Source organism: Capra hircus, chromosome 4, assembly GCF_001704415.2.
Source record: "Capra hircus breed San Clemente chromosome 4, ASM170441v1, whole genome shotgun sequence".
Classification (NCBI taxonomy): Eukaryota; Metazoa; Chordata; class Mammalia; order Artiodactyla; family Bovidae; genus Capra; species Capra hircus.
In genome coordinates this window covers 17438343-17551711 of record NC_030811.1, presented here as the reverse complement: position 1 = coordinate 17551711, position 113369 = coordinate 17438343, and the positions used below count along the sequence as shown (strand labels likewise).

The following is a 113369-nucleotide window of genomic DNA, read 5'->3' as shown; positions in this document are numbered from 1 at the left end:
CTTTTTTTCATCTTTTTACATAAATGGATTTTCAATGAACGTGGATACCATGAATAAGTTTTTTGGTTTGGGAGTTTTGTAAAGAAACAAAGAGGTAGGCTTAGTTGGAGAAAAGGGGGAAAAAATGGGAAGGAGCCTCTTGCTATCTAATCACTGGGAGAAGGGAAATAAATAATTTATTTCTTCCACTCAGACCGCAAAATTGGATCTGGTTTAGAGGGAAGACACAACTGAACTGCTTGATAAAAAGATTTTAGGGGGAAAGATTATTCTTGCACTTGGATAGAAGAAATACCAAATACGTGATCGACAGTGAATGCAAAGCATCTTTGCTACCCATTGTCCCCCTTTTTCTTCCCCAGACCAACCACTGCTACCAAGTTCTCCAGTTAAAAGTATAAATATGTATCCAACTTTTTAACATTATCTTGGAGGTTGTTCCATGTGAGTACATAGAGATCTGTCTTTACTTGTTGACAGTTCATATAGTATTCCATAGTTGCAGTACCACAATTATTGATGAGCGGTTAGATAACTATTACAGGTCAAATTGTGCTATCCTTTAGGTATTTGGTATCTGTATGCATAACCAAACCAGCAGTCACAGGTTTGTTTTGTAATGGATAATAAGGACTGACATTCCAGATTTGAAACTCAGTGTCTGGAATCTGTAACATTGCTTCATATCCATGTAAAGCTTTGAGGAATACTTGAGAAAATAAATATTTTTTTAAGAGTTTTGAAAATTGGAAGTAAAAGCAGAAGAGCTGACTCTGGATGCTCGAAGGATTGCATTACATTGCAGGTGAGATCACGAGCTTTTCAAAGGGCAGTGACAGGTGTCGGCTCGTATGATGGTTCTTCCTCATCGGCATGTGCCCTGATGTGGCTTGTTTTCTTTCTGTCTCTGTGTGTATTTACCTCGTCTGTGTCCCTGTGTCTGTCCCTTCGCTATTTTCCCACTATCGTTTCTGTACCAGGGTGGCACAGCGTGCAGAACAGGGTGACATTAGACTTGGGCTCTGAGGTCCCCTTCATGAAGGTGGCACCTCAGACAACATGTGGCTTTCCGTTCAGCCTCCTCATTTCTGCAGGGATAATTCCCAGTGGTGGGTTTTGCTGTTGAATTAAGAGACAAGGTAAGGAAAGCACCTAGCATAGTGCCTAGCACATGAGAACTAATACAGGGTGGCTGCTATTATTCTGTCTCTTCTGCCTCTTTTTTTCCCCCGCATAAATTCATGCTTCCTCTTGCTCTAATTTTCCCGAATATATAAGTGAAACCAGTACTTTTTAAAATCTTAAAATAATATATATTTAAAAGTATAGGGGTGGATAAATACCAGTTAAAACTCCTCCATCACAAGTGTCAGTCCCTTGGCATATAAAGTGAAGGGAGACTGCGCTAAACGTCTGTTAAGCAAAACAATTAAGGGAATCTTTTGGTTCATGTAATGAGCAGTCTAGAGGTAAACCTAGCTTTGTTGCTGTTCAGTTGCTAAGTCGTGTCACACTCTTTGCAACCCCATGGACTGCAGCATGCCAGGCTCCTCTATCCTTCGCTGTCTCCCAGATTTTGTTCAAATTCACGTCTATTGAGTCAGTGATGTTATCTTTCTCATCCTCTGCCACCCCCTTCTCCTTTTGCCTTCAATCTTTCCCAGGATCAGGGTCTTTTCCAATGAGTTGCCTCTTCCCATCAGGTGGCCAAAGTATTGGAGCTTCAGCATCAGTTCTTCCAGTGAAAATTCAGGGTTGATTTCCTTTAGGATTGACTAGTTTGATCTTGCTATCCAAGGGACTCTCAAGAGTCTTCTCCAGCATCACAATTCAAAAGCATCAATTCTTTGGCCCTCAGCTTTCGTTATTGTCCAACTCTCACGTCCATACATGACTACTGGAAAAACTAGATTTGACTATACAGACCTTTGTCAGCAAAGTAGTGTCTCTGCTTTTTAATATGCTGTCTAGTTTTGTCATAGCTTCTCACCGTCCACACTGATTGGAGTCCAAATCACTACTTCCACTTTCTCCGCTTGTATTGAAGTAAAGCTTGAAGTAAAGCCATGAAGAGAAATAAAGCTGTATCCAGTGCTTCAGTTTCACCTGTCTCTGCCCTTGCACTCAAAGTATCAGGTTTCACACGTAACCCTCTGTCAACTACTGCCTCTCCCATCATAGTTTGCTGCTGCATTTTCAAACTGTGTGTCAGTGTGTGTTGTATATAGTTCATTTCTGCTTTCCGTACCGCAAATGCAAAGCAGTGCATTAACTGTGTACCTTAATCCATAGCACATGGTTTTCATCTCTTAATAGAAGCTCTCGTGTCCTCCTTTTATGATAAATTAGGTTTCTCCTTCCTTTCTTATCCCCCACTCCCTCTATCCCAAAAGTACCCACCCTTAGTTTTGCTTCTTGTTCTGCTTCTTGTTCTTCATTCTTAAAAATCCTCTTTCATGTCTTCTAGTAAAGCTTTTAAATTTTCTCTGTAAAGGTATTGTTCATGTATTGATTTCTAGGTACTTTAGATTTGTTATTTTCACAAATGGTTATGTTAATATATTTTCTAGTGGTTTTCTTGGGATCAATGCTTTTGATTTCACAAGTTGAGTTAGTATCCAGCAGCTTTATTATCTTCTAGTTACTTGTCTGATTATTAATTTTTTAACTGAGTTGATCATATAATTACAAATAATGGCAGGTTAATTTCCTCTTCCAATTTTTTCACTTTTTTTTTGGTCATGCCATGTGGCTCGTAGGATCTTTGTTCCCTCATCAGATATTGAACCTGGGCCCACGTGGTGAAAGTGCCAAGTCTTAGCCACTTGGCAGCCAGGGTTCCCATCTTTGTTTCTTATTTTAATGGGAAAATTTTCTAAGTATAGCATTTGTTCTATATTTTTGGTATATAGTTTTTATGAAGTTAAAATTCTATTCCTAGTTTTCTGTAAATCTTATTAAGTATGAGTTGAATTATGTCAGTTGCTTGTCCTGTAGCACCTATATATGATCAATCCACTTGTAGACAGTTTCTTAGAAGTGTATTAAAAATATTTTTATTAAATAATATTTTTAATATATAATCTCTGTTGCATTTGCATTTGTTTTCCTGCTCTCATTCTCTGTTTTTGTTCATGTGCATCTTCTTCCTTTTCCTTTGGTCTTGGCATATATTGAGTGCATATATGTTCATTATGGTTATATCTATTTTTTCTTCTTTTTTCAATTGAAGTATAGTTGATTTACAGTGTTGTATTTGTTTTGGTTATATCTTTTTGATATATTTTTCTTTTCAACAATATATAATGTCGCTTATCTTTCTTTATATTTGTGCCCTAATATTAAATTTAATATCTAAGCTATCTATATCCTGAATAGTATCTTGTTGTATTAATATATTATACTTTTATATATATCCATTTATTAGTATAGATACTTGGGCTATTTCCACTTTTTTAATATTATGAATAATACTGCTATGAACATTTGTGTACAAGCTTTTGTGGAATATATGTCTTCAGTTCTTTTGTATATATACCAAGGAATGGTATTCCTGGGTCATATGATAACTTTATGTGTAATTTTTTTGAGGAAACATCAAACTGTTTCCCACAGTAGCTGGACCATTTTACATTCCCAGCTGATGTAAAATATTGTATATTATAGTATACAATATAGTGATTCATAATTTTTAAAGGTTATATTCCACTTATTATTATAAAATATTGACTTTCTTCCCCATGTTGTATAGTATATCCTTGTAGCTTATTTTATACCTAAGTTTGTACTCTACCCACTTCCCTCTCCCCACTTGTAACCACTAGTTTGTTCTCTGTATCTGTTGAGTCTGCTTTCTTATTATATTCACAAGTTTGCTGTATATTTTAAATTCCATATGTAAGTGATATTATACAGTTTTTGTCTTTCTCTGACTCATTTCACTTAAGCAGGAGGGCTTTCAAAGAGACTTTTTGTGCTATAAATTTTCCAAGGCCTTGTATGTCTGAATATATCATCTTTCTGTCCTTACATTTAAGTCATAGTTTAGCTGGATAAAATACTCTTAGGTTATTTTCCTTAGGAAAATATATTCTGTATTCACTTAGAATATATAACTTCACTGGTTTTCTTGTCTCCATTGTATTTTTTAGGAAGACTAATATAAATCTAATTCTTATGCTTTTGTGAGCTTTCTGCTTCTCTCCAGAAGCTTCTAGCATTTTGTCTTTTTAAAAACTTTTATTTTTCACTGGAGAATAATTTCTTTACGATGTTGTGTTGGTTTCTGCTGTCCAACAATGGGAACCAGCCATAAGTATACACATATCCCCTCCCTCTTGTGTTCTTAAATATGATATAATGTGTCAAAATTTTGATTTTTCCTTAATTTTTCTATTTGGTGCTCCATGAGAACTTTGGAATCCTTTTTATCTTTAATTTTTGAAAGTTCTTACTTATGATTTAAGTATCTCTTCCCTAAATCCATTTTCTCTCTTTCTGGGTGGGATTCATATTGTTCAGATATTGACTTACTATTATTTCTTAAATGTTCTTTCATATTTTTCATCTCTTTCCAATACCTTCTAAGAAAATTGCTTGAGCTGATATAGATTATTATTCATTTTTCAGCTAGGTAGCCATTGTTTTTATCCACTGTATTGGGGTTCTTCAGCTATTACATATTTCATATATATTTCCATTTAGTTCTACATAATTGCTTGTTTCTTACTATTATCCTGTTTGTGAGGACTTTTATTATGCTTAAGTTTTTGATCAGTGTTGTTCCATTCTGGTTTGTCTAGCATGGTATGTTGCATTTATTGCCTCTCTGTTGTGATTATATTCCTCAAATATCTCATTTTCATGTGTGAGCTGATTTTTTCCTTGGTTTAGCAGCATTCTTAGCTGGTGAAGTGTGCTAAAGAGTGAGGCCAATGTCAGGGCCCTAGCATGTGCTTAGTGGGTTGGGAACATCAGACCCACAAAGTTCTAGACACCAGAGTCAGATCTTGAACCAACTGTAGGTCCAATCCTACAGTTTTTCTACTAACTTGCTTATACTGGCTTATTTCTGCATGTGTTTGGTGATTTCTTCTTCTTCTTTTTTAATATACCCCTGCACTTTGACTTTGGGCATTCTTTGAGGCCTGGATTTAAAGTGTGTTCCTCTAAAGAGTATTTGAGTTTGCTTCTTCCAGGTTTCTAGGGACATTACCAATCCAAGACCACTTCAAACTAAATGTTCAGCTTAAGGATTTCAAGCCCACAGAGATAGGATGGCTTTCCAGCCACAGATGTATATGAGTAGTTACTGCTGGTGGTTAAGAATTCTTGTATAGAAGCTTTTCCTCACATGCCACCCAGCCCTGAGCTGAGACAGAAAAGTCTCCTCTCAGTGAGGTCAGGGATATTGTTTTCATTCCCAGCAATAAGGTTAATTGTTGGGGGTGCCATCATTTTGTAAGAGTTTATGATCTGACCCGGGCTTCCCTGATGGCTCTGTGGTAAAGGATTGCCTGCCAATGCAGGAGATATAGGTTCAGTCCCTGGGACGGGAAGATACCCTGGAGGAAGGAAATGGTAACCCACTCCAGCATTCTAGCTTGGAGAATCCCATGGACAGAGGAGCATGGCAGGCTACAGTCTGTGAGATCCCAAGAATTGGACACGACTGAGGAGCATAGCAACGTGATCTGACCTACCACCAAGGTGATATGAGGCTTTCTCTTTTTTTTGGACTGCCTAAGGCAAATTAGAGCTTCCCTTGTGGCTCAGCAATACAAGAGACCCCAGTTCAATTCCTGGGTTGGGAAGATCCCTTGGAAAAGGGAAAGGCTACCCACTCCAGTATTCTGGCCTGGAGAATTCCATGGACTCTATATAGTCCATGGCGTCCCAAAGAGTCAGACACGACTAAGTGACTTCACTAAGGCAAACTAAAATCCACACTCTAGGCCACCAGGGATAGCAGGCCACCAGGATTATCCCTCAGGGTAAATGCTACTTTTATTGTTACCTTTCTTCCTTTCTGATTTCTGGTTATTCTGGCTTCTTTTACTCATTCACACTTTGAAAAAATATTTCTATGTGTATGGAGATTTCACCCAGCACTTTAAGGTGTCTTATATTGAGATTTCTCTGTACATCTAATCTTCCGCAATGTGAAAAACAACTTCTAGGAAATATTTCAGAATGTCAGCTAATACCTTTGCATAAAGATTTTCACACCAGCACAGTGTTTAATCAAGAAAGAGTTCATAAATATCCAACAATAAAGGAAGTGTTACTAAAATTCCTTCTAAATTATATTTATGGGGAATTTTTATAAGGATATTTTTATGATGTTTTCATGATAAGAGATTAAAGGTATGATTTCATATCGCAAAAAAAGTCTTATACATAGTTTTCATAAAAATAGCTATCTCTCTATATAAATGTATGTTAAGGTCAAGGTCACTGTCCTCAGTCGTGTCTGACTCTTTGTGACCCCATGGACTGTAGCCCGCCAGGTTCCTCTGTCCATGGGAGTCTCCAGGCAGGAATACTGGAGTGGGTTGCCATTTCCTTCTTCAGGGCATCTTCCTGATGCAGGGATTTAACCCACACCTTTTGCGTCTCCTGCATTGGCAGGTGGATTCTTTACCACTGCGCCACCTGGGAAGCCCCATAAACATATGTAATATTGAAATTTAACAAATCAATAAGATTATATTTAATAATTAATATGTAAGGGCAAAGAAACTGCCTGCAATGCAGGAGACATGGGTCCAATTTCTCGGTCAGGAGGATCCCCTGGAGAAGGGAATGGCAATCCCCACTCCAGTATTCTTGCTGGGAAACCCCATGGATAGAGAAGCCTGGTGGGCAACAGTCCATGGGGTCACAAAAGAGTCAGACATGACTTAGTCACTAAAACTAAAAAGCAAATATTAATACTTCTGTATTAACCGTACATTCAAGCAGTCCAGTTCACTAGCCATGTTGCCTGCAGTGCCTCAGGCATCCTGATAAAAGAACGGGGGTTCCATAAGGAAAGTCTGAAAATGGTACCTTCATTTACTAAAGTGAGACTCTCTGTGTCAGTTTCACCAGAAACCCCAAAGGCCAAGAACAAAACAGTAGGTGCCAAGTCCATCCACGTTCTAAAAGGAAAGGGAACTAGATTACCTGTGTGCCACGTGAAGACTGTGAAGAGGATCCTGGGAAGCACTACCTCAGTGCTGGGACAGATGAGCTGGCTTGGCACCTGCCTCCAGGCTCCTTGAGAGAATGTGAGAAGATTCCTCTGGAAGCAGTTGTCAATATGCTGGACATTTCCTTTCTGCTGCCCAAGCAGGAGAGGATTGGGGTGCTTTCTCTTCAACTCGTGCCAAATGAGGGAGGCCCTCCACAGGACTGTTTGGAGGGCTTGACCCATCTCCGGTGGAATCTGAGGGACATAGGAGCCTGACTCACTCCTTAAAGTCTAAAGACAAGTGAGTAGGTGACGAGCTCCTGGAGAAGACAGAAGAGGAGAGAAGGCTGCATGGGGAGTGTGGCATGACTGCATGCCCAAGTTCTCGAGTACCTGTGAGTCTGATGTGGTTCTCAAGAAAGGGAATCAGATTTGCCCATTTTATGAAGGAACCCAGCCAAAGGGAACACTTGGATGTATGAAATGACTTCAGTGGAGGGGCGGATCCTGTAAACTAAGCGGCTGGTGCAGGCATCCTGAGTAACTAGAGGACACGGCCCACAAAGGACGGCAGCTGAGAGATCCCCAGAGAAAGAGAAACTATTGCGCTATAAAAGAAGAAGCAACGCTGGAATCTGCTGCTCCTAGAGGTCACGGACACCAGCTTATCTCTCTACCAACGAAAAAAACCTCATCTCTTCTCTCCCTTGCTGCAACTGCTGCTGGAACAGCAGCCAGCAAGGAGGCAAGAGGGAGTGAGAATCAGAAATGACACTGACCCTGATAGCCCTTCTCTTCACATTTCCAGGCTGGAGGAGGAGAGAAATGTTAAATCAGAACTGGCATTTGCAGTTTTGATCTGATACTGGATGAGACTGGTTCATACCTAAAAAAAAAGACTTCTTAAAATGATAACTCTTTAACCTGTTTGTCACCTAAAAGAAAAAAAGCCGTGAATTTCATCCAAGCATAACAAATCATTACAGCAAGTGTGTAGGGGCACTCCTGGTGTAGGGGCACTCCTGAGAAAACAACGTTGCTTTCTGTTTATACAAATCCAGCTTGTTCCAGGAAGAGGTTACATTTGAAGAGCGGGAGAGAGAAGTAGGCTGCATCCTGCAGTCCTGACTGCTCGTCTCAGCCTGTGGCAGCCTCAGCTGACGACGGGGAGAAGTTTTATGGAAACAAGTTTGGAGTTTTAATGTTAAACAGGTTGAACTTTTTAAAAAACCAAAGCGGGGTCTGGGGTTGGGGGAAGGAAAAAAAAAAGCCAATTGCCTGTTATTCCCTGCAAAAGCTATGTGAACCACCCAGGATTTCATGCCAGAGAGGAAGAAGTCCATGAGCAGCAGTGGTGGGAGGGATAAATTGCATTCTGCTTACATCCAGCAAGTCTGGCTTGCTGGTTAATAGTCACCTTTGCTTCTGAGTGTTATACTGCAGTCTATATGCTACAGGATGTTATTGGTAAGGTTAATATTTAAAAGTAAGACCTTTAAAAAGCAGAAACTACTATGAAATGGGAAGTAGACTACATAAAAATACATAAGCTACACTGATGCAGTGATTAGCTTGCTGGAAAAGATTTACAAGAGCTGTCTAACTTAAAATTTACCTATTTTTCTTTTATGAAAGGGGCAAGTGTTTCTCACTTGCTGTCCCTTTCTGTGATGACAAGAGGCTCACGAGTATGCTGCTGTGTGGGCTACAGTCTGGTTTTTTGGCAGCCAGCATTCATTCCTACATCCTTTTATGTATCACAGGGATTAGAATTATAGAAACATTTCCCAAACTCCTTGCCTTTGAGGTTCTGGATGTGATTTCTTTCTGCCAGATGTATTCATAGGGTATTTTGTAGATGGGAGGGAAAAGCGGCAGCACCTAGCAAAATGGGCTGTCTGTGGGAGACTTAAAAGTTCTCTGCAGCTCACAGGTAATCTCCTGTCAGCTCCTATATGAGTACTTGGGGTCAGGGGGAGCAGCTCTGATCAGCACTGGGGCGGGGGCGGGGAGTGTCCCTGTATTTTCCAACTTCTGTAAGAGCAGCAACCTCCCAATACTCTGAACTGCTGAATGTAAGTGGCGACTTCCCCTGACTCCTGCAGGTCCTCTAATAGCGCCATCAGGCATCTCAATGCCCTGCACTCGACTGCTTTCTGCTTGAAAAGCCTGCAGTGGTTTCTCTTTTTCTGATTCATCCCTGATGGATACAACTGCCTAGCTGATCTTCTGAAAGAAATGAACATATTTAAAGGTTCCCTTTAAGTTAAAAGTAATTTTTTAAAACTGTAAGTGACTGCCTTTTTAAAAGAAACTCATGCAATGAAGAGAGAAATTTGAAAATGGATGTTTAGAAATGTTTATCACTGTGTGGTCTTGTTGCCCCAAATGTGTTAGACCAAGATTTTCAAAATAATAAAACATATTGTATTACACTGCATTTTCAATAAAGTATGTTCATCTTTCTTTACTGAGAGAAATTAGGACTTTGTTTTTTACTGTTAATAAATACAATAAAAATGTTTTCAAAATACTGTTTTTCATTTTTAAAACATTTCTTTGTGCACGTTTTAAATATATATACTAATCAATAGTGCATGTATGTAATTTTAAAATAAATACAAAAACTTATGGGGGAGGCACAAGATTTTTACCACTGTGGATACACAAAGATGTTTAGAAATCATTGCCTTGTGACATATGTCTCTAGAATCATGACTTATGGAAGCAAGTGCCTATGTATGTCTCATCTCAGAATCACCCTCTTTCATTAGTCTTATCTCTTTCCCACTAAAACTTCCCCCAGATTCCCACGTGCACAGCCAGGTAGCCAGTCATTGCTGTAGTTGCAGAGTTAAGACTAGACTTCCAAGGGTCTGTTCTACCATTTCTCTGGGCATAGAAAACTGGTCCCAGAACTTCTGTACCTCACAGAGCTTGAAGGACAGAATAACGGTGGCCTCACAATGGGTGGGAAATGGAGGCAGGGTCTTACTTAAAATGTGGGTACACACACACACACAAGCTGAAGATGCAGTTTCTGCACATCATTTGGGTCTCTGCTCAAATGCCCTTACCTTATCTGGAAGGACCGCCCAGAACCCGAAACAGGTCTTAATCCCCGGCCCCTGGCTTTATTTAGTTATTTCTCATATCACTCCTCACCATTGGACAGATTTTATGTTCTGCTTGTTTATTTGCTTATTGTCTGTCTGCCCCTTTCTAGAATGGAAACTTTCATGAGTAGAGGAAAGTTTGACCTAAACTACTTGTGCTTTTGTTTCCCTAGCATCTAGAAGTGCCTGCCTCATAGTAGAAGCTTAATAAAAATTCATTGAATGACAAAGTATTTGCTCTCCCAGCCGCCTCTGACCAGCATGGGAACATGACCCAGGCCATGTTTATTAGAAGTACTCAGCCCAGAGCTCTGATTCTTAGGTAGTGACTTTCTCCATTCTGGCTCACGTTGGAGCAGAGGAGCCAGCTGCTGACAACGTCCTGGAGCCACAGGTTTGGTGCCAGCGTCCAGACCCTGTGCAGCGTCCCTGTGTCAGCACTGCAAGCTGCACTGCCTGCCTGCTGCTGTTTTCACTGGACCACATCTGGAGCAGGCTTTTAGGTGAGGTTCTTGGCTGTGTAGCTTCCAAACCTGGTCTCTAACCTTACCCAGTTCTGATTATGACACCCCACCTCTTTTTCATAAAAATCCCTTTTCTGCTATAAAACTTTTTTTAAGTTTAAAAAATAGGCTTTGGAGTTAAGACTGCCTGAGAGCATTGCTGGCTTTATCACTGAGCAGTCAGTAAAGCTGACTAAACCATGGAACTGCCTTGAGCTTGTTCCCACATTTCAAAGTAGGTAAAATCAAGAGTACTACCTCATAGGGTCCCATGAGACATTGCCTGTGAAATGCCCTGGGACACAGTGTGTACCCTTGCAACCTTAGATTATATAAGGTCAGGTCAACAGAAGTTTTTTATTCAACAAACAGTATTGGTTTTAACTGATTGCTAACACTTTTAATTAAAGAAGCATTGCATTGACTGATTTGATTTTCTTTTGACATACAGTTGTTCTAAAATTTAGTGGAATTTATTCCCAAACAACAGTCATGTTATTTTAACGTTTCTTTAGGTTGACTAGATTCATCTGGGCAAGTCTCTGCTACATGTGACACCAATTAAGACTACTGTAGTTTGTGGGTGCTACTGGATTGGAACATTCAAGATGGCCCACTTCCCTGGTTGGTAATTAGTGCTGTCAGTTGAGAGCTCAGCTGGGCCTGTCTCAGGATTCTTCTATGAGCCCTGTGGTTTTCATAGCATGGTAGCTAGATAAGAAGCACACTGTGAAAAGTAACGGTTTTAAAGCCTGGGGTACCATAGAAGTTCCAGAACATTCTACGTATTAGTTAAAGCTAGTCACAAAGGCTGCTCAGATTTAAGAGCAGGAATGGTGGAAAGGATGGGTCAAACGCTTCACCTCTTGTAAGAAACAACGTATGTATGAAAGGGGAAGCTTGTTAGGAGGCCGTCTTTGGTGACGAGTGGCTACACAGAACTAACTTTTCATGATTATCTATTTACTCTGCTTTAGTATAAAAATGGAAGAGAAGAGTCCCTTAGCAGTTCAGTAAAAAGGAACTCAGAATTATGTCTTATTGCCCCTTACCATAACATATTAACAGTTACTGAAAACCTACTTCCAATTATTCTCCTTCTTTCTCAGAGCTGGCTTAAATTTGCAACATCTTTGAAAGCTGGATAAACAAATTTCAATTAAGGGGAGAATATCTGAAAGAGACCAGACTACCTGACCTGCTCTTGAGAAATCTGTATGCAAGTCAGGAAGCAACAGTTAGAACTGGACACAGAACAGACTGGTTCCAAATAGGAAAAGGAGTACATCAAGGCTGTATATTGTCACTCTGCTTATTTAACTTATATGCAGAATACATCATGAGAAACGCTGGGCTAGATGAAGCACAAGCTGGAATAAAGATAGCTGGGAGAAGTATCAGTAACCTCAGATATGCAGATGACACCACCCTTATGGCAGAAAGTGAAGAACTAAAGAGCCTCTTGATGAAAATGAAAGAAGGGAGTGAAAAAGTTGGCTTAAAGCTCAACATTCAGAAAACTAAGATCATGGCATCTGGTCCCATCACTTCATGGGAAATAGATGGGGAAACTGGCTGATTTTATTTTTTTTTGGTGGGGGGAGGGCCTCCAAAATCACTGCAGATGGTGACTGTAGCCATGAAATTAAAAGACGCTTACTCCTTGGAAGAAAAGTTATGACCAACCTAGACAGCATATTCAAAAGCAGAGACATTACTTTGCCAACAAAGGTCCGTGGAGTCAAGGCTATGGTTTTTCCAGTAGTCATGTATGGATGTGAGAGTTGGACTATAAAGAAAGCTGAGCGCCAAAGAATTGATGCTTTTGAACTGTGGTGTTGGAGAAGACTCTTGAGAGTCCCTTGGACTGCAAAGAGATCCAACCAGTCCATCGTAAAGGAGATCAGTCCTGGGTGTTCACTGAAAGGACTGCTGTTGAAGCTGAAACTCTGAATACTTTGGCCACCTGATGCGAAGAGCTGACTCATTTGAAAAGACCCTGATGCTGGGAAAGATTGAGGGCAGGAGAAGGGGACGACAGAGGATGAGACGGTTGGATGGCGTCACCGACTCAATGGACATGAGTTTGGGTAAACTCCCGGAGTTGGTGATGGACAGGAAGGCGTGGCGTGCTGCAGTCCATGGGGTTGCAAAGACGGGACACAACTAAGCGACTGAAATGAACTGAAGATACAGGCGACGGTCAATTTAGGTAGGGCCCAGCGGTCTTTCTTACTGGCAACGGGGAGCCACTGCGAGATTTTAAGCAAGGGGTAATGTCGCTGAAACTCAGAAATGAATTGTCCGATTTATGCAACTAAAGAACCAAAATAAACTCCTAGTTGTTTCCAATTAACTAATTCTTAATTAACTCGGGGAAGGCAGTGGCACCCCACTCCAGTACTCTTGCCTGGAAAACCCCATGGACGGAGGAGCCTGGTAGGCTGCAGTCCATGGGGTCGCTAGGAGTCGGACACTACTGAACGACTTCACTTTCATGCATTGAAGGAAATGGCAACCGACTCCAGCGTTCTTGCCTGGAGAATCCCAGGCACGGGGGAGCCTGGTGGGAGGCCGTCTATGGGGTCGCACAGAGTCGGACACGACTGAAGCGACTTAGCAGCAGTAATTAATTAACTCCAATTCCCTGCTGGCCCATGTTTCCCACTGAACAGCCAACTCAGAACGCAAGATAAACGTTTCTAACTGGCCCCTTACTCTGCGGAAATGGCCTCAAAGTTTCAACCGGAAACAGAAAATGACCGCCACAAACGCCACCTAATGGCAGGATGGAGGGCAATCTAAGTCCGGAAAGCCGCAACACCGGAAGGGGCCGGCTGTTTCCGGAGAAAACCCAACGCAACAGAAACTCTAGAGGCGAATCTAGAAGAGTCAGCCAGCGTCCCAAGAGGGTTCGGCTCCGCGACGTCGCATGTGCGCTTCAGCGCAGGCGCGGGGGGACCGCGTAGGAAATGTATACACAAAACCGTGCGCGCGCCCGTTCTCCGTCCGGCGCATCGGGGCTGTTTTCGAGGGTAAACCTTTTGGAGCTGTAACGCGGAATTTTGTTTCTTGAACTACAACTCCCAGCATGCCTCGCCCCCATTATTGGTACTAAGTGTGGTTTCCTAGGATAGGTTAAAAGGAAACCCTGACGTGACGTACCAAGAAGGAAAAAAAATTGAAAACGTTGTTTGAGCACGTTATTCACAGAAGCCCCAGTGGCCTAATGGATAAGGCATTGGCCTCCTAAGCCAGGGATTGTGGGTTCGAGTCCCATCTGGGGTGGTAAGGTTTTTTTTGCCTTTAAAATGAACTTTTCAGTAACTTTTGCCTTTTCCCCTTCTTAAACAATTATAGAGAAATATGCTAACTTGATTTTACTTTTTAACGATGGGAAGTGTATGCGTGGTTTTTCTAGGTTTGGGGCTACAGTTTGCGAAAATCAATAGACTTCCATTTCCTTCTGAGCCGTAATCTCGTTAAGATTTTGGGAAAGCCGATAGGTTCAATTTTTATATCCCCTTTAGAAATAAAATCTCAAAGTTTTCTATTTTTAAATTGACACCCACTTGCGATATGCCCTCATTTTCTCCAGGTTCAGCGGTGGTCCGTCAGCGAATGGCGTCTGACATGACGCAGTAAGGAAACGAACCAGGACCTTCTTTCTCTCCGCCAGGCTTTTTCCAGGCCATTCAGTTACACTCGGCTTTCGTTTGCTTTTCTCTTAACACCTTAGGAAGCCGCTCGGCGTTCGATTAATGCTGCTCGGCAGAGAAGGGAAGTGAGACATCCCACTATCCTGCAATCGATAGGGGGAGCCTGCAGTCTGGTCTCAACCCTACCATTGAGCGGCTGGGCCGGAGGGTGAGGGAGCAGGGGGGTCGTAGTGCGCCGTCCCGCACCTGACTCCGACGACGGGAAAATGGCGGCCTTAGGGTCACCGCTGCGCACTTGGCGAGGCCTTCTACGGGAGTTGCGCTACTTGAACGCGGCCACAGGCCGACCCTATCGCGACACCGCGGCCTATCGGTACCTCGTCAAAGCTTTCCGTGCACATCGGGTACGGAAGCCTGTGTCCGGGTGCTCCAGCGTCCCCTTTCCGGGGAGGGAGGGAGTCGCGTCTGGGCGGGATGGAGCCTGCCTGGCCTTAACATTAATTCTGAGGCCCAGGCTTCCTCCAGACAGACCCAGGCCCTAGGCCCTGGTCTAAGATCTAAGCCCAGGGACTAAGCAAGGACCGGGGGGAGAGCAAAGTCGTCCTGGGGTAGAGCCGTCCCTGGAGATTCCACTGGCCGTCTTTGGCCTGTGTGGATGGGAAAGTTAGAGGAAAGTGAAATGGAAGAAACAGAGGGACAAGCAGAAAGATGAGTGTAGGGTTGCTAGTCACAGCATCTATCCAACACGCGCCTTCACTAGGAGAGCTATTCTGAGAAGCAGTTCTAGATGGGGCGAGGGATATTGGGAGTTACTTGAAGAGCATGACTACACCGCCACTTGGAGCTGGCTCAGTGGTAAAGTATCCGCCTGCTAATTGAAGAGACGCGGGTTCAACTCCTGGGTGGGGAAGAGCCCCTGGAGGAGGAAATGGGAGCTCATTCTTACCGGCTCCCAAAAAGTGGGACAGGACTGAGCACACACGTTGTAGAGCTGAACTAGACACCTCTAATGAGGTAGTACTGTTGAGTTACAACGTTAGTGTGATGTATGACCAAGTAACAATTTTTCCATCTGTAGCAGATAAGTATGAACATCCATCAGTTCAGTTCGGTTCAGTCGCTTAGTCGTGTCCGACTCTATGCATCATCCTTGGACAAGTCCTTTATGAATTCTGCACTCCAGCACTCCATTTACCCCGGATAGGCAGGATGGAATGAAAGATAGTATCTTTTTTCAAATGGGGCAGCTGAGACTCAGGGACTATACAAGCCCAACTAGATTTAGAGTACTGATCTGGGTTGGAAAGAATTTGCAATCTATCTCAAAAGTAAGTTGACTAATTAGCTTGGGCTTTAGTGAAGGAAACCTGGTGTCCTCTGAGCAGATGTGGAAAGGGGAGAACCATTATCTTAAACTCGATTTTCTGAGCCATGGAAGTTAGAATGCAAAATGTTAGAACTAAAGTTCAACTAAGTTTTGAAAGGTCACAATATTAGGTACTAATAGGAACTCGACTAAAAATGATGAGTAAGATCCACATGGGTCTTGTCTTTTAAGAAGCTTGCATTCCACCTGAGGAGCCATTTGACCAAGGACTTAGAATAAACAAATGCTAAAGGAGTAGAGACCCTGGAGTCCTGGTATATAGAAAAGGTAGGCTTTACAGGATGGAATTTATTAAATTTATTACCCAGGAACTTGAAGAATATTAGAGTTAGCAAGTAAATGAGGGTTAGTAAAAGTCCAAGAAGCTGCACAACTGAAAGCCAAGAGGGTAGAGGAACTGACAGTTGAGAGCAGCTAAGGCTTAGGGTGTGGTGGATGAAGTGGAGGAAGATGAGGTAGGCAGGAATTTAAACTTTCTTGTAAATGCAACAGGAAGTCACTCTAAGATTCTTAATGTGACAAGATTATAGTTTATGCCTTACGGAGGCAACATTATTTGCCCTTGAGAGAGGCTTGGAAATGGCTGTGAAATCCCTTGGGAATAAATGAGAAAATTCATGCTAAATATTCCGGAAACAACTCTTTGGAATACATGAGAGGAATTGGGAATGGTTTCTATTTCCTGCTGGCTCAGAGCTAACTCTGGAGAAGGACATGGCAACCCACTCCAGTGTTCTTGCCTGGAGAATCCCAGGGACGGGGGTGCCTGGTGGGCTGCCGTCTGTGGGGTTGCACAGACTCAGACACGACTGAAGCGACTTAGCAGCAGCAGCAGAGCTAACTCAGTAATCATTTTTGCCTATTGTCTCCTTTCTCTAGGCTGAAGGGATTCAATTAGGGAGAGGTCTCCCCTTTCGCCATAGGGGAAATACAGCTTTCTGTTTCATTAGATCTCTTGATCTCTGGTGGTTCATTTACCAAGTTATATTACTGACACTTCTCTCCTCATAATTCAGGCTTAGCTTAATCAAGATTGGTTATGTGCTGTCTTATACTAATGTAGAATTCCTGTTTCAAATTCTATCAAACTAGACTTAAGAGATGAATATTACTCTTTGTTGATGCTTAACGTTAGTGTTGATCTCATAAATTTTTAATTATAAAAGTTAAATTGATTAAAACGGATGAATTCTGTTTTTGAGCAGCTTATATTTTCATATGTATGATCTGCAGATCTTAAATCAGACATACTAGTTTTCAGATTCCAAACCTAGATATTCCAGTAAAGAAAGGTCAAAGAAAAGCGTATGTAGGCAGTGGTGCCTAGAGCTTAATCCACACTTGGGCAGGGCTCCTTGAGTCATTTGAGGCTATGCATACACCTCCCTCTCACTTTTCCTGCCCCTTTATCACAGCCTCAGAACATAAAACTAGTCAAGTAAAGTCTGTTCTAATGTACTTAATATTAAAGTTAATTATCACTAGCTTCAGATGACCTTAGGTCATCAGAATATAGATTTTTTAGATGAAAACGTAAATTGTGAGAGGGAGTATATGTAATTATGTAATATGAACATATGATTCTCATATATATAAAACCTTCATTTTGTTACTGGTGAAGACAAAACTATTTTTCAGATAAAATAAGTTTTTAGTTTTCATTGAAAGGCATGTGCCATGTTAACCAAAGTCCACAGTCACATAAAATAAAGTAGTCCTTCATTTTTTGAAGGGTAGAAAGTTCTGTATTTTATTCTTTAGGTGACATTAATGATTAGTGACCTGACTATAGTTCCCCATCTCTGCATTAACCAACCATGAAACCTCTCTGGGCTTTAGATCCCTTATTCGTTAAATGAGGATGTTGAAATGAGGTAACTTTTTTTTCCCAGTATTGAAATTTGAGGACACTCAATGAAATGCTTCAGTGAAACTTGTAAAATTCTTCAGCTAACAGGTGGAAATTACAGATGTACTAAGTATACACAAACATATGTTTGTATTTCCTATGTGCAGTTTACTTTTATTCTAGAGAATGCTTGTTTAATGACGCTGTCTCAATACAGTGTTCCTGTATCTGCAGATGGGCTGTTAATAGACTATCTGACCTTGCTACTTCTCCAGGTCACCAGTGAGAAACTGTGCAGAGCCCAGCATGAGCTTCATTTCCAAGCTGCCACCTATCTCTGCCTGCTACGCAGCATTCGAGAACACGTGGCCCTTCATCAGGAATTTCATGGCAAGGGTGAGCGCTCAGTGGAGGAGTCTGCTGGCTTAGTGGGTCTCAAGTTGCCCCAGCAGCCTGGAGGGAAGGGCTGGGAGCCATGAAGGAGAAATTCCTTGGATGCTGTCTTCATGCAAGAGTTTACTAATTTCTGTCAATATGTATTTATCATTAAATTTTTTAAAAAAAGTTTAGGGGTTTTCTCTGAAATTTTGTTGACTGAGTGTTTCTCAGGGAGGTTTCATCTTTACTCTCAGTGAATTTACTGAAGTTCTTACACTAGGCTGATTGATGTCCTTGATTTACTTTGAAAACTCTTAGTTATTTTTCAATTTAAAAAGTAATACAGCCTATTATTAAGAAATTCAAATAGTATAGATATATAAAATAAAGCCCTCTCATCTTTTCCCTTATATCTCCTTCCCCTCTTCCAAACCCATTACCAATCCTACAATTGCTGACAGTTGGTGTGCATCTTTCTAGATGTTTCCTATGCATAAACAAACAATTATACAGATGTACCTTTTATTTAAAAGTACACAAATACGATGTTAAGATTCTGGCAGGAAACAGATGGTACATTCAAACAGGGTTATTGAGGAGAGTTAACGATGGGATATATATGGAAATGGCAACCCACTCCAGTGTTCCTGCCTGGAGAATCCCAGGGACGGGGGAGCCTGGTGGGCTGCCCTCTATGGGGTTGCACAGAGTCGGACGTGACTGAAGTGATTTAGCAGCAGCATGTATATATATAAAGATATGGTTTGAATTAAGGTGAACGAGATGGGCTACAACAGTGGAGAGCTAGTGCCTCCCTAGGCCTGACCCTTAGGTAATGAGAACACGGCCACCACTCAAGTACAGGCTGCAGAAAGACCAGAGAGGGTGATGGAATGAGAACACTGACTTATCTCCCCTTCTGCCTTCTACCCTCCATGTCAAATTGCTCTTCCTCTTGAATTCTTTATCAAGGTGAGGGACTCTACCATGCACTTGGCTGAAAAAGTCAAGAACTTGGGCTTCATTCTGTATTTTTCTTCTCACTCTCCACATCCAGTCAATAAGTTTGGAGTGAAAACAGTTCTGCAAGAACTGTTAGCATCACTATCTCTGTCCTGGTTCAAGCACTGGAAATCACTGGCCTGAACTATTAAACTAGACTCCTAAATGTTTCCTTTGCCTCTAACATCCTGAATTCCTTAAATAAAAATTCTCTGAACTACCAATCATTCTTTACCTGTGCCCCCTTTGTGGTATATTGCAGTTTCTTCTGGAATAATTGTAGACATATAACCTCTTTTTCCCTGAATGTCAGCTCCTTTACAGTAAGGAAGACACCTCATTCATTTTTGTATTCTGTAAAGCGTCTTCCACAGTGACTTACATAGACAGTTATTCAGTGTTTTGAATGCATGACTCAGTCCTACTCACTAGGAGTACAACCTAAACAAACACTCATAAAGTACTTCAAAACATCATCTTTTTCTTCTAAGAGATTAACATTAAAATAACAGTATTAAGAGTCAAACCAAGCATCTATTCAATTGAACAGATCAAAAAAGTAAAAATGTTTAATATCCTATCTCCCCTGCTTTATTTCATATGTGCATGTGTGCTCTGTTGCTTCAGTCGTGTCTGACTCTGTGTGACCCCATGGACTGTAGCCCGCCAGGCTCCTCTGTTCATGGGATTCTCCAGGCAAGAATACTGGAGTGGATTGCCATTTCCTCCTCCAGGAGATCTTCCCTACCTAGGGATTGAAGCTGCGTCTCTTCCATCTCCTTGCCCTGGTAGGTGGGTTCTTTACCACTAGTGCCACCTGGGTATATTATTATCTTAAGATGTTTTACTTTACTAAGATGAAGAAAGTGAAAGGATTAAGATAGACTGATCTTTTTATTGCTTTTGTTAAAATACATACCCAGGCGGCTGTATATAATAATTTTTTTTTTTTTTTTTTGGCTACGCGGCTTGTGGGAATCTTAGTTCCCCGACCAGGGATTGAATCCAACACACAGCAGTGAAAATGCCAAGTCTTAATCACTGAACTGCCAGGGAATTCCCATAGCATTTTTAAAGAATGAGAGCTGAGGCAGAACTGTATAACAGGGTTGTTTAGTCAGTAAGTCCTGTCCGACTCTTTTTCAACCCCATGGACTGTAACTTAGCAGGCTTCTCTCCATGGGGTTTCCCAGGCAAGAATACTGAAGTGGGTAGCCATTTCCTTTTCCAGGGGATCTTCCCAAGCCAGGAATCAAACTTGTATCTCTTGCTTGGCAGGCGGATTCTTTACCACTCAGCCCCAAGCCCTGAATAGCAGGGTAAGAAATACTTACTATGGGTTTGAAATCATATAGTGTGCATGCTCAGTTGCTTCAGTTGTGTCCTGCTCCTTGCGACCCCATAGACTAGCCTGCCAGGCTTCTCTGTCCATGAGATTCTCCAGGCAAGAATACTGGAGTGGATTGCCATGCCCTTCTCCAGGGGATCTTTCTGACCCAGGGGTTGAACGCACATCTTCAGCTCCTGCACTGCAAGCAGATTCTTTACTGCTGAGCCACCGAGGAAGCCTGAAATACAGACGTAGGCTTTAATCCCACCTTTATAATGTGTGTGATCTTGGCTAGGTTAATTGACCTGGGCTTGCTCCCTCTTCTGTAGAATGAGAATGCCAACAAGGTGGTTGTAACAAATGAGAATAATGCTGACATAAAACATTTGCACAGTACCGAAGTGCTTGACAAAGAAAATCTTGTTTTCATCTTCAACCACTGCACCCTTATTCTTTTATCACGAACCCTTCTCTACACCCTGGAGAAGGAACTGGCAACCTGTTCCACTATTCTTACCTGGGAAATCCCATGGACAGAGGAGCCTGGCGAGCTACAGTCCATGGGGTCAAAAGTCAGACAGGACTTAGCAACTAAACAACAATTTCTCTAAGCCCTATTGCCACCAGTCTTCTGAAATAAATTATTTCCCATGGTTTAAATGATTTGATTAGGCCGTTTCTGTCCATATATAACCAACCTGTACCTCTTATCAGTGGTCTTACTAACCAGAATTAACTGAACTCAACATGAAAAATGGAAGGAACTGATTGTGGAATATGAATTGTATTGGCAATAAACTCTCTATACTTGGATGTCCTAAAACTAGGGACTCCTGAGGTTTGGGCACTTGTTAGCTCACTATTCTAATTTTTGATGTGGTTCATCCTTTATCATATTCCTTCACTTTATCATATTCCTTCTCTTACCTGCTATGCTTTAACTGCTTCCTCTCACTGAATTTTATTAGTATTTAGATATGTTCAAGGCTGTTCCATCTAAAAGCAACTATAATTGACCCTTGAACAATTTGGAGGATTAGGGGCACTGACCCTCCACACAGAACTCTGAGTATAACTACAGCTGGCCCTCCATGGTTCTGCATCTGTGGATTCAGCCAACTACAGATCCGGTCGTACTTTAGTATTTCCTATTGAAAAAAGTCCAGGTATAAGTGGGTCAGCACAGTTCAAACACCTGTCATTCAAGGCTCAATTGTAGTCAGCTTTATCTCAAATATTTTTTCAGCTGCTATCTTCTAACTTGTTCCTCTTTGCAAACAAATTGAATGTATTCAATGAATTGAATGTATTCAGTGAATTGAATGAATTTTCATTTTCTACATTAAAATTTTTTTATTTATTTTTGGCTGTGCTGGGTCTTTGTTGCTGCATGTGGGCTTTCTCTAGCTGTGGCGAGTGGGAGCCACTCTTTAGTTGTCGGCATGCTTCTCACTCCAGTGGCTTCTCTTGGTGCAGAGCACAGGTTCTAGGGTGCATGGGCTTTAGTAGTTGTGGGCTTCTTAGTTGTCTCACAGTATGTGGAATCTTCCTGGGCCAGGGATCAAACCTGTGTCCCCTGTCAGCAGGCAGATTCTCAACCACTGGACCACCAGGGAAGTCCTCACTTTCTATATTTTTTAAACTTGTAAAATAAGTTGTATTGAGGTATAATTTACATATAATAAATATGCAGGTCAACAAATAATGACAAATGAATGCACCTGTGTAATAACCACCCCAGTAAAGCCATATATTTTCACCTCCCTTCAAAGTTCCCCTATGCCCCCCTTTGCAGACATCTCCCCTTCCCTACACCTGGTCCCATGCAACCACTGACCTGCTTGTTGTCACAGTAGATTAATTTGGCCTGTTCAAGTATTTAATACAAATGTAGTCATAATATGTATGTACTGTTTTAAGTTGGCTTCTTTGGCTCAGCATACAGATTTTGAAGTTAATAATCTATGTTGTCTCATGACATTTTCTACATTTTTCATGGCCATTCATCCTTAATCCACTGCAGTCTGGTTTCTCCCCTACTAGAACTGCCTTGCAAGTTTACAAATGGCCTTCATCCACTAAACCCAATGGATCATTCCTTATCTTGCTGAGCAAATTTGGAAAACTCAGCAGTGGCCACAGGACTGGAAAAGGTCAGTTTTCATTCCAATTCCAAAGAAAGTCAATGCCAAAGAATGCTCTAACTACCGCACAATTGCACTCATCTCACATGCTAGTAAAGTAATGCTCAAAATTCTCCAAGCCAGGCTTCAGCAATACGTGAACTGAGAACTTCCAGATGTTCAAGCTGGTTTTAGAAAAGGCAGAGGAACCAGAGGTCAAATTGCCAACATCCGCTAGATTATCGAAAAAGCAGAGTTCCAGAAAAACATCTATTTCTGCTTTATTGACTATGCCAAAGCCTTTGACTGTGTGGATCACAATAAACTGTGGAAAATTCTGAAAGAGATGGGAATACCAGACCACCTAACCTGCCTCTTCAGAAATCTGTATGCAGGTCAGGAAGCAACAGTTAGAACTGAACATGGAACAACAGACTGGTTCCAAATAGGAAAAGGAGTATGTCAAGGATGTATATTGTCACCCTGCTTATTTAACTTATATGCAGAGTACATCATGAGAAACGCTGGATTGAAAGAAACACAAGCTGGAATCAAGATTGCCGGGAGAAATATCAATAACATCAGATATGCAGATGACACCACCCTTATGGCAGAAAGTGAAGAGGAGCTAAAAAGCCTCTTGATGAAAGTGAAAGAGGAGAGTGAAAAAGTTGGCTTAAAGCTCAACATTCAGAAAACAAAGATCATGGCATCCGGTCCCATCACTTCATGGGAAATAGATGGGGAAACAGTGGAAACAGTGTCAAACTTTATTTTTGGGGGCTCCAAAATCACTGCAGATGGTGATTGCAGCCATGAAATTAAAAGACGTTTACTCCTTGGAAGGAAAGTTATGACCAACCTAGATAGCATATTCAAAAGCAGAGACATTACTTTGCCAACAAAGGTCCGTCTAGTCAAGGCTATGGTTTTTCCTGTGGTCATGTATGGTTGTGAGAGTTGGACTGTGAAGAGAGCTGAGCGCTGAAGAATTGATGCTTTTGAACTGTGGTGTTGGAGAAGACTCTTGAGAGTCCCTTGGACTGCAAGGAGATCCAACCAGTCCATTCTGAAGGAGATCAGCCCTGGGATTTCTTTGGAAGGAATGATGCTAAAGCTGAAGCTCCAGTACTTTGGCCACCTCATGCGAAGAGTTGACTCATTGGAAAAGACCCTGATGCTGGGAGGGATTGGGGGCAGGAGGAGAAGGGGACGACCCAGGATGAGATGGCTGGATGGCATCACAGACTCGATGGACGTGAGTCTGAGTGAACTCCGGGAGATGGTGGTGGACAGGGAGGCCTGGCGTGCTGTGATTCATGGGGTCGCAGAGTCGGACACGACTGAGCGACTGAACTGAACTGAAGGAGCATTTGCCACTATTAACCACTCCTTCCTTTTTTCTCTTTGCTTTCATGATACATATTGTTTTCTTCTCACTCCAGCCATTTGTCTTCGGTGTCCTCTTCTGTATATCCCTTATATGTTGGTGTTTCTTGGGTGCAGACCTAGGTCTTTAACCTCATACTCTATGTGCTTTCCCTGGTTGATCACCTCCATTCCAATGCTTTAATTATCAACAGGCTAACTCCAGTCCATGACCCCCACCCCAGTCAAGTTATAAAAACCTGTCTGTCCAGTGGCCAGAAACCACCACTTAGATGACTGAAAGGCATCTCAAATTCAGTGCATCTATAATGGAACCTCCTCATTCCCCCATAAATCTCTCTGGCATTCCCTAACATTTTTACTCAATCACTCAAGTCATAAATCTGAGTTATTCTAGACTGCTTCCTTACCTTCACATCCTCAGTTAAATAATCACTAAATTAGATAATACTCTCCTAAGAATCTTGAACCTCTATTGCTACTACCCTATTGGAGACCTTATGTCTTGCATCTTTTCTCTGAACCTTTGCCCTTCCTAATTGGTCTCACTAAATCCAAATTATGCTCTTCAATCAATTAATATTCCATAATGTACAGATCTGATCTTGTCTCTCCAACTTATAACCCTTCAAGCTAAACTTAACAAAGTCCTCTAGGATCTGGCCCTTGCTAAATCTCTTTAGCTTCATTTCTCCTCTCTTTACATCTGACGGTCTAGCCATACAGAAATTCACTCAGTTCTACAAGCCATGGCTCTCTTTCAACATTCTGTTGTTCCATATGCATGGAAAGCTCTTTCTCCCAACTATCCCCCACTTCTCAGGCTAATTCTGATTCACTCTTTAGCTCTCAGGTTAAATTTTTCTTTCTCTCTTTTTTTCCTTCTTCCTTCAACAAGGTTTTTGGTTTTTTTTGCACGTGCTGTGTGCCAACCAGGGATTGAGCCCTGGGCAACAGCATTGAAAGCGCCGAGTACTAACCACTGGACCGCTAAGGAATTCCCTCAATAAGCATTTTAAAATGCCTATTATGGGGCTGACTGTGGCTTTGATATCTACTTTTCACTCTTTAAAACCTCTATCTTTAATAGAGCAGTCAAGTAGCTCACTCAGTTTAGGCTTGGTTCTTGCTATTTCAGTCAGTTCACTTGCTTAGTAGTGTCCGACTCATGGGACCCCATGGACTGTAGCACACCAGGCCTCCCTGTCCATCACCAATTCCCAGAATTTACTCAGACTCATATTCAATGAGTCGGTGATGCCATCCAACCATCTCATCCTCTCTCATCCCCTTCTCCTCCTGCCCTCAATCTTTCCCAGCATCAGGGTATTTTCAAATGAGTCAGCTCTACGCATCAGGTGGCCAAAGTACTGGATTTTCAGCTTTAGCATTAGTCCTTCCAGTGAACACCCAGGACTGATCTCCTTTAGAATGGACTGGTTGGATCTCCTTGCAGTCCAAGGGACTCTCAAGCGTCTTCTCCAACACTACAGTTCAAAAGCATCAATTCTTCGGCACTCAGCTTTCTTTATAGTCCAACTCTCACATCCATACATGACTATTGGAAAAACCATAGCTTTGACTAGACAGACCTTTGTTGGTAATGTCTCACTATTTCTCCTCTCCATAAACTTCAAATGTTTATGAATTTTGACTAGACTGTTTCTGTCTGGTTTTGAGTCATTAGTACTTAGCTTGTCCTTTGTATGGATAAATGTTCAAGACATAAATACAAACATAATGATAACAAAATGTTCACATACTAGGATTATGTGGGGTGGAAAAAAAGCAGTGTAGTTTTGAACTAAAGGCAAGCTAATCCAAGGCACTTTATGTTTGTAAGGTAAATTTTTAATCACTCAACTAAAAAGATATAATTTACATTGATTTCTTTTTTGGGGGGGCAGGGGTCATGCTGCATGCAGGATCTTAGCCCAACCAGCAGTCTAACCAGTGCTTCCCTGCGGTGGAAGTACAGACTCTTAACCACTGGATCACAAGGGAATTACCCCAGAATTTGAAGTTTTTAAGCTGTATTTAAATTAATAGGAACAATGTTTATAAAATTTGTTATTAGGTAGGTACTCATGATGAAAGAATCACTGCAATATTAAATTTTACTATATAGCCTTTATTTACTAGATTAATTTATAAATTACAATAAAATGAAGAGTTGTCCACTCTGGATGGCTAGCAAAATGTATGCTATTTAGGTTGGTGCAAAAGTAACTGTGGTTTTGGACCATGAATTTTAAATCATTATAACTAGACTCAAACACATCTTTATTAACCAAAACAGGAAACATTACAATCAACATATTTTTGCCAACAAGAAATGTTTATTCCTGTGGCATAAAAATCCATGCTTCAGGATCCCATGAACTCCTGGAAAGCATTTTCTGCCTCCTGCTCGTTGTGGAAGCATTTTCCCTGCAAAAATTTGTTGAGATGCTTGAAGAAGTGGAGTTGGTTGGCAAGAGGTCAGGTGAATATGACGGATGAGGTGAAACTTCATAGCCCAATTCATTCTACTTTTGAAGCACTAGTGGTTTGATGTGCAGTTGGGCATTCTTGTGGAGAACTGGGCCCTTTTTGTTGACCAATGCCAGCTGCAGGCATTGCAGTGTCCGGTGCATCTCATCAATTTCCTGAGCATACTTCTCAGGTGTAATGGTTTCCCAGAGATTCAAATAGCTGTAGTGGATCAGACTGGCAGTAGACCACCAAACAGTGACCATGACCTTTTTTTGGTGCAAGCTTGGCTTTGGGAAATGCTTTGGAGCTTCTTCTCAGTCCAACCACTGAGCTGGTTGTCATATAAAATCCACTTTTTGTCGCATGTCACAATCTGATCAAGAAATGGTTTGTTGCTTTGCACAGTTTTATAAAGAGATGACACTTCAAAACGACGTTTTTTTTTTTTTTTCGATCAGTTCATGAGGCACCCACTTATCTTTTTCACCTTTCTAATTTGCTTCAAATGCCAAATGACCATAGAATGGTTGACGCTGAGTTCTTTCAGCAACTTCTTGTGTAGTTGTAAGAGGATCAGCTTTGATGATTGCTCTCAGTTGATCGTTATCAACTTCTGATGGCCAACTACTGCACTTCTCATCTTCAAGGCTCTCATCTCCTTTGCAAAACTTCTTAAACCACCACTGCCACTGTATGTTCGCTAGCAGTTCCTGGGCCAAATGCGTTGTTGATATTTCGAGTTGTCACTGCTGCTTTACGATCCATTTTGAACTCGAATTAAGAAAATTGCTTGAATTTACTTTTGGTCTAACATCATTTCCTAGTCTAAAATAAATATAAAATAAACAGCAAGTAATAAGTCATTAGCAAAACATCAAAGCAAGAAATGTGCATTAAAATGATGTATAATATAACCACATTTAAGAATGTATTCCAATTTTAACAATGCAAAAACTACAATTACTTTTGCACCAACCTTGTACCTACTCTAATTTTTAATTACCTAGTTGATGGCATGTATAGATTAAGAGTATATACTACTCTTGTAAGTTCCTGTTTCCTTATGACAACTTATTCCTAAGGAATGGATATCATTGCTAGAATGTACACAAAGACATATTCACAGGTTTTGTTTTGTTTTTGGATAAGAGTAACATAGTCCATTCTAAAGGAGATCAGCCCTGGGTGTTCTTTGGAAGGAATGATGCTAAAGTTGAAACTCCAGTACTTTTGGCCACCTCATGCGAAGAGTTGACTCATTGGAAAAGACTCTGATGCTGGGAGGCAGGAGGAGAAGGGGACAACAGAGGATGAGATGGCTGGGTGGCATCACGACTCAATGGATGTGAGTTTGAGTGAACTCCGGGAGATGGTGATGGACAGGGAGGCCTGGTGCGCTGCGATTCATGGGGTCGCAAAGAGTCGGACACGACTGAGTGACTGAACTGAACTGACTGAATACACAGTTACTAAATTTTAAAAATTAGAAAAAGATTAAAAAGAGAACAAACTTCTGTTAATGACAGTCTAGGTAATTTAGATTAACACTTCAGTTGAACACAGCTAAAAACCATGGATGAAATATTTTAATTCTTAAAATCATTAAAGAGCTGTTAAGATAAGTAGGAAATAGTAGGCCAAATCTTAGAAGACAAGAACCAAGAAAAGTGCAGCACACAAAGGCACATTTTTGGCCTCAGGACATTTGCCAATTTAGTAGCAATAGCTTCAGTTTTGGAGAAGGCAATGGCACCCCACTCCAGTACTCTTGCCTGGAAAATCTCATGGGCAGAGGAACCTGCTAGGCTGCAGTCCATGGGGTTGTGAAGAGTCGGACACGACTGAGTGACTTCACTTTCACTTTTCACTTTTCACTTTCATGCATTGGAGAAGGAAATGGCAACCCACTCCAGTGTTCTTGCCTGGAGAATCCCAGGGACAGGGGAGCCTGGTGGGAGGCCGTCTTTGGGGTTGCACAGAGTTGGACATGACTGAAGCGACTTTGCAGCAGCAGCAGCTTCAGTTTTGAAATTAACCTGCACTTTTGGTAGGATCATAGAGGTTAGGGAGGCAAAAAGCAAAGTCTCAGGCCCACCAAGGTGAGCACTCTAAGAAACCCACACTCACTTTAAACTAGGACTCTGGAGTTCACTCTCAAGGGTGAAATGGAAATAAAAAAGTCCTTGTCAGCCTTTCAGACCAGATTTTTGCCATTTTGGTGTCAAGAGAAATTAAAGCATTGAATTTGTATTATGATCCTCTTTGGAGAAAGACAGCATTATATCCTACACATATTTTTTCAAGTACATTTTCAGCAGACAAAGATAATCAGATAGATAAGAAAACAAGACCCCAAAAGTGAAATCCAGGAGAACCAACAGACACAGAACCATAGAAAACTTCAGATATTATAATTAGCAAACTCAGATTACAAGACAATTATGATCACTGGGTCAAATAATAGCCAACCTTGGGAATTTCATCAAGGAACCAGAAACCATAAAAAATTACTTAGAGTTGAAAAACAACCAAATAAAAATTCTGTAACTGAAAAAATTAAGAATTCATCACATAGGTTTAACAACAGACTAGATACAGCTGAAGGGAGGTTAGTGAACAATAAAATTCATCAGAAAAAAAAGCATCAAGAAGGGAGCTTGGCACAACAAGGTGGAAAATGCAAAGAGAATAAAGAGATATAGAGGAAACACTGAAAACTTGATTTAGAGGTCCAGAAGTTGATGAATGACAGTATTCATGAATAGCTAAAAAATTTTCCTTAAATTGATTAAAAAAAAGATGTCAGTCCACTGTTTCTAAAAGCTCAATGAATCACAAGCAGAATAAAAATAAATCCATACCCAGATAGAGTAAGCTGCAGAAAAATACAGGCAAAAAGAACACAATTTGAAAGTAGACAGCCCAGCTTTCTTCAAAGGAATGAGACTGAGAACTGACCTCCCAGGAGCAAGGAAGGCAGCAGAATGACAGAATTTATGTGCCAAAAGGAAATAACTTTCAACCTAGAATATCCACCTAGAATTGAGAAAGGCAAGCTAAAGGTCTTTTCAGATCAACAAAAATGGCAGAGTTCTCTACTAGCAAGCCAACAGGAAAGCAAACCCGGAGGCAGGGCAGGCAAGTGTCCGGAAAGAGCTAGACAGTAAATATTTCAGTCTTCCAGGTCATAGGGTATGGTATCTGCCAACCACTTAACTCTGCTGTTGTAGTCTAAAGAAACTGTAGACAGTAACAAATGAACAAGCCTGGCAGTATTTCAATGAAACTAGTCACAAAAATTGGCAATGGCCTGGATTTGATGAGTGAATTGTATATTGCTGACTCCTGTCCTAAAGTTTAAACATAAGACAAAAGGGAAATGATCCCAGATGGAAAGGCAGATTCCACAAAGAAAGAAAAAGTGGTAAATAAACAAACATTGATATGAAATTTGGTTTTAAAAAGCCATAACAAACTGGGAAATCCCAGGTGGCCCAGTGGTTAAGACTCCACGCTTTCACTGCTGCAGGCCCAGGTTCAATCCCTAATGGGGAGCTAAGATCTTGCAAGCTCTGGGGTGCAGCCAAAAAAAGAAAAGAAAAAAACAAACCAAAATTCTAAACCATATGATTAACACGTGCATTTATCTTGGGAAGAGGTTTAAATGTAGTTAGTTTTCTTGGTTCTCTGTATTAGCTGAGTGAAGTGTAAAGGCATTGATTAGACTTTGATACATTAAAAATGGCCCTTATAACTTCTAGCTGCTGCTGCTGCTGCTGCTATCGCTTCAGTCGTGTCCGACTCTGTGCGACCCTATGGACTTCTAGAGTAACTGCTAAAAGAAAAGACTAAAATTTCCAAACTACCAGAAGTGGAAAAAATGAAATGATTAAAAGGCAGACAAGAAAGGAGAGAAAATTAAACCCAAAATAGGTGAGATATATAGACAAGAGCTTTAAAATCAAGCACGTATGTAATTATATGAATATAAATGAGTAAATTCAATTAAAAGGCAGTGAATATCAGATTATTAAAAAAGACAAAAACTATGTTTTCTGAAAACAAAGAGATTTATCTAAAAAGTGAGCAATCAGAAAGGTAGAAAGTAAGCGAGAGATAAGAACTAAACTGTCTTCACTAACACAAACCATTTCAGTATTTTAGTATATTTTCCTCTTAAGGATGGCGTGCTGCAGTCCTCGGGGTCGTAAAGAGTCGGACACGACTGACCGACTGAAGGATACTGCACATGTAATAGTGTTAGTTGTTCAGTCGTGTCCTACTTTGCGACCTCATGCGCCACCGGGGACGGCCATATATAGTAGTGCATTTCTCTCACACGTATTAATTTGTAAATTTTTCTTTTACTGCAAATAGTTTCCAAAGGATGACACTCCACGTATTTGGAGTTGTTTGAATTTTCAACTCTCTGAATAACTGGTAGGAATCTATCTTTTCAGTTACTAAACACTGCGATTATTCGAAGATAGACCCAATATGCTTTTAAAGGGATCTCGGGGGATAGTCCCTGGCGGTGGGGCCAGTGGTTAGTTCTCAGAGGCTTCCCTCCCAAGCTGCACCGTAGGGCCGAATAAAAAGGGTGTGGTGGGGGGGCACCTTGAGACTACAATAGCTATTTCACGTACATTTTTTATTGATCTTGCTAATAAAGTTCACAGGCGATGTATATAACATTTTAATGAAACAAAAATTTTCACCATTATTTCCTTTCAAAGTACCTGTGTCTCCTCTTAAGGAACTATTATTTTACAATAAAAGTTAAAACATCAGGACAAGGCTCTGGGATAAGCATTTTCTGTGAGCTCATTTAGTCCTCACATACCTATAGCTTCATCGGAGATTGAGATTTAAGGGAAAAAAAAAAATCACGGAAGGTCCCAGTTAGGAATCCGTCCACCTATGTCTGGAACGCAGGGTGATGGCTAAGCTAACCCAACCCACAGGCTTTCTTTTCCATTGTCAAAGCTGCTGATATACCAAAAAAGCCTCATCCTTCAAATTTAGCTGTCAAGCAAGGGAGAAAATTCTCTACAAAATGACCTCCTTTCTTTAGAATACTGCTTAATTTTTATAGTTTATAATTTAGACTAACAGCCTCCTGCTATATAAGTAACGATGATAAATCCGAATGGGTTGGATGACCTGCTCCTAGTGTATTAATTTCAGACATTATTTCCTGAACCTAACTTATTCCAGTTGGGCGGCTTAAAGCCTCTCTGCATAGATTAAGGAAAATGACCCAGCTGTCAGATCTCCAGGGCTTCTTTCGTAGGCGGTCGGGTCATAATGAGAAAAGGGTTGAGTCTACATGATCACAGGCCCTTGGGCCTGTGAAAACGAGTTAATTGGTCAGGTCAATGAGTATGTCAGGAATACGCCCATAATAGCTACTAACGCTGCTAACCTCCGTCGAAATGCCAGATATGGTTTCTACTTACTTTCGACTCTGGCTAACCCTCTAGCCCACTGGCTAACTTGGGTCTGGCTCGCCAGCACGCCGCCCGGCGAAGCCCTAGCGGACCCTCAAGCCTGAGAGCGAGGTTTCGCGCCCGGGGCGTATCCGGCTTGAGGCACCCGAGTCTCGCGATATCTGGAGGCAGGGGCGGGAGAGGCCGGCGTGCACGCGCCCGAGAGACGTTAGGGTGGAACCCCTCCTGTGCGGGGCGGGCGGAGCGAATACAGTTAGACGCCAGTTGGTGGAGCCCCCGCGGGAAACGACTAAGCGCGAGGAGCGTGCGCGCTCACGTCCCGGCGACGGTGGCGGCGAGCAGCGTCAGAACTTGGAGGGGGGGCTGACGTCTTCTGGCGGGTGGCGGTGTTGGAGACGAGAGCTTGGTTAGCCGGTATTGCTTCCGTCCCAGGAACCGACGGAGAGAGAGGGAACGAGGGTCGCTTTCGGGGGCTGCTGACTTCCACGTACGCGTCGTCGTGAGGAGCCGCAGCCCGGACTCTCCTGCAACCCCTCCGGCTTCCTTTCCGCACGCCTCGAGGCAGCGGCGGCAGAGACAGGCGTCTCAGCTTCCCCCACCCCTTCCCCTTGTCCCCCCCGCCCTAAAGGGCCCTTTCTGCGCCCCACCCCCGCCCGCCCGCTACGCCGCCGCCATGTCGGCGCAAGCCCAGATGCGCGCGATGCTGGACCAGTTGATGGGCACCTCCCGGGACGGTAAGTCTCTGCCAGTGCCCTGGGGGTGGGGGAAGGGATGGGGAAGGCGAGGGGAAGGGGCTCCGCGGGCGCACCTGGGCTTGTGTGTGTGGCTGAGTAAGGGGCTCCCAGATTGGTAACACGAGGTCCCGGCTCCCGTCCCATCCAATGAGGGCTGGGCAGGCGGGCCCGGGGGGCGGCGACCGAGCGGATTGGCGGGAACTGCTGCCAATGGGGTCAGGCGGGGCCTGGAGCCTGAAGGGAGAGTTTGAGCCCCGAGTGTTGACTTGGCTGGGACGGGAGAGCCCACGTCTCTCTTGCGTAGTTTGGTGGCCTGTGTTGTCGCTGGTTAGGTACCTGCGGACCGCTAAGGCCTCCGCCCCCTGAACTAATTCCTTAACCCAGAGCTGTGGGATCAGCCCTCGCCGCCGCCCTGCGGAGTATCCAGAGAGAACTGGTCCCCACCCTCCACTCCTTTACCTGGGTCCGGAGAAAACCTTTCCTAGAATCCAGTTCCAGAGATGAAACCACCATTCTTATGGGAAAATCTGACCCAAACCATGGTTTCCTGAAGCGGGTGTGTTTGGCCCATTTTGTGAAGAGAATGTTACGGCCTGTTTTTTCCGAGAGACCTCCATTTTGTTAGACAATTTAATAGAAGCTTTGTTCAGTAAATATTGACGAACTTTGCATGTGCCCCGAATAGAACCATTTTGAAAATGTGGTGCCCAGTGACGTAGAATTGAGGGAAACAACGATGCTTTTAGGCACTTAGGTTAGTGTTTGTACAAAGAAGCACTAAAGGCTGGATATCTTTTTGTCATAGAGAATTTCTAGGTAAGATGAAATGCTGTTGCTTTTTTGGTGATGGTAATTAGTAATATACTCTTTGAAATTCGAGTGAAGCCCATGCTAATATGGAGGAAGGGTGTAGTCCACTACTTTCTTAGAAACAAAGCCAATACTTGCTCATTTTTGTATGTTGTTTGTTCAGGCAAATAGTTTCATAGCCATTAAACCAATGCTTTTTTCTCGAGTTACTTAAGTTGTTTGATGTAAGAGAAAAGGCACACTCTTAACTTTTGAGCAGTCGCTGTTAAAATTTCCTTGAGTGCTTTGCAGCAAAATGTGAGTAGATTTAAAACATTTTTATTGAATTCAGATGTTTTTAGCAGCGCATAATTTGCATGGTTTATCAGTGTTCATAATTCAGTTTTAATAAAAACCCACATTTGGAACTTTTCTTCTTAGAACGTATAGAAAAACAGGTGTAGATCGCAAACCTACTTGTGGTTGTGTATAGAGGAGGGGAAGATTGGGAAGGAAATGAGTTTTATTTATGTAGTAAACCCTTGAAAGTTAGCATTGATTAAAAATTCCACTGGAGAAATTTCTATCAGTTAACGTTTTTCACTTTTAGTTTAGAGTGGTTTTTATAACTGTAGGGTGTTTTAACATTGCTCCTTTTCCATTGTGAAGATGGTGTTGAGAAGGGGCTTAATTCAGGATTTTAACTAACAGAATAACTAATCTTTGTAGTGAAATTATAGAAATCATTTTATTTAAGACATACTTTACACGATCCTGTTAATCCTAGTTGGGTGCCATTTTTGGTACCTTCTTCATGGATTTAGTTTCCTAATTTTACTGGGTGGGTAGTTGAATCAAAGCAACTATTGTCACCTGATAAATTCCAACTAGACTGCAATCTACTGTTGCAAAACTGAATTAAAATATGTGTGTACTCACACACATATATACATACATACCTATTTTTCCTATGTGCGTAATCTGCAGAAACTTGCATTTCTTGAAATCCACTCTGCTTTATATACAGATAAATTTATATTTTTATGTGTCTGTTACTGGATTTTTTTTGCCTTCAGACTAAGGATTTACCAGTGAACTCATGTTTACAAGTCCACGATATTATTTTAGCTGAAATGACTGGATTTTCACTGCTGTGTTGGGCTAGAAGTAAGAAACATACTACTTTCAAGGAGAAGAATGTTTTTTTAGATACCCAGATTAGTTATTTTATGTATATAGGAATCAGAGCATTGTTTTCTTTCTTACCACATTGTTAATGAGTTTATATACTCACCTTATTCAGGACCTTCAAATAGGATTTTTTTTTAAGTGTTCAGTCAACTTCAAGTTATCCAGGGATAGGGGATATGGACGCCTTCCTGAATAACACCATGTAATTTGAAATTATATAATGGGAAGCTTTGTATGGGACACAGGAACAGCTTAAGGGAATGGTTACTAAGAAGTGGAAATGGGGTCCAAGGGGTGGGAGAGAGATGGAAAAGGTAGGTAGAGTATTTAAAGCAGCTGTGTCCAATTTTTTTTTTTTTTTTTTAATCCCAGAGACTGACTATAAAGCAACCACTGTCTTTTTGTCAGGGTGGCAGTAACCACCCCCTCTACTCTTAGAGTGCTGTCTGTGAGGGAATCTGAAGTGGCACAGGAAGCCTAGGGCACTTTCTCTTTCACCTCCTTTGCCCCTCTAATGAAAAATTTATTTCCTCTTTCCCACCCCAAATCAGAATTTCTAATTAGTTCCTTTTTAAACTCCTTGGAGATTTGTGTGTTAAGTGTAACTTGGCATTACTCAAATCAGTTAATTCATGTAGATGACCTAAACTTTACTGAAATTCTCAGAAGAGGGACTTTTAGTAGGGAAAAGGAGAGGTAATTTTGGATCACTGGGCACTTCCAGAAAGGACAGTCCTGGGTGGGTGGTGGAAGTGGGAGGCTTTGGACAACCAGAGGGCAGCATGATCGCGCTGGGAGGCTGGGCAGGGGGATGACCAGGAGGTGGGAGAGGAATGCATAAGGGAAGTGGGAGGGCCAAAGACAAACTTTGCCTTCTTTGCAATTTTGCCTAGGGCCCTGGTGGTGGCAACCGCCTGTGTGCCACTGAAAATCGTGCCGATGCCTGGCATACTGCATAAATGGAAGCAGGGTACCGCGTGAGTTGAAACATTGGTCACACTATATAAAGTTTGTATATGTGAATCAGTGTAACTCATACACATGTAACTGGGGGTCTGACTGTATTTGGATTTTTCTGATAAGGCATCATGGGCTAAGGAAAAGAGCATTGGGCTGAGACTCAGGAGACCTGGTTTCTAGCCCCAGCTGTACCTCTAATTGTAACCTTGGGTAAGTCACTTAACCTTTTTTGCCTCAAGTTAAATCTATACTTTGTTAAATGAGAAGTCAAGTAATTTCTTATGTTATTCTCAGAAATGTTGACAAATATATTTTAAATTTTTTAAAGGAAGAAACCATAGGTAGATATTAGCATCTTATTTAAGATACATTAAATTTTATACTTTGTTTTAGTTAGCAGTAACAGAAAAGAGAGGGATAGTTTGTTTTCCTCAAAATATTCCATTTGAAAAGAAGGAGCAACACAGGAAAAGTCAAACAGCGGTTCAGTTGAATTGTCTGTGATGGTTGGAGGAGCCTAGTGTCCCCACACAGACTAGTCATTTTTGTTGTGTTGGTTTAATTGAAAGGGTGTCCCTTAGCTAAAGCCCTTTTGCCGGCAAGTACGGTTTAGTTATGAGAGGTCTCTTGTCCTGACCCCAGAAAGGTCTTGCAAGATTTGAGGGATAGGAGTTAAACAAAATTGAGGCTGTATATTTAGATTGCTTTCTAAGTTTAGCAACTAGGGAAGTTACAGAAGGTAGTTTTAAGGATTCCATACTTCTTGAATTGATTATAACTCTTAAATGGGAATACAGTCCATCTCTGAAAGGTTATATCAGGCCAGAAATGGCAATCTGCCCTCAAAAACAACCAGTAGACTATAGGATTCAGAATATAGATAAGAATTTTACAGCATCATTTGTTGTCCATTATGGTTAGGGAATGTTTGGGGCAGGTTAAAGTTTTCGGGTAATTTTAGCTGTTTTGGATGATAATCTTACTGAACCTATGATGTACTTTCTCAGTTAACAGCACATTAACCATAATTAAATATTTTTGCTGATCATTTATATTGCACGGTGGTTGTATCTTATGGGATATAAAGTTAAAGGGACATGAATCCCAGGAGATAATCAGGAAGATACAGTTCAGAAAATCAGTTACTTGTTCCTGGTACTAGTGACGCATAACTGTTGAACCTATAGGACAGTATGACCATGCTGCTTTTCTTCAAAATAAATAGTGAATCAAAGATTGTAGTGTTCTTTTCAGTGGCTTTTCTTCATAAAATCACCTTGACTGTAATCTGTGTTCCCTTAGTTGTCATCAGCATCGAGAGCATTTTCTCCTCATTTTCTCTCATTAACATAATGGATCATTTATTTCTTGGTCAGTTGTAAATCATTCTTGTATTTCACTTGGATTGTTCATTTTAAGTGAAGGAGGCGTAGCCTTTAGTGTGTAAGCACACATTTTTTGAAATAATAATGGGATATATCTAGTTCTAGAGCTTGTGAATTCTGTTGACATTTTAAGAAATTTTAACAAACATTAAATAGTTAAACATAAAGTTAAAACAGTTTTAGTAAATATAGGATTTTATCAGAGGTCCAGGCATATCAAAACATTGAAAACTGTTAATACCCACATAGTGAATTCATTAAAAAAAAAACTAGTTTTGAACTCTGACTGATATTTCTGACTACAGTACAGCTTGGAAAACAATAATAGTATCACCTCCTACAACTCTGCATCATTCTTGGATTTTCTACATTTTAGCTCTCCTGAAGGAAGCCTGTGCTTCTGAGACATTCTTTGCTTCGGGTAAAAAAAATAGTAATAAAACCAAAGAAATCATTTCGTCTATCAGTGCATAAGTTTTATAAGCAGCAAGTAAATACTTTTATTTGGTTTGGTTAAGATGTCATATAGGGATAAATGTGAGTGAGCCACATCTTTTAAGATGGGTAGTAGGAAGTTAAGGGCAAGTAAGGTGTCATGGATGTGGGTGAGGGTTAGTGAGTCAGTGTTCAGTACCAGGTGGTTCATATAAACATTAAACCTCGGAGTTGCTGGGGTTCAGGCAAATTCGGGATTGCAAGGATAGGCAGAGGGCTTAAAACTGTGGGCAAGACTAGGTAAATGAGACAGGTACTCCTCAAGAATGGAATTCCAGAAAGGTGCTTGAAATGGACTGAATCCTAAAAGCTCAGGGCTATTAGTATATTCATTGAGGACACATAGATGACTGTACTACCCAGCTTAATAATTGGTGTATGGAAAAATTGTAGGTAAGAAGATGAAGAAAGTTGGAACATTTTGCTGGAGAAAGAGTGAGGGAGTGGGCGGAAGGGTAAGTTTATGACAGAAATCTTACGGATTCAGCACCTGCAAAAGTGATTCTATTCCTTTCCAGTTTAAGTTCTCATAGGATAGAAATTAGAAGGCAAGGCCTTTTGATCATTTAATCAGTTATGTAAGATTATTGAGGATGTAGAGAGAAGTACTTTGTAAAAACTCTGAATTTAGCTACAGTTTTGTGTTTTAACTAAGTAGCTTAAGACTTGAAAAATCAAAGCCATGAGAAAATAACATGTAACTCAGTCAGCTGAATAACTGTTATATTTTGCTATTTAACATGGGCTAGAGAAAGGAGTCTTTAAAACTTTTTTCTTAAAAAAGCACTCACTAGATACTGATCCTTATGTTCTGATTTAGTTGTGAACCATGTGCAATGATGTTTGACCTCTGTGATTCTACATGAAAAGAATTTAACCAGCTGCCCTTGCTGAATCTTTTGTCATGTCTCCTGAATGCATGGTAAATTGTTTTGTTTTTATTTTCTTGAGACCTCAGTTTTCTGCAGACAGTTTTCTCTTTCAGAGTTAAACTTTACAAAGCTTTTCCTTTCAATATAATTGGTTAGATATTTATGGATAGTATCTATAGTGTACGAACCTTGCTGTTTGGTGGCTTCTGTATTCTGTCCTACTGCTGTGTTATACATTATACTCTTCTCTGTCTCTTGAGGGTGTGTTTTAGGTCAGGGTTGGCGCTATAGCCCACTCGCTTTTTGTAAATAAAGTTTTGTTGGAACACAGTTGTACATAGACATATGGTCTATGTCTCCTTTGCTTTGCAGCAGAGATATATAGCTGGTAAGTTTAAAGTATTTGCCATCTGGCCCTTTAAGAAAAAGCGTGCTGACCATTGTTCTGGATCAGTGTTTCTCTAAAGTGTGGTGCCTGATCAACCTTAGGGAACCTGGGAACTTGTTACAAATACAGATTCTTGGACCTACCACTCCAGGCCTACCAAATTAGAAGTTCTGGGGTTGGGTGCAAGCAATTTGTGTTTTAAGAAGCCTTCCACGTGACTCTAATGCACATTAAAAGTTTGAGAAACCCTGTTCTAGATAAATGTTTCCCAAATGTTAGTCACATATATCACTGTACTATTTTTCACCCTGTTTTAACATTTTTAATTGTCAACTCACTTTCTGAAAATTTAAGCTAACTTTAAGGTGAAAGCTTATGTCACCAGAAAAATAAATACAGTGAAAACAACATGGTGTTATAAGAGAAAACTAGATTCTGCTGTCATTTACCTGTGTTAAAAATGAGCTCGTTAGATGTATTAATTAAACACATACTAGGCAGTAAGTGGGAACTTTTTTCTTGACTTAATCATGACATATAATCACCACTAAGTGATTGAGTGATGTTCAAAGTGTCATGCTGGTGAAATTACATAACACCTAAACTCACTTTTTGTACAAATTCCATACTTTAGGGAATGCAGTGCTAGTTCCTTACATGGAAGGAAAGCTGTTTGAACTGTACATATCTAAACCCCTAAGTAGAAATGACTTTTCCGTAGACATAGAAATACACACCCATAAGATGGAACGATATAGAAGCCCCTAGAGAGGTCCATTCAGACTTCTGGGATGAAATTCCCTATTTAGCTCGATCTTACCTCTCCATTAATGTTCCAGTCTGTGGTGGTCAGTATTTCTGCAGGATTTCACCAACCTATTCCATAGTGGGATTGTGAAAAGGTGCTGGCTGGCTGTCAGAGAAAACTCATGGACTAGAAACTGGGGAGAAGTGCTGTAATTCTGCATTATGGGCAGGGAACCATCAGCGCATGCTTACTAAGGAAAACAATTGATTCACATCAGATTTTAGAAACCATGTATTTGAGAAATTTTGGTATGAAAATAAATGATTTAATTTGCCTCATAGTATTACAGGGAATACTTCCCCAGACATGGTATTCTAATACCGGCTGATGTGTTTTAGGATGTAGTCATTGTTGGTGCGACTAGAACCTGAATATCCCTAGGTTGCTGGGTTGCTTCAGATTTTTCTTGATTTCTTTTCTTAGAGCTTATGGACATATTTGCTGCTTTTGTCATTTGACTCTGCAATAAAGTAGTGACATAAGACTCTGACCCTAGATGGACTGAAAGTCTGGTAGGGAGTGAAGGTGTACAGTAAGTGATAAATTCTGTATGCTGATTACATATATAGATATCTAATTTTGAAAAAATGTTAAAAAATATAAAACACCGCCAAACACCTCTAAGACTGAGCAAATGTTTTGTAAGTTTCCCTTAAGTTAAAATTTAAAAAGTGTTACAAATGAAGTCTCTTAGGTTCTCCTTCACACTTTTAGTCCTTTCCCCCAAAGGCATTTTTTGTGAATATGTCAGTGGATTTTCCTCTGTGTTGTTTCAATAGTTACAAGGCTCAGTCTCCTTCATGCTAATCTGTTTTTTCGTTTTAAATTCCTTTATCATTGAGTTGTCTGTCACCTCTGTCCTTTGATATTCTCATTTTTCCATTTTTGTTTCTTTACTTTGTTTTAGATTTGGGGAGGTTCTGCTTAGCTTTTATAGCAATCATCAAGCATTGAAAACTTGCCTCATTAATAGACAGATCTGCCGAATACTTTTTCTTCTGCTGTTTTCAGCTATTTTTTCATAGCCAGAGATAGCTTTTGTTACTTCTAATTTTGTGTATGAAACGTTGTGGATGATAGAAGGCACCAGATATCCAGAGTATGAGTGTTATTGTATCAGAATTGCAGCTCTGCAAGTAAGCATCAAAATATAAAATTTAGCAGGCTACAGCTTTTTAATAATTGACTTCCCTTAATGGCAGGTACATAAAACAAAGTATATGTAATCCACTTTTAGAACTACATTTGTGGATAACTATTTATTCAAGACACACTTCTAATGTGTGCCTTAAATCTAAGAGGAGCAACATGTTGATTTCCTAAAGCATATATCCCCTGGCGGAAGTGTGATGGCACTGACCCCTGCCAGTGGCCTAGACTCTGCTTTATAATGAGAGAAAATAGGGTTGGGGCAAGAGGTGGAATAGAATTCTTGGAATGCAGCTACTTTAGTATTTATTTTTGAACATTTCTTTTACCATTTTCTGTTAGCTCTTAAAGACCCTGAGTAAGCTTTTTCTCCCACTACAAGGCTGTTTCTGTTTCATTCCTTATTGTCTATTTTCACAGACAAATAGACTGGAAAATTTAAAAAATTATTTTAGCATTATTTATCTTTGATATTCAGCAAGAACAAACTTGTCTTGGGAATTTCTTCTGCAGTGGGCATTGCATTTTAAAAATGGGCTTGTCATGGGGAATATGATAGTGGGGGTGATACAAGTACCAACTTGTGATGATAAACCCATAGGACCATCTGAAAGAGTTAAGAGGGCTAGCCTTTTAATACCCTAATTTTTTTGGATTTTTCTGGGGGAAAGGAAAGCCTCTACTAGTATTCTGTATGATTTCCTAAGTTCTGTTAGAAAGAAATGACTTGATATTACATTTGGAAGGGAAAATGCCCTCATTAGTTTTTCCTGCTGCCATCTTTGAGTATTTTTTCTTTCCTTATATAATAAATATGTTCCTGGAAAGTTGCATATGTGCCAGGTTATATTAAATATTTTTAAAGCATCAATAATCATTATTTTAAGACATGGTAGTGAATGCTTTCATAAAATGAACTTACACTTTGTACTGTATAAATATATGATGGATTAAACAGTGTATTTATTACAAGGTAAAGGGAGTAATGAGTTTTTTCTTTAGAGATTATTTTAAAAGGATCCTTACAGGTGAGCTTTAGGCTAAATTTAGGCTGTAGATGAGCTTCAGGCTAAAGGAACAACAAAGGTAGGTGGGAGAAGTTGGTGGTAGGGGAGTTGGTGAGACTGTTGGAGAAAGCTGTAAAAATGATCAAATTTGTTCTTTACTGTAATAGTTACTGTGTAGCAGTAGCTATTATCTTGGTTCCACAAGAAGACCTAAGAGTTTGACAAAAACATATGAAGATGAGTGTTTACCAGTACAGGACAGGTCTCTTTCTGCTCTGTACTAGATTAGAAATTGGTATTTATATAGTTTCCACATTCTGTTGACTCATAGCTTATGTTGTAAGAAATGGTGATAAGAAGGTGACACATTTGAAGATATGAGGGCACAGGGAAATAAGAAACTTTAAGCTTATTCACTGCTCTTTCTAGCTCTGGCTTTTCTTTCACTGAAAGAGTAAGGAATTTATTTCAGAGGGAGTAAGCCTATCCTGCCCCAGCCAGTAGTGACACATGGCCCCAACAAGTACACGTGTGGGGAGGGGAGGGATTTGGTTACCACAGAAGAGAGCGTGGGAGCGCTTTTCCCCTCTTGGCCCCGTTTATCAGCTACGACGCTTCTGTTTGCTTTGTGTGCTGTTGAGTTTTTCCCCTCTGTTTTCTCTAAGCTAAGCTTTAAGCTAATTCTGTACAAAAGAAATACTAATTAGTTGTTTTTCTATAAATTGCTTGCCATTAATGCCTGATAAAATGCAGTAAAATAAGGATTCTGCATACCATTATATATGTCAAATATTACAGACTTTAAGGTTATTTTGAAATTACAATACTAAACTCAGTTCACTTTTGCTTAGCCTTCACAGTTGTTGATCACATAGCATGGTCATCCACTCACAGCTTAAAAAAATACAGGGAGCATCGGAGAGAATGGGTAAAGTAAAATTTTGATGTTTTTAAAATAGCACCTGAATCTATGAAAATTGATTTGATTTATTGTTTGTATGGGAGGGAGAGGGTGGTTGGCACTCGAAGGGAGGGGGTGGATATTGGGGAAATAGCATGCACCATGTAAAATGATGTTAGATATCATACAAGCTAAAATTTTAAGTATTACTACTGCAGTTTAAATACAAGTCTGTTTCAGAAGAGGCAGGACCATACAATGGCAGTGTTGGGATTTACAGTGGGCCTAGCTTTTTCTCCCTGCAGATTGAAGGGGATTTTGAGAATAGCAGTTTTTGAGTAGTTTGGACAGAAGTCGCCTTTTTAGAGTGACCTGTCCATATTCCCTGAGTGAAGCTGCTTTGGTAGCACCTCAGGTTCCGTTAATGTTACTGAGGAACATTGTTTAAGAGGAACAATGTGCATTCTAGTTTTTATTGTACACCTGTGACTCACGTGTTCCTAAATATAGGTTAGGATTCATGAAGCCCTTGAGGGGGTTGAAGAACAGAGAGAGGTTACTCTGAAGTTAGTTGTTTGGTAGAAAAAATAGAAATTTTGGTGCTTCCTTTCAAATGAAGAATACTTTTCCTTTCAAAGTTCTAAATCAAGGTTTTATTCTCAATCCTTACTATTATAGTTATCTACAAAGCCTAATTAATGAGTATTGTGGAGGTTATAGAGAAGAGGGTCTGCCATGTTTTTATGGGTAGGGCATTTTGTTGTAAATTGTGTTGATTTGATCTAATCTCTGCCTCATTATTTTTAAGCTTTTTCTTTGTTTACACATTTAAAATCTGGGGGAAGAAATTAAAGAAACCAGATTTTACCCTAAAAATATTCTTGCCTCAACTTTGCTAGTCCCCTACCTGAAACCACTTGCCAAAGCCGGGTAAGATTTACGTACTGTTTCCCAAACCTTCCTTTCTTCCTAAGCTTTGTCAAAGATGGTATGCCAATTTGGAATGCTCTTCTTTCCCCATTCCTTTGGTGTAAGGCCTATCTTTCCTTCAAATAATGGCTTCTATGTATTGCACAAAGCCCTCCTCTAACCTCTTCAGTCCTGTGGTCATTCTAGTCTAGAATCCCTGCAGTACTACTATTTGATAGTATTCCATCCATTATAGACATTCATTTGGCACTTGGATCATGCCCCTTTTGTTGTTACTGTATTTAATACCCTCTCTTCTCTAGGAGAGTGATGGGCTCCTTGAGGGTAGAGAGCTTGTTTTAATTAAATGCCTCTTTGTAATCCCATTGCCTGGCACAGAGGATATCTTCAGGAGTCGGCTTGATTCTTTGATTTGGATCCAGTATTAGTGTAACGGGGCAGTTGTTTAACTTAGGTTATTTTTATAGTGAGGACATACCCAGAAACCCCAAAGATAAAGTACATCTGAAGTACATTTGATTAATAATTTCTTGTGTTGTAGGGAGATTTGGTTCATATTGGTTCCTTATTAATTACAGCCCCTCTCCCCACCTTTGTTTTTCAGTGGGTGCTGTTGTATCCAGTTTCTTTTGAAAAACATGGTTTGGGCCAGATATGTTGACAGAAATCAAAATTACTAGTATTTTTATTTTAAAATTCTTTGATTAGTCAGATGATATTTTCATGGTATAAGCCCAAATAAAGTTATTAAATACTATGTGGTAATGTAGCCAAATTATTTTAAAATGTTAACCTTGAGGTCTCTTAAGTAAAATTTTTAAAATACCAATAGACAGATACTCAGTTGTTAATCCTTTTCACTTCTGTATCTCAGATTATTAGGAATTTTATTATTTCTTTGTTTATAAAGATTTCTTTACGGTGCAGGCTGATGTTTGATAACTGTTTATTGTGTTTGCTGCAGTTATCAAATAGAGCAGACATTTATATGCAGTGAAGAATTAATTAAAAATACTTTTTGATGTTTATGGAAACTGATACCTTTTTTTAGTATCCCCACACTCACTGGGGATAATTTTAATTCACATTTGAAACTGTCTACATTTTATCTGATAGCAGTGTCTTCAAGGCACATATGTATATTGGATTTATGTTGTGATTTCTTACAAAATGCTTAACTAGTAAAACTTCTAAAATCTTAATTTTACTCTAAAGCCTGGCTTATAGTATTCTTGAGCCATTAGTTTGACAAAGCACTGAAACGATACTTCTGTTGCATTACTGAAAAGCTTAGATAATTGTGGCAGGGGACTTGTTGAATATAAGTGTTTTTCCTCTTCAAAAATTTTTATTTAAATTTCTTAGCATAATTTGGGTACAGAATTAAGGTAAAATATTTTTTCTTACATGTGAGGAAGCAAAAAGCCTCTAATAATGGCATTGCCATTCTGATGTGAGCTCATCAGAGTACCATATGACATGAGCTTAAGGCCCTGATCAGTCTTAATGAAATAAGCTTTATAAAAATTTTTTTTTTCTGAAACCCCAGTTGGCCCAGGGACCGCTTTACAGAGCTCCAGCCTTGGACTTTCACCTATGATCAGTCATATTCTTCTCCAGGGTTTATACTTGTTAAGTCAATATTAAAACACAGAAAACACCCCCCCCACCCCGATTTTGTTCACTTTTGTTTTCATATACAAGAATCTTTACAGTCAACATGTACTTCTAGATGCTGTATTGAAATTGCTGGCAGAGTCTATTCTATACAAACTGAACAATCTGGCCCCTTGTTTTATTTGTAAAGGTTCAATGTATCTATGCCTGCCTACTTCAGTCTGCAAGGGAGTGTCAGAAAGGCCCCGCATTCGCCGAGCCGTGAGTTATCACTAACTTTTCAGATGTGTTAATGAATGTGGAACAAAAAGCAGTTGTGTTTAAAAGGAAAAAAGGACCATCAAAATAACCTCTATTATAGTAGCAGGCGTGAACACTAAATGAATTACTCCAAATTGTGGTGTCAAAAATAACATACTTTAACTAGAGACTAGCCTCTAGAAAACCTATTGTTGAACTGCTCTGAAGCTGTTGTTTTAGCTATAAGTTACTGTTCTTAAAGTTTTATAAACCATGATTGCAAATTAATATGTTCTTTAAGTCTTTTTAACCAAGTTAAAACAATCTGAACAAAATCTTACCCCACCTAAAAATGGTAGTATTTAATTGACTTTGAGTTAAGCTCTTTAAAATAACACCATGTGAAAGGGGTAAAGTTTTAACCTTTTTTGTTACTCACATGTGAAAAACAAACAACTGAACATCTTCCTCTATGAAAAGTTTTAGTACAGTGTTATTTACAGTCTGTTTTGGTACCAACAGTTCTTGCTTCAGTAATTCACCAGTAGGTTTTCATTCATCAATGACTATGTCAATTTAAGGCTAAAAATAAAACACTTTCATTTCCTAGGGCTTACTCAGTCTCCTTAGAGGAAACCATCCTTAAGAGCTCCCCCCTCCCAAAGAGATTTGAAGCAAAAAAAAAAAATTGTAACTAACATCTATTTTTTGTTGTTGTTAGAGCTAGTTACCTTTCTTTTTCTTCGATTCTTTCAAGTTTTGAGTAGATAGGTATATTTGACTAGCAGGTCGGAAGCTTCTGTTGCCTAGGAGGTGTTATTGTGTTAAGTGAAGACAGAATGAATTTAAATGTACCCAGTTTGGCCATTTATAGCACAGACTACCTAAAACTTGGAGGTATGGGACCTTTGGAGCCATTAAGTTAAATGTTTCATTTAGGCAGTGTTCCTTTGTTTGACTGGTGTGTAAGTCCTTCTTCCAGGTTTGTACACTCTTAAACACGTCACTCTACCCTCTCTAACTCCTCCCAGCAGCAAAAGGGAGACACTTCAGCTGGAACAAAATAGTGGAAGAAATGGCGTCTGGGGTTCAGTGGGGATTCGCAGTGTGTATGCAATGTTTGCAAGATTACTTTTTATGTTTTTCAATTAATGTAAATAATTACAGAATAAATCAGTGCTTAGTGTCAACGTAGGGAACATCGTATACCAATAGAAATTCTCCTAGTGGGTCTGCTGCAAGTCGTTTAACCTCTTGGGTCCTCAGTTTTCTCATCTACAGTATGAAGGAGTTGGACTCAATAATCTTTAAGGTCCATTCCTGCTCTAAATCCTGTGCTTTTCTGAAGTACTCTATTTAACAGAATGCATTGCTTTCCCATTTTGACTGTTTGAATTACATGTGCGGTACATGTACTGCAACTGCATGTTGTCTAAAATAGTTTTTCTGTAGGATATTATATGAACTAACCCCTCTTGAGGTGATTTATAAATGTGTGTGTATAGCCACACATAAAAAGCTAGTGTTAGTAGGGCGCTCAGAAAATACATATTTTCCAAATGTCTAACCTTGAATGTCATTAACTTTCCTCTATTACAGGAGATACTACTCGTCAACGAATCAAATTCAGTGATGACAGAGTATGCAAGAGTCACCTTCTCAACTGTTGCCCCCATGATGTCCTGTCTGGAACTGTATGTGTTTATTAAATCTATTATTTTATTGTTGGTATACTAGAAAAACAAACTGTTTGATAAAGTCTTAGTTTTGTGTCTAATTATTGTGCAGTGATTTTTTTAAAAAACACTTGTTAGCAGAGCAATTTACATCTATTTTATTCAGGTTGATTATTTAGGTCTGCAATAATGGGATTCCTCACAGAAATTATTGCTATTTTACTTTATAATATTTTCCATTCTTTAGAGCATTTATTGGAACAAAGAGGCAGTTATAATACAGCAGTTACACTTTTAGTTTAAAAATAATGTATATGATTTTTTAAATTATTTGCTTTAGTGCTGAACATAGTAGACTTTTATCCAAAACAGTTTACATATTCATTAAGATTTCTGCCCATTTGTAGAAATTATTGTGAAGCAGTATATTGGTAATCACTTAAATTCACAGTAAAGTTTGTGAGTAGTGCTGTTGGTTAAAACTCACTTATATTGCTTACTCCTGATAATGCATAAAGCTCACTTAATTTGTATTCTACATCGAGTGATGTTAGTTTATCTTAAAGTATTATTTTTAATTTGGTGGATAAATCACATATCATGGACCTGTAGAACAAAGGATTTGGCTACCTGGGTTTTGGATTTGATTGAAATGATACTTTTAAGAGCTCCTGGTCACCTGGATAGCAGAGGAGGGCTAGTAGGGCCTAAATATTTAGCTGACTTTGTCATTTTTCTAAAATGGAAGGATTTCATACTTCATTTGCAGAAGCAGTGAGCTCCCTTAATTAAAGATGTCTAAATGAATGGTTTCTTCTGCCATAAGACGTGGAACGTTAGTTCCCTGACGAGGGATGAGACCCACATTCCCTGCAGTGGAAGTGTGGAGTCTTAACTAGTAGTGTCTTTTTGGTAGGAGTAAAATACCCCGAATGTATAGGTATCCAGGCATTTTTGATTTAAAAAAACACCTGTCTTTTGGGGGCTTCCCTGATAGCTCAGTTGGTAAAGAATCCACTTGCAGTTCAGGAGACCCAGTTTGATTCCTGGGTCAGGAAGATCCCCTGGAGAAGGGATAGGCTACCCACTCCAGTATTGTTGGGCTTCCCCTGTGGCTCAGCTGGTAAAGAATCCGCCTGCAGTACAGGAGACCTGGGTTGGGAAGATCTCCTGGAGAAGGGAAAGGCTACCCACTCCAGTATTCTGACTGTCACTACCCACTCCAGTGTTTGGTCTTCCCTGTAGCTCAAATGGTAAAGAATCTGCCTGCAATGCAGGAGACCTGGGTTCTATCCCTGAGTCAGGAAGGTCCTCTGAAGGGAATGCAGTCCTCTCCAGTATTCTTACCTGGAGAATCCCATGGACAGAGGAGCCTGGCGGCAGGCTACAGTCCGTGGGGACCCAAAGAGGCGGACATGACTGAGCGACTAACACTACTACACTTGTCTTTTTCCGATAGGGAGGACCATTGAAACTATGTTATATAAGTTAAAAGGAATAGACGTGCTAACATATAAAAAACGTATAAATACTTAAATTTATTTTTTAAGTATCAATATATTACAAGACAAGCATGCTGGTTTCTCAGTGCTTGAATTAGGACTGTGACAGATATATCTCTGTTAGACCCTCATATCTACTGTTTAGAATTTGCATAATTAAAATATTCTGCTCTGCTGTAATATTGAAATCTATATTATCTGTAGTTATCTGTGGTATTATTTGATTCTTCACATTTACTGTTTAACACTTAATGATACTTAATGGATAAATTATCACTTCAAATGGATTTTGAGAACAAGATTAGTTGTTAAGCGGCAGAATTTAAGTTTTTGGTACTTTAAAACCAGCAATAGCAAGACTTTGACACATTATTACATTCTTCAGGTATGGCATTTAAAAATCTGACATCACAGTTGTGCTTTTGCAGTTTATAATTATATAATTCAGTTACACTCATTTATTTCTCTGTTGGGTAAAACAATTTGTTAAGTATATGTTCCATAGTTAGCCTTATAGTAAAGTGATTTATTAAAAATCATTCAGTTCTGTTGATTTAAAGTAAAACTGGGACCAAAGCCAAATTTTCTGAGCTCTAGTTTTGTTTACTCTGTAGGTAATACTTAATCCTTCATCATGCTGGTCTTAGACTTTCATTGTAAAATTCTTGCTGGTGGATTTGTAAGAAGCACATCTTTTCAGATTTCAGTGTCTCTGTAGTATGCATCTTAAAATTGATGACAGAAAAATACTATTTTAATTTGTAACATTTTTCTTACAGTGAGGCTTAAAATTGGTGTTTTGGATCACATGAAAAATAGCGAATGACCTTTGAAAGGCACTTGCTAGAGAAATTCTATATGAGACATATCTTCTTTATGTCAGCTTAATAGGCAAGAGATTGTCATTTATGTAGGGATGGAGTTAAGTCCTTATGAGCCTCTTAAGCAAAGTTTTCAGGGCTGGCTCTAGAATTTTGTAAGAGTCCAAGGTTGTCTAAAGTGAGGAACTTGAGAACTTGAAAGCACCCATGAGTGACTGTCTTATGACGCTTATTATAATACTAAAAAGGGCTGTTTATAGCAGTTTATCCTATGTGCATGTGGTTTTTAATTACAGAGCTCTGACTTCTTTAGCAACCAATCTGTGTCAGGCTAATGCTTTTCTGGCACAGAATCGAATAGTTCACACCTCTGTACGTTGAAGATATTTTTTTGACCTCTTAGATCAAAGATGAAAAGAACCAAATTGTAATTGTTGATTTTATAGTGCTTTTTGTTTGTTTTATAACTAAAAGTTGCCCTTTAGTTTTCCAGCCCTTGTTCCTCAGATCTGTCACTGCCAGGAGAATAGGACTCATCAGTGTTCTAGATTATTTAGCAGAAGATAACACGGAAATATGTTCTCTGGCTTTTCTTTATTATTATTGTGCAAAGGTTGAGCTTTATACTGAGTGCTTGGAGATAAAGGGTATGGTTTCTGAAAAAGTACTCATAACTGACAAATTGGAATATTTTTGAAATTCACTTTGATGCAAAGGCCCCTGTAGCATTGTACCTTTCTTTAGTCTGGTACTTTGGTATAACTTTTTTTTTTTTTGGAGTATAGTTGATTTACAAAGTTGTATTAGTTTCAGGTATACAGCAGACAGATTCAGTGTTTTACACACACACACAGTGTTTACACACACACACATACATACATACAAATATCATTGTTTAGTCGCTAAGTACATGTGACCCAGGTACTGTAGCCCACCAGGCTCCTCTGTCCCTGGGATTTCCCAGGCAAGAATACTGGAGTGGGTTGCCATTTCCTTCTAATTCAAAAGCTTGGATTATTTTCCTATTCATCTAGAACTTTTTGTTTGTCTCACTCTTTCATCCTTTGGTCCATTTAGTTGTCTCCTTATATTTAGCATGCATAAAGTAGACAGCACCCCCTTTCAGATTTAGGCAAAACAAAAAGCCTAAGAGTTGTCATCTCCCGCTGCTCCCTCCCTCCACCAAAATAAACCACATTGTTTCTGGTTCATATATTCCCTAAGGAAAGATAAGGATATTGAAGTGCTTAAAAAAATCTTTGCATCTAGTTCCTAGGAACCTGGGGGAAAGGTATATAATAGTAATAATTTACAGAAGGTGTTAAATCTGAAGCAGGTGGCATCAGAGATTGAAATTAAGATCTGCAGGGATGGGGATGTATACTCACAATACATTTATCCTAAATTCAAAAATGGCCACTACTAATTTTCTTACAGACTTCATCATAGCATAGTTTTAGTGTTGACAGGCCATCATGTCTTCCAGCTTAAGGCCATCATTTTATGTAGATAGAAAAATTAAGATTCAGGGAAATTGTCAGATGTCTCACAGATAATCATGGTATATTATGCCACACGGGAATCTTAGAGTTATTTTAATCCAAATACTCTTTAATGTTTTATGTTGTAAAGAGCTGATCTTGAGAAATACTTCAGTTCAGTTGCTCAGTCGTGTCTGACAAACCACGTGCAAACACGACACGTGCAAACCCACGTACTGTAGCACGCCAGGCTTCCCTGTCCATCACCAGCTCCCAGAATTTGCTCAGACTCATGTCTATCGAGTCAGTGATACCATCCAACCATCTTGTCCTCCGTCGTCCCCTTCTCTTCCTGCCTTCAATCTTTCCCAGCATCAGGGTCTTTTCCAGTGAGTCAGTTCTTCGCATTGGGTGGCCAAGTATTGGAGCTTCAGCATCACTCCTTCCAATGAATATTTGGACTGAGTTCCTTTAGGATTGACTGGTTTGATTTCCTTGCAGTCCAAGGGACTCTCAAGAGTCTTCTGCAACACCACAGTTCAAAAGTATCCTTTCTTCAGTGCTCGGCTTTCATTATCATCCAACTCCCGTGTCCATACATGACTATCGGAAAAACCATAGCTTTGACTAGACAGACCTTTGACAGCAAAGTAATGTCTCTGCCTTTTAATATGCTGTCTAGCTTGGTCATCACTTTTCTTCCAGGAAGCAAGCGTCTTTTAATTCCATGGCTGCAGTCACCATGTACAGTCATTTTGGAGCCCAAGGAAAAAGTCTGTCACTATTTCCATTGTTTCCCCGTCTGTTTGCCATGAAGTGATGAGACCAGGTGCCATGATCTTTGTTTACTGAATGTTGAGTTTTAAGCCAACTTTTTCACTCTCTTTTACTTTCATCAAGAGGCTCTTCGGTTCCTCTTTGCTTTCTGGCATAAGGGTGGTGTCGTCTGCTATCTGAGGTTATTGATATTTCTCCTGGCAATCTTGATTCCAGCTTGTGCTTCATCCAGCCCAGCAATTTGCGTAATGTACTCTGCATATAAGTTAAATAAGCAGGGTGACTATACAGCCTTGACGTACCCCTTTCCCAATTTGGAACCAGTCTGTTCCATGTTTGGTTCTGACTGTTGCTTCTTGACCTGCATACAGATTTCTCAGGAGGCAGGTAAGATGGTCTGGTATTCCCATCTTTTGAAGAATTTTCCAGTTTGTCATGGTCCACATAGCCAAAGCCTTTGGTGTAGTCAATAAGGCAGAAGTAGATGTTTTTCTGAAACTGTCTTGCCTTTTCTATGATCCAGTGGATGTTGGCAATTTTATCTCTGGTTCCTCTGCCTTTTCTAAATGCTTGAACATCTGGAAGTTCTCGGTTCATGTACTGTTGAAGCCTGGCTTGGAGAATTTTGAGCGTTACTTTACTAGCATGTGAGATGAGTGCAATTGTGCAGTAGTTTGAACATTCTTTGACATTGTCTTTCTTTGAGATTGGAATGAAAACTGACCTTTTCCAGTCCTATGGCCACTGCCGAGTCTTCCAAATTTGTTGGCATATTGAGTGCAGCACTTCAACAGCATCATGTCTCAGGACTTGAAATAGCTCAGCTGGAATTCCATCACCTCTACTAGCTTTGTTCATAGTGATACTTCCTAAGGCCCACTTGACTTAGGACTCCAAGAGAAATACTTAGGGACAGGGATAAGGTAAAATTTTATCTGCCTCTTTGAAGTGATTGGGTGGGAGTATTGATTGTCAAAAATCCTGAGTCGATTTCTGAACCAGTAGGTTCAAAAATTTTTCAGTTCCCCAGTAGGTTCTGGGTTTTATCCAAAATGAAATTTTTATTAATCAGAACTCCTTTACTGCTTCTCTCTTGAGACTTGGTTAAAGTCAGTTCCTTGAATACCTACAAACCTGAACTTTACAACTGCTGAAGTGTCTTTGATAGTACAAATTTAAAGGAGCCATGAAAGTTTAGAGAAGCATTGATAAGAAATAAACCTGCACAAAATTTTCTCAGCCACTAAGTAGAATGTAAATTTCATAGTGAGAGCAGACACATTTCATTCAGTTGCTGTATCTCTAGAATCTAGAATGGTGTTCTTCCCTTGTGTTAACATGAATAATCAATCACTTTGACTTTTCACTTTCATGCATTGGGGAAGGAAATGGCAACCCACTCCAGTGTTCTTGCCTGGAGAATCCCAGGGACGGGGGAGCCTGGTGGGCTGCCGTCTATGGGGTCGCACAGAGTCAGACACGACTGAAGCAACTTAGCAGCAGCAGCAGCAGCAGCACAAGTAGGACATGGAACAAGTGTTTTTCAGAACAAGCTTTAAGTTTCAAAAATTAATGATTGTGGAAAAAAGTGTTATCTTCTCGTGGATAAGGGGTGTATCTTGATTTTGAATTACTTACCAAAACATGACAGCAGTGGTTTCCCATGCATATGTGAAAAAGTCTGTAGATGATTTAAATAAACTCACAGCCTTTCCTCTGGAAAGGGTTTGTTTTTGGACACTTTAAACATTTTTAATCAAGTGTTTTTTGTTTTTTGTTTTTTTAATTGGAGGCTGATTACTTTACAATATTGTATTGGTTTTGCCATACATCAACATGAATCTGCCGTGGATGTACATGTGTTCCTCATCCTGAACCCCCCTCCTACCTCCCTCCCCATACCATCCCTCTGGTAAGCAAGTGTTTTTAACATTAGGTTCCCAAGTGATCTAGTGGTTAGGATTTAGCATTCTCACTGCCATGGCCTGGATTCAGTCCCTGGTCAAGGAACTGAGATATCCCTTAAGCTGTGGTGGCATGGCTAAAATGAAAAAAAAAAAAAAAGGAAAGCAAAATAAAACACGTGCCTAGATTACTAGCTTGAAATTTTTCCCCCTAATTTCTGTGACCCCCAGTTTCTAGAGCTTCCCAATTTGTGAAACTGCCAGATAACCTAGGTTTTTAGCAGAGTTGGCTTTTGAGGTGTTCTTACATTATCAAAGTTGCTGTTTGTATTTTAGTTTCGGTTTCTTACAGAAAGTGCCTTACAGTAAAGCCTAGGAAAGCAGAGGCACATTAAGAGCTTCCCAGTGAATAATTTGATCTTTACTGCCATGCTTCAAAAACCTAGTCCTTTTTATGGCTGACTAATAATATTCCATTGTATGTATGTAGCACAACTTCTTTATCCATTCATCTGCTGGTGAACATCTAGGTTGCTTCCATGTCCTAGGTATTGTAAATAGTGCAGTTCTGAACATTAGGGTACATGTTCTTTTTCATTTGTGGTTTTCTCAGGGTATGTGCCTAGTAGTGGGATTGCTGGGTCATATGATAGTTTTATTCATAGCTTTTTAAGGAAACTGCATACTATTCTCCATAGCGGCTGTATCAGTTTACATTCAGGAAATTCAGCCCTTAACATTCAGGGAGTTCAGCCCAGTACAGTGCGACAGGGATAGGAATGGGGAATGGCCTGGGAGGCTCAGGAGGGAGAGGGAGGGGTCATAAGTGTACTTGTGTCTGATTCACACTGTTGTATGGCAGAAGCCAACACAGTATTGTAAAGCGGTTATCCTGCAATTAAAAAAAAGAGAAGCCCAGTCCTGGGGACTTCCTGGCAGTCCAGGTGGTAAGGAATTCGCCTTCAAATGCAGGGGGTGTCGGTGCAGTCCCTTGAGACCAAAAAATGAAAACATGAAACAGAAGCAATGGTGTAACAAATTCAAAAGACTTAAAAATGGTCCACATTAAAAAAAAATAAAATAAAATTTGAAACCAAGTCCTGAATATAATTTGGAGTATTGTTGACTTGGAATATGAATACCCTGAACTGTTTAGCTTCAGGTGGTTCTGTCCTTAGGAAATAACCGTTTTCTATTGTTCTGAATAATCTTGCGGTCATTCATTTCATGTTCTTAAAATAAGTTAATATACTTCAGGCTTGTGGAAGTAATCTTTTAAAAGGAGATCGTGAGACCATCTCTGGGTTTTGTTCTACTTTATTGTCTCTGGTTAAGATCAGTCAGCATATTTGTCCATGACACTTGGATTAATGGTTAAATACAAAAGTACATATATGTAAATATATGTGCATCTATTGTGCTGATGTCCAGTCTTTGTAGATCAAATACAAACTAATTTTACTTTTCATTTTTATTCTGTGCTATTGAATCCATTTGAGGGGAAAGAATCTTCTGAAACTTAAATTTCAACTATATGTAAAAGTAGAGTTGTATACTGAACTTCATATACCCATATACCAACTTCATAAGTATTTTACACACAACTACCTTATGTCATTTATAATTACTTAATGTCCTCTTCATCCTTTTGTTTTTTGAGGTAAATCTTAACATTTTGGACCTGTCATTTAGGATAACTCTTGAAACACTATAAAGTAGCAAAGACCAGTAACTTCCAAGCAAAGAAGAATGAGGTCTGGAAGTCTTTGTTCAAGCAGATTGTTTTTAATGCCCTGGTGCTTGGTCAGTATATTTCACTGTCACATCGGTTTTTGTTTGGGGGCGGGGCAGGGTGTTTTGTGGGATCTTAGTTCCCCAGGGATTGAACCTGGACCCTCCACAGTTAAGAGTGTGGATCCTAACCCCTGAACTGCCAGGTAGTTCCCACACATTTGTTTCTCTGTACAGTGGCTCTCAATAAATTTTTATTATTTAAAAACTAGGAATCATCACTCAGTAGTCTCTTGAACTCTTTAGGTCTTTTTTAGACGTAGGAACAGTTTTATGAATTGCATTTTAACAAATCTGAATTAGTGTGTTTTCTGAGGCTATTCATTGAGAAAGGTGGGATGAGTTATAAATGCATTGTTTGGAAGAATCAGACTATGAACACTAAGCAGACATATAGTAATAAATAAAAACTTGAAACATTTTTATTGTACAGGTAATTAACTGTAGGCATCAAGTAAAATCATGAAATGTCTTATCATTGAAAATGTTTTTTTTAATGTGATGCATTCTACCTTGATGTGCTGGTGGCAAGGTCAAATGACTTAGTATAATCCTTCCTTATTTAAGAGTAGTTACAAAGGAAACTTAAAAACATTTGGTGTTTTACTCTGGTTTATATTGACTAAAACATCTTGACTATATATTACCCTATAGACATTTTTGGTCTATAAAGTCAAAAAATATAAGCATATATGTTGATGTGTTTGTATAATGCAATTTGTAAAATATCCAAATTTAGGTAGATTTTTGTGTGTTCCTACCCCTTTTGTATTTATTATTATAGTGTTTGGAACAATGAAGTTAGGCAGAGGAAGAAATAGAAAAGGACGAGCAAGAGTATCAGATTAATGAGGGGCTAGATGGAAAACGTAAAGAAAATTCACAGTAAAAATAAACAGAAAATTCTCCTTCAAGAAATTAATTTTTTTTTTACATCTCTGGGAGTGTTGCTAATTGCTGAGATCAGCATTCATTCATTAATTCACTTAACTACATGTTGAGGACCTGCTATGTGCCATATGCAGAAATGCTGGAGATAACAGAAGTATATGGGGGTTTCTCTTTCAGTGATGGGAGCTTACCTTCTAAGGTTCTTCCACAGTCAAGTGTGAAAAGAAATACTGTGATTTCAGGAATGTTGCAAGTGCTGTGACAAAAATGCATGGTTAGATCTGGGATGGTCGGCAAGGGGCTGCTCTGACAGGACGACTGGAGAAAACATTTTGATGAGATGACATTTGAAGAGTTCTAAATGTGGGGAAAAGAAGCCAGTTATTCCTGAGAGGAAATAAATTTGGCATATATTGCCTCCACTCAAAAACTTCTGGTGGTTCCCTATTATGTATTCATAGATGGTCAAAAATCTGAAAATCTTCAGTTGGATTTGTCTCTTCCTTGAATAAATAAATCAGTTTGGTCCTGTTTGGACCAGACTGATTTTTTTCATTGTTGTCACACTGCTTTCCTTGCCCAGCTTGTTCATTATTACCTATCTGCCTTTCCATGCCTGGAATAACCCTTTCTCTACAAATTTAAATCCTGCCTAGGATACTACATGTGATTGCTCTCAACCCCAGGGGAGCACCTGCCCTCCATATTACTGAGTGGTCACTTTTTTATCTTGTTTATATATATCCTTTCTCTCCTTGGTTAGATAGTCTTTGTGAGGCAAGGCCTTCTGTTTTAATTTTATCCCGTTATGTTTGCATATCTAAGATTAGAAATGGATAAGATATTTCCTACTGTATTCATCAAAAAACATTCATTAAGAAATGGTAAACAAAGAGCTTTATTTTTCTTTATCCACTCAGGAAAAGGTGAACTTGGAGGAAGAACATTCAAGTGAGAATGGGCAAAAGTAGGGAAGTGGTGGAAAAGCAGGAGCTACTTGGTGTGTTCCCAGTGGGCCCCATTCCTCTTCATTTGCCACTCACGTTTGATTTGTTAGTTTTGAGTGCCAACATTGGAATTAGGAAAGAAAAGCCTTCTTAAAACAGTCGTGGCATAACTGAAACTCGTATGCAGGTTTTGTTATTTTAAGACTTTTTCCGTAGTTTATTCAGCTTTCTCTTGTTCTTAAGCTGGGTCTTAAGGTGGGCACTGAACATGGATGGAAGAGCGAGATTTTATCAGTGTGAGGAGGAGGAAGAAAGTGAAGATGTAAAATATGAAGATGTAAACGTCAAAGTATAGATGATTTGTGTTTTGGAAAATAGCATTGGCATTGGAACTGTGCCTGGAATGGTTCAGATGCTGGACCAAGGGCTTGTGTCTGCTGTGCGCCCTGCCCTGCTGTCATGGCTCTGCTTTGCTGCTGCTTCAGTTGGTTTGTATTCCTTTTAGTACTTTGCCAGCATTGCTGTCCATTCTTAAACATTTGTTGCTGTCTGACAAGGATGTTTGTCCACCTAGTAGTGTGGTGATGATGCTTCTGAAACAGGTTTTATCATGTCATATTTCTGTCCAAGTAATCCAGCATTCTTCTCTGCCCCCAGAGAAAGTTCTGCATGTGTTGATTCACATTCAGAATCTTCCACAGTGTAGTCAGTCTGTAAGTAAATCGTACTGCAGTCCTGAAGTTCCTGGAGAAAAGAGAAGTTCTGAGAGACGAGGCGAATTTCTCAGAGTTAAATGGAGAATGAGATATGGGATAATGAGAAAATGGGATGCTTTCTGAGTTCAGACCAGGTCAGTGCCTGGTCTGTCATATTTTATTTACTACTTTGGCAATATAGTCTTCAACTATGAGGAAAAACATAAAACATGAAATTTCCCCTTGTTCATCATACCCCTCTTCCCAGAACTAAACCCTGTTAACAATTTAATGTACATCTTCCACTCTCCTTTTCTGTACATTTGCGAGTATGTGTGATGTGTGTGTTTTAACAAATAGCATCTTTGAATTTTGCTCACTTGTCGTGGAGAAGTTTCCATATCAGTGGTCTATATTTTTTAAATGCAGATACAATATTTCACAATATAGCCATTTCCTAAGTTACTTACCCAATGACTCGTAATTGTTCTTGTTTTTGGTGTGCAGTATGGCAATGAAATGCTTGTATATACGTCTTTATTTACATTTAATTCAACCATTATCCAAAAATCCAAACAAAATATTCAATCTCATAGCAGTGTCTCTTTAAAAATGGCCAAGTTGTGGGTTATGCAAACCTGATCTCTGTTGGGATTTCAAAAGAACAGTTAAAAAGCACTTAACACAATCAGCTTTGTTAAATAGTAAAACATAAAATGTTGGGAGGTTGTAAGAGAATTCTGTTAAGATCAGGTATAGTTATTTGATCAAGACTTCATGGGAAAAGTGGATTTAGGATGCAGAGGGCAAAATGCAGATCTGAATTTATCCATTTTCCCAATAATCTAAGAATTTAAATGTGCGTTAATTAAAATATCAAGAATAAGTTTGTAGAAAGAAATTATGAAGTAAATTACTCGTTAAATTTAAAAATTTTTAACTCTTCCTGTGGCTTTCATCGTAAATAGTTATTTTAGGTTAAAATAAATGACCAAACATTTTATTTTGTTCAGTTTGAAGCTCAACTATTTCAAAAGAGAAGCAGTAGCAACAGAAACTATCCGTGCACTTGGTGTTCAAAGTACTGTTGCAATGATGTTTAGACTGAAGAAAAAACATGGCTAGTATCCAGAATTGAAAATCTGCCTTGCTACACATGCTGTCCTGATAGGTCCCTGAAGTAAGCACTGAGGCTATTGGGCTGGGGGTTGGGGAGGAATTTTCATCATAACTAGGCTCTTTGAGCTCCTACGGCTTTGACCCCCAAATCTACTTTGGTGAGCTAGACAAGACTAAAGCTGAAGATGCTTTTACCCCACCATAGTGAAAAGCCCAAGTAAGTCTTCCTCCTTGGAGGAGAGGCGTGCATAGGGAAAAACAGAGAAGAGTAGCTCAAAACAGTTAAGAAGAAAGGGAGCCTCCAAAAGGACAGAATCCAAGGAGAGGCTAAGAAGACCTTCCCTCTCCAGAGTTCAGACCAGTTTTGCCCTGGTCCAATTTTGCATCTTGACCACCCTTGCTTAAGAACAGGACCCTCTGTGCCAAATGTTCTTCTCTGCCCAGTTTTGTTCATTCAATAAAGGTTAAATATTTTAAGCATTTTGATGTACAGACCCAGGTGTGTAGTGGATAAAGTAGAAAAAAGTCACTATCCTTGTGGAGCTCACATTTTGCCTTCCGTAAGTTCCCTACAAGGCATATATTCCCCCCAGCTCTACTTTCACCCAGATTCCAACTTTGCTATAGTGATATAATGGGACCTTTTTTTAGTGTTCATTTTGTTGTTGATCGACATAGTTGCTTTTCTTTTGATTGGTTGTGTGGTGTGAAGTTAAAGATAGAGGCAGGCAGGGGGCAGGGGGAGCCTGGAATTCCTGCCAAAGCATAGTATGGGTGGACAACAGAGGTTTAGGTTAAGCTCAGTGAGGCAATTAACATGTTTTTGAAAACAGATTGGAAATACAGTTATGCACAAGATAAAAATAAGGGAGATTGCTGAAGTAAAGGCAGTAGACAGCTGCTTTGACTATCAGCTGTATGCAAAGCTTTTTTAGATGTTACGGGGGATGATTGTCGACTAAAAATAGTAAAAGATAAGTCAGTACTGAAATAATTGGAATTAGCATAATAAAGCAGAAGAGGTGTTAGACCAGAAATCTCTAACCAGGTTTCCTGGTGAGTACCCTGAAGAAGTCCGTCTGTGTGCTTCAGTTCCGTTGTCTTTGGAATGGGAATAAAAGTAGATCAGCTAGTGGTTCACAACACTTGCATTAAAAACTTCTGGGGGACTTTTACATTCAGTTTTTGGAGGTTAGGGCTTGGGCCTATTTTCAGAAGCTTCTGCTGATAATGTTTAAATCCAAGTTCAGATTCAGAACTGCTCCCAAGATCAAAGACATTTACAAAGCTCTGACATCTTAACATTTGATGAAGTAAGCATAGCATGAACAACTATAGCTGTGGAAATATATGTAAATAGGATTGTTGGGATGAGTAATATTAAGATATTATTAAATCAACAGGCTAGTGTAACAGAGGGTAAGAACATTCTTTTGCCATTAACTTCTTTCATTCCTATCTTACTTTGCTGTAATTTTTTAAAAAGAGTATTAAATATTTTTCTAGTTTTTTTTTTTTTTAAATAAGCATTGCCTAATAAACAGCTTTGAGTTTCCAGACATCTGTAGAAAGTTTCAGTTGCTGTTTTTTTCTCACTGGAAAGCTCCTTAGTTTGTTAATTCATGGACTAATTAATGATTGAGAGTAAGCATTGGAGCCTGGAAAAAATCTCAGCATCACGATGACACTTTAGTAGTCCCCAACCTTTGGATACCAGGGACTGGTTTCATGGAAGATACTTTTTCCACAGACTGAATGTGAAGGACTGGTTTCAGAGTGATTCTTGTAAGGAGCAACCTAGATCCCTTGCATGTGCAGTTCACAGGCCAGTTCCCACTCCCGTGAGAATCTGATGCCACCTCTGATCTGACAGGAGGTGAAGCTCGGGTGGTCATGCAAGCAATGGGGAGCAGCTGTAAACACAGAAGAAGCTTAACTCAACTTGCCCACTGCTCACCTCCTGATGTGCAGCCTGGTTCTTAACAGGCCATGGACTAGTTCCAGCCTGGGGGTTGGGTTCCAGCCTGCTTTAAACCATTAGTATGATGACTTTTATAATGGTGGTAAATAGTCCTTATTATTTCCCAAAGGATAACTTTGAGGACATTGTCTATTTATATTTTCCCATTCATTCCTTTATATAATTAAGAACCAAGGTAATACAGTTTTGAGAACTTTTTTATTTTTTAAGATAGTCATAAAATCTTGGAGTTGGAAGAAAGACTTAACAGTTACCTGATGTTCGAATTCTTTATTGGATAGCCCAAAGAAGTAGTTGTCTAAACAGTATTTCAATCTCTGTTACCTGGAAACTCAAGTAACTGCCAAGAAAGCTTGTCCATCTTTTGAAAACTCTGAGCGTTAGAATGTATTAAGAGGACCAAAGTCTCTCTGGAGTCCCTTGGGGCCATAATACAATCTTTGTCTGATTCCATATTAAAAAGTTCTTCAGTTGACTTTTCACATCTTAATTCTCCAGTTTAGTTACATCTGTTCTCTGGCTATTTTGTAAAGCTTTGTTTTGAGACACTAATTTATTCATATCACTTTTGGAATGTGTTAGCACGCAGAATTTGTGTTTTGGAAGAGAGGGACTTGCTTTTAAACCAGCCTTCAGTAAGAGTGTTCTCACTTGCTCATATTATATCCTATAAATTACTATTGTATCACTTAAATTGATCTCAGTCATGCCACCCTGTAACCCTTACTCTTAACTAGCAAGTTTTTCAGTTTGTCTGATTTTTTGCTTATACTTGGTTATTTATAAATTTGATTTTTTGGTGTAACTGTGAAAGTGAAAATATTAGTCACGTAGTCGTGTCCGACTCTTTGTGACCCCATGGATTGTATGTAGCCCGCCAGGCTCCTCTTTGTCCATGAAATTCTCCAGGCAAGAATACTGGAGTGGGTTGCTATTTCCTTCTCCAGGGTGTTTTCCTGACCCCAGGGGTCGAACCTGGGTCTTCTGCATTGCAGGCAGATTCTTTACCATCTGAGCCACCAGGAAAGTCCTTTAGAACTTTGTGCTTCTGTCTTCATATTAGATTTAGTCTGGTATATCAGTATTTTTGAATCTTAATCCAGTGAATTCACTATCCTTTTTAGCTTGGGATATTGCACAGAATTGTTGATCATATCCTTCTATATGTCCAGGTGGTTGCAAAAATGTTAAATAGGCAGAGTCATGATAATATATACAGAGGTAAGACCCAGACCTGTGTCCTATAGATAGGTTAGTCCTGTTCGTTGATACTAGAAACTTCCCTCTTGAGTAACACTTGTATATATTTTCTTAAAGATCTGCTTTCTAAATCTGTAAAACTGAAAGACTCTCTTCTTAGCTTTCCCTAAGGTTAGCCTGCTTCCTCTCACTTTCTAGATCCAGTTGGAATGTAGCCTCATCAGAAAGGGCTTCTCTGACAACTTTATCCCAAGTAGCTTCCCCTGGTAATAGGAGTGTTGCTGTTTTGCTAGATCACTTAACATTGTTCAGAGATACAAATATGGTTTATTATTAGCTTCTCCTCTTCTAGAATGTCAGCTCCGTGAGGTCAGAGACCTATAGCTTTGTCATTTAGTACATGTCCCCTGCACCTAACATAGTGCTTGGCACAAGTTGGGTACTCAGTTGAAGGAATAATTTTACTGCTGCAATGTTTTTTTGTAGTTTTACTTTATATATAGTTTGTGTAATAAATACAAAAGGAACATTTAGCTTTTTGAATTACTGTATTCCCTTTTACCACCCTTATAGAGATTCTGTCACATTCCAGTGCTGGATAGCATAACTCCAACTGGAAAACCTGCTTTGCTCTGATCACCTTTCAGTTCAGTTCAGTCGCTCAGTCGTGTCCGACTCTTTTTGACCCCATGAATCACAGCACGCCAGGCCTCCCTGTCCATCACCATCTCCCGGAGTTCACTCAGACTCATGTCCATCGAGTCAGTGATGCCATCCAGCCATCTCATCCTCGGTCGTCCCCTTCTCCTCCTGCCCCCAATCCCTCCCAGCATCAGAGTCTTTTCCAGTGAGTCAACTCTTCGCATGAGGTGGCCAAAGTAACTGAAGTTTCAGCTTCAGCATCATTCCCTCCAAAGAAATCCCGGGGCTGATCTCCTTTAGAATGAACTGGTTGGATCTCCTTGCAATCCAAGGGACTCTCAAGAGTCTTCTCCAACACCACAGTTCAAAAGCATCAATTCTTCGGTGCTCAGCTTTCTTCACAGTCCAACTCTCACATCCATACATGACCACAGGAAAAACCATAGCCTTGGCCAATGGACCTTTGTTGGCAAAGTAATGTCTCTGCTTTTGAATATGCTGTCTAGGTTGGTCATAACTTTCCTTCCAAGGAGTAAGCATCTTTTAATTTCATGGCTGCAATCACCATGTGCAGTGATTTTGGAGCCCCCAAAAATAAAGTCTGACATTGTTTCCACTGTTTCCCCATCTATTTCCCATGAAGTGATGGGACCAGATGCCATGATCACCTTTAATCATATCTAATTATCTTCACAGCAAGCCCTTTTTTTTTTAACCCAATATGCTTCTAAAAGAATTTCATGAAAGATCTTATCAGTTGCCCAGATACATGTAAAAATGAAAAGATTTTTAGAAATTTTTGTCTCAGATACGAGGAAAGCTTCTAATTGGGTGAAAAAGTAAAAGTGTTAGCCCCCAGTCCTGTTGACTGGGGACTCTGTGACCCCGTGGACGGTGGCCCTCCAGGCTCCTCTGTCCATGGGGTTTTCTAGGCAAGAATACTGGAATGGATAGCCATTCTCTTCTCAAGGGATCTTCCTGATCCAGGGATTGAACCTGGGTCTCCCATATTGCAGGCACATTCTTTACCGTCTGAGCCACCAGGAAAGGTAAATAATGTCAAATTGGAATTCCCATAGAAGGTCCCTACTAGATTCCTTATTGAAATAAATACCTACTTGGTATAAATAAATACCAAGTAGGTATTTATTTTCCTGACATATGCTAATCATAGTGGGGCTAGATACTTACTCTTTGTCAAATTGTTACGAGTTTTAATAAATTACCTCTTTACTAGTTCACCTGGAGTCTTGTCTGGAATCCATATCAAGATTACCAGTCTGTTGTTTGAGGACTCCATCTTTATTTGAAAGTTAGAATGTTATTCATTGAGTATTGACTATAATTCAGCAGTTTGGTTTACACGTTCTGCTAGTTTGATTTTAAATTTATCTTTTTTTGTGTTAAACAACCAAGTGAAATATGTCTTGAGATAGAAGTGAGAAGCTTTTTTCAGTTTCTGACAGGCTTTTCCTTTTCTATTTGCTCTTAAGTACAAAAGTAATCATGGTTTCCATCTGTTGGTAGATAGAATTCACGTGGGTTTTTTCTGGCACCAAGTTTTATAGTTGTCTGAAATTTTGCATGATTTGAAAATCCATAAATAAAGAAGCATCTGTATGACTCAATAACTATTCTGAAGAGAACTGTGATTGTTAATAAATTTTTGAAAAAAGTGTTTTCTGTTGTAATAATATGTATCTTTTTTCCTCCTCCAGAGAATGGATCTTGGAGAATGTCTGAAAGTCCATGACCTGGCTTTAAGAGCAGATTATGAAATCGCATCCAAAGAACAAGATTTTTTCTTTGAACTTGATGTATGTCATTTTGTTTTAACAAATTAGATTAACCTTTTGCAGTGAACTATTTTGAATATAGATTGATATTTCTTAATGGAAAAGCCTCTTAGCAAAATTATCTTCTTTTGTGGTTAATATGAAGGGTGGTTTAAGGGAAGTCCACAAAGAGTCAAACACACGACTGAGTGACTGACACACACAACACACACATGAACGGTAGTACTAAATTTAGTAAGATTATGTACTTTCTAACTAACAAATCATTTTGAAAAATGTGAGATGAAACTGCATATTTTAAGAAAGTGTGTGAAAGTTGTGTAATTCATATATTGATTTGAAAATTAAGGATATTCTTCCCAAGTAGGTATTTGTGATTAAGAAAATACCATTTTGAATGTAAACAACTAATTTCTAGTGTATATAAAACCCTTTAATGATTAACTGAATTTTTATATTCATACTTGTTTTTGTATCTATAAATATACATATAAGGAGAGGGAAGATACTAAGGACGGTGTTTTACTGTGGTTTTTTCTTAATGTGTAAGAGAAGAAATACGAGAGGAAGTAGAAGATGCTATATAGGCATCTAAAAGGCTCGGCCTTGCTATGCAGACACGAGAGTAGTTGGGACTGGTTTTTAGTAGAAGACACGCTAATCAGCATTGCCTCAAGCATCCTGATGTCCATAAACCTTGTGGTGTATTTTATCAGTGAGGCAATAGATGGTTTATTTGGTTTTGGAGAAAAGTAGTAAATAGCCACCCCTCACCCCGACCTCCATTTACTTCTCTGAACTTCCAAGAATTTTTGCTAATGGAAATGAAGTCATCTATGTAAACATAATTTTTATATGGGGCTGGAGCAGTTGGGGAAATGCCTTAAGTGAATTTGTTATGATTTAACATACACTGGGCGTAAAATACTGCAGAAATTCACCAACATCTAGATGTAAGGGTGTGGGGTTTTCAATCCTATACTCCCACAAGTGTGTTTGAAACTATTTCCCATATGCCGCATAGTGTGTCGGTCACGATTTCCTTGCAGCTTTAATAAATGAAATGGAATATAAGTATAATTTTAATTTGCATTTTTATTATAAATAAGTTTGACATTTTTTCATGTATTTAAGATCTATTTATGTATCCTTTTCAGTGAACTTTCAGTGTACATTTTGTGTGTGGCGGGGGGGTGCTATTTACTAATTTTGGATGTTAGTGTGTGAGTGTGTGTGTATATGTTTTTGTTTTTGTTTTAATTTTTGCCATGTGGCATGTGGGATCTTAGCTCCCCAACCAAGGATCAAACTCACACCCCTTGTAGTGGAAGCAGGGAGTCTTAGCCATCAGACTACCAGGAAAGTCCCGGATGTTAGTATTTTTCTACTTGATTTGTACTAAATAGCACCTTACATATAATGAAAATTAGTCCCTTGTCTCAGATAATATGTTGTGGGTTTTTTTCTATTTCTTTTTTGGGAGTTGTGAGTTTTGCAAAATATTTGTGTAGTTGTGTAGTTTATTAATGGTTAAAAATCTGTTAAATTAAGTCAAAAGGCCTTCCCTGTCCTGCTGTGATAAGAATTCTGTTTCATGATTTCTTCTGGTATTTTTATGGCTTTGTTTTATGTATTTGAATCTGTGATTAAATGTATCCTGTTACAAGGAACTGAGGTATAGATCTCACTTTCTACATAGCTGCTTAGTTGACTCAACACTATTGATTAGTTCTTTTTTAAAAAATAAAATTTAATTAGAGTTAAATAACTATTTCTTTTTAATCACAGATAAAAGGTTTTACATTTTCATGAAATTCATGGGTTAAATAACCATTTTTAGAATTTAATGTGTGTCTAATTATATTTTTAAACATTGGAGTTTTGAATTAGCTGTATTTCTGTACAGTAAGATATGAAAGTCTAAATTGGTTGGGTTGGGAATACATCTTTAAAGCTTAGTTTTATTTGAACTGTAATTTATTTATAGACATACTAACATATGCCTGATAAACATCTATGTAAATACTTATGTAGATTTTTACAAAATTCTCAGTGGTTTATTCTTTGAGAAAAGAGCAATTGTTTCTAATTGTAACATTTTCATTGCGGAAAATTTGAAGAATACAGAAAAACAGATTACTAAAAATTACCCATATAGTCAGAAATCGTTAATATCTAATGTATGCTCATCAATTTTTCTAAAGCTTTTTTATTTTACAAAATTGGGCTCTTACTGCATATACCATTTTGTAACTTTATTTACAAATGAAGCATGAGCATTTTCTTAGGTCCTTATGTGTTCTACTGACACCTTTTTTAAATGACTGAAGGTTAAATTTTCTACATGTTATCTGGATATTTCCCCATTTAACACTGTGAAGAACATCTTTGAATATTAATTTCTCCATATACCTCTGATCATGTTCTTAAAATGGATTTCTAGAAGTAAAAGTCACTAAGTCAGGGCATATTGTTAAGGCTTTTGATAAAGATTACCATATTGCCTTTTTATTGAGGCTGCACTGGTTTGTGATTCCTTCAGCAAAGTATGAGAGTGGCCGTTTCCTTACCGCCTTAAATTTGCTGGGAATTTTTATGTTTGTTCTTCGTATATTTGATAGATGATGATAGTGGTTTTCAATTTGTAGTTGAACTCACTTTTATTTTTTTTTATTCCCATAATAGCATTTAAAATAATAAAGTATAATTTTTGAGGAAAGATATTTATGGATACAGTTGATTTTTCTTACAGTAGTTGTCTTAATTGAACTTTGTAGGCTATGGATCATCTGCAGTCATTCATTGCAGATTGTGATAGAAGAACAGAAGTGGCTAAGAAAAGATTAGCAGAGACTCAAGAAGAAATTAGTGCTGAAGTTGCAGCGAAGGTAAGATGTTCAATTATTTCATTAATACAAAGTAGTTTTACCTTACTATACTTTAAGGTATACTTTTTATAACTTTATTTTTTAATAATTATAGGAGATTGCAGAGACATATGTAGAAATTTTATATACTCTTCCTCTAGTCCTCCCCTATGTTAACATCCTACATAATTAATAGTGTCAAAGCCATGAAGTTGATACTGGGCCAATCCTTACATATTATTCACATTTCATTAGTTGTGCATGTGTGTGTAGCTGTATGCAATTTCATCACATGTGTAACGGGTAACTACCCCTATAATTGAGTTACTTAACTGTAGCATCACCACAGTACTCCCTCATGTTACCCCTTTATAGCTACACTCATTCCTCTGTCTCTCTAGCCCCTGGCCACCACTAATCTATTTTCCATTTCTATAATTATGTTATTTCATTGAATATTCCATAAATGGCATCATGCAGGTTGTATCCTTTTGAGATTGGCTTTTTACAGTCAGTACAACTTCCTTCAGTTTCATACAAGTTGTGTGTATCAGTAGTTCATTCTTAGGCAAAAATGTTTTGTTGTGAACTTATGCATAAAGTAGAGAGAAAAGTACAGTGAATCCCAATGAATTCAAACGCATCAGTCTTCTGCTGTTTCATTATTTGAAAAGCAAACTGTAGATGTCATATCATTTCACCTTTGAAACATAACCACAAAATTACATTCATAAAGGTAACATTTTTAATATTATCCAATACCCAGAATGAGTTCATTTTCCTATGTAGAGTTGGTGTGTTAAATCAGAGTTCAGAAGTCCACATATTGACTTTTGCTGATTTGATGGCTCACTGCTTTGTAATGTTGTGTACCATTCAATGTAGTCTGGCACATTTTATGGAAATGCAGAATGGAGACAAAGTTACCCAATAGAGTTCAGGTGACATCATTAAATGTAGCGCTCAGATATGTGTGTACAAAGTGAAATGGATCCCTTGTCTGAGGAGAGGATTATGTATAACCAACTTTTTTCTGGAAAGTTTTCTTAATATGGGGACTATAAAGATAGGTGTCCTAAAGTACAAGGGATTTCATATCTCATGGCAGGAAGAGATCCATAGCAGTTGGCTAGACCCCAGCTGTACTGGTTTATAAAGCTTTGTATTAGTTATCCATCACTACAAAAATGCTGACAGGTTACCTCAAAACTTAAAACATTAAGAATTTATTTAGCTCATGAGTCTGTGATGAGTAACTTAGGCTGATATTGACTAGGCAGTGACTCCCCTAAGCTGGGCTCACTCATGTCTTCCAGTCAGCTGGAGGCCAGAAGTCTGGCCTGAACATATTCTCATGGTGGTAGCAGAGGTGCAGTAGTATCAAGCCCCATCGTACAAGCAGTTTTCAAGCATTCCCTTATGTCATATTTGCTACCATCCTGTTAACCAAAGCCAGTTAGTTACATGGCCAAGTTCAGAGTCAGCGTATGGTGTTGTTCACATAGCAAAGGGCACAGGTGCAGGAGGGTGAAGAGCTTTGGTCACCAGTGCAGTCTTTCTGTGGCAGATACTTGAGGAAAATACCCTTTTGTTAAAGTAGGACAATAGTGGTGATACAGTTGGGAGGTTTTTTTGAGGGACAAATATCTTGGATTGAGGGAAATTTAAGGAGTCAAGGTTATTGGCACACTACTTTGTTGGGACTGGATGTCAATATAAAATCAAAACCTTTTTTGCTAATTGGCCAAATAGGCTGAATACTTATTTTGTAGCCAGAATAAAGACTGTCATTTGCCATTAAAACAATAGGAATGAACTAGATACCCATAATGGTGGTGAGGTAGTATATCAGAACCCAAGGAAAGAAATAATCCCAATGGAAAGGGATGGACCACGGGAGAAAGGTGCCATGCTAGTATACTGAATATTAGTAATATGCCACATGCGTATACGAGGCACATTTTCTCATTTCTCACAACCTTGAGAGATAGGTATTATCCCTACTTCTCAGATAAGGAAGTAGATTCAGGTGTGGTAATCTGGCCACAATTACATAGCTGTTAATTGGTTTGTCCAAAAACCAGATAGATATGTTGGACTCTAAAGCCATATCTTCACTTTAAAGAATATCCGCCAATTCATTTCTTTTACTCATATATGAGCATAGTATCTTAGGCATTGGAAATACAAAAGTGGCATACAGAGTAATGTGATATAGATAGAAGTAATTGTCATAGAAGATACAGAGATGGCACAAAGGAGGGTATGATGCTCTCTGCTTAAGTGTTTTAAGTGAGGGTGAGGTGTGGCTATTGATTGTTCACATAATAGACTGTTCAGTTGGACCTTACTGAAAGGACAGACATGCATGAGGCAGGCAAAGGAGATAATGGACGACGTCCTAGCAAGAGAGAGCAGTATGTGGAAAGTCAGAGAGGATGAAAATAACAGGGTGAGTTTGGGAAACATATAACAGATTTGTTGTGAAGTCAGAGAACTGAGATAGTTTGGAAAGATAGAGTGCCAGAATGTGGAAGAAAATGTATTTTATACTTGGAATACACTGCCAAAGCAGAAGTTAAAAAGCAGTAGTTATATTGAGATCATATTGAGATCAGTTGTCTCCTTGAACTCACTAAAGTAAAGGGAGGCAGGCTCAAAATATTCTAATGTCCACCAATTCATTTATGATATGCTCAGAAAGCATTAGTTATATTGCCTTAGAGAGCTCAAACGTCTTTTCTGAGCACTTACAAAATATTTTGAACTTTGGTACATGCTGCTTTTTATTCATGATCTTCTTTTCTGTTTCTTTCTAGGCAGAACGTGTTCATGAGTTAAATGAAGAAATTGGTAAATTGTTGGCCAAAGTGGAGCAGCTAGGAGCCGAAGGAAATGTGGAGGAATCCCAGAAAGTTATGGATGAAGTGGAAAAAGCACGGGCAAAAAAAAGAGAAGCAGAGGTAGTTTATAGTTACAGTTTATAGACCCTTAGCATCTGTACTTCCAAAGAACATATATTTAATCAGAAATTATTGAAAAGTTAAAGGAAATTTAAACCAGTTTAAAAATAAATAGCTAGTTTGTGTCATGCCAATGGGTTATATATCAAAACTAGTGGTTGTTTTGGAATTTAGAGTCATTGATCTGTTGAAGTTTATAACTGGAATTGAAATTACATAAACAACATCTCTCTCACACACAGATACACACATGCAGTACTCATATCCATGGTTACTGTGATACCCTACCCCCTTCTCCATCCTCATGCAACTATAGTATTCTCCCTTTTCTTCCTTCCTCATTACAGTCTGCTAGCACACTGGAAGCCTCCTCTCATTCTTCTTCCACAGCACAACTCATAATCTGCTATCCTGCAGACAAAGTTCTATTTTTTTTTGCCCCTCCCCCCAATATTTTTTTAGAAAATCAAATACCTTCAAATAAGATTGTACTCTCCCCTTTTGCCATAGTCTCCATTGTTCTTAACTGTATCACACTTGGGTTTAATTTTCTAGCGTTTTGAGGCAGAAGCTTAGAGCATTGATTTAGTTTAGTTTATTGATTTGCTTTTCATTTTTTACTTTTACTGAAGTATAGTTGATTTACAGTGTTGTGTTAATTTCTTGGCTTCCCAGGTGGTGCTAGTGATAAAGAAACTGCCTGCCAATGCAGGTTAGACCTAAGAGACGCTGGTTTGATCCCTGGGTCGGGAAGATCCCCTGGAGGAGGGCATGGCACCCCACTCTAGTATTCTTGCCTCGAGAATCCCTTGGACAGAGGAGCTTGGCGGGCTTCCATCCATGGGGTTGCAGTCAGACAAGACTGAAGCAACTTAGCAGGTTCAGCAAAGTGACTCAGTTATTACATTTTTTTTCTTTTCCATTATATTTTATCATGAATTATGAAATATGCACATACTTCCTGTGCTATACAGTAGAACTTTGTTGTCCATCCATACTGTACATAGTAGTTTGTGTCTGCTATTCCCAAGCTTCCAGTCCTTCCCTCCTCCATCCCCCTTGGATCATTCTTCTAAGCACAGCAATAGCATCTCACAGATTTTCATATGTTGTGTTTTTATTTTCATTCATTTCTAAATATTTGCTAATACTGCTTATGATTTCTTTTCTGACCTGTGAGTTGTAAGAGATCTGTTTAGTTTTTAATTTTCACTGATTTTAATTCTGTTGTGGTCAGAAAACATGTTGTGATTTCAGTTCTCTTAAATATGTCAGTACTTGTTTTGTGACCCTGCCTATGGCCTGTCTTAGTGAATCTTCCATTTGCACTTGAATGATACTCGGTCTTGTTAAATGAAGTATTCCGGAAATGTCCTCTGAGTCAAGATAGTTGATAGATTTTTTCAACTTATCTATATCCTGTTGGTTTTCCTGCCTACTTATTCTACTATTAATCTTTACCAAGAGGAGTGGTTGAAGTCTTATTGTGGATTTGTTTTGGATTTTTATGTCTTTTGATTAATTTAACCTTTTGTTTTGAAATGTCCTTCTCTCTCCCTATTAGTGTCCCTTGTTTTGAAATCTCCTTTGTCTGATGTTAACAAAAGATTCTAGCTTTTTTTATAAGTTGGAGTTGTATACTATAAACTCTAGAGAAACCACTGGAGCAGAAAAAGAGGTATAACTAATAGCTGAAATAAAGTGGAATCCTGAAAAAGTACTTAATCCAAAAGAAAGGCAGGAGAAAAGGAAGAAACAACAGATTAGGTATGTAGACAATAAATAGTGAGATGGTAGACTTAAACCCAGTGTATCAGTAATTACATTAAATACAAATGGTCTCAATAGTCCAATTAAAAAGAGATTGTGAGACTACATTTACAACAAAAAGAAATAAGACTTAACTGTGTACTAGCTGCAGGAAACCCACTCTAAATACAGAGACACAAATTAAAGGTTATAGGCTGGGAAAAAATGTACCAAGTAGCCATTCTAGGTAGTTTTAATTTCTTAATATTAGGATTTTTTAAAATGTAGTTAATGTCAGTCCAGAAAATAAAGTTTGTGGTACCACCATGGCCTCTAAGCCAAAAGCCTTTGATTTCTCCCTAGGTAGAAAGAGGAGGAATAATATGGCACAAAAATTGAGTTGACCTGTCTTGTGCTTTTGGTTTTTCTTTTTACAAATATTTTATTTTGAAATATTTTAAGAAAAGTTAAAATATCGGGTGAAGAATTCTCCCGTATCCTTCACAGACTCTTCAAATGTTAACATATTACCACATTAGCTTTATCATTCTCTTCCTACATCACTATGTGTGTGTATTTGAAGTGTTTGACAATAAGTTATAAAAATGATGCCTCTTTATCCCTAAATGCTTCAGTGTGTATTTCATAAAAATAAAGACATCTTACTATATAACCACAGTACAGTTGTCTGAATCATGGAATAATATTGTTACAATACTGTTAATCTGAAGACTTTGTTCAGATTTTACCATTTGTCCCAATAATGTTCATTTTCAGAAAAGAAAAAGATTTTTTGTTTAAGATCCAGTCCAGGATCATGTCGTAGCCTATCAAAGGCATGTGTCAGTGGTTTGTTTACATGTATACCTATATCTCCTCCCTCTAGAGCCTCCCTCCCCCACCCACCCCTTGAGGTCATCACAGGACACTGTGCTATACAGGAGCTTCCCACTAGCTGTCTGTTTTACACACGGTAATATGTGGTTTTGTTGCTAAGTCATGTCTTGCAAGTCCATGGACTGTAGCCTGCCAGGCTCCTCTGTCCATGGAATTTCCCAGGCACAAATACTGGATTGGGTTGCCCTTTCCTTCTCCAGGGGATCTTTCTGGAAGAAATCAAACTTGGGTCTTCTGCACTGCAGATAGATTCTACCAACTGAACTAACAGGAAATCCCTACTAATGGGAGAAACGTCTTATTTAGGAAGAAGATATTTGCAAATGAAGCAGCAGGCAATGGATTAATCTCCAAAGTGACAAACAGCTCATGGAGCTCAATATATAAAAATAAAAAAATGGGTGGAAGACCTAAATAGACATTTCTCCCATTGCCTTTAAAAAAAAATGTTGGTATACAAAAACTGGGCCCAAAGTGGAGGCTGCATTTTATTATTTTTTTGAGGAAATTTCACTCATTTATTTTTGGCTGCATGTGGGCTTTCTTTAGTTGTGGGAAATGGGCTACTCTCTAGTCGTGGTGCAGTGGCTGCTTTTATTGCGGAGCACAGGCTCTGGAGTGCTGGCTCAGTAGTTGTGTTATGTGGGATCTTCCCAGACCAAGGATTGAACTGGTGTCTTTTGCTTTGCAAGGCGGATTCTTAAAGAACCTCCTATAGATTTTCTCCAGCAGTGTCCGTTTATATTTCCTTAGCCAAAGCTACGTGGAAACTTGGAAATGCTATGCTTTTATATGGGCATGCTGCTGCCTCAAACAAATCAGAATTCTGTCAGGAAAAAGGGTAGAGTGGATGCACAAATATACTAATGTATTATCTCCTTCAGTTCAGTTCAGTCGCTCAGTCGTGTCCGACTCTTTGCGACCCCATGAATCGCAGCACGCCAGGCCTCCCTGTCCATCACCAACTCCAGGAGTTCACTCAGACTCATGTCCATCGAGTCAGTGATGCCATCCAGCCATCTCAGCCTCGGTTGTCCCCTTCTCCTCCTGCCCCCAATCCTTCCCAGCATCAGAGTCTTTTCCAATGAGTCAACACTTCGCATGAGGTGGCCAAAGTACTGAAGTTTCAGCTTCAGCATCATTCCCTCCAAAGAACACCCAGGGCTGATCTCCTTTAGGATGGACTGGTTGGATCTCCTTGTAGTCCAAGGGACTCTCAAGAGTCTTCTCCAACACCACAGTTCAAAAGCATCAATTCTTCAGTGCTCAGCCTTCTTCACAGTCCAACTCTCACATCCATACATGACCACAGGAAAAATCATAGCCTTGACTAGATGGACCTTAGTCGGCAAAGGAATGTCTTTGCTTTTCAATATGCTATCTAGGTTGGTCATAACTTTTCTTCCAAGGAGTAAGCTTCTTTTAATTTCATGGCTGCAATCACCATCTGCAGTGATTTTGGAGCCCCCAAAAATAAAGTCTGACATTGTTTCCACTGTTTCCCCATCTGTTTCCCATGAAGTGATGGGACCAGATGCCTCCTTAGCTTAATGTAAATAAAATGATGAGTCCAAGACCTCTTAATCTCAGTAAGGCACCTTTCATCTATGTCTTATAGAGCCCCTCTGTTTGAGGCGAAGTTTTATCATTTGTAGGCCTTGTCTATATTTACATAGTGGGGAAAATGATACGTGGAAGGAAGCTGTACTAGTATGGAAGACATGCATTCCTTTTCTGCAAGCGTGGGCGACTACTTCCTTGATTCTTCACTAATGTATATTTTTGGGGTTGCTGCATCTCGTTTTTAACAAAAAAATACAGAAAACAGAACATTGAGAAAACCTTTGAAGAAAGTTATACCCTGTTTATGTTATTGTAGTTCTTGGCAAAAGATAATTTGAGGCTCTGATCTTTCATTTCTAGTGGAGAAGTCCTGAGGACAGAGGATGGGAGTAAGGGGGCGGAATCTATTTCATGACAAAATAGCCATACTTTTGTATGTTTATTAGAAGCATTTTTTTTTTTGTATGAACATAGTGAATTTTGTTTAATTGTGTGATTAGAATGCAGTTTATATGAACATGGTTTTTCTCACTTTTGTTTAGGAAGTTTATCGGAATTCTATGCCAGCTTCCAGTTTCCAACAGCAGAAACTTCGAGTCTGTGAAGTTTGCTCTGCCTATTTAGGTCTTCATGATAATGACAGACGACTGGCTGATCATTTTGGGGGTAAACTGCACCTGGGATTTATTGAAATAAGAGAGAAGCTTGAAGAATTAAAGGTATATTGATAAATTAATATCCCACACTTTATCCAGTTATAGCCACTCATTTTGTGTAGTATTTTTCTTTGATATTGAAGACTGTTCTTAACTGTGATTCTGTTAATAATTCAGATTATAGGATTTTGTGTAGAATTGTAAACGGAAATAGCAGCTTGTTTAATGGATGTCTGACAAACTTTAAAAATCCTCTTATTCTTGGTGGAGATAATATTTTGTCTTGGACATCATATTGAATCAGGTAGGAATCATACAAGCCACCTAAAATTTCCAATGATACTTTCTTTAAAAAAGACAACTGGTAATAATGTTAATATAACATTTAAAGGAAGATTTTAAAAAATGATCCAATATTTGTTTAAAATATTTTGCAGTTCACTAAATAGCAGACTTTAAAACCTCTAGTTTTATGCTTCTGCTCCCACTTCAGAAAGAACTTAAAAACCTACTTTTTTTAATGGACAGTCTGTGTCATTTAAATATATAGGCTGATGTGAGAAAGGCAACACAACTCTTACTTGTCTGCCGAACTCTTCTGAGAAGATAAGCAAAGACAGAAAAGGATATATCTAAACCACTGAAAGTAAGCATAGTCAATGGATAAAGCCAGTTTACTTTTCAGCAGTCTGATGTGGCTAGTTGTTTTCTGTCTTTTTTTTAATTGGCGCTGTTGCATTTTGTCATGAATTGAGGACTTTCTCAAAGATGGCAAACACCAGTAGTGACTTTTTGTGTAGTTATCACTGAAATTAACCCAGCATCCATAGCTGGGCATTTAAAATAATGTAGAATCAGAATCACCTAGGGATGTCTCTGTATTTTTAGTTTATTGTGAGGTCTTGTCAGTATTCTGAGTAGCTTAGATGATCTTGGGTAAGTTTTTTGAAATTAAAAAGTGAGTGTCACCATAGCAAATGATCATTGGCCTCAAAGATAAAAATGGTACCTGCTGCTGCTGCTAAGTCACTTGACTCGTGTCCGACTCTGTGCGACCCCATAGACGGCAGCCCACCAGGCTCCCCTGTCCCTGGGATTCTCCAGGCAAGAGCACTGGAGTGGGTTGCCATTTCCTTCTCCAATGCATAAAAGTGAAAAGTGAAAGTGAAGTCGCTCAGTCTTGTCCAGCCCTCAGCGACCCCATGGACTGCAGCCTTCCAGGCTCCTCCAACCCTGGGCTTTTCCAGGCAAGAGTACTGGAGTGGGGTGCCATTGCCTTCTCCAAAATGGTACCTGATTGGGTGCCAAATACAAACCTAGAAGCAGAACTGTTGAGTGTTTCACTGGTATTTTTTAAAGTAGTAGCATCAGGATTGTAACCAGAAGTCAACAGAAGACATTTCTGTGTTGGAAATCATAGGGCATGGAAATAGTGATTTATAATGATTGATTTTTTAAATCATTTTTAAAGAATTTAGAAGATATAAGAGGAGAAAAATCATATAAAAGTGATTTTGAAATATTAAGGAGGCATGGAGAAATATGAAATTTTATATCAAAGGGAAGAAAGATTTTGGAAACCAGACTTGTAAGCTTAGTGATTAAACCTGACAAAACTTCAAATTGAATTGGTATTAAAAAGTTTTGCTATTAGATATGGTAAAATTGAGGATAATGCTAAGAATGAGCCCGGTAAATAATGCTTCTCGTTTAATATTATTTGAACTGTCCTTGTGTTTAAGAGAGTTGTAGCTGAGAAGCAGGAGAAAAGAAACCAGGAGCGCCTGAAGAGAAGAGAAGAAAGGGAGAGAGAAGAAAGGGAGAAGCTGAGGAGGTATGGCGTGATCACTGGAGTGGTCCAGGGGTCTAAAAAAGATGTGATGGCACATAAGATTTTAGACATCAGTAAATCTGGACTTGGGAAGTTTCTGTTTACTCTTAAAAATACTACCATTTGAAACAGTGTTTATTCAAGTATAGTAACTAAAGACTGTTTAAGTCCAGGAAATTTCCTTCAAAATGTATGTAAGAGGGAGTCAAGAGCACCTCACATCTTTAGTAAGATTTATAACAAGGCCCATTTCTAGCCCTTTGATTACCATAATAGTCTCACTTTGTGCCAGACTGGCACAGAACTAATTTATGGTACATACTTATTGACAGAAGGGCTGGGTGTTGGTTGTTTTTTTTTTAATCTGTTTCACTGATTATTTTACATGCTACTTCGATTCTGTATTTCTTCAATTTAGGAGCTATAAACTGTTAAAACTTGTATTAATTTAATAATAGCTAAATGTGCATAGTTCTTTTTATATTGGTGTATTAGTTGATAAAATCAGGATTCTTCATATTTAGAACATGTGCATGTTCTGGATCATTGTTACCCATTGGCAGTATGTTGTGTGACCTTCAACAATTTTCAGATGGAGGGAAAAGATTTACCTATCATTCTAACTTACAGTGTTTCCTTAATGCTATTATATTTCTCTGAAATTTAAATAGCTTCTCTTTAGTAGATGTCCCTAAGTTAATTAAAACCCTTGATAATATGTGACTCGGCTGTGTCAACTTCCTCCAAGCTTTGAGCATGTTACATGCAACCTATTTCAAGACACTTAAACTGACTTCATTTTTGTTACATGGCTTGTAACAGGTAATCTTTTTGCACTGTGATGACAAAAATGAAACAAAGCTATATATGGACATGTTCCTGTTTAGAGGAAGTGCTTTTATTCTTCTATCAATATATTTTCTTCGTTTACTAGTAAATTTTACCTCAGAGCTTTATCTCTCTTCTCTTTTGTGTATACTAATTTTCCATGAAAGTAGCACCTAGTATTATAATATTTAAGATAATATAAATGGAATTTGAATCTCAGTTTAAGTTAAAATGCAACAGAATATACTGCCACTAATACAAATAATACATCTGAGATGATAGCCAAATAAGAAAGAGAATTCTTTGCAGGACTACATTTTCACATCTATCAGAGGTGAAAGTACATCACATCTTACTCTTTTAATGCCATATTTCTTTTAATATTGGTTATGAAATGTTAACACTATTTCAGAAATGTTTAAAAAAATTTTTTTTTAACTATCTGTGAACTTGAAAGACCCTAATTATGGAAGATGAGGAAATTACCAGTAAGTATAAAATTACACACAAAATGGGGTTCCAACAATGGTGTTGAAAGGATAATGATGGAAATTATCATCACTTTACTGGATGCTTACTGTGTGCCAGCTGCTGTGCTAATAGGGCTTGCTATATTTATTTGTCTATTACTTAAAAGCTCCCAGTGAATTTTTTATTACTATTCCTCTTTTTCAAATGGCAGACTAAGCTGTGGGAAGATATATAATCTGCCCAGGCCACACAGATAGTGAGTGATGGAAACAGTTATGGCTTATATGAGGCTCAATCTACATTCATGTTCCAACGAAGCTATATACACTTCACCAAAAATAACCCTTTGACTTCCTGGTAACCGTAATACTTGCTCTTACTATCTGTTGAGCTTTAATTGTGTGCTGGGCATCATGAAGAGCACTTTATATCAGAGAATTGTGTGTCATATTAAGAAACATTGTAAGATTGAATTGAGTGTTCTAGGGGTTATTGTATGAGGTGAGAATTCCAGAGTATGTGTCCCTCAGAAGTTGTATTCTGTTTCAAGAGGGAAAGACGAAATGACAGATGTAAATAACAAAGAATTCTTTCCAGGTTGGGAGGTGGTTTTTGGAGAATTGGTGAATTGCATTGTGTTTTAAGTCTTCTAGGAGCGTATTCTAAGAGCCAGGTAGCCTAGTAAAGGGGTGTGCCAGAGTGGGAAAGTCTGTAAAATTTGTGGTGCTTTTTGGGAAAATTTGTGTATACACACATGTGCCTTGTATTAATAAAGTTAATATAAAAATTAGAAATGGGAATGTAATTTTAATAGCACATTGTACCTTTTCTTCCTTATTATAGTTATTTTTCTAAAAATAGAATTCTTTTTTTAGGTCTCGATCACATAGCAAGAATCCTAAAAGGTAGGTATTATACAAGATAAATGGTGAAGCTGTGTTTTCTGAGGGTAATGAATGAGAATTTATTAGTTCTCTTAATTCTTTTGTAGTGCATATTTGAGCAGTGTCATTTGAGAAGAAGTTGGTCAGAAGATACTCATGAGCTACAGTTTAGTTTTATTAGAGTAAATTATATACAGTGCCCTGAAGTTACAGAGAAAACTAAAAATATTTCAGAATATTTCATTAAAATCTTGTTTAGAAGCTCAGAGTATACATGTGACAAGATTTACTTTTTAAAAATCAGTTTGGGTGGTACATCTAAGAAACATATTCTAGGAGATTGTTCAAAATACAAATAAATAGTTGAATGTTTTGAATGAGGGAATCCATGGTGAGTTTATTAAGGGAAACGAAGATGTTTAGTTTGCACCCAAGCTAGACTTGGGTTTTATTGCTTCTCCCTTTGTGCAGGGATCACATAAAGCTTGGATGGGGCATGTTACATCCTTAAAAGAGGAGGAGGAGAAGACTTAATTTTGATCTTTGGCCCTAGTATTGATGGACTTTCTGAAGCTTTTTTCCCAAATTCTTCTATTGCTCTACTCAAATCACATCTTTTTGAAACCTTCTATGTATTCTTGACTCTAAAGAATAAGATCATTTGCTGTTATGAAAGCAAAACCTTGTGTTTCTACTAAGTATCCCTTAGTACTCTTCAGTACTTTTTTTAGTACTAAGTACTACTGGGTACTTTTTTTTGGTGGCGGGGAGAGGGTTCCCTTGTAGCTCAGTTGGTAAAGAATCTGCCTGAAGTGCAAGAGACCTGGGTTTGATCCCTGGGTCAGGAATTTCCCCTGGAGAAGAAAATGGCAACCCACTCCAGTATCCTTGCCTGGAAAATCTCATGGACAGAGGAGCCTGGTGGGCTGCAGTCCATGGGGTCGCAAAGAGTTGGGCACGACTGAGCGACTAACACTTACTTAGTACTTTTTAGCATCTTTCAGTGGTATTTCTGCTTAAAACACTAAAAAACTAAGACGTTAGTCAGGACCAGTTGTATCAGCTAATTTATATGATTGTGGGTTTCTCAATCCAGAATGAGAAGTAGAAATATTAAATGATGATGATTTTTTACTGATTGGTTACTGCAGGCTTGTCCCTTTGTTGGAGAGAAATTTAAACTCTTTGTACATAGAACATCCTTAGATATTCAGGCTAGAAATTTAATTTCTACTACCCTAGTCTAAGCCACTTTTTACCTCACTATTTACAGTAGCCTCTTAACGAGTCTCTTAAATTTATATTCATGTCCACGTCCCTTTTTGGCCTCAATCTGTTATTTTACATATTAGCCAAAATGAATTCTTTAAAAAGTGGACTAAAGCAAATCAGCTGTGTCTTCAAACCTTCTAAAGTTATTCCCATTTCACTCAGAGGAGAAGTTGAAATCCTCACCATGGTTTTTAAGTAGAGTGATCAATCTGCCCTTGGAGAGTTACAGTTTATTTCTTGTCTCAGCATGTTTATTAATAGCTCCCTCTTTTCCTCTGTATAATTTAATACTGAAAGCATCCTGGTTTGAATGACAGAGTACTTGGTCATCCTGCTTATTAGACTCCTGGTATTACTCCCCCTTGCTAATCTCATTACAGCCAGAAGGGTTTCTTTCCTTCCTGTGAACTTTCTCCCCCTCAGGGCTTTGCACCTGTGTTCTCTCTACCTAAAGCATTCTTCTCTGTGCTCCCTCATTAGCTGATTCCCTTAGTTCATTTCATCTTTGCTTAAATGCTATTTTATAAGAAAAACTTTTCCTGCCTATTCTGTATAAAAGAGGACCGCCTGATTTCACTCTCCTTCTTTACCCTTCTGTCGTGTCCTTACTACCTGACCTATCGTTCATTTGCTGTCTGTGGAGGCCTGTTTCTGGAGTTTAAGCACCATGAGGTTAAGGACCCTGCTGTATGTGCTGCTCAGTCTCCCTAGGACCTGAACAGTGCAGTAGGCACCCAGTAAATGTTTTTACCAGACAGTTATTTTCAGGTAAAATGAAATATGCCTTGGGGAAATAATGTTACAGTACCTCAGAGTGAGTGCTAAAAGAAAATACCATTTGATAAAAACACATGGAATGGATTTTCTCTTTTCTCTGTGTTTCTTCTCAAAAATACTTAATTGTGGAAACACTGTATTCAGCTGAGATTGATACTAGACCCATAGTGGATGCCTTTCTTGCTAATGTTACGCTGAATACTTTTAAACTGTAACAAAGTAATCATTTGAAAATAACCTGAATAATGTGCTTTTTAATTTACTATAATCAGATTACGAGCAAATATTTCATTATTTACACACCATGTGATGTTTACTTATTTAAGCTTGCAGGTTGGTTTTTCAGGAAATTTTTAAGTTGTGCAACTGTCACAGACCAGTTTAAAACATTTCCATCACTCTGAACAACATTCATTCATTTCTTCCCCATTGTTCCCCAAATGTTTCATATCCTCTGTATATGTTGTCCCCACCCTGACCATATACACAATACATAAATTAGTTTTGTAACCCAATAGAGGCTACAGAAGTGTTTTTCCTTCTCTGTATGCCTACATACTTGTCAAGTACTATTATTATTTTGCAGTTTAAGTAAAGTTCTCTAAAATGATTTACACATTTAATCTTTTTCTTCTCAATAAATTATGTACTACTTGCGTAGAGAACTGTCTTAACTGTTTTGATTACACTGACAAGACACATTGTGGGCATTTAAATTTATTTTTATATTCATATAACCTTTCCAGTTCAGCGAGTTAAAACTTACCCTAAACAGTATTCTTTCTCATGTGTCTCCTCCCTTCTGTCCATGTTCACTAGGTACATACTTTGTTTCTAAAGTATACTAAAAATCATAGTTAAACCCATAGAGATTTAAAATTAAATCCATAAAGCATCTAGGTAATATAGTCCTTGGCATGTAGTAGTATTATAGATTGTTTCCTTCATTTAAAAAAAATATTCCTGATGTAAATTTATACAATGACCTGAGAACTGTTTATTTCAAAATTCTAGTATGTAATTATTTAATATACCAGCAGTTTATTTCAGTGTAGATTTAGCTGATTTGAAATAGTATTGGCATTAAGTAAGTTTCTCTTTAAAGAGTAGGCTGTAGTAAATGAGAAACTTAGTGCCAATGAAACTAAAAACTAAATATCTTTTATAGATCCAGGTCCAGGGAGCATCGCAGACATCGGTCTCGCTCCATGTCACGAGAACGGAAAAGGAGAACTCGATCCAAATCCCGGGAGAAACGCCATCGCCACAGGTCCCGCTCCAGCAGCCGTAGTCGCAGCCGCAGCCACCAGAGAAGTGGGCACAGTTCTAGAGACAGGAGCAGAGAGCGATCGAGGAGGAGGTACTGAGGTCCATAGGAGGATATGGAACTACCTTTACAGTTTAGACTTGGAATACTAGTGGTTTGAACTTGCATCTGGTAATTTGTACACATTTGTGTGTGAGTGTATAACTTTTTTTTTTTTTTCCTGATTATATGGGTAGTTCAGAAAGAATATACTTATGAGCCAGAGTAAGAAATTGGAACCAATACATGCAGAGGTTATTGCTTTTCTCTGGTTAGTGTGTCTTGGGGGAAAAGTACTTGATGGGCAAATAATTTTAGGTACCAGTACTGTGAGAGCTTCTCCAGTATATATTGGCAAATTAGGGACTCTGAGAAGTCCTTTTGTTCAGAGATGTTTGACTTACTGTTTTCTAAACTTCTTGGAGCTGGTGTACTTTTTCAGAGCAGATACATTCAGTATATTCTTGTTTATTCTGCACTATAGGTATGCAATGTTATATATACAGTTAGCTTGGCAGGGCAGGTTCAGAATTTTAAGGAAGTTAGACATCACTGGCATGAAAATTCAAAACATGCAGGGAGGGCAGACCCAGGGTTAGGTATGTTTAAGGACTTGATTAGACAAAGGACAAAAGATTAGAATGTAATGGAGCCTTTGCACTCATGGTCTGTATAGACCAAGCTCCAGAAACTTCTCAGGTCCCATCATGGCCCTTAAGCCAGGTCATTTCTATGGAACAGAAACATTTTTTTGAGTGCCTAATATCTACTAATCTCAAGCTTTCTATGGATTATTACTCTACATAAAACCTGTGATAAATTTTTAACAGCTTTCTGCAGATTCCTTTTTTTATTTTTGGCGGCTTAGCTAGCCATTCCCTGAAACTGCTCACAGACTGAGTTGGATATGATAGGCCCTTTTATTTATTTATTATTTTCTCACCTTCTTCCAAGTAGGTTCCCACCCCCTCCTCCAGCTTTATTGAGGTGTAATTGACAAAGTTGTAAGATAATTAAAGTGTACATTGTGGTGATTTGCTATACATGTACATTGTGAAAGGACTCCTCCCATCTAGTTAACACATCCATCACCTGACATATATTTTTGTTGTTTTTGGTGAGAACATTTATGTTCTACTCTTAGAAAACCAAGTAGTTCTTCTACTGCACTAGGCCTAGTAAATAAATATATATATATATATATATAAGGTAGTTGAGCAACTTTATTCAAGTGAATTAGGACATAGGACTAATATTTTGACAATAATGAGATTGACCTAAGCGCTAAACTGGAATCAGAGTAAACAGCATGGGAGGTTAGTGCTAGTGCTAAGTCGCTTCAGTTGTGTCCGACTCTATGCGACGCTATGGATTGTAGCCCGCCAGGCACCTCTGTCCATGGGATTCTCCAGGCAAGAATACTGGAGTGCGCTGCCATTTCCTTTTCCAGGGAATCTTCCCGACCCACTGATCAAACCTGCATCTCTTAAGGCAGGCAGGTTCTTTACTGCTAGCGCCACCTGGGAGTTTAGATGAGGGAAATATCAGAGTAATTTTAAAAGACAGCTTCAGGGAGTAGCCTAAAGCCTAAATAGAGTAGGTATAATTTGAATAGATAAAACCAGGTAGGAAAGAGATATTTTAGATATTACAGGCACATGCAGAGAATGAGCTGGGAATTTGTAAATTTTTAAGGGACAGAGTTGTTCATAGTGTGCTTCTAGGTCACTTATCTCATATCCTTACAACTAGGCACACAGTACAGTGCCCAGAAAAATACATTTTTAAAAATTCTCCATGAATCTTACCTACACTGTAAGTTTGAAGAATCATCTTGCTGGTTGGTAGAAGGTCTAGATAATTTCTCTTGTCACCTTGGCCCCCTGTCATTGTTTTGGTATATCTGCACTCTTAAATGTTGTCATTGGTGGTGGGGATGGCGGGTTAGGCATGAAGTCTCCCTCTTCCAGGAGCCAGTCCTTAATGTTTCCTACGTTTATGAAGATATATAGGAAATTTGACCACCATGCTACCTGACATCCCTCGTCCAATATTTTCAGCATATTGTTCATAAAGAGGATTATTTTTGTAGAAGTATTTCTTTCCTCAAGAACACTTTTAATCTTGATACTCAGATTACTGTCTCAAAGCAGTATTTTGTTTTTTGCCAAAAATGAGCAATTGCTATTGAAATCTACTTGATATAAAAGAAAATATCAAGTTATTGCTACATAGTACCAGTTTTAATTTCAAAGTAAAAATCCCAGTTAAAGGTCTTTTATGACTTGGCTTTCTTCTGCTTCGACTGTGAAGTACTGGTCTCAGTAGATTCTGTTTGCGGCCTTTCCTGGCAACAGCCACCCTTGGTAAACGAGGACCATGTGCATTTTTCTGCTGCCTGCTGTGCTCAGGTGCATACAGTGCGGACTTTAGAGTCAGGCTACTTGGATGAAAAGGGCCTTGGCCAAATTATCTAATTACCCCTCCTGTCTCTCCTTATCTACTTAGTAGAATACCTGCTTCATCAGAATTATTGGTATACTGAGTAAAAACTGCTTCTGTACAGGGCATTGTAACCTCTGGCAGAGTATTAGTTGATACTCATCTCATAGCTTGTCATCATTTCTCTGGGGCTTACCAGCAGTACATGTCCTTATTCTTAGGCAGCATCTCAGTCTTCTGTCTCCATATTCCATTCCTACAAAGACATGGGTAGGATGTGTGGAATGTGATTTAACACATCCTTTTTAAATTAAGCTTGTTAAAACCTTAATTCAGTAGAATGCTCAAAGTTGACATTTAATCTTTCAACCTTTTGGTTTAATCTTTTTAAATGATATTTCTAAAACTGCCTAGTATAGTAGTGTCTTTTCCCTTGCCTTAATAGTTGAAAGTATTACTTAATCAGGTTTCAGATCCTAATTCTGAGCACGGGTTAAGTGAGATAATTATGTAAAAGTACCGTGTCACCTGTAAAGAACCAAATAAATGTGATATGTTCCTAATTTATTCTAGATGTTGAAGGTATAGAAGATTCCATGTTAATTCTGATCCCCTAGTGTCCTTTGGTTTTCCTTCTGATTGAATCTCTGGTATGAGCTTATATTTACCTTTCTTATTGGCTGGGTATGGGAATGGAAAGGTGGTATTAAGAAACAGTCATGGTTAATTAAGATTTATTATAGTTTGATCACCTGTCTTTTATTCTGTTTTTTTTTTTCTATTGGTTGAATGAGCTAACTCAGGAGGAATAAAGCAGAATTTTAAAATAACCAATGGTTACTTAAAGCCATATCACTGAGTAGTTCTCTTATCTAAGTTGAACATTGGCAAACTGTTGCCTGCAGGCCAAATCTGGCCCACTGGCCCGTTTTTATACAGCCAGGGAGCTATGGATGATGGTTTTTATATTGCTAAGGAGTTGACAGAGGGAAGAGGAAGAATATACCACACTTACAGGACCTGCAACACCTAAAATCTTTACATCTCTGGCCAGACAGCAAAGAAAAATTAGTTCCTGACTCCTAAGTCAGTGCTTTCCATCTAATTTGGAATGTACATTCTGTTTAAAATGTTGGATAACATTTTTAAGGTATTGTCTTATATATTTTCATATTAAATACATTTGCTGTGAGCTGGAGCAGCTTCAGGGTTGCCTCTGAGATAATGAGACTGTCTTGGAAATCATTATTTTGGCTTACGGTGTTTACCCTTAGCTCTTGGTTTTTACCCGTCTCCTTATTTAGTGCCCTTACCAAATACAGTAGTGCTCTTTTCTGTCAGAAAACTGACTCCTCTTTCTTGGTTGTATTCTGTGTATCTTCAACTAATCAGTACCTTAATATTTATCCGATTCTTTCATTTGGGTTTTGGGTTTCCCAACACATTTTGCTCCTCAAATTAATATTTTTCAGATCCTCAAAAGAAAGATTCAGAGACCAAGACTTAGCATCACGTGACAGAGACAGGAATTCAAGAGACAGATCACCTCGTGACAGAGATCGAAAAGATAAGAAGCGGTCCTATGAGAGCGCTAATGGCAGATCAGAAGACAGGAGGAGCTCTGAAGAGCGCGAAGCAGGGGAGATATAATTAGCTGTGTCCATATCCTCAATCCTTAAGCTTCTTCTGGAGTTACATACTATTGTTTAGTTGACAGCTGTTCGGGCTGACACAGTGAGCAGTTCCAGACACCGATCCAGCTAGGCTAGGTGTACAGCATCTAACTCAGTCTGTACTTGTTTTCTTTGATGAAGCCTAAAACTACATCCATAGTTTCTGGTGAACCTGTAATACACTTCTGAAAGTCCAGTTTTATATAATAAGACACAGATGTCTTTATTCTTTCTAGTAGGACTGATAGTGAGTGAATTGTGTTACTTGCCTTGGGATTTTTTGAACATTTTTAAAATGCTGTCTTCCTCTCTACTCCCAAACAACAGCAACTTTGGGTATTTCTTTTTAATCCTTCTTCCTTTGACTCTATATCCCCTGACACTTCTACCCTCTAGTGGTAAGAGAAAGGGGTACAAGGAAGCAATATAACTTCTGTTCTAAGGTTCTATTCCCATTATTAATTACTAGCTGATTACAGTTCAAAACATTTATACTGGAATGTGTGCTGGAGAAATTTAAAATATGAGTTTTGTTTGTCTAACGGTGCCTATTTTAGAGTTGGAAGTTGAACAGCTGTTGCATTACATACTTTGCTTTTTTTATTGAAATTTTGAAATCAAACATGTCTTGATTTTTCTGTTCTTCTTGAATAGCTACATTCAGGATGTTTTGAGATGGGGGGTGGGGGCAGGGACTTTCATAAGCACTTGTTTTATTTTGTGTGTGTGGAGTACAAGGATGACACCCTAATTGTAAAAAAATAATAAAGTGAAAGAATCACCACCACCATCATTAAACTGTAACTTGTCTAGTAAATTGTCACTAGAGCTATTTGCGGTGGCCATTTCTATTCTGTTATTATAGTGCCTTACTGTGCAAGGCACCAAAGGAAATAAATATATACTTAACAAAGATTCAAGATGAATTGTTGCTCCACCTGGGCCCTTGCTGATTATATTCCAGCTGCTTCAGGACTGTAACAACCACTGTAGAGGAGGACCAGACCTGCAGAAGAAATTGGGTTTGTTTGTTTTGTTTTTCTTCACATTGAGCAAACTGAAATAAAAACATGGTGTAACCAGTGTAAAGAGACTTAACAATTTCTGCGTTGAAAAGTTATACATCCACTCATGTTGAAACAGTAGTTAAACTTGTGATTCTAGAAAAGCTGAGAAATATATTAAGTAATATAAGGATCTGTGAGTATAACTTAAGATCCTTTCAAGGATCACATCTCAGGTTTAGCTCTGGCACAGCTGAGAATCTTTGGAATCTTGATCCAGCACAATATGCTGTACTGATAACTGGGGGGAAGAAAGTTCTTGTCTGTTTTTCCTGTCCAAAAAAAGCTGTTAACATCCGTTATTCATTATACCTCTATTACTGGTATTCAGATTTTCCCTGGTATAAATAAGGCAATACAAAGTTGTTCTGTTTTTTCTTTAGCCATTGGAATTTGAAAATGAAAAAAAGGTCTCACCTTCAGCAGAGTTAGGGCAGGAGAGGGCTAAGAACAGAGGTTTGGTGGCAGAGGCTGACGTGGAGGGCCCGGCATGGGCCTACCAGTGGAGTGAGTGGTGCTGGGGCCAGAGGTGAGCAGGACTTGGGTAACGGGGGCAGCGGGTATTCTGAACTTCAAGGTGGGCCTCCATGTTTTCCAGGTATCAGCAGAGACCAGGATGTCACAGGTGTGGGGTCTACAAGTACACCAAGGGTCAAATCAAACCGACAGCATAACAGGGTTCTGGCTGCAAGCAAGGCATTCAAACTCGCAGAACTGGGCTCTCGGTCAAGGATTCAGCCAAGTGAGGCCTTGTAGGAGGCGCCCACACCTGAATCTGCTGATAACTGCTCTGGGAGAGGCTTCTAGGGTCACTCCTGTACCTGGGTACTGCTCACTGCTTGTAACAGAAGACCCAGCTCCAGCAGCCTTAACGCAAGATCGCTCGGAACTCGCATGGTTGAGTTCCATGTGGCAGCTCCATTCTCAGGGTAGCACCAGATAACCCAGATGAACTGTTCCCAAACCGGCTTCGTCTTGCCTGACGCACAGGGAACCAAAATGCTGAAGTGCCAAGGTTTGAGGCAAAAGAGGGTTTCTTGGCAAGTCAGTTGAGTGAGGAGGTGGGAGAACAGATCTTATCCGGCCACCCAAAGGCATCAGAGTATTGATAGGATGATGAGTTAAGAAGCAGGGCAGCATGCCCTTGCCTTGGAAGAATTGACATTGTTAAAATATCCATTCTACCCAAAGCATTATACAGGTTCAGTGTATAATCAAATTACTTATGACGCTTCTCGCAGAACTAGAACAACCCTAAAATTCATATGGAGCCATAAAAGATCAAAAGGGATGGAGAAGAAGGTTGGTGTGAAGGTTTGCTTTTTGTTTGGTTGATAGGGGGTATTTGGGGTTTTTTTTTCGGCTGCACTGGATGACTCTTGGGGTCTTAATATCACGACCAGGGAACAGACCCAGGCCCCCTGCAGTGGTAGCATGGAGTGTTAACCACTGGACCGCCAGGGAATTCCCTGTAAGCTTTTATGTAAAGAATAAATAACAAAGCCCTACTGTATAGCACAGAGAACTATATTCAGTGCCCTATGATAAACCACAATGGGTAAGTGTTAGATATGTATGTATAACCAGATCACTTTGCTATACAGCAGTAATTAACATTGTAAATCAATACTTCAATAAAAAGCAGGGAGGTGTGGGGTGCTCAGGGAAAGGTGATTGGAGAAGGTACTGGGGTCATTCTGCACTAGTGGAGCTAAGCTACAGGCCTCTGCAGGTTGGAAAGGCCACCAGGCGGGTGTCTGAGCATGCTCTGCTGGAGGGAGGGTGAGTGGGTGGTCCTAGCCAGCCTTAACCAGTTCATTTGCACCAGGTGCAGTTGAGACTCCCAAGTGCCTGGGAAATAACCCAGCCATCCATCTTAGTGTTCAGGCTCCTGGCCTCTTGGGAAACATACATTTGTTGACCTTGATCAGTGAGGCAGGTAAAGCAGATTTGACTAATCCTCATGCACCATCTCAGCCCACTGCATCTTTGGATTATTCCTCAACCTTTTATTTAAGTGTTAAAAATTTATCTTTTTTGACTGTACCACACAGCTGTGGGAGCTTAGTTCCCTGAATAAGGATCAAACTCGTTTCTCCTGCAGTGGATGCGCATTTTCTTAACCACTCATCCACTGAGAAAGTCCCTTGTTCCTCAGTCTTGAGGAAGGAGTGGCAATGCCCACTCTGAATGCTTTTTCCTGAAAAGGGTTGTGTAGACCTAAGAAGGACTTGAGTAATGGAGCAGTTAGCACTCATTTGAAAATGCTCTTATTTCTGATTTCGAGTTAACATTTTGACCTCAGTAAGCAAACAGCACCTATATGCCAGCTGTCACAGCATTCACAGGCCAAAGCTGGTAATGAGAAAGATGGGGAGGGGAGGGTACTTACAGAATGTAAGTGCAAGACATTGATAAACTTCACACATCAAGTTAGGGGTCAGTGGCTTACTTTGACCTAAAGTGCCTCAGTTGTTAACCAGTTTAGCTGAAACACTTAGATATTAAATATGGAAGAGACATGGGCTGGGAAAATAAAGTATGATTGCTACAATATGCTGACCAAGTGGACTCTTAAGGGGAAAGACAGCCAGGGTTATCTGAGGACACAAGGAGAGGCCTGAGTTTCAGCTTCCAGGGGACTGGAAATTGGGTTGAGTAGTCCAACCTGACCTTAACATCTGAGGGCTCTATATCCTAAGTGTCAGTGAAGGTAGAGGTGGTGGGAAATTGCTGACAGGCATAACTAAGGGGTCAGCATGATCAAATATAGAAAAAGGTTTGGGGTAACATATCCAACAGCTAGAGAGAGTACCTGCTTTTGCCAGAGTCTGAGAAATACTAATCATTGTTCTTCCAAGCCCGGGAGGTCAAAAGTCCAGAAAAGACGAAAGAACGGTCATTCTGGTGACCTAACAAGTTATTTAAGTAACTTACCTTCTGGAGAATTTTATTTAACCAGAGCCAGCCCTGCAGCAGTCTTGTTCACCTTAGTTTCTTCCTCACGGCTTCTTTCTGGAAAGCAACTTAAGATCTGCTAGGGACTCACTTGCCCATTCCGAGAAGTCAGTGTCGGGTATGGAACCAGACAAGGTTTGAGTGACCTTGGGTGAGGTTTGTTTCCTTTCTGCAGCAGGGTCTCTCTTTCCCATTGTGTTCCTCAGAAGGTCCAGTCCAGCAAGGCTGGCACTGATCTTCTAGATGTTTACCCTTCTAAGATTCCAGGGTAGAGGTTCATTGTCTCCTCTAAGAGTTTCCTGGGGAACTTCTGCCTGCCAATACAGGGGACACCGGATCAATCCCTGGTGTGGGAATATTCCATGTGCCACAGAGCACATAGCTGCTTCGGGGAGGCACTAGTCCAGGCACCAGTTAGATCCTTGGCACTTTCACTGACAAGGGCCCCGGTTCAATCCCAGGTTGGGGAATGAAGAACCCACAATCTATGTGACTTAAAAAAGTTGTAGCTGCTTCCCATGAACCTTCCCCATCTGACGGTCTAGAGACTAGAGACCAGGCTTTTCAAAATTTCTCCAGACACCTTAGTTATGAAAATAGTCTCAAAGCTAGATATTTGAAACAGAGTAAGTGGCCCCCATATTGATCAGAAAGTCCAAAAATTGATTTCTTACTGTCAGTTCTGCGAGGTTCTACATGCTGGGAATTGATGGACTTGGCAGGATTTAGGGGAGCCCTTGGGGTCCTTGGTTTCCATCATTCTCAGCTATCTCAGCCATCTGGTGTGCCACTTGTCTTACCTTCTTCCAGAGTCTTCCTTAGGGTGGCACAATCTTTTCTGGGGTCCCTCCTGTTTGAAATATGCACAGTGGTGCCGGGGGTGTCTTTTTTTCTTTTGGTTGTGCTATGTGGCATGTAGGATCTTAGTTCTTCGACCAAGAATCAAGCCCACACCCCCTGTGGTAGAAGTGTGGAGTCTTAATCACTGGATTGGCAGGGAAGTCCCAGAGGCCTCACTATTGATTGCCCCATTTATGTAGAAGCTTGGGGCCTCCTACCTTTTGCCGAGTCCCTTGTAGGGTCTTCACCTTGGTCCAGCTCTTCCTCTGTGAAGACAGAGTGGCCTGTTTCATTCTCTTGTTCCCTTCTGAGCCTGCCCTGCCATTAGAAACTGCAGGCAATCTCAACAGGTTAAGACATAGGCATTCCAAGAGCACCTTCCATTTTTTGTGTATGGTAGAAGTGGGAGGGGGCACTCTGACCAATAAGTCTTACTAACCACCTTTAGATTCTCTGGGGCCTCAGGGTCTGTATCTGTATAATGCCTCTAAGCTTTGAAGACCCTTGCTAGAAATTCTGAAAGACCCTCTTTTGGGTTTCGTTTATCTCTTGAACTTTTAAAGCTTCTTCATTTGCACATCCCTCTGAATCAGTCTCAAGTTTTGGCCTATCCCCAGCATTCACGTCCCACTTAGCATCCGTTGTTGACATAGCCAGGCTCACAGCCTCCCACGCCAGCTTGCCAGGGCTACATAACTGCCTCCTCGTGAGTTTTATCCAGCACCATTCTGCGATCTGAAATGAGAAGGGTATTGAATGAATTCTGAACATCTGCCCAGGTCGGATTTGAAGTTTAAAAAAAGAATTTTTTTTTTTAAATGAAACAAGAATTCTTCCATTCTCTTTGCTTCGTCTCTATAAGTTGGCATATTGTTCTTCCAATTAAATAAATCTGAAGTTGAAAGCGAGACTGGACCCAGATCATTCCCATTGGCTGCCCGGTCTCAGCATTCACATCCCCAGTGGGGACTTGGCTTGCTGGACATCACCCCACCTGAGTTTGTGTAGCTCCCTGGCCCAGTCAAGTGACAGGTATGAGAAGGGCGAGATGACTCCTGTGGGCCCCTCAGAGACCGGAGGGCCCCAAGGCTGAGGCTGTGCTCAGACAGTGGAAAGAGCCGCCGCCTCGCGTAGGGTCGACAGCAAACCCCACTTTCCACTAGGATTAAGTAAAACGTTTCTCTGCCTTCCCTTCCTGTTGGACCATAACCTGACATCTTTGCACAGGTTTATTCTGATACAATCACTGTACCTAAGGTACTTCATCCCATTTTTCTTCCCATTTACAAAGTAAACCCAGTTGCAGAGGGATGTTGTAAATGCAGGATCCATTTACAGGCCATTTTGCTCAGGAGTCTACAGGATATTGTGGTCGTGCTGTGTTACCAAAAACTACCATCACTTTCTTTTCCATGGATTCATACCTGAAAGTCTCCCAATTTTGGAAAATGCAGCCTAGAGGGCTGCAAGGGAGAACTGAGTACTTCCCGTTTTGAAGGGGCTTTGCTTCCAGGTGGTCCCAGTAATGAAGTCTTTCTAAGGGTCCTTGTTGCCATTACCAAGCTCAATCCCCAAGTCTCAACTCTTCTTATTTACTTATTTTTGGCTGGGCTGGGTCTTCATTGGTGCACGCATGGGCTTTCTCTAGTTGCAGAGAGCGGGAACTACTGTATGTTGTGGTTCACGGGCTTCTCATTGCAGTGACATCTCCAGTTGGGGGGCGCAGGCTCTGGGGTGCTCAGGCTTAACTGCTCCACGGCATGTGGGATCCTCCCAGGCCAGGGCTTGAACCTGTGTCCCCTACATTGGCAGGCAGATTCTTTACCACTGAGTCATCAGGGAAGTCCCCCCAACAGGCAATTCTGAACAGCTGAAACAATCAGATGAAGATGGACAGAGACAAGACCCAAACAAATAAGATCAGCAACCAAAAACCCCTGGCCTCCAACGCAGGTAGAGGGTACCTCAGCAGCTGTGACCGTTTGTACTGTCTGCCAGAATCCTTCCTGGTAGACGGGCCCCCAGCCCATGACCTGGTCAGGATTATCGGATGGTTTAAGCACGGCTGGATTTCTCTGATGCTGTTACTCACCCACAAGACATCTTCCAAACCAGCTGCTGTGAAATGAAACGTCAGTGGCACCTGGCAGGGGAGATTCGGGGGAGGTCCTGGAACAAATGGACCCGGCAGCTGCTTGGACCCGTCCACGGGCTCTCAGTACCAGCCAAGGGCCAACCAGCATAAAGTCCACCTGTACTTCCCCTCCTACCTGGCTCCACAAACGTGTTACCCAGTCAGCTTTGTCCTGCCACATTGCACAGAGAGCCAAACGCTGAGATGCCGAGTTTGGGGACAAAGAAAGGGTTTATTCCAGCCAAGAGAGGAGATGGGAAAACATCTTGAATCTGACTCCCGGAAAGGGAGGGGCTCAGTGTATGCACAGGATGACAAAGAGGCAGACTGGTGAGGGATGGGGAGAGGAGACTGGAAAGAGGGGCAGGAATCCTGCTGTGCACAGGTATAATGAAGCTACAAGGAGGCTATGGGAGCGGGCACCCACTCAACGCTGGCGGAGGTGGAGGGTGGGTGGTTCTATCCAGCCTTAACCAGCTTAGCTGAGGCTCCAAGGTCCTGGAAAATAGCCCAGGCAGACACTGTTCAGGCTACCTGCTGTTTGAGAGGACACCCAAGTGTCCTTGATTAGTGGAGACAGGTGAAATGGATTTGATCAATCATCACCTACCGTTTCAAAACCATTGCTCCTGTGTCTGTAAAGAGCAAGGCCATCTTTGCTTAGGTCTATAGCCCAATTGAGTCAAGTTCCCATTTGGAAACCAAGCAAAGTGGATAGAGTTAATGACACCCCTAATTGACTTTGGTCTGGACTCCTGAACCAAACACTGGCCAGAGGGCTGGGACCACACGGCGTACGTTAGGCTTAGATGTATCAGGTGCCTCCCAGGTTATCGCTGCTCACCTCCACCTGCAAACTGGCGTCACTGCCAGACCACATGGCTATTCCATGGTGGCGGTAGGAGGTTGGAGCTTATAGGGAGAAGCCCAGTATCCCTGATGATTTCTTTGCCTGAACACACACCTGTACCATACAACCCAGTAACCCTACTCCTAGATATTCAAGAAAATTGCCAGCCTCCTTCCACACACAGACTTAATATTTAAATGTATAGTTGTATTCATAATGGCCGTAAACTGGAGACAGACAACTAGAGAGATGATAGACAGATTCTGACTTATCCCTACAAAGAAAGGAACTCCTATCAGTAAAGGTGGCAACCTGAACATGTCTTTAAAACCTTGTGCTGTTGCTAAAGAAGCACACACACAGAGTACATAATGTACAGTTCTGTTATGTGAAATCCCAGAACAAGCTAAACTTCAGTTTGCCTGGGGCTGGAGGTCAGGAAAGAGAGCACTGACCACAAACGGACATGAGGGAACTTCCTGGAGTGTTGGAACTACTCCATGTCTTGACTGGCAGTGGTTTGGGTGCCTACAGTCTTCAGAAGGTACCCTCTTTATTTTTTATTTTTGGCCACATCATAAGGCCTGCAGGATCTTAGTTCCTTGACCAGGGATCAAGCCCATGCTCCCTGCAGTGGATTCTTAACCACTGGACCACCCAGGGTAGTCCCAAAAGGTACCCTTGAGATGAGGTTATTTTCTTTGCAAATTATACCTCAATGAAGTTGACAAAATATACTTTTCCTGGTGATAATACGGACTCTTTTAGACAGTGTGTCTCACCAGGAAAGCTGGTAAAAACCTGACTTGGGAGTCAGTACCCACCCCCTGCCCATCTCAGGATGAGTTGTGTGTGCTACACATAGGTGACTTCCACAAGCGAGGTGGCCTCTGAGCTGCTGTGACCTGCTGGGCCAGCCTGTGTCAGAGGCTGTTCTCCAAAGCTCCAATAAACAAGTGGGTGCTGGTGGCAGCATTACTAGTGTGGATTTCAAACAATAGCAGTTGGCAGTGCCTGGTGGGAAAAGAGCCTAGAAAAATTACTCAAGAGGAATTCCATGCAGACCAACCTGCTGTGTGACTTTTCCAGCTTCCATTTAGTAGAAAGGGAAACACACACTCTGAAGGTGAGGTGAGGCTGAAACTTGGGAAAACGTATCTTGATGTAAGAGATAATTACAGGTTGTAAGAAAAGGCGTTCCAGTCACAGGAACCCTTTCTAAAACCAATAGTTCTCAAGCCAGAATCACATCAAGTTCTCAAGTTCTGAATCACATCAGAATCTTTTCGACCTTTTAAACATTTCCATTTCTCTTTTTATCGAAGTAGTACACAAATATGGGTTTTTTTAATTAATTTTTTTTATTTCTTGGCTGCATGGTACAGCAAGAGGGATCTTAGTTCTCTAACCAGAGATCGTACCTGAGCCCTCGAAGGGGAAGCTGGGAGTCTTAACTCCTGGACTTCCAGGGAAGTCTCAAACATGGTTTTTTTTTTTTTTTTTTTTTGAAGTGAATATGGTTTTATCTTAATAGTACTAAAGGATGTATATTTACAAAAAAGAACAAACATCAGTCCCCTTGTAGTCTCACTTCTGTTCCTTAGACATTTAAGCTTTTTAACCTTAAGTGTACAGCTTGATGAATTTTTACACATGTATCCACCTAACCTCACCCACATCAAGATCCAGACCATTTCAGCATCCTCAAATACTCTGGCACCTTGTCCAGTTAATACTGCCTTGCCTCAAGACAAGTATTCTCATGACATCTGTCACCATCAAATAGTTTTAAGGTGACCATCTGAAATGATTTTTGCCATTTCATCTAGTGAAGTGAGAGTCACTCAGTCCTTTCTGACTCTTTGTGACCCCATGGACTGTACAGTCCATGGAATTCTCCAGGCCAGAATATTGGAGTGGGTAGCCTTTCCCTTCTCCAGGGGATTTTCCCAACCCCAGGACTGATCCCAGGTCTCCTGCATTGCAGGCAGATTCTTTACCAGCTGAGCCATCAAGGAAGCCCATTTCTTCTAGTATTTTCTCCATAATTCTAAATAACTGTACACTGCTATTCCTTGGTTTGCCAACTTTGGACAGTAACTAGGAGCTTCCTACTTTAGTAGATCAAACTTCACTTGTTTACTCTCCTTCCTGACCCACTGACAGAGAAGGCAATGGCACCCCACTCCAGTACTCTTGCCTGGAAAATCCCATGGACGGAGGAGCCTGGTGCGCTGCAGTCCATGGGGTCGCGTCTGAGCGACTTCACTTTCACTTTTCACTTTCATGCATTGGAGAAGGAAATGGCAACCCACCCCAGTGTTCTTGACTGGAGAATCCCAGGGATGGCAGAGCCTGGGGGGTTGCCGTCTATGGGGTCACACAGAGTCGGACACGACTGTCGCAACTTAAGCAGCAGCAGCAGCAGCTTACCCACTGAAGCTGAGAAAATCTCAGGTTTCTACACCGCAGCACCACACCACCCACCCTGGGTACCTGGGTCCTTTAAGCACCGCAGGTGATCCTAAGTGGCACTGAGCCCAGAGGGCTCCAGGCCGGTGATGACCCTGAAACTGACATGAAGCCAGCCTGACAACACCAGAATGTTTGCCGAGAAGGGCCCCGAAGAGAGTTAAACTAGGACACGTCATCAAGCTCTGGACTAATTTGTAGTTGGAAGGAAGTCATGAGAAATACCAGCGTGTTTCTAAGATTTTTATTGATCATCAGGTGTGTTCTCACGGCTCTTCACCCCTTTCTCCCAGGCAGCCACACACTCTATACACGTTCTTAGTTTAACTCGACCAGCAGAGCTTTCTCTGAGGAGTGTGGGCACTGGGCCTGCCTGCCTTTAGAGGAAGGCTGGTTTGCACCTGATAGGCACCATAAGCAGGGCAGGCAGTTTCTTTCCTTTGGAGAAGCCTCTCCAGCCCAGAAGGGCCTCCCAGGTAGTGCTAGTGTTATAGAATCTGCCTACCAATACAGGAGGTGCAAGAGACGTCGGTTCAATCCCTGGGTTGGGAAAATCCCCCCCCCGGAGGAGGAGATGGCACCCCTCAGTCCAGTATTCTTGCCTGAAGAATCCCATGGACAGAGGAGCCTGGTGGGCTATAGTCCATGGGGCCTCAAAGAGTTGGACTCAACTGAATGAGCCTGTGTGTGTGTGTGCACACACTCTCTTCCCCCCACTTTGCTGCCATGCCCTTCAACCCGAAGACCCCTCACTGAACCTCAACTGGGGAGCATCTCCAGGCTGTGTCCCCATGGCTATGAGAGGCAGCGCTGCCTCTTGCCTCCCCACATTTCTGATTCCTTTTTCTCACTCAGACCCCAAGCTTTGCAGCAGCTTCACCAACCAAGAGGGGGTGCTCCCTGGGTTTCCCCTGCCTGGATGGCTCTGTAGTCGCCACATCCTCTCAGCCTCTGACATCATCTGGGTGGATGCCCCACCAGCAACCCGCCGATGCCAGTCTGCACAAAGAACCTTACTCTCTGCCTGCTCCCGGGGCAGGGACAGGACCTGCTTCCTCTCTCCTCTGGGGCGGCCCTTTCTCCTGCCCCGTCCTCCCCACGCTGTGGGTGCGTGGGTGTGTCTGGCCACCTGGAAAGGGTCTTTATAGCAATGACATCATTGCTGCCAAATCCCGGGCATGAAATAGCCTCCTCTGCGGGCTCGAGAACCGAGGCTGGGATCACCTGTGAGTTCTCTCTGTTCCTCTCGGAAAGGGCACGTGCCTGTGAGGCAGCAGGTATGTGAGAATGGGGAATGGCTGGTTTAACGAAGGAGAAACAGGCTTAGAATGCTTTAAAAAAAAAAAAAACACAAGGTCACAGCAAATGCACTTGAGCAGCTAGAGATCCAGCGGGGGCTCAGCCTCGGGGCCACGGCGGCTCTCCTCTCCTGCGGACCCCATCTTCCTGCCCTGGGACACGCTCCCTGGTTCTCTAGGACTGTTGAGCACCGAGCGGGGAGACCTGGGCACCCGGTCCAGGGAGGAGACTGCCCCAGCTCTCAACCTGGCCTCCCCGGGGAGCCACAATCCCCCAGCAGACTCAGGGCCAGCAGAAACCTAAGTCACTTGGTGCCCTTGGCACAGACCCAGGGTCTGGGGGAGGCACAGTCCGAAGCCACCAGCTTGCCTCCCTCCAGGCGCCCGCACTCGAGATCCGGCTGGTCCTGGTCTTCCTCTGGGAGCCTGGGGAAGGGTGAGAGGATGGAGAGGCCTTCAGGAGGACGGGCCCTCCTGGCCTGTGCGGCCGATGCCTGTGTACTGCTGGGATCGCCGCCTGGAGCCGGGGTCAGGGAAAGAGCCCTGGGGCAGGAGCCAGGAGGCCACAACCCCTCCTGCCCCAGGTGTCAGCTGGGTGGCCCTGGGCAAACCACCAAACCTGAGAGGCACACCCCTTATCCAGAGAAGAGGGTGACAGTCCTTGGGCAAATGCATGGGGGACCCAAACAAAGGATGGCATGATGGGGACTAAGTGAAACTGAGATACCCATCCTAGGAGGGGGATGGAGAAGGGGCGGGGGGTGGGAGAGGACTCAACCTGGGGACAGGTGAAGGGGAAGGCTTCCGGGTCCCTCTGGTGCTGCCGTGATGTCACGCTGGTCACACAGGGGGCCAGTACTAGCAAACGGGACAGAGGGGCCAGCCACAGTCACTCACAGCTGGGGTGGCAGGGGGGTCCCGTCGATCCAGTGCCAGCCCTGGGGGCCTCGTCGGGCTCCCACCCAGGAGTACTTGGTGACCGGGTGTCTGCTCAGGAAATCCTGAGGAAGGAAAGCAGCGGGTCATTCTCAGGTTACTGGGACGGCTCACCTGGGCTTCCATCCCCCTGTCCGATCCCCCCACCCCAGCTTCCACAAGTTCCCAGCTCCCCAAGCCGGAGACGTGACTCATCTCCCCAAACGCCAGGAAGTGGGAAGCTGTATTGGATGCTCGTTGGTTGACAGGCACTGTGCTCAGGGCTGGGGACCAGAAATGGGGGCGATCCCCTCTCAGCCTTCAAGGGGTGAACAGACGTGACCCTCCATCCCCACAAGCAATGCACGATGGGTACTGAGCAGACAGAGAAACAAGGAAGCTCTGAGAAGATGGTGAAAGGCATGGGGAAAGCTGGGAGCTACAGAGAAATCCAGGTGACAGACAGCAAGCAGCCTCGCTGGGCGGGAGGCTGCAGAGGTGGTCAGGGAACAGATGGTCAACACCACAGTAGCCAGCAAGAAGAATAAACTACATTACATCCACTCAGGAAGTATTGTTAAGGCCACTAAAGGGGACTTCCCTGGGGTGCAGTGGGTAAGAACCTTCCAATGCGGGGGGACGAGGGTTCGATCCCTGGTTTGCGGAACTAAGATCTCACGTGCAGAGGAGCAACTAAGTCTTGAGAACCGCAACTACAGAGCCCTCATGCTCCAGAGCTTGTGTTCCGTGATGAAGACCCAGTGCAGCCAAAATCAATAATAATAAAAATGTTTTAAAGAAAGACCATTAAAAATAAGGGTGAGTATGAAATCCATGGGACAACATGGGGAAAAGTTATAGTATGTGAGAGGTTAGAGTCCATGAAAAAGCTGAATTAAAGTTGTGGCCTGATTATAAGAATGAAATACACTATACACCCGTGGACACAGACACACGAGGAACAACAAAAACCAAAACAAGGATGTGCAGAGAGCTGTTGGAGATGCTTTTTTCTTTTAAATATTTGTCCTCAATGTCATGTTTTTAGCAATGAATTAAAGCAAAAAACCCGTGTTTAAAAATGTTGAGGGGGGCAGAGTGGGAAAGAGGCTCAAGAGGGAGGGGATATATGTATATTTATGGCTGACTCACGTTGTAGTATGGCAGAAACCAACACAACATTGTAAAGCAATTATCCTCCAATTTAAAAAAAATCTTCAACTCAAGATGTTTCCATGTCCTAAGCCCTGGTGTAGGGAACTGGAAGGTGGAGGGGTGGGGCAGCTGTCCATACCAGCCCAGTCTTTGCAGAACATAAATTGTGCTATGTCACAAGAGCGGTATCATGGTTCCTATTGCTCAGATGGGTAATTCCACTTTGGGGAAGAAATCCAAGAACAGAAAGAGAAAATGAACGTTCTTAAAATTTCCTGCTGCTATTTATAAAGATAAAATGGAAACCACCCAAATGCTCAGCAGTCAGGAAATAACTAGGCAAATTATGGGATATCAACATGATGGAAAATTACAGTGCTCTTAAAGATGACAGACACACTGAAGACGCAGTTAGGCAAGAAAATGTAAATATGAAGTCATGCCAAGTGGGAAAAAGCAGACCATGCCAGCAAGCCCATGGCGCTCACCACGCTGAGCAGCACACACGTTAGTGATGACAGGAAGTGGCCTGGCACACATCTGACATAGGCTTAGTTCCTCTCCACCAGTGTTCAGGATGACAGAGACAAAAGTTGTATGTTTGACCCTGGGGATTAGGAAGCAAGCACGGGGACTTCCCTGGTGGTCCTATGGTTAAGACTCTGCACTTTCACTGCAGAGGGCGCAGGTTCAAGCCCTGGTAGGGAAACTAAGATCCAACAGGCTGTGCAGCATGACCAAAAAAATAAAACCCACAGAAAGGAAGCACAGAATGATGCCTGCCCCCTTGATGACACTATTTGTCCTTCAGGTCTCAGTTTAAAGGTGACTTTCTGTAGGGACACTGCACTGAACCCCTCCCCAGATCACTACAACCTTCATAGTTTGGAGCTTGGTGTGAGACACTGAACTCATCAGTTTTCTGTATCAGTGAACTTGGTGAGGACTGGGGGCCTGCCCTATTGATCACTGACCGTAAGAGCCCAGCACACAGCAGACCAGCCCAACAAAATGCAACCCTCCAACCCCCATGTCACAGGTAACACACAAGCTGTGAGGCCAGCCCTGCACCCAGAGGTGTTGGTGCAGACCCATCCCCCACCCACCCCTTTCAGGAACATCAGCTGGTCAACAGCTGGGAGAGGAACCTAAAAGAACTTCCAGACTGAGGGGTGACAACCTTACCCCTTCTGAAACCCCAAAGACCAGAAGACCAGACTGTACAAGGCACACACAGCCATTCCTGGGCATTTCATTTCCTCTCTGGCTGGATTCCACAGGCTGGGGCCCAGGGGCAGGGCTGGGTGGGAGCTTTGGAGGGGATGAGAAGGAACGTGGGCTGGCTTTGAGCTGTGAGTCCGAGGGCAGGGCACTCCTAAGCATCTTACAACTGTGGCTGCAGCAGATGGGCTCCTGCTGCCCAGCCCCGACCTCCTGGGAACAGTCACTGCCTAATCACCAGATCTTGGAGCTTCTTCCAGTGCTGAGAAGGCGGCTATCACTGCAGAGGAGCACTATGGGGCCTGGCCACCCCTTACTCAAATTCTGGTTCTGTGACTTGCAAGCCACTTGACCTTAGGCAAGTTCCCTGACTTTTCAGAGCTTCAGTGTGATCCTCTGTAAAGTGGGAAGATGTTTGCAATGAGGCCTGAGATCATGTCCACAAAGCCAAGGGCGTGTAGTATACACTCATTAAATTAAGAGTCTCCAGTCTGCTGGGTGGTATGTAAATCTTCGTGTCTGATCCCAACATACATGACTTCATCTGATGCTTGGCATTGCCAAGGTGATCCTACCCTTCCCTGTCTTAGCTCCAGGCCATCTGGCTCTCTCCCTGGGCCTTCCCCACCCAGCTCCACCCATTCCATTCCTTGCAGCTCAGAGTCCACTAACCTGTTCCCATTGTTAGCGAAAATTGTGGTGTGGGAAAAGCACTGTTTAGGGATAAAAGTCAGAGAAGGCAATGGCAACCCACTCCGGCACTCTTGCCTGGAAAATCCCATGTATGGAGGAGCCTGGCAGGCTGCAGTCCATGGGGTTGCAAAGAGTCGGACATGACTGAGCGACTTCACTTTCATGCATTGGAGAAGGAAATGGCAACCCACTCCAGTGTTCTTGCCTGGAGAATCCCAGGGACGGTGAAGCCTGGTGGGCTATCTATGGGGTCACACAGAATCAGACATGACTGAAGCGACTTAGGAGCAGCAGCAGCAGCAGAGATAAAAGTAAATTCTAAAAATTTGGGGGGCTTCCCTGGTGGCTCAGATGGTAAAGAATCAGCCTGCCATTCAGGAGACCTGGGTTCGGTTCCTGGGTCGGGAAGACCTCCTGGAGGAGGGTATGGCAACCCACTCCAGTATTCTTGCCTGGAGAATCCCCATGGACATAGGAGCCTGGCGGGCTACAGTTCACGGGGTCACAAAGAGTCGGACATGACTGAGCAACTGAACTGAACTGAACTTCCTCACCCCTGGGAAACCCAGCTGATCTTAAACCAGTGGCTAGTGAATCTAATGATTGATGGCACATGTGTGCAAGCTAAGTTGCCTCAGTCATGTCTCTCTGCGACCTGTGGACTATAGCCTGCCAGGCTCCTCTGTCCATGGGATTCTCCAAGCAAGAATACTGGAGTGGGTTGCCATGCCCTCCTCCAGGGGATCTTTCTGACCCAGGGATCAAATCTGTGCATCTTGTGTCTCCTGCATTGGCAGGCACGTTCTTTACCACTAGTGCCACCTGTGAAGCACTGAAACGTTCTCCTTTCCTCTTAACTTCTTGAGGAAGAGGAGCTGTGGCTATGTCGGGCTCTGTGTACTTCTGGCACTTTGGCGTGTCCCAGGGGTCCCTGCCTCCCAACTAGTGAGCCCAGCCTTTGCCAGCCAGCCCAGCCCCTCTACCAGCCGCCGGCCTGTCCTCAGCTGCTCTTTCCCACCCCTGTCTCGGTGCCTCCTGCAGCTTCTGGCCCTTGTCCAGAACTCAGGAGAATTCTAGAAGTCCACAACCATCATATTCAGGATTTTAACTGCTTGAGACCCAAGTCTTCACTTTGGTCTTTTTGCAAGGGGCATTTTGGAAGTTCCTTTTTGAAAAAAGCTTATCAAAACTTTGTGATATATTTTCTGATTATATATACTTGTGTCACAAATGATTGATCCTATGTGCTAAGTTTTAAAAGAATTTAAGATCCATTTGCGATTGGGGTAGTTCAGCCCATCTCCCCTCTTGGAGGACCCCAGTCACAGGAAGGCCATTTATTCAGGTGACATCCAAAGTCACTGTGGGCCAAACCTGTCTGATGTGAGGCTGGAGGGCAGGGACCTGTTGCTTCACCAGTTTTCTGATGACACTTGCTGCGCTGAGTGAGTCTCAGAAGATGGGCTGCTAAGTCCTTGCCCAGTTCACCCTCCACCCCCCATCAGCTCCAGGCATTCTCTAGGGATCCACCAAGTTCCCACTGGCCTTCACTTTGCAGACCCAGCCAGGCTGGGTCTGGCAGAAACCATTCTATTCTGATCTCTTGGGCTACCATTCCTCTACCATTTCCCCCTACTTCTAGAGCATACTATTTGTGGAACACCTAGAACATTCCAAAAAGCTGGAAAGAAGAAAAATAATCACTTGTAACAATCACTTGTGGGTCCAGTGATAACCATTAGTATACTTTCTTTCAGTACTTTCATGCCCCTCCCCTGCCCACCTCCCCCCTTCTCACCTGGGTGTGTCTCAGCAGGGGGAGGGTAGCGTGGTGGGCTGAGCAGAAAGCCTGGCTGGTCTCCCAGGCCTTGGCTTCGGCAGCGAGGTAGTAGCAGTGCCCCTCGGACCACATCCAGCCCTGGGGGCATGGTCGGCATCTGATCCCTGCAGCACGGAGAGCGGAGGTGAGCACAGGGTAAACTGTACAGAGCTCAGGGTTGGTATGGATGTTCAAATATCAGGGGGCAGGTGCGGAGACACGGAGCCGGCGAGCCTGGAAGGGGAGAGGGAAACGAGCAGGGGGGGCGGGGCGAGCACGGGGGCGGGGCGAGCACGGGGGTGGGGGCGGGGCGTGCGGCAGGTCCCGGGAAGGCTTATGCACAAACTGCATCCACCGGGAAGGGGTTCTAATCCCTTACCTTTGCTCACTGAGCCCCCTATCTTTGTGCATCTGCCCAGGGGGGTGTCTTTTTCTTCTTTTTTTTTTCTCAAAAGACTTTTTGGATTTGGACCATTTTAAAAAGTCTTTATTGTACTTGTTACAATATTACTTCTGTTTCATGTTTGAGGTTTTTGGCCGCGGGGCACGTGGGAGCTCAGCTGCCCAACCAGAGACTGAGCCTGTACTCCCTGCGTTGGAAGGCGAAGTCCTAACCACTGGATTGCCAGGGAAGTCCCTGGGGATGTCTTTTACTAACTTCACAAAGGAGCTGGAAGGACTAGACACCCTGCCGGTGGAGCAGGGGAGGAAAGGGGATTGGGGAGGGGGAGGAGAGGGGTGAGGGTGGGGAAGAAGTTCCACACCTGTTTTCGAGGCCAGGGCCACAACGGCCATCGCCAACACCGCCAGGAGCACGGCCATGACTGCCAGGGCCCAGCGCAGGGACCTCATGTACATGGGCAGCCCTGGAAGTGGGGGAGGGGAACACCAGGAGACACAGGTTAGGATATCATCGCAACTCAGGACCATGCTGAATCCTACAAAAGCATCACACCCACCTCAGCACCCACCCCCTTGGCCCATAACACCAGGATAAACCATTCAATTTAGGTCCAAACTTCATATTTGGGAGAAAACTGCTAGAAGATATTCCACTTCATAAGTAACTAGGAGACAAGAGATTCTCTTCAAGTGAGAGAGTTAAGTGGCTAACAACCATTAACGGAGCGCCTGATGTGCACAAGAGGCAAGGCACCAACAAACACGGAGGAGGGGGCAAGGTCCCTGCACTCAGGTTGCTAACGGGACAAAGATACCAGGAGATAAAATTCCACAGGAGAGAGGGCCCAGGGCTAGATTCACAGTTCAACAGACCCTCCAATTCAAGTTTAAGTCCTGACTCCATGGGACCCTCAAGTGTTCTTGGTGTTTTCCCATTTTAATGTTGGAATCACACCTGCCTCTGCTCTCTTGCTCCAGGTCACTGGAGACCACTGGTGAAGCATCAGGCAAAGAGTGCTTTGCAGGCTGCAGAGCTCTAGACAAACGTGAGCAGTCAGCTGCTCAGGGACCGGGGGACCAGATGGCTGGAAAGAGGCTGCGGAGGGGAAAGGAAGACAGGGGACACTCCAGGAGGGAGGAAGGACTCAGATAGAATGTGTTCAGAGGTCACCTTCTACCCCGTAGACAGACTAACTGGGGAGACCAGAGGGGAACACCTGGAGAACAAAACATAGTCAGTGCTTGCTCACAGACATCGATAGTTATAAGCAGCTTTCCACCTAGAAAGGCACGCGCATCTGAAGTCACTGAGCACTCAGGATGGGACCTCGGCCACAACTCAGGTGTGAAATCAATCAGAGCAAAAACATCTTGCTGCAGGGGGCCCCGGACCCACCCAGATCTTGGGGATGTGGGTCAGGAATGCCGCATAATTGGTGTGAGGGTCTTAAGAAATCAGTCATATTTCCCAAAGTCTAGAACAGCAGAAGTAAGTCTGTGGCAAATATTTCATTATTTTGAAAAGATCAATTCCATTAAAAAAAAAAAAAAGCCACATACATTGTATATACCCACCATCTGATTCCCTTTTTGTATCTGGTATTGACATCTCTGATGTCACACCCTGTGCTGCTTTTCTTCACGGCTCATCCATTGTCATCCAGTCTCTATATTTTGACTACCTTTCCCAACCCACAACTGAAACACGACCTGCTTCCTCCTGTAGTCAAATCCCACAGCTGGGGCAGAGCCAGTTTGGGAGGACTCACAGTTTATTCACCTGGGGCAGCCAAGGGGCATTATAAAAACTAAAATACACACTTTCAAATACAAAACTTGCCGGAGGACTCAGAGGGCTCCTGCCACTGAGGCCGGTGGCCTCTGTCCCTCCGGCTGAGCTCAAGCATGCTGGACACCACTCTCTCAGCTCCACTTCCTCCAGACACTCAGAACATTCTTCCTCTGAATGTCCCTCACCTCCCCCACGCCATGCCATCGCAGACTGCCAGGCCCTTTTGTTTTCTCCAGAGTAAGGACTGCCGGAGGGCAGGGTCAGGGCTCTGTTTCCTCCCTGATGTGATGGTTGTCTAACCAGCGGGTTAGACAACCACTGAGATCCAGCTGTGGCTCTCCTGCCCCGACAGTGCTGGGGAGGAAGCGTTCTTGGCACGTGCTCACACTCTGAAGTTAGTGCCATCCATTGAGTATAGATTCACAGAGCACTGCCAGGTGTTGGAGATTTGGTGAGATGTAGGCTGTCACCAGCCATGCCCCGCGGGGCTCGGGAATCCTGAGGATACTCACAAGAGGGATGCTGAGCTGGGCAGCACAAGGGCCCGTGGAGCACAGAATAGAGACACCTACCAGCCTTGGGACCAGATGAGGTCACTCTAAACCAACACCGAAGGGGACATATTCTCCATCCCAGGATCCAGCTGTCCCTCCAGTTTTAGGCTGTCTGCAAAAAGTGACTTCTCTTCTGGGGTGCATGCTGCCATTGAGAACATTCCCTGAGTCTTTTTTTTTTTTTTTTTAATATTTATTAGTTTGTGCCAGGTCTTAGTTGCAGCATGTGGAATCTAGTTCCTTGACCAGGGATTGAATCCAGGCTCCTTGCATTGGAGCTCGGAGTCTTAGCCACTGGGTCACCAGGCAAGCCCCTCCCTGAGTCTTTGATTTTTCAGTTTACATGGGGCCAGCACCTTTGGGACAGTTGCCCCCGAGAGCAGTGAAGAGACAAAGCAGTGATGTCCCCTAACTCTCTCCACAGTGGCCTCTGCCCTCTCGGGTTCACAAGGAGGGGACATGAAACATCTGGGTGGCAAAATTACTGTGCTGGGGGCCTGGGCAAGTCCCCCAGCCTGTGCCCTCAAGTGCCCTGTTGTTGAGGTAGGTCACTAGCTTGATCCCTTCTGGTAAAGGCCACAGCAGGCAGAAACCACACGCAGAGTTGCTCATCCAGGCAGCCTCCCTCAGACCAAGCCTCAGCCAGGTGCTGGGGACCTTAAAGTTCTCTGATCCCACACTTCCTAGAGAGCAAGCCCAAAGCACCAGTGTCTGTGTGCACTCTGCAGTATTTTCTGTCAGCTGTCTTCCCCCTATACCCTCAGAATTCATCCTCATGCCCCCAGGTTCCTTGCCTCATGCCCAGAGCTCTGTTCCCACGTGGCTGCTGCTGCTAAGTCGCTTCAGTCATGTCCGACTCTGTGCGACCCCACAGACGGCAGCCCACCAGGCTCCCCCGTCCCTGGGATTCTCCAGGCAAGAATAATGGAGTGGGTTGCCATTTCCTTCTCCACATGGCAGCACTCCCTAAGTCTGCCTCTCCCCAGGACACCGCTGACCACATCTTCCTCAAACTTTCTCCTTTTGCAGCTGCTTTGTATCCTGATTCTCTTCCTACCACCTATACTTTTCTTTCCCAGTCTGTGACTGGCTCCTTTTGGTGCCAGTTCTTTGGTGATGCATGGCTTGCAGGATCTTAGTTCCCAGATTAAGGATCGAACCTGAGACCCCTGTAGTCAGGGCTTGGAGTCTTAACCACTGGACTGCCAGGGACGTCTGACTCTCCTTCCTTTAAATGACATCACTGCCTGGAACTCCCAAACGCACCTGCTTATTTCTTCCCCACCTCTTTCCCCATTCTCCACTCTGGAAGGATAACCCAATGAATCCATCACTCCGCTACTCATAAGCAACTTGGGAGGTATCCCCACTCCTCCTGTTCTCGCATCTTCATGGGCACAGTGGCCTCGCTCACTAATCCTACCTCTTGAACCCTCCCTCCTACCCCTGCCACAGATCAGGCCTTCATCGTCTCTGGTTGAACAACTGCTATCACCTCCTAAGGTCTGCCTTCCTTCAACCTCATGCCTGTCCCAACCTTCCTCCACAGTGCTGTCAGAGCTCATTTTCTAGTCATTTCCTTATTACCCCACCCTTCAAACAGTAAAGAATCTGCCTGCAACACAGAAGACCCTGGTTCAATCCCTGGGTCAGGAAGATCCCCTGGAGAAGGGAATGGCAACCCACTCCAGTGTTCTTGCCTGGAGAATTCCATGGACAGAGGAGCCTGGCAGGCTACAGTCCATCAGGTCATAAAGAGTCGAACATGACTGAGCAACTTCTATTATTAATCTGATAAAAAGCTATAGACTCATTCTGGTAGACAGAATAACGTCCCCTTAAAGATGCTGGTAAAGAATCCACCTGCCAATGCAGAAGATGTAGCTTTGATCCCTGGGTCGGGAAGATCCTCTGGAGGAGGAAATGGCAACCCACTCCAGTATTCTTGCCTGGAAAATTCCATGGACAGAGGAGCCTGGCGGGCTACAGTTCATGGGATTACAACAAGTCAGACACAGTTGAGCACACAGCATGGCAGCAAAGACGTCCATGTCTTAATCCCTGGGACCTGGGAATATGTTAGGTTACAGGTACATGGGGATTAAGGTTTCTTATCTGCTGACCTTGAGATGGATTTCTGGGTGGGTCCAATGTAATCACAAGGGTCCTTATAAATGGAAGAGGAGGACAGAAGGACAGGAGAGTCAAAGATGGCAGTGGGAGGCTTCAAACAGACATTGTTTGGTTTTGAATATACAGAGGACCGTGAGCTAAGGAACTCGATCACCCTTAGAAACCAGAAAAGGCAAGGAAACAACCATCTCCTGAAGCCCAGAATGGATCACGGGGGTTGATAACTGGACTTTAGATCCCCGAGCCTACATCAGATTTCAGACTTACAGAACTGCAAGATAATAAAACAGTGCCATTTTAAGCCTCTGTTTGTGCCAGCTTGTTACAGCAGCACCAGAAATCGACTACACTTCTCATGCATAAAGTGTGCTCCCACCCAACTCTGCACAAGTTCCTGAGTGATCGGAGTCCTTGACCTCTATCATGTCCAAAAACAACCTCCCCACCTCCGTCATAGAGCCCCTCGGGATTTGCAGCCTGTCCAGCTGACCCATCCTTCCACTCGGCTGGCCAAGCTGTTAGCAATGTGTCTGTATCTAGCTCCCCAGGGTCCCTGTTCCTGTTGGCTTTCTACCTAGAAGGAGTCTACCACCCGCAACTCCTTAAGCTTCTTAGTTGAACGAAGCTTTCCCATGCCCTCAAGTTCACCAACCACTCCCTTCTGCTTCCGTGTCCAGGATTTTTATACTTAGGATCTTTCTTCTTCCCTGCAAACCCCCACGCCGCGGGGCACGCCCCCCACCCCTCCCGCCCAGTCTGGCCTGTTGTCCCCCCGCAGTAGCTGCTGAATGGATGAGTGTTAGGGGCCAAGTGATCCCTGATATATGGGAGGGAAAGAGGAACCCTGGGCCTAGAGAGGTCGGCCAGCCAGAGCCAGGAGTAGGTTGTTCTATCCGGTCGCCACCACCGTCACGTGATCCTGAAAGCCTTCCTCGCGCCTGGAATTCCTTCCACCCCTACTTCTCAAAGATGCTGCGCACACTAAGACGGAACGCGAAAGTTCTTGGAGGGTCAGGGAGGGAGAACAGTGGTTTTATTTTTTCACTACCAACAATTTGAATGATAACTACGTAGACCTTAAAGTTATTGGCTCTAAGCCAGAGGGACCGGGTGGGGGTTCCTCCACTCCGGTGGCTCAACCCCCACCGGGCAGCGCTGCTCCCGGCGCCCGCGCGCTTACCTACGCGCTTTATGATCCGGGACATCTTCTTGTCGCCGTCCAGCTCGGCGTGCGGCAGGAGCACGGCATCCTCCCGGCAGCGGCAGCGGCACACAGGGGAGCCCGGGGACTCTGCGCGCCCCTCCGCCGGTCTGGCGCAGCCCTCGGCGTCGAGGCCGCGCTCAGTCCCGGCGGCGGCCGGCGGCGTGTCGCGGCCCCACGTGCCTCCCGGGGACGGGGTCCGCCGCAGGAGCGTGTGCGCGGGGGAGGCGTGGCGGGAGAAGCCCGGGGACTCGGGCACCGGGACGGTGAGGAAGCGTGTGGAGGGCGCCGGCGAGGGCGCGCAGCTGCCGCCAGCCGTGCCCACAGACTTCACGCGCACGTCCACCTGTAGTTCCACCGGGGTCCAGGCTCCCGGAGCTGGCTCACCCGGCGCGGCCTTGGGTATCAGCTCGGTCTCAGGCATCTCGCCGTCCCGGGGCTGCTCGGCCGCGACGGGGTCCGGAGACGGCGGCTCCGGGCCGGTCGACGCCTGGCGGCGGAAGGCGCCATAGCCCAGGCTGGGTGGCAGTAATCGCAGGGGCGCGGGGCGAGGCGAGGGCAGCATCTTCTCGCCCGACAGGTCCTGGCCCGCGCCCGCCGCCTCTTTGGCGGGGGCCAGACTCAAGCTGTTCTCGGGACTCTCAGGGCGCCTTTCCTCCACAGGGTCCTGCGGCTGCTCCAGCTCCGGGACCTGGCTTCGCAAGGACTCCATTTCGAACTCGGCTCCGGCTCGGTCTTCCCTCGACGCCCCCAGCGCCGCCCGGGCCCCCTCCATCCTGTGCGCAGAGGAGCGGAGAGACGCCGAGCGGGACGCTCCTGGGCCCAGGTAGGGGGTTAGCGTCTCCTCCCGGGTTGGGATTGGTCCAGAGGAGTCGCTTAGGTTGTCAAGCCACACCCCTCCCTGTCGCCACACCCACTCCCTCCTCCCAAACCAGGGCCCCGCTGGGATTGGCTATGGCCCGGGTTCTGTTGGCCACGCCCCTTCAGGCTCCCTTCTGACTGAGGTTTCACTCAGAAAGACAGAGCTGGGAACAGACTCATAAGGGGGATCCCAGAGTTCAGACTCTTCTTTTTCTTGTCCCTGACCCCAACCGTTTCTCCCTCTAGCGCTCTGGACTGTGCTGATTTTTGAAAGTTATGGCTTGGGCGGAGAGCGGTTGGCCAAGCCTGTAGAAATCCTGGGACCTCAGTAAAATCAGCGGGTCCAAAGGAAACGGGCCTGCTTGTGGAAAGGAGCAGAGCTGAGTATCTGGGGAAGGAGCGGGACACCTGAGAGGTCGCCCCCAAGGCAGAAGTCGCAGGGACACCTACTCTGGAGGCCCGACTCCCACTCTGCGAACTCAATAAAGACTGAGAGATTAATAAGCTTGAAAATGTGTATTTTCACCGGGACCAGTAATCTAAATACCGTTAAAAATATATAGATTCCTGGCGGACTCCACCTAGACCTACCGAATCTCATAAGGGGATAAAGAGGCCAATTTTCAACAAGCGCCCCAGGACTTCCCAGGTGGTGCTAGTGGTAAAGAACTTGTCTGTCAAGGCAGGAGACATAAGAGACTCTAGTCTGATCCCTGGGTCGGGAAGATCCCCTGGAGTTGCTGCTAAGTCACTTCAGTCGTGTCCGACTTTGTGCGACCCCATAGATGGCAGCCCACCAGGCTCCCCTGTCCTGGGATTCTCCAGGCAAGAACACTGGAGTGGGTTGCCATTTCCTTCTCCAGTGCATGAAAGTGAAAAGTGAAAGTGGTCGCTCAGTCGTGTCCGACTCTTAGCGACCCCATGGGCTGCAGCCCACTAGACTCCTTCGTCCATGGGATTTTCCAGGCGAGAGTATTGGAGTGGGGCGCCATCGCCTTCTCGGCAAATTATGCTAAGAAATTTAAATAAAAATTTTTGAAGAGGAAAAAACCTTGTATTCTACAAGTCCCCTGCCACAATTATCTAAGCTTTTCAGTAATGCAGCAGCAGTATCATTTCAATGCTTTGTCAAACTAATGGCTCCAGAATACTATAAGCCAGGCTTCAGAGCAAAATTAAGATTTTAGTTTTACTAGTTGAGCATTTTGTAAGAAATCACAACATAAGTCTAATATAAACATATGTGCCTTGAAGACACTGCTATCAGATAAAATGTAAACAGTTTCAAATATGAATTAAACAAAATTATCCCCAGTGAGTGTGGGGATACTAAGAAAAGTGTCCGTTTCTATAAACATCAAAAAGTATTTTTAATTAATTCTTCACTGCATATAAATGTCTGCTCTATTTGATAACTGCAGCAAATACAATAAACACAGTTATCAAACATCAGCCTGAACCATAAAGAAATCTTTATAAACAAAGAAATAATAAAATTCCTAATAATCTGAGATACAGAAGTGAGAAGGATTAGCAACTGAGTATCTGTCTATTGGTATTTTTAAAATTTTACTTAAGAGACCTCAAGGTTAACATTTTAAAATAATTTGGCTACATTACCATGTAGTATTTAATAAGTTTATTTGGGCTTATACCATGAAAGTATCATCTGACTAATCAAAGAATTTTAAAATAAAAATACTAGTAATTTTGATTTCTGTCAACATATCTGGCCCAAACCATGTTTTTCAAAAGAAACTGGATACAACAGCACCCACTGAAAAACAAAGGTGGGGAGAGGGGCTGTAATTAATAAGGAACCAATATGAACCAAATCTCCCTACAACACAAGAAATTATTAATCAAATGTACTTCAGATGTACTTTATCTTTGGGGTTTCTGGGTATGTCCTCACTATAAAAATAACCTAAGTTAAACAACTGCTCCGTTACACTGATACTGGATCCAAATCAAAGAATCAAGCCGACTCCTGAAGATATCCTCTGTGCCAGGCAATGGGATTACAAAGAGGCATTTAATTAAGACAAGCTCTCTACCCTCAAGGAGCCCATCACTCTCCTAGAGAAGAGAGGGTATTAAATACAGTAACAACAAAAGGGGCATGATCCAAGTGCCAAATGAATGTCTATAATGGATGGAATACTATCAAATAGTAGTACTGCAGGGATTCTAGACTAGAATGACCACAGGACTGAAGAGGTTAGAGGAGGCTTTGTGCAATACATAGAAGCCATTATTTGAAGGAAAGACAGGCCTTAGACCAAAGGAATGGGGAAAGAAGAG

At 41.5% G+C, this 113369-nt stretch overlaps 3 protein-coding genes and 1 non-coding gene across 9 annotated transcripts; 3 read left to right on the top strand and 1 right to left on the bottom strand.

Annotated features, from left to right (window-relative positions):
• TRNAR-CCU lies at positions 14009-14081 on the top strand. Its single transcript has one exon. It is a non-coding gene; the product is annotated as a tRNA-Arg (tRNA).
• Positions 14573-18255, top strand: FMC1 (formation of mitochondrial complex V assembly factor 1 homolog). The gene is made up of 2 exons (XM_013963528.2): positions 14573-14856; positions 17964-18255. Exons 1-2 carry the CDS (start codon positions 14719-14721, stop codon positions 18165-18167), a joined length of 342 nt encoding a protein of 113 aa, XP_013818982.1. The 5' UTR covers positions 14573-14718; the 3' UTR covers positions 18168-18255.
• On the top strand, positions 32060-87801 carry LOC102172789 (putative RNA-binding protein Luc7-like 2). Of its 6 annotated transcripts, none has more exons than XM_018046881.1 (11): positions 32060-32569; positions 45252-45322; positions 46901-46995; positions 64447-64545; positions 67302-67412; positions 70211-70354; positions 75106-75282; positions 76962-77053; positions 79225-79254; positions 82451-82642; positions 86503-87801. In XM_018046881.1, the coding sequence occupies exons 2-11, from the start codon at positions 45265-45267 to the stop codon at positions 86678-86680; spliced, it is 1176 nt and encodes a 391-aa protein (XP_017902370.1). In that variant the 5' UTR covers positions 32060-32569; positions 45252-45264; the 3' UTR covers positions 86681-87801. The 6 variants fall into 6 exon arrangements, with proteins under 6 accessions (XP_017902370.1, XP_017902368.1, XP_017902371.1 ...); XM_018046882.1 differs by lacking the exon at positions 45252-45322 and adding an exon at positions 35443-35526 and having other exon boundaries at positions 32484-32569; XM_013963527.2 differs by lacking the exons at positions 32060-32569; positions 45252-45322 and adding exons at positions 38233-38311; positions 42465-42541.
• Positions 97653-111044, bottom strand: KLRG2 (killer cell lectin like receptor G2). The gene is made up of 5 exons (XM_018046878.1): positions 110184-111044; positions 104887-104988; positions 104102-104247; positions 99217-99320; positions 97653-98745 (listed from the first exon to the last, which is right to left on the bottom strand). The coding sequence occupies exons 1-5, from the start codon at positions 110977-110979 to the stop codon at positions 98625-98627; spliced, it is 1269 nt and encodes a 422-aa protein (XP_017902367.1). The 5' UTR covers positions 110980-111044; the 3' UTR covers positions 97653-98624.

What these genes read in the sequence shown, in the direction of transcription:
- FMC1 (XM_013963528.2), top strand. Translation starts at nt 14,719, where the DNA reads ATGGCGGCCTTAGGGTCACCGCTGCGCACTTGGCGAGGCCTTCTACGG. An exon ending in AAGCTTTCCGTGCACATCGG is followed by an intron (nt 14,857 to 17,963) that starts GTACGGAAGCCT and finishes CTACTTCTCCAG; the next exon opens with GTCACCAGTGAGAAACTGTG.
- LOC102172789 (XM_018046879.1), top strand. Translation starts at nt 32,509, where the DNA reads ATGTCGGCGCAAGCCCAGATGCGCGCGATGCTGGACCAGTTGATGGGC. An exon ending in GATGGGCACCTCCCGGGACG is followed by an intron (nt 32,570 to 46,900) that starts GTAAGTCTCTGC and finishes CCTCTATTACAG; the next exon opens with GAGATACTACTCGTCAACGA. An exon ending in GTGCTGAAGTTGCAGCGAAG is followed by an intron (nt 67,413 to 70,210) that starts GTAAGATGTTCA and finishes GTTTCTTTCTAG; the next exon opens with GCAGAACGTGTTCATGAGTT.
- KLRG2 (XM_018046878.1), bottom strand. Translation starts at nt 110,979, where the DNA reads ATGGAGGGGGCCCGGGCGGCGCTGGGGGCGTCGAGGGAAGACCGAGCC. An exon ending in CCGGATCATAAAGCGCGTAG is followed by an intron (nt 104,989 to 110,183) that starts GTAAGCGCGCGG and finishes CCCCACTTCCAG; the next exon opens with GGCTGCCCATGTACATGAGG. An exon ending in ACCCCCCTGCCACCCCAGCT is followed by an intron (nt 98,746 to 99,216) that starts GTGAGTGACTGT and finishes ACCCTTCCCCAG; the next exon opens with GCTCCCAGAGGAAGACCAGG.